The 130,998-nt window shown below is 37.9% G+C and overlaps 1 protein-coding gene and 2 long non-coding RNA genes across 4 annotated transcripts; 2 read left to right on the top strand and 1 right to left on the bottom strand.

The window, feature by feature from the left end:
* Positions 1-55,859: 55,859 nt before the first annotated feature.
* Positions 55,860-112,484, bottom strand: FAM83B (family with sequence similarity 83 member B). 2 transcript variants are annotated; one of them, XM_064412212.1, is made up of 5 exons: positions 112,385-112,484; positions 107,300-107,803; positions 75,914-76,078; positions 67,326-67,450; positions 55,860-65,273 (listed from the first exon to the last, which is right to left on the bottom strand). In XM_064412212.1, the coding sequence occupies exons 2-5, from the start codon at positions 107,741-107,743 to the stop codon at positions 62,918-62,920; spliced, it is 3,090 nt and encodes a 1,029-aa protein (XP_064268282.1). In that variant the 5' UTR covers positions 107,744-107,803; positions 112,385-112,484; the 3' UTR covers positions 55,860-62,917. The 2 variants fall into 2 exon arrangements, with proteins under 2 accessions (XP_064268282.1, XP_064268283.1); XM_064412213.1 differs by lacking the exons at positions 107,300-107,803; positions 112,385-112,484 and adding an exon at positions 88,827-88,942.
* LOC135296186 (uncharacterized) lies at positions 88,889-90,764 on the top strand. The gene is made up of 3 exons (XR_010358233.1): positions 88,889-89,345; positions 89,665-89,922; positions 90,036-90,764. It is a non-coding gene; the product is annotated as an uncharacterized LOC135296186 (long non-coding RNA).
* Positions 112,485-118,321: 5,837 nt separating the features above from the next.
* On the top strand, positions 118,322-121,155 carry LOC135296187 (uncharacterized). Its single transcript, XR_010358234.1, has 3 exons — positions 118,322-118,710; positions 118,866-118,935; positions 120,433-121,155. It is a non-coding gene; the product is annotated as an uncharacterized LOC135296187 (long non-coding RNA).
* Positions 121,156-130,998: the final 9,843 nt, after the last annotated feature.

Here is a 130,998-nt window from a genome sequence, read left to right as displayed (position 1 = left end):
AAGCAGGAAAATAGAGATGCGCAGACCTATGCAATGACCCAGAGTCACTCACACTGTTGGAAATCAAACTCATGTCTCCCAGTATTTTATACATCAGACCTTTGCATCTCAGAACTACAGGACTGTGATCAGTATGGCAATGTGGTCCATAAAAAAAAAACGAGGCATTCACAAGCCTGAGCATTTTAATATATTCTTTTCTTTGGAAAGTATATTCTTTCCTTGAAGTAGTGGATCACATCAGAGCTATGACTGTGTGTGCCATATTATTTCAGCTGCTAATCAAAGCCTTCATTCCCTGTACTGGATACCTGTTGAGGGTTACACACAGGGGAAGATGCTGGAAAGGCTTGAACAGATGCTGCTCTTAATCAGCACCTATTAAGTTTTCTCCTGAGCTCAGTTTGGCTCCCTGGAACATGGAGGAGTCACTTAGCTATGTCTAGGTCAGGTGCTCACAGGGGTGATGTTTAATGTAAGACATCATAAGTGCTGGTACAGAAAACCACTGTGCTTCGAGGCAGGCAGCCAAGTACCATCGCCAACAGCTCACAGCCCTTTGTGGGAGCTTCCAGCTGAGTAAACAAGTGGTATTTATCATGAAAGTGAGGCTATGCCTATACTAACAAATTAGTATTCCAGACACAATTCTCCAGAAATTGCATCGACACTACTGAACTATTTTACTCTTCAAATCAGGGCACTATGTCCAAACTGCATTTCAATTCACTAATATAGCCCAGGTATAGTCTGAATGTGTGCAGCTCCCATCAGTTAGAGGTCCCTGGAAGTTTGATGTAATTTTGGGTGAAACATAAAGAATCATTTGTGTTTGAAGACAGGTGTGTGGTGCAGCATCACATGAATATTTCCATCAATGCATGAGCATGACTAGACAGATAACTATTATAACTCAAGGATTTCTCTTACAGAGGTTCCACAATTTCTTAGAGCAACAGATAACTTAGGGCCACTTTAAATTCTTCCACTTGCTCCTGGCCTCAAGGCTTGTTCAATATCAGAAACTACAATTGCAGGAACGTGTCAGTGGGTCTAGTAAAGCCTAAGGAATTGCCATTTAAAAAACCAGAAACATTCTCAATGTTTTGACTTAAAGCCAGTTTTTTGTTGCCATCCAAGCATCCTGGAAATTTTTCTTGAGTACCACAAGAGATGGCACAAAGTTCCTAAGGAGCAACTTGAAAAAAATTATTTAGTCTGTAGCTTCAACTATAAGGAAGGAGTATTATAATCTGTGTTATAATCCATATTTTTCTCACATCTATATTGCTCCCAGGAAGCCAAGGACTGTTATCAAATTCTTTGAAGGATTATAACTTCTTACAAAGATGTGAGCTTAGTAAGCCAGCCATGGGAGGTGTCACCTTATCAAGTACTGGCAAAGATGGGGATGGTGCCGATTCCTTCTGGGATAGAAAACTTCTGGTGATAAAATTGATAGGCAATGCCTTACAGGAAAAAAAACCAAACCTCAGCAAAATCCCCAATAATTCTTCACTTCTAGAGAGGCATCAGAGTTGAGAGTCACATGAAACAGATAGCTCTAGGCATAGAAGGGTGTACATACTACATTTAGCACACTAAGATTTACTTCCCCTCCTTCACCCTCTCTTAAGGATTAGCCAGTAAAACCTTAAAAAATGAGTGTACTTGCATGAGTGCAAGTGACAAGCCTATATTATCTGGAGTGAATAAGAAAATAAACTCTCTGATTTTCTTTTTATTTTATGAATGATTATGTATAAAAGAGGCAACAGAGAAAACCAAAAAGGGCAAGGAATCCAAAGGGATTATGTATTGGGCTGACAGCAAAAATTCACAGCATACAAAGTTTTTGTGTTAGGCAATAACACACAAGGCAATAATGTCTCCTGGGTCATAAATGCTCGGGTAGAGTACAGAGGAAGATTGAAGGAAGTACCATCAACTCATGGGAAGCTTACAACATGTTTCTATTTGTGAAGAATTTGAAAGGTGTCCAGCATGCTGATGGCAGACATATTTCAGACCCAGCATTGCTCCATTTAATTTGAAAATAAAAGCCTTTCTATACATTAGGATACAGGCTTAGAAGAGCAAACTGTTGGTTAAAAAATTGAAGAAAGATCTCACCAAAACTATCCATGACAAAACCTATTCAGACAGTTATCTATGCCAATGTCTGAGTCCAGGCACTGGAACGTCAATGTCCACAATTCAAAATTGTTAAAAATATTCTGGAACTGGTTTTCACTCAATAGTTCCTCTGCTAAAAAAATCTAGGAAATTGTTCAGCAGGTAGCACAGGCAAAGAAATATTCTCAGTAGAGTCTATGAATAAAGAAACCTCCTATCCTGCAGTCAGCTTAACTATACTAAGGCAGCCTCATCTTGCCACTTCTCTTTGGGACTGGAAAATAAACCTGGACATTGTTGCTTTGCTGACACAGATGCAACCTGGCAAAATTTGGAACATATAACCAAGGTAGATTTATTTTATACCTTTCCATCTAGGAACTGGCCCTGTCTTCCATTTTGTACTGATACACAGAAAAATTACTTTTCAGATCTGTGAATATGTAAGTAGCATGTGAAAATAATAGTTACAGTTGCTGATAGTTAAGATGCTTTCCTCTGTTGGAGGAAAAAAGATCTCCTGATCTCAAGGGATCTAACTTTATCATTAGGACAATGTCATTTAAGTATGATTAAAAGCAACCCTTGTAATTCTCCCACCTTCAGCACAATTATATTTCAAAAATAAGGTTCAAACTGTGGCACGTTTGATAGTATGTGCTAAATAATTTGCTTTTTCCACTGACTGACAATCAGCTACTTTCACTGAATTATTTCCTAGACAACCTAGTGAGAGTTCTGTGATTTCCATTATTCATTACTTTTTTGAGCTGATAGTAGACAGGAACTCCCATGGCTGTCTTCATTTTGAGAATAAATGAATGATAAAAATGGGATTTTTCTCTGTCCTACGCACAAAGCCTGTTTTCCCTCAGTACTAGAGGGAAAGGATGTTTCTTTTAGTTTCTCTGGTCATCTTCTCAGTCAGTAGAGCACCCTTCTTTGAACCAGGTGCATGACTGTTTTTCACCTTTTTTTTCCTCATGAGTGTGCATTCTTTCAAGAGTCTTCAGGCCTCTTCAGTTCCACCCAGTCAGAGGAAAACCTCTCACAAAGTGTAGCTCATCTTTGTCCTGGCTCTGATATTGGGCTAATTTTTTAGCAGTTGTTAATTTTTATAGCTGTCAACCTGTAAAAAAGGCTGAACTAGACATGTTTTGTTTAAACTGAATTTTTTTATTGTCTATTGACCCATTCACAGAAACCAGTTACACCTTTCAGTACAAGAAATATCTATACTGATCTCATTCTTTCCTGTGATTATTTATGGTGCAAGAAAACCATTGCAAGTTTGATGATGGTTAAATTCAAGCCTGCCTGCTGGAATTCCAATGTTGTAGTTCTGCTGGTATCCCTGATACTTGACCCAAACTTGAAAACTCCATCATTTTGTAGTTGCTATGCCAACAAATCATAGGCTATGACCCAGCTTCCCAAACTCAGCAGAAAAGCCCTGGGAAGTCTGTGTGACTCTGAAGGCCATGTGGGCACCTGCCACTGGGGAAGTAAGAATAAGAACCTGGAGCATGCATGGGGATTGGAAGAGTTCATTATTATTAAAATCTCCCGATTTCTGTTTGCCTTAAAAGTTAATAATACTAGCATTCCCTTTAATCAGAAATTGAATGGCTCATTGCTCACACAGGCACAACTTTGGAAGCATTAACAGGAGCTCCTCTGGGCAAATAGGTGAGCAAGTCCTTTGGCTCCACTGGAATTCCATTGCACTGAATGCATGAGAGATGCAGGAAGTTTTCAAAGTGTGGCTGAATGGGTTAAGCTACTTGCCTCTGAAGGTAGAACACAGATACCAGATTCTATTTAATAGAGGGCATTCTCTTGGCATATGCTTTATCTATGGCATAACAAAATAATTTAGATGCTGAACTGGAATATCCAAGTCAGGATTGTCGTCCTCCTAGAGTCAGAGTGGAGAGAGAAAGCACGGCAGAAAAGTCTAGAGAGCTGAAATTTTAGACTTGTCTGGAAGCCTTCACTGACCACAGAAGGAACTGGAAGAACCTGTGTTTTGAACTGTAGTGTCTTTGTAAATTGGTTAAAAATAGGCAGAAAAGTTTTACCTACCTTGAATAGGTGCCGAATGAGAATAAGGGATTGTCCTGTGCCTTCTATCTGGAGCTTTAAGAGCTGTAATCATTAGACCCCAACCTGAACTTGACAAACATAACTCAGATGACTCTCAGAAATAAAGGTGGAACTTTCTAATGTTAGCTAGCAAATTCTTACTAACATCTGGAAGAGAATGTACCTCTGAATCCACTTTAGAAATATCTTGTTTTCCTGTCCTATGCAGAAAGCTGTATTCCCTTCAGTTTAATCCAGAGACATCAATGTAAGATTTCCCTTTTTCTTCTGTTAATTCTTTATGTTTAAAACATTTTCCTTTTATCTGTCTAAGTCTGTTTGTGCAGTTTGGATATTTGAGTTAAAGAGCTACAAGCTGAAAATTAAATATAATTGAACACAAATTTAATATTTGAAACCAGGTTTAATTTTTCTTTTCTATTTTTAAACTGAGATTCTGAACTACTTGTAGCAAATATCTTGTTCTCCTAACTTTTTCATTCTACTGTGACTCACATTTTTAATTTGGCCAGTTACAGCTGATAAAATAGCATTAGACATTTTTGTTTATTGCAAGACTATTCTGCTTTTTAAATGTGGTAAAGTCTGCTATTTCAGACAATTTTAATTAGCATGCAAGACAAAATATTGTACAAGATAAGTGGGTGTCTTATCAATAATAAACCAACTTAATAGAATGTGATGATATTACATCCATTAATTCTTTAAAATGCAAAATAATGTGTACAGCATACTCTTGTCTGGTAAGTTGTTCTTTGAATTTCTGTTGTTAATAAATGGATGGTAAAAATGGTTTTGATGGGTTATAGGGTATTTCATGGTCTTACTTCCTGATTAGTTTACTGTTATTTTTAATATTGGTATAAGAATCTACAGTGTGTTCTTCTCAGTATTTTTTCTAGGTTTTATTTATCAAACAGTTTACAAAAAAAATTAATTGATAGAAAAGAAATGGCAGTTGAGCAAGCCAAAATGCAAGACTACTCAGAACAAATACAGAAGTATCAATATCTGAGAGATTTGCATCATTCTTTTTGTTGCCTGTAGTTACCTTGTACTAATCCTGAATCATGAGATGACTTTCACCGTAAGCAGATGAGGAAAATGGTGAAGAATATGAATGTGTTGCACAAACTCAAACATATCTATAACTGATAATATATTTGATAGGTTTTGTGATCTGCCAGTTCTCTGAAGGCAAAGCACTGTCTACAATGAAAAATTCTCCCTTAAAAAAATTTAAATGCATGGAAAAGAAAATAAAACAGGTGAAAAATGAATAGTTGGGTAATTATTAGGAAAATTACATGCCTGCATGTACATTACAAACTTTTGATTATTTCTATTATTTGGATATCTGCTTGGCTTATCAGTAGATATAATGATTTAGCCATGTAGATTTTCATCTAAGAAACAGATGCTGTTCAAACTGGAGTTAAAAATAACTGGTTCTGTGCTGTTTGTTTTGGAGTTACTTCCCAAAAGTGTGTCATTAACACAGTGATTTAAAGATAACCCCCATAATTATGGGAATTATGCCCATATAATATAAAAGTAAAACAAAAAACCTCCACAACAGCAACAAAAAAACCCTCACAAAAAATCAATACCATCAATATATATATATATTTGCCTTCTTTCTTGTTGTCAGAAGTAGGGTATTGAATACAAACTTAGTAAATATCTGACATTTTCTCAGAACTAACCAACATTCTCTGATGCATACTATGCTATTTGAAACTTCTTAAAAAGTGGCTAAGTGTATGTTTTATGAAACCAAAAGAGAAAGTCTATCACTATCTCTCTTTCCCTTTTAATTTTCCTGGTTTTTTTCATATATAAAAGGTATTTTTATGCAAGTGCCTCTATTATATTCATGTTTAGTCGGGAGCCTTATCCATGTTTGTAATACATCAGCCCTCCTTAGGGTAAAATCTATTTCTGTGATTGTAATAATTCTATAGTGTGTAGAACTTGGACTTTGTGCTTGTTTTTTATGCAAAGAGCACAGATGTGGAACCCAACTCACAACATGCAAGCAAGAATCAAATTCTGTTTTCTTTTGCATCCAGACACCCCAGGAAATCCAACGGAATGAATTACATGAGTGAAATTTTATCAGTAGCAAATTGCTTTAGGATGGCACTCTGACCTCACTGGATTACAGCTGGTCCCTCCTTGGATGCAGCTAACACTGGTGGATCATCTAAACTCTAAGTCAACAGAGCTCATGGGTGTTCTGAAGTTCCAGAGCTGATCCCTGCAGGCAGCAGCAGGGTACAAAGTGCCCTTACATTGCCTGTACCCTACATTATGTTTGTGTGTCTCAGTGCCACACCAGGCTCTAAGCAGCACAGTGGAAGCCAGGCAGCAGTGCTGATGCAAGGGCCCCCAGGCATGGTGCTCTTCCTCAGCTGCTGACAGCCCAGGAAGAGAATCAGAGTACAACAAGCATATAATGATACCTCTCACGCATAAAATCCCAGCTTCTAGTGATTCCTGAGCTAGGTTATTGGTATTCAATAGCACATTGGGTTTTGTTCCATGATATTGTCATTTAATCCTATTGTGTTTTCAATATGCACTGTCTGCTTTGAGAAGGATTTCCTTTCTTTACAGCTATACTATACAATTGTTGAAATTACTCTGTGAAAGATTGTGTGCAAATGCTCCATTTATATACGGCTTAGGTCTATCAGATGTCCTTGTGTGTAGAGAGATGTAAGTGGGAACAGAGGAGCTGTTTCTATGAAAGTTCCTGTCTGTATTTCCTTACAGGAATGCTGTCAGTGCTGCCTTGTAGAAGAAATACAGTGTGACTGCCAAAGATATCAAAATCTGTCAGTAACAGCTATTACTAAGGATGAGATAAAATAAAATTGGAGAATATGTAGAAAAGTATGATATGGACATTTTCAACTAATTTCTTTAATGTTTGTCTCACCTATCCTTAATGAAATCAATTGCTGCATTTAATATCATAAAAATAGGAACAAGAAACAGCAAAGAAATAGCCCATACATTAAAAACACTGATCTGCATATGAAAAAATTGCAATGTTTGTAAATACTGTGGTTTTTCTGCAGAAATTGCAGAGTTGCCATTTCTGGCATTCAGTATACTAACCTTTAGTTTTAAAAATACTTTTATTTTAGAAAATAAAGGAATGGATGATCAACATATCTGGCATATGCATGAGGTAAAAATGGAAATTTGACTAACAGATTGTTTAGTAGAAAACTCTTAACTTTGACTAAACTAGACTACTTTGTAGAATGCTTTTTCTATACATTAAAAAGAAAGCATGGTTTAAGACGAAAAGCAGTTAGAGGTCTATTGAACCTTGACTATTCAATGCTGGCACAATATCAAATACACATCATTACAGTTTAGCACATGCTTAATCTAGTATTATTGCTACTGAACTGCTTTGAATTATCTTGTGAAACACATTATATGGTCAGCTATCATTAGATAAAAATGATTTGATATAGTAACTGCTTCAAAGTCCTTTTTAGACATCTAATGTTTGCCAAACTAGGCTGAAATGAATGATCTGAGAGATTATAGGAGTTCCAGGGGAATTAGACATTGAACAATGAGACAGAAATATATTCCATGTCTGAAAACTTTGACATTACTCAATGTTTTCTGTTCTCAATATATTCACTAGCTCTGATGTTTTTTTCCTACATATCCCTGAGCAGCCCACAGTGAGCATTTGATGTTTGCTATTTTAAAACCAAACTCTGTGTTTAACACTACAAATTACATTTTATATCCTTGCTGTATAATTTTAATGTAGGCTGTAGAAGTTCATATTCAAAAAAATCAGCCTAGAAATCTTGCAGTTCAGAGCTCCCCACCTTCACCTGGCACATTCCCAGTCAGCCAGTTTTCTTAAAGGATCAAAATTAGTTACCAGTACGTGCTCAGAAATACAGTGGGGTAGAGAACTAGTTATTTCTCTCACCTTTAACCTTTTATGTGACTAGCTGAAAGGTATTCAGAAAAAGGCTTAATAGCTCCAGAAGCCTGAAATCAAAAATACTAAAAAACAAGCCAACAGGCACAAGCAAAAACTCACAATATTTAGAAAGTGTTTTTTTAACTTCAAAGAAGTGCAGGATAATGGGCTCTGAGCCATTGTCCCAGAGGACAGTAATCATAGCCAACATGTTTTAAAGCTTTAAAATATTGTTTAGCCTATCCCTTTTAAGTAATTCTTTTTTGCTTGTCTGTTCTGAAGATTGCTTAAATCTTTACTGTGGTCACACTTTCTCTTTTTTCTACTGAGCAGTTTTTGGTTTATGAGCATTTTGTGCTATTGATTTTTTTTTCTTCGTACTCCTTAATTAGCTACATTGGCCTTCCATGCCCTTTCCTCCTTAAACCCTTGTTGGGATCAATTTCAATTAAAGATGGGTTCATGACATAGAATACTGGTCAGGATCTTGAGTAGGCAAATTTAAGAGTTTGTGTTCAGTTTTGTGGCTCAGGAACTTGTTTAACTATATCTGCTGAAGCTTGTCTCTCCTTTAAACCTTGATCTAAAAACTTGACAATGGATGAATGTGCCTTAATATTTGTTTCTGCATCATAAATTCCTGAATAAGTGATTTAATAAATTATTACCTGGAGAGTATTAGTTTCACTTGATTATTTTTTTCAGTGTTGAGAGATTACAGAATGCACTACTCTTGTGTTTTCACCTCAAAATCAGTATTTCTGTTTCTGTAGCCTTATTTCCCTTTACAGACCAATATTTAAAAAAAAGACCAACATTACTGAAGATAAATAAAATATTCCTTTGTTGAAGCATCATACTGGATTACCTTCCTCATTCTTAGTGTAGGACCAATTCTACTCCTTTCTTGTTTGATTTGTTTTTTATGGGTTTTGAATGAACATTTTGTGGTTCACTGCAGTTTGCCACATGTTGCTCAGCTGTCTTCACTACATTCTATTTTCTCCTTAGTTCTTTTAGGTTGTTATTTATTCCCACTATTCTGTACAAAATGGCTTGCTTTTTTTTTTTTTTTTTTTTTTTTTTTTTTTTTTTTTTTTTTGTGGAGACATGGACCCTCGATGTGTTTTCCTCTTGACACAAGCTGCAAGCATCACAGTTTTATATTCAGCTTAAAAGAAATTCCCTATGCCAGGTTACAGCTAAGCCTCTAATCAATGACCCCAGCTGACTTCAGTGAGTCTTCTAACAACAAGAGAAAGATTTTTTTTTTAATAGTGTCATTTTACAGATCCAGTTTAAAGCAAAATAAATTACCAGCTTAGAGGCACAAGAAATGGTATGTCCAATTTCTCTGAAGAGGTGAAGACGTAAGGACAGAAGCCTATAACTGAAGGTAGGAAAAGGAAGGATGCAGCTTAAAGCTCTTTATAAGTTCTTAAAGATTCATAACATAGACTCAAACTACAGGTTCCTTCTTGGGAAAAAAAAAGCTTTAGCTTTCTGGTTTTTTATTTTCCATTGAATGGAATCAGCTTGTGATGACACAATTTAGGCTTAGTGTCTATAATCAAATCATCGCCGAAGCTCTGATGACTTTCTAGGAAGGAAGTCTGAGGGAGGATTCCACCCCCTCCCAAATCATTCTGCTCCCCCAGCCTCCTCACTGCTGGGGTGGTGCAGGCGGCAGAGAAGTCTTTGACATTGTGTAAGTGCTGCTCAGCAGTAACAAAAACATCCCTGTGTTATCAATACTGCTTTCAGCACAAATCCAACACACAGCCCATACCAGACATGAAGAAAGCTAACTGTATGCCAGCCAAGCCCAGCATGTATGTGCTTCTGAAATTTGTCTCTCCTTGAGGTCAATTACCTCCCTAGAGGCCTGAGGTTCATTTTTAAATAAAACAGAAACATAGCAAGTCTTCTCCTGAATTCAGGTGCCTTTAAGTAAAGGAAAAAAAAAATCATTGTTTGAAAAGGAGGCAAGAGTAGAGCCAGCCTTATTAAATTTTTATTATTTAATGGTAAATTTAACTGCTGGCCTCCCTCTGTTTAAAGAGGTTTCCACCAGTATTTAACTCCTAGGACAGAGACATGATCAGTGGGCTGAAAATCTTGATAGACTAAGAATTAGCCCTGTTGATCCAAGAGAGCAAGATTCTTCAGACGCAGGAAACAAAAGAGAAACCTCTCATTCTGTTTTCTGCTGCTAGGATAATTTCTGCATTTTATACTGAAGACTCTCTAGAAAAATTACGGTGACAGGACTTGACCTCAGACTCCTACATACCCTTAATTTACTGGTTGGTTACATTCACCTTCCTTCTTTCTATACCTATTCTAGTACCAATGCTCTTGGCTGCTTGTTAATCCAATTTCTGTGGGGTATGGAAGCAGATTATTTAGGAACTCCCTGGAAGTGGATTTGTGTTCAGATATGTAGACTTGAACTTCCTTGGGACATACAGAAACTGAAAGCAAGTTTCTCACTTTGCCAGCCTACCCTCTTACCCTCCACTTAGAGATTCCAGGAGCACAGGAAACTTGTCCTACAATCTGCTTTACAGCTGATCAAACCCACATTGCCACTAATGTCAGCAGTCAACAGAGCTGGATTTGAAAATTATAAAAATTTATTATGCTCTTTGAGATTTTGTCATTATAGATACAGATTGCTTTTAGAAAACAACATTTTTGTGATCTCTAGCTGGCTCATATGTAGAGCAAAGTTCATGGTCACACAGGTGAATTGTGAAGTCTTCTATTTAAACAGCTGAAAAACCCCCAAAAACTTATATATATACACCTTTTTATTCTGTATTTACTCTTAATATTACAGCCATTCTTTAGGATAACTAGCACTATCAAATTTGGACATATTGAGTTTATAGACTTACCATCAGTTCTCGGAACAGAAAGGGTTTCTGAATTGTGCTACTACATTAGGCTGATTCATGTGATGCATCTATAAACTATGTTTATTCTAACAGTTTTCAGTCAGCTGGCAAACTTCCAAAACATTTCCAGGGAGATGGAGATTTTTCAGCATCAGCAAATTTAGACTTGCTAATAATTGTTGCTCATACAATTTGGGAACAAACTGTGCATCCGTGCAAACCTGTGAAAATCAGTGTTGTAGGTCATGTCAAGCTGGAATAGATTCAGATGTTTTGGCAATGAGGATCAAAATTTAAAATAACTTCAACAAAAGAAAGATGTGACACAAAATACATAGGATAAAATTCAGTGAAGTTATATGACAGAAAAGAAATAATAAAAAGCACACTGAAAACAGGGCCTGAAATTTATGCATAAAAATAAATAAATGCACTAACCCTGCAGTGAGAAAAGGCAAAATTTTAGCCTAGTATTACAAACACAAGCAACATGAAAAGTAATTGACCTGTTCCATTAGTTATTGGCAAGATGCCAGCTGGAGAGGTTTAAGAAACAGTGGATCAGCTTGGGAAGAGCCAAAGAAGAACCACAAACAATTAAAAGGGTTAGATTATGTGACCTCTGAAGGAAGACTGAATAAGTTATTCTTGCTGAAAAAAAGTAGATTAGAGAAAACTTTATAACAGCATTCAAGTACACAAAAATCTATGTCAAAGAAAAGAAAAACATCTATTTTTCTGCTCTTTCTATACTCAGGATAGAACAAGGAAAAAATTACCTTGAGTTATAGCCTGGAAGACTCAGATACAGGGAATGTTCTTACAGTAAGGCTAGACAAGCACTGGAATAGATCTCTTAATAGGGTATGAAATCTCCATCTCAGAATGCTTATTAAAAAAGATTAATAACCTTATCTGAGCAGGATGGATGAGGGGGTAATAGAACATGGATAGTATTGGATCAGGCAATCTCTGAAGATCCCTTACAGTCCTATTTTATATTCTTCTCTGTACACAAAATTTTATCAATTAGAAGTATGTGACTAAAACCTGAAAAACAAAGTATCTCATCTGATAACAAAACTTACTCAGTGAAGGGACACACACGTGCTGTTTGCTGACACTGCCACTTCAGAACTGCTTTGAAAATCCACATCACACTTGGGATCACAGAATCACAGAATGAACAAAGTCAGAAGAGACCTTTGAGATCATCAAGTCCAGCCTATGACCTAACACCTCTTCATCAGCTAAACTGAGAGCCACATCCACTCTTTTCTTAACACTTCCAGGGACAGTGACTCCACCACCTCCCTGGGCAGAGGATTCCAGTGCTCAATCACTCTTTCAGTGAAAAGTTTTTTTCTGATGTCTAACCTAAAGTTCCCCCGGCACAGATTAAGACTGTGTCCTCTCGTTCTGTCAGTGACTCCCTGGGAGAAGAGGCCAACCCTCACCTGGATACAAGCACTTTCAGGTACTTATAGAGAGGGATAAGGTCACTGTAAACACCATTCTGGGAAACTTAGTTTAATTTGACTGAATAAAACTCAATTCCCTCTCATACAGTGATATATTCAAAACTATGAGGGAAAGAAAATTACTGCAATGTGGTATTTTCACTAATTTTTGGCTGTGATTCATAAGATGTGCATTTCTTTTGCACAAAGGTAAGTTAAGAAGCCCAGTGTAACATAACTGACGAAACTTCAGAGAAAGGACAGGACTTTCTTCCATCCACCTTTCTCTTTCCTCATCTTGTGACAAGGTTATTTTCTTTTTAAAAACAGTTTTTGATCTGATATTTCAACAAAGAAACATTGATATTTACATTTTCAAGGTACTGTTTTGGGACTTGTCTAGAATAATGAAGACCCACATTGCTCCTTGTCGTGCCAGTCATATTGTGTCTTTGGTAGATAAGCACACAGTTTGATAGGCAATAGTGAAAATACCAAAGAAAATGTATCTCAGCAGGAGCAAACATGCATCCTTATGATGAGTGGAAGACTAAATGATAAATATTATTTATCTATCATAAGGACATGAGACCCTGAACACTGGCAACATTGGCTAGTATTCTACAATACAGACAGGGTGTTTTGGATGCTGTATTTAGGAAGGCTTTTGGTTTCTTTTTCATTTTCAGAATGTCTTAACATCTCCCACTCGCTACTCCTCAAGTGGATCATTGGCACAGGGAATTTTTTAAATGCACATGGTATCTGTTTTATTGTTCCAAACACCAATCCCACAATTGATCAATTAGTACACTCAGTATTCTTGCATTGTTTTGGAGCACTGTGTTTCAGAGACAGGACTGGACAAATGCTTTTTGTCAACTTTTTCTCCAAATTAACTGAGAGTTAGAAATGTATTTCCAAATCTTATGAGAATTATACATTCAGAAGAAATATAAAGTGTCTCCGTTTTGTTGCAGTCATCAGCATTTAAAACACTTTCTCTGTATGAGTCTGAGGAATTTTAATGGGGCTGCCTACATCCCAATAAAAAATATCCTGGGAAGGCATGTTCTTGCTCCACAGAGAAGACTGAAGCCTTTTAAAAATAACCAACAAAATAGTGAGGTGCCCTTGCATTGGCTGTTTCACTAGGACTATAAATGTCACAACAGGGAAATGGGAAGGCAATGGGATTTAGGACACCATAGGAACTTTTTCTGACCTTGTAGCCTTCAGGGCACGTGCTTTGTGAACTTCAGTATCTCTTAGACTGGAAATCAGTAATGGCATACCCTCACTTCTGCACTGGCAGTAGGCAAAGTTGATTGGAGAAAAGGAAGTCAAGGGTAAGATAGAGGTAAACCAAGTTTGAGAAAGACAAAACATGACAAATCAAAGTCAATGGTACAACAGTGGGAAGAAAGGTATGAGCTTTTTTTCAACCTACTTCCCTACACAGGCTTAAAAATTAATTCCATACTGAAGCAACTGCAAATTTTACTTGAGACATTAAATTTAGCATATTTATGTATTGCATATGGATTTAGCATATTAAATCTCCGTGGGTTTTTTCCTGATGCTAGAAGAAGGAAGGCTCCTTCTTCATCCTTTCCCAAGTAAGGATGGGCAAGAAACTCCTGCTCTGAAAGAAGTATCAAAAGAAGGAAGAAAATTGCATCCCAAGTTGTCTCCCACAAGTAGGAACTGAGTTTGGAAAAGCCTCAGATCTCTTAATTGGACTTGGATCTGCAAGCAGCACACACAAAGCTTAAGCCAGAAACTGAGTAACAGTGTTCAGTGGCAACTGCTTTATTCTCATCAGACTACTACAGGAAATGAAAGGACCATGATAGAGGTGGTGGTAGTTGGAAAAGGATGTTAAAAAGTCAAATGCACTTGGAAAAGAATAGCTCCATGAAGTTCTCTTGTGGCAAAACAAGCCAGTGGCATCCTAACTACTTTAGGAAGACTGCTGCCATTAGTTCTAGGGAGAAAATCCTACCCCTCTGCTCAGATCTGGAGTGTTATTTCCAGTCCTAGGGTTCCCAGTACAGGAGAGACACGGGCACACTGCTGTGGGTTGAGTGGGTGATACAAATATGACCAAGGGATTGGAGCATCTGCTATACAAGAGAAGGCAGAGAGAGGTGGGATTGTTAAAGACTGCAGAAGATTTATACACATGTATCAATGTGTAGGTCAGGGGTAATAGACAAGCTGGAGCCAGGCCCTTCTCAGTGGTATAAAGGGAAAGAACAGGAGGCAAGGAGCATGAATTCAAATATAGGAAATTCCATTGAAGCACTAAAAAAAACCTTTTTTTAAAATTTCTTTTTAATGAGCGTCATCAAACACTGGAACAAAACTGGCTGCCCAAAGACATTTTGAAGTCTCCACTCTTGGAGACATTGAAATCCTGATTGCATATGGTTCCAGGTAACCTGCTCTACCTGAGCCTGCTTTGAGCAGAGGACGGGACTAGATGAGCTCCAGAGGTCTCTTCCAGCCTCAGCAATTTCGTGCCCCTTTAATTTTTTCTTCTTGGCCCCAGAGGAATGGAGATGTCTTATGCCTTCATTGCTGCAGACTTGTCCTTGCAGTTATGCCAACATGGTAGGCTGCCAGTATGAATTTAATCAGATTTTAATGCTGAATAATCAAACAACACATTTGTCATTTTAAAAATTGGATTATTCAGATTGTTCAAATTATGAGGAAGATTGGTGAATTCAAAGGCTAAAACTCATACGTCAGTTTAATGCATGTGGATACGCATGACAGCATGATTTTGCATTTTAGAAAACAACTAACACATTAACAAACTTAGCAACTGTAAAACTCTAAACACAACTCTGATCTAATATAAAAATCAATGAAAAATATATAGTGCTTTTCAAATATATTGTGCTGGACATATTGCGGTGCTGTATTTATAAGGAAAATGTATTAAAATGTATAGATCTGAAAGTACTTTAGTATTAAAAATTATACATCTGAAGAAAACAAAAGAAGGATTTGTATTTTTCAATGATTATTTATAAATCAGAAATGTTGAAATGTTACTATTTGCAGGTAGAGTTTCCCACATCAGCAAAAATTATCTGATAGTTATTAGTGGTTTAAAGGAGGCTGCAGAACTCAGGAATATCCACTGTTATACTCTGCAAGTCTTCTTCCAGCCCAAATCTGGCTCCTGTTTGAGAAGGGAAGTGCATTTCATTACACGTATCAAACCTTGGAAACTTGGATAAAACTGACTTTTTAGATATTCATTTTACAAAATTCTGCATCTAGCATAATTACAAAGATTTATTTGTGTTAAGAACATTACAGCCTACTTGAGATTGAACTTTGTGTCTTTAGTGGTAAAATGGCATTGAATTTTAGATTACTGGTGATTAAATGAATGATTGTGCAGTATGTGTAGGTGGAACACCATAAAAATAATTATTTTATATATATATGTATATAAAATTCTTATTTCATGAAGGTTTGTTATTTCTTCTTTAATAAAATCATTCAAGTTGGATAAGATCTTGAAAATTGTTGAGTATTGCCATTAACTCAGCACTGCCAAGTGCACCACTAAACCATGTCCATGAGTGACAGATCAACATGTCTTTTGAACACTTTCAGGAATGGTGAATCAACCACTTCCCTGGGCAGTCTGTTCCAATACCTGACAACCCTTTTATTGAAGATGTTTTTCCTAATATCCAATCTAAACCTTCTCTGGTCAAGTTTGAAGTCATTTTCTCATGTCCTTTGTCACTTGTAAGATGAGGCTGACTTGCACCTCTCACAAACTCCTTTCAGGTATTTGTAGAGAGCAATAATATCTCCCTTTAGGTTTGTGTTCACCAGACTAACCCCACAGACCCTCCTCCTACCACTTGTGCTGCAGACCCTTCACCAGCTCCATTTCCCTTCTCTGGACACTCCAGGGACCCTCAATGACTTTCCTTTCATGAGGGGCCTGAACTGGACTCAGCACTCGAGGAGTACCCTCACCAGTGCCAAGCACAATCACTGCCCGGGTCCTCCTGGCCACACTACTGCCGATCCAGCGTGTCCAGATGCCTCTGCAGAGCCTTCTAACCCCCAGCAGGTCAACACTCACAGATGACCTGGGGTCATCTGCAAACTGACTGAGGCTGCACTTGATCACCTCATGCAGATCATCAATAAAGACGTTAGACAGGACTGGACCCAACAGTGAGCCCTGGGGAACAGCATTGAGGATTGGCCACAGAATTCATCACCACTCTCTGTGCCCGGCCATCCACCCAGTTTTTACCCAGCAACCATGTCCCAGTCCCAGCCACGACCAGCTGGTTTCTCCAGGAGAATGCTCTGGGAAGTAGTGTCCAAAGGATATGAAGGTATAGAAATCCAATGTATCAACAGATAGGAGAGGAAATCAGTCATTTAATTTGTGAGTTTTACAGATCAGATTTCTATAACAAAAAGAGAATATAATCCAATTGCTTAAAAGGTAACTTCTCAAATTGACTAATTGACTTCTCAAATTATTAGTGAATGAAAATTGACATAGAAATTTTTGTGGCTCTGCTTTGTATATTTAGTCAGTTTATATAGAAGTCCATGCTAAATTACAAATATTTAGGAGCTAGACATTTTAAAGTCATCTTTCATTAATGTAACATGATTGGGAAAATCAAAGAAACGGGCTAGTTTTTGCTTTTGGTTTAATATAAAAATAAGTACAGGGGAGAAGCCTCTGAATAAGAAAGCAATGAGACAACAGATGGATGAATCATTGCAGAGGCTCTGATAAAAATACACTGACCTCACTCAGACATGCAATCAAAAACCCAATCTTTTGTTGTTTGCATAAAGTTTTCTTCAAAATGTGGCAATTAAAAATAAAACAACAGATTGAATGTTATGTGGGGTTCTTAATGTCTACATTCAACTGATTTGTTTTCTTACCTATTAGCATATGAATTTACAGAAAAATAATTTACACTTTTTTTTTGGAGTCTATGCAATATATTTATAAATTATTTTGAATAGCATTTAAGAGTCCTCCTGTGCTACTGAGAACAACTAGGAAATCTATTTATCTATCAGTGCTAGAAATCTATATTATACATTTTAAGGACTCGTGATATAAATTCTAAGGCCATCACAATAAACCTGAAATTTAAAGCCCCACCTCTGTACCCCTGGATAGTTTATAAAAAATCACACTCACACTGAGGAGGTGCCTACAGCACCTAATGAAGAAGAAACTCACTGAAATGAAAGGGTTTGAAAACCCACCCCTCTTAGAATTTTGACAATTGAGCCAGAAGTTATTTTTGATCTGTCTACATCGCAACTAGTGAATTCTGGTTTCCTCAACAAGAAAAGCAGTTGGTGCTGAGGATCTGACATCCACACTTGAAATGTTTCAGAGGGTTTTTTCTAGGAATAGGCTGGCTTAGTCCCTGCTAAGGAACCAGAGTCTGGATTCTTTGAAGAGTTGTTGAAGAGCTGCATGGATGGTGGTGGTGATAAAGGGCATGGTTTCCATATCTTAGATGGCAGGAAACAGTAGGCTACATCATCCTGCTCCTCTGATCATCTCATCTGCTCTTTTGCTCTCTGAAACAAAAGATATGAGTTATTTTGCCACAGTGGCCCTGCTTTACTGTGGATGAAAAAAAAATCCTTATCTAAGAAAATATCCTGGCAAAAAAGAAGCTCAGAATTATAAACTTTCATTCTAAAGAAGTCAAAAACTCCTGTTCCTTGGTGAGTAAAAGCAGTTCCTTAGTCTCAATTGAAGAGAAAATATCAGGAAATGTATCATTATTTATTGTTTCTAGAGAAGCTGGACCCTGTGAACATGTATTAAGGAATATTTGTTGCATACCATATGAATTCCCTCTGTAGATACAAACTCTCACTCACCATTTTTTCAGATGTGTTCCCACAGAAAAGTGGCACTGAGTGTCTAAAATTGAAAAAAACTAGCAGGATCCCCCAGCTTGAACAAACTAGACACTTACACAGCCAAAGTGGCAGAGGATCCTGGAAAGTTGAGGTACTGTCAGGTTTGGGTACTCTAAGCAGCAGTTTGGACTTTAATTTTGACTGTAGACACAGACACTTAAAGACTGATTCTGAAAGGAGTTTGTCATTTAAATGTATAACAATTATTCCTTGTGAGAATGAATGACTAGTACAAAAAACCCAAAACATTAACTTATAACAAGCAATATTCTTTCCTTGATATTAGAACTTCTATTGACAAATATAGCAGGGAGGTATAGTTGATTTTTTCACTAATATTCTTTACCAGCAGCATATGCAGACAAGTATAACTTCTGTGACTCAACTATCAGTTCTCCTTTAACCTGAGATTTAATTCCTGAAATATCATCAGGAGTGTGAATTATTTCAAGACTCCTGGACTGACTGAGAGCAAATGCTGCAGAATCAACAGTATGTTGAATATGACCTCATAACCACACCAGAACATCTGCTTTTAAACAGCCAAATAGAAAATATATTTTTATTTATATTTTGAAGGGCAACTTTCATGCTGCCAGACTGTATTTTAGGAAACTTCTTAAGGAGATTAGTCACACTAATTTTCCCACCTAGTAAAGAGGGAGATTCTCTCTGAGACTGAGCGAATGTATGTGTGAATGAGAAGACTGAGATTACCCCCATGTTGTGTCTCTGCTGATTAGAGCAAAGCATGCACAAGTATGCTTCGTTTTCCTAACCTGCTTCCCTCAAAACCAGGCCATGGAGACTGACAAATATGGAAGTATCTGCTGATGAAGATTCTAGCTAGGGTTATGTGAGGATGCATGCTTTACAATCAGTCTAAACAGGCCTTTACTGAACCCAGATTGTGACCCTGATACTCTTTGCATTTTTTGGTACCTCAAACACTGGGCATAGTCTCTATTACTTCCATTTAACTTCTCTTCCCACAATTTTCCTCTTTCTCACCTTCTTTGTGGTGCATTGTTTAACCCTTCATATCCAGCTATTTTTTTCCAAAGGTGACTGACAACGGTCTGGTAGTTTTGACAACATGTCTTGGAAGGTTAATGCTACAAGGCTCTTTCTCCTGAAAGAGAAAGGACTTCCCACAGGGGAGATAAGAGTAAGTCTGAATAGCTTTATGAAGGCACTTCTTCATTCACTGAGGATAGAATGCATCTGGAAAGATTAACTCCACTTCATTGAGGTGAGCCTTTCTTCTAATTGCCTTCTATCTAAATACCATAAACTCTTCAAGTCAGAGGCTTTCTTTCATGTCTGTAAATGCCCAAACCACTAGGCAGTAGTAGGTTAAATACATATTTGGATATTACAATTAATATGATATTAACCTGTCACTCAATAGTCTGAACTCTTCTCTGTAGAAGCCTTAAGGAACAGACATGTGATCCAGCCAACCCATGGAATAAACTACAAGTATGTATGGGATGAGAGACCATCTTCTCTCTTAAGGATGTGTGGTCAAGGACCTTTTCAATGCAAAGAAGGCACAATAAGAATAGATGGAAGACATAAACAAGAAGATGCAGAGGCACAAACCTGACAGACAAGCATAATGGAGACAAAGACAAGAAACAAACCTGTCCAGTCCTAGTAGTTTGTGGGCTATCAAGAAGCTGCAAGCAAAGCTTGACTTTGCAAACCTGAGGGCAAATGAAGATGGAAGGGGGTCAATAGAGCTATGCATGCTGATGGGGGAATATGCAGGGAAGGGAGAGCAGGGAGGAATGAAAGGGGAAACTGATAGAAAAGGGTATAAAAGAGGCTGGTTGCATGTAAAATGGAGCCATTAACACACTTGTCTGATGGAGCCCTGCAGCTGATCATCACAATTCATCCTACTGTTTTATTACATCCTGTAGCTCTGCATGCTCTCACCCTCTGTTCCACATGGGTGAGGGCAAGGTCTGAGTGCTGCCTACTGGGGTTCCAGTCTGGGTGAGACACTGGCTCAGCAGTGGCAGCTGAAGCAGGACCATGGCTCACAGCTCACAGGCCTGGCACCAGTTTGGTGGTGAGAGGAGCAAGTGTCTGTATCATCTCAAGATGGGTGTGCATGGGGTGTGCATCTGTCATTGAACAGCAAACTGCAAGCTGGACTCAGCAGCAGTCGGGTGCCCCACGTTGGACCAAGAACATCAGGCAGGTAGAGTCCATGGGGATGGGGGGCTTTGGGGTGCCTGTGCAATGAAAATGGGAGTCTTCATGTCAGTTTGCAGCAAGCCCTGAGCTAGACCAGCTGGCAAATCAAGGACCCAAGGCCTGGGTAATCAGGTCTGGAGTCCTGGCAGGGGCATCAAATGGACAGAAGGGTGATGCTGCACTCAGGCAATCTGTGACTGTGTGTGTGCTAGTGAGCATGGACACTGATGTGTGTGTGCCCACACAGGAGACCTGCTGTCTCTGCCAGCCCCGGGGAGGAGGGCATGGTGCTCTCTGTGCTTCCCTGATGTGACGTGAGTCCTGTGTATGTGCAGCATCTTGGTGCAGCCAGCCATGTCCATGTCCTGGAAGTGTCCTGTGTGTTTGGGACAAATGTTCAGCTTCCCTAGGGGGATGATCCTGAGAAGGAAAAGGGGCAGCCATATCTCAGAGCCTGGGCAGAAACCCCAGGTCTCTGGGGCACCAGGTTGGGCTCCAGAGGTCAGGCAGGAGAAAGTCTTGTGACAGACCTTCAGGAGGTGGGAGCTGCCACTAACAACTCTTAGCAATAACCACAGTCAATTTTGCAGTAATCAATTATCAATAGTCAACAATACAAATTTTTGATCTTTCTGTTAGTCTATGAGGAATAATTACCCTCTTTTTGGAAGTTATTTGAGAAAAAAAATCAATATTAAGGTATTGTCTAACTTATGTGTATCCAAAATGACTTTTGGAAAGGTCCATTTAACATTTCCAAGAAACACTCGTTCACATAATTTTTATATTTAGGAATAATTATATAGTTCTATATACGTAAGAAAAAGGAAAAGTAATTATTTCTACAATAGATCTAATTACAGAAAGGTTTTGTGGAAAATGGAAAAGTCAGCTTTCAATTAAGTTCATGTTGGACTCAAATTCCAAAAGGCTTGTTTAATCAAAAATAAATATTCCCTCAATATAGTGTATACTGAATAGTTATAGTAAGAAATTATCACCAAACCAGAATAGAAAAAAGTAAGTTCCTACATTTTATGAGATTCATTAGCTGTTTCATTGTTTCTGGTTTCATTAATATAGTTCTGCAAGGAATCATTACATAGATTAAATGATCACACAGAAACATACTTTTTACTCTTTCTCATTCACTTCTACTTTAATATCAAAGAAATATTTTCCAGTCATCCAGATGCAATACACCAGAAAAAACACCCTAACAGGCATCATGATAGCTACTTTTCTTAGTGTCCTGAGCCACCTTATGCTACAGTATTTAAAGAATGGAAAAGAAAATCTTATGTTCATCCTACTAAACCTTGAGTCTCTCATTTAGGAACACTAAACTTTCTGTACAATCATGTAACCCTCAATTAAAATCCAGGTTAGAGGAGATGTACAGAATACAGCAATCACCTCCAACTTGCATTCTTTTCAGAGTGCAGCCCACTGATATGGGATGAACTGTGGGACCAGGCTTCAACTGTTGATCTTGAAATATATTAATCTTGTCTTCTTTTCTGTTACTTGTTTCTTAATTAAATTCTTAATAAAATTAATTTATTATGAATTACAGATGCACAATACACCTTTTTGGTATGCAAGGGCTGTCACATGAAAAGTAAATCAGGGTGGTGTGATTGATGCTTGTGTTCTTCAGCACAGCTCCTTAGCACTTCAGAATGGGGTGCAAAGAACCACAGTCTTGAAGGCATATGAGACATTTTTCAACTAAGAACACCAGGCAGGAATATTAACATTTTTGACAATGATTACTGAATTTTAGATGCCTATCTGCAGAGTGAAAGAGGCAGCAGAGTGAAAGAGTGAAAAATAGGCAGCAAAACTTCAGTTTAAAATTTCTGGAATTGCCAATTTTTAGCCCTCTATAAAATCAGACTGTAGGCATATGAAACAGGGGAGCTGAATCTGAGAAGGACTACTGACAGTATCAGTCTCCATAGTAAGACTGGCCTTTGATTCTCCCAGGTCCTTAAGATCAGAGGGAAAATCTGGAGCAAGGAGGACTTTTCCTTGGAGGAGGAGGACCAGGTTAGGCAATATTTAAACATCCATGATTCTAAGGGGTCTCATGTGATACAACAGTGATTACTTGGAAGTTGGCTGATGTTCTTGTAAGACCACTTTCAATTGCCTTTGAAAGATCAATCAAGAGAAACTATTGACAGCTAGAAGGGACCAAATATAGTTCCTGTCTTCAAAAAGGACAAGAAGAAAAATCTGGAGAACTACAGGCCAGGCAGCTTCACCTCAACTCCTTGGAAACATGACAGAGCAGTCATTTTCAAACATATATATTACAAGAAGCTGGTTAAATCTAGTCAGCATGGATTTACTAAGGATAAATCTCTCCTGACACTCCTGATAGCCTCCTGCAATGAAATGTCCAGCTTAGTAGCTAGGGAAAGACCAGTGGTTGTTGCTCATCTTCTTGTTAAGATATCCAACACTTCCATAATATCCTTCTCAATAAACTGGTGAAGGTTGGATTATGTAACCAAAATGAACTGTTTGGCTCTAAGTGTTTTGATCAGCAACATGAGGTCCAGCTCAAGGCCATCACTTGTGGTGCACTGGAGGGGTCAGAGTGAGAGCAGTATTGGTCAACACTGTCATTACCTGGACAATGGGACACAGTGGTCCCTCATCAAGCCAGCTCTGCTGAGGTCAAATCTAAAGTATTGTGTCCAGTCCTGGGCTCTCCAGTACCAGAAAGACGTGGTCATAATGGAACAGGTCCAGTTCAGGACCATGAATATGTTTAAGAGACAGGAATATCTGATACACAAAGGGAAGCTCAAAGAGATGGGATTGTCTAGAGAAGGAAAGGCTGAAGAAGAGGAATCTCATCAATATGGTGTGATATATAAATCTCATGGGAGGACATAAAGAACAGGGAGTTAGGCTTTTTTCATTGGTATTCAGTAAAAGGAGAACAAACAATGAGCACAAACAGAAATACAGGAAATTCCACTTAAACATGGAAAAAAAGTTTATTACTGCAAGGATGGTGCTCTGGAACAGGTTGCCTAGAGACAACTCAAAACCTCCAACTTTTTTCGGGAAAATGCCTGCAGGGGACTGGGCCACTGCAAGCAGGTCAGGGACCTGAGCACTTTTACTGTCCTTGGCAAATAGGGAAGTATTGTTTCAGCAAGGAAGGATGAAAACATGTTTGTTTGCCTTATTTTGAACTTATTTTATATACTTGAATGCTGAATCAAAAGACTCAGCTGTGAAGGTACATATAACCTGAGGCTCTACAAATCAGGTTGAGTTCGCAGAGAATGGTAAAATAAAAATGAGACAAAACCCAACCAACAACACCACCAAAAATTTTCTCTGAAGGTTTGTTAAGTTCTCTGGTCAACTGAAATGCCATTTTGCTTTTATAAATAACATTAAAACATATGACTGTCATAGCACTTAAAATTATGTTGGCCTTGTGTGGAAGCACTGATGTCAAATCCATTTCTATTGACTAGAAATTAATCAGGGCAGAAATGGTTGTTCTTTCTTCACCCAGCTAATTTAGAGAGATTTAACAACAGAACATTATGTACTTTTTGCTTTTCCTTTTCTGTTCCCATCTGATGGCATTTGCTCAAAAACACAGAGAAACTGATTTTCTGTTAGCTCCTGCTGAACACATCAGCTATCAAATATAGGAAGATAGCCATGAAAATATGAAAGTAAATATGAAGAGAATATATGACAACACAGTATTTTTTAAAAAATTGTATATTGGCCTTCATCCATAAAGAAAAGAAACATCACTGCTGGAGTTGCTAATATTTGGCCAGTAGATCAGAGATCACACAGGTAAAATTATAAAAGCACTGGTTATAACCATCGACAAAATTAGAGTGTTTGGTAGAGGCAATTGCATTTGATACCACAAACATCCTGATACATTCAGAAGGATACTGGAAATCTAATATTATTTTTTCCATTACTTTTATCATGTCACAAATATATCAGGAATTAATTCCTCTCAAATTTCTCAACCTCACCCTGGATGTATCTTGATAGTTTTCTTTGGAGAAGGGGCTGCACTGATTGCCTTCTTTTGCATCTGCACCAACTCAGTCTTCATGAGTTGATTGTCTTTGATTGTCAGCTACAGCTGTTCAAGCCACAAAAAAAAAAAAAAAAAAAAAAAAAAAAAAAAAAAAAAAAAAGGCATAATTTGGAGGTTCTTTGAGATACTGAGATACTGGCATCTAGTTCTGTCATATAGGGGCCAAAATTAGTAGACATAGCCCCAGAGGCATAGAAGAAGTTGAGAAAAAAAGGAGAGGCATCAAAGTAGAGTCATAAAGGTATAGGCATTTGGGGACAAAAGCAAGAACATAAAGCTTGCTAAAGGATAAGAAGAAAGGAATCCACCAGTGTGCTAATAAGAGGACATTCTGGTAAAATATGGCACCTTTTTTGAATGGTACTCAATACTTTTTGTGGGTCTCAGTCTTCACAGTAAAAATTGGCTTTCAGTCATTCTCATGTACAGTCTGAGAAAACAGACTCGTAGAATTATAGAATAGTTTGGGTTGGAAAGGACATTTTAAGATTGTTTAGTCCAGGCCCTCTGCAATGACCAGGAACATCTTCAACTAGACCAGGTTACTCAGAGCCCTATAAAACCTGCCTCAAATCTTTGCAGGGGTAGGATATCTACCAAATTTCTGGGAAACCTGTTCTAGTGTTTCACCACCCTCATTGTAAAAAACTCTTCCTTATATCTAGTCTAAATTTATCCTTTTCTAAGCATAAAACCATTTCCCTTTGTCCTGTTGCATCACTCTCCTAAAATGTCTATCCTCATCTTTCTAATGTGTACCCTTTCATTAGTAGAAGGCCATAATTAGGTCTTCTTAGAGATCCTCTTCTTCAGGCTGAACATCCCCAAATCTCTCAGCCTATCTTCATACAAGAGGTACTCCAGCCCTGCTGATCATTTTCATGGTCTCCTCTGGAGCTGCTTCAATAAGTACATGTCTTTTCTGTGCAGGGACCCCCAGGTCTGGATGCAGCACTCCAGGCGGGGTCTCACCAGGGCAGGGAAGAGTACAGTGAGCAGAGCAGAGAGCCAGAATCCCCGTCCTTGCCCTGCTGGTCACACTGCATTAGATGCGGTCCAGGATGCAGCTGCTCTTTGGGGCTGTGAATGTACCTTGCCCGCTCATGTCATCCACCCTAAAGTCCTTCTCAGCAGGGCTGCCCTCAATCCCTTCATCCCCCAACCTTTACTAATAGCAGGGGTTACTCCAGCCTGGCTGTGACACCTTGCATGTGGCCTTGTTGAGCCTCGTGATTTTCACTTCTCAAGCTTATCCAGGTCCCCCTGCTGTGTCAGCTGCACCACTCAGCTTGGTGTCTCTGCAAAATTGCTGAGATAGAGAACAACTTGAAGTGGGGAATCAACAGGTTAGGGGCTACTTAGACAAGCTGAAAGTTGTGAGGTACATGGAATTGTAAGAGATTAATTCGAGTGTTGAAATGGCACATTGCTATGAGGAGGTTGATGATCATCTGCAGAAAGTAGATGACAGCTGAAAATAACAGAGATGACAGAGAAATTCTCTGCCAGGTGGAAAAAGTTTAAAGATATGCTTATCTTTGAGATGTAAGAATCACATTGAGAACAGTAAGCTGATCAGCCTCACCTCAGTCCCTGGAAAGGCCTCAGAGCACATTTTCTTGCAATCTATTTCCAGTTTATTGAGAGACAAGAAGATAATAAGGAACAGGCAGCCAGCAAACCCTGCTTAATCAATATGATTGTGAGTAGGTTACCAGGTGAGGATAAATAAAGGGCTAAACTGGAGGGCTTTAATCCAGGGAAGATTTGAGAGGCTTGAGGACTGAGCTAAGAGAAGCCTCCCAAAGTTCAACAGAAACAAGGGCAAAGTTCTGCTCCTAGAGAAAAATAATCCTTTAATAATAATAGGTGGAGAAATAGCTGAATGTATAGCAGCCGGCTGTAAAGGACCTACAGTGTATGTGACATTGTAAGTCATTCTATGTACATGTTACAGTCATACTGCAGACATCCTAAGATTAAAATAAGTCTTTCACCTCTCTTCATAAAGTATAGAAGATAACAGGTCATGGCTTTGATATTCTCCATGTGCAAGACACTTATCTGATATTTGCTGCTTTTTTTTTTTAACTTCCTTGTCATTGGACTAGTCAATAATATTTGAATTATCTTTAAAAAAGTTTAGTCCTTACCTAATTAGTCATCACTTCTAACTTTGCGTTTAATATCCCCATTAAAAAAGCGGGAAAATAGTTAAATTTATATATTGAAACATGCCTCTTAACTTGCAAACTAAAAGTTTTGAGATTCCAAGGCTAACATAGGCATGCTATTTAAAAATCCCCATCTTCTGGAAAAAAGGTTTGGACTAGACTAAATCCTAAACTCTGGGAAGCACTTGGGAGAGTATTACTGTTTGAGGCTTCCAGGTAGGGTTATAACAACTAAATAGTATAGGCAGTTGACTTCCTGTTACCATGCTGTTTAATTTACTAGTATGGAGGTAGCAAAAGGGCTCTAAGTAAATACCAGTACATAAAATGGCAAAAGAAAGTGTCCAAAAAATTTTAAAAGAAAAATCTGTAGACCAGTGCAACATCTGAAATATATTTACTTTATATTTACATGTAGAAAATGAATTTTTGTTTATTTTTGTTTTATGAGCAAAAAGAGTGTTCTGGCATGATGCAACAGTTTCAGGTCATGGCATCATATGGCCCAGACAAATTACACCTAATGGCCTTAACAAAAGGAGCCAGAATGCTCTGTGAACATCATATAGTTTAATGAATTATATATTAGGAATTAATCTTTGAATATGGGAAAAACCCTTTGGAAGACATCTGCTCATATATTTCCAGTATTTAGATATTATAAAAAGGGTGGAATGTAGCATGACTTCTAAACAATATAATAGCTAATTCAGGGCCAGCAGCAGTGACTTTACATGTAACTGACCAGCACTGAGTGACTGACTACATACTAACACTTCACCCCTTGCAAGGTGTTCAAAGCACAGTCTTAAAAGAGGGCAGATTCAGGAAAAAAAAAGGAGCCTTGGGATGCAAAACTTGAAAAGCATACTCTATCCAGATATTCAGAGTGAAGCTATAGAGGTTACTTCTCCATAACACTTAATGTGTGCTTGTAATTTCCATTGTAGTATATGGATAAATATTTCAGACCTAGAGAAAAGAGCATGAGATAGCAAAGTTGCTAGAAATTGAAGTCAGGCCACTTCCCTGAGGATGAAAATTAAATGCTGGAGCAGTTCATAAGAAGAGGTGGGGGAATATTAAGCTCTTGCAGAGATATTGAATTTCATTTTAAAAGCCAGCCATTGATCCATCTCCTGGGAGCAATCCTGCAGCCAGTGTTCAGAGCAAGCCTGCACACACCATCATGTGGTCCCATGGCACCAGCTGAGTTTCTCTGTGCTGAGCTGCCCTGGTATAATGCCATGGCACATCAGACTGGGTCAGAGTCCTCAATGCATGTTCTGTCATGCCCTGTGCCCAGATCTTGGCTGTGACCCCAGTATGGACCAGTGTCCCTGGTGCTACCAGAGCAGGCTGTGTCCTGCCTTGAGGCTCTCTGAACTGCTAGTCATAGCTCTGCAGGGGGAATAATTCCAGCCTGTTGCAAACTCTTCATTTGGAACCACTGTAGGCTTGTTTTGAGTTCTGTCCTATCACTGTAATTCACATTAGTCTTTGGACAAAAGCACCTCTCAGACTGAGAACCTCACCGTATCTCCCACTGCATGCATTGTCAAAAGATAGCTGCTCAAGTTGTATGCTAAAAGCAAGTGACTCCTTCTACACCATACTGACAAAATGCTCTTGCAGAGTCTTCACAACTGACGGAAAGCAGCTGAAAATCCTCCTCCTGTGACTGTAAAAGGAGAATTAAATCCAACACTTTAATTATTATTAGGAAGATTAGACAACAATAAAAAGGAATAATTAGCAAAATTTTAAGAGCTTGTTGTTATGAAATGTAATTCCAAAATCCTGTTCTCTTTCCTCCCTTCAAAGTAATAAATATTTCCTGGCTGTCCATGCCAAAACTTCCTGCCAGCTCCCAGCACATTGTGGCTGTGCTGGGACATAATTGACACCATTAACAATCTGTTAGTCAAAGTTCCTGGCAAATGGTGCTGGCAAACTTAGGGGCTGATAACATGGATTGACTGATACTGCATTCACTGAAGGCCAGCTGACACACCTAGTTCAGTCCTTATCTCCACAAACCCAGGAGGTGGACACATTTGAACTGCACTGGATGGATCTACAGCATGCACTAATTCCTGAGCTGGGACTGAGACATTTCTGTTATGTGCAGCCATGCCAGGGCCAATGCTGAGAAATGAATGGTGAGGAAAATACTGCTTGGGTCTGTCCTCTAGCCTCTTTAAAGAAATAAATGCACTTAGAGGTGTGGGCAAGTATCTCAGCAGCACTACACTAAGAGCATCACAATTACAGTGATTAAATTACAGTGCTGTGAAAACACTCAGTGTGACTTTGGACTTGAATTCTCTGGTTTCAAGAGGACCAAAACTCAAAATGCTATTCTGGATAACAGCCTTATTATGAGGGAAATATGTGTTATAATTTTAGTGCCACCCAGCTGTTCCTTTTGCCTCCGTCTTCCATTCTGTAAGTGGTTATATAGTAATACAACACCATAAAGTACATGAGAATTAGCTTAAGAGTCTGACTGGTAACAGAGTATGCCAATACACCAATTTTCAATAGGAGATGAAGCCCAGAAACAAGAAAAATAAACAGAAGGCTAAGCAGAGATTTCATGAGAATAGAGGGCATGCTGCCTTATCAAAACCAAGTGAAATATTATTTTACTTTAGGTGCCTTATAAAGAAAATAATTTCTAGGTTAATGAAAATCTGGGATGTCCAAACAATTGCATGTCTAAACGAGTAGAAAAAGGATAAAGGATTCAGCCATAACAATGTGTAAGCAAACTCTGAAGAAAGAAATGTGAGCTCATTTCCTATGGCTCAGAAATCACAAAATAAAAGCAGAACATATTAACATGTCTCTGCAGTTATTTCTGTCTGACATCTCCAAAGACTAATCAGGCTATGAATACTTCACTCATCCCAGACAAAGATATACTTCATCAACTATGATAAATATGAAAATCAACTTGAGATGATGGGGTGGTCTAACACCAGCTGGAAATTAGACTCCAAATAAGCCACTCTCCTTCCCCCTGCCCCTTCCAACAAGAGAGGGACAGAGGCAGAGGCTGTAGGTTGACGTAACAATTCACTGAAAGGAAACAGCCTTGGAATAAGGAACACACAGTAGCAGCAGCAATATAAATGATAAAAGTATAGGGGAAGAGAAGGTGCTTTGCACACAAAAGCTGTTCACCTCCTTGCCTTGGCTCTCTGTGACTGCTGGGACAAAGACAGGATGGAGGATGCTCCCATGCAGCGCCACAAGGTTCTCCAGACAAAGACAAGACAGCAGGTGCTCCCTGCAGAAGGTTTTCCCAACCTTGAGCCCAAGACAGTGAAAAACAATGATTGGCAAATGCCCAAAACCTGGACCATCTGTGCTGTGCCACCTGTCGTTTCCCAGGCTACTGTGCTCCCCTGGTTCAATCTCATAAGGTGCCAATGCTTTGCAGTGCTCCGCCCCATTCCACTTGGCTCTGCGTGGATCCTTTCAGCTGGGCTGGGATCGGGCTCACCTCTGCTGCTCTGTCACCCATGGATACTTCCCATACCAGGACCACTTTTCAGCACCACTCCTTGGAGCTGTGTCTTGGAGGAATGGGAAGGGTACAGGCAACAGAGCAAAATGTCTGCAGGGTTGATCCCGACAACTTACCTGATGGAGAGAGTGAAGCAAAACATCACACTTCTAGTGATACATTCATCATTTCTTCCTCCTTAAACCATGTCCCCAGTGATGATGTGGGGTAGCATAGAATGGCACCCTGTCCATGCCACATGGTGCTAAGCCATGCCCCCTCTCTGCATTCAGAACAGGTGGGTATCTATGCACAGATTCAATCTAAGATGAAGATATTTAAATTAATAAGTGTCTGTAGGCATATCTCATTCTTTGTTAGGGTCCGTGGAGGTGGAGTTGTAGAGAAAGCAGCTCATCCTCCAGCAGTAACCAACAATGAAATTCAGCTGCCTAGATACTGATGTCAAGTATTTTCTCAGTAGGTGTATGGTACAATACCCGGTTTCCATTTTTAGAGGGATGCAAGTCTCATGTAATCTGTGCCTCAGCAGGTATAACGCACTTCCCAGTGTGTCTGAACTGGCACTAGGGGACTACATAGAGGCAGCTGAATCCTGCCCATAATACTGGTTCAACTAACTCACTCCACTTGCTGAAAAGAAAATTTCAACACATAAAACACACCTAAACACCTAAATGGGAGTCTTGAACAAATTCTGCCTCCAAAATCTGTTACAGAAACTCTGTATGTGATAAGAAACATGTTCTGTAGCAGCTATTAGCTGTTTTTGCTATTAGCTGACATGGGTAGATAAATTGTAAAATTACATTACTTCAACTGAAAGATTAAGACTAACTGAGACGCAATTGCATAAATAGTCTTATTTGGGATATACCCCATGTTTTCTTTAGTTGTTAGAAGCTTCAGAAGCTTTTAGATCAAGCAGAGTTGATATAGTAGATCAAAGTAGGATATCTCACGTTTGAGGGATCTCAGGAATCTATAGTTTTATCTTCTACAGATCAGCTGAGGTCTGACCAGGTTGCTCATTCCCTTATTTCGTCCAGGGATGGAGCCTGCTCAATCTTTTTGGACAATCTGGTCCAAATGAAATAGAACTCAAGCAGAAGTCATATACTTTTTGTGCCCCTTTCAGAATGTTATTTAGAGTTTAATTTTCAGAAATACGTAGGTATTGCATGCAGTCCTGAAGAGACTGAGAATGAGGAAGAAAAGGATTTAATAAGACATCCACAGAAACCATCAAATTATGAGCAACTTGAAATAAGTATCATTAATAAGATTACTCTGGACACTATGTTCTTGTTTCAGGACAAGAGATGAGAACAACCTCACAACAGATGACAATATGTGCAGTGATCAGTACACGACACCAGACTCCTTTGCTCATAGTTAGGACTGCATGGTGTCCATCCAGCTCCTCTCAAGAAATTAGGTCGCAGATACAGAAAATTACTGAAGAGTGAGAAAGAGGAACCTAAACCCAGAAAGAGGAAATTAACCCAAAAGATCTTACCAGCAATATTTAAACCAGACTGAATCTGGGACGCTCTAGAGCTAACTAACACAATCCATTTAGCAAAGAAGGCACTATGTCACAACTGGTGAACATATGGGTTTACAGTGATGCCCTCTTTAATCATCTGCAGGTGTATTAGATCGTTTCTATTCACAGTAGGTTTCATTAGAGATGTTTGAGATGTGTTTTTAACAAGGACAGTGGCACTTAACTGCAACCAAAAGGCTTTCAGTGAGACAAAGAGGTAGTTCTTATCTCATTATATACCTATCATGTTTAAATTTGCTCATTTATAAGGTCAGGGAAGTATATGCAAAAAGGCCACCAGTACCCAGAAATTATACTCACATGCATCAAAATAGTTTAGCCAGTTAATGAATAGTAGAGATGTATTCATGACCAAATAACCAGGAACTTTAAAAGTAATTTAGTCAATTTGAGAAACAAATTGGTTTTGGCACTTTACACAATTGTGTAATTGAATCTTTAATTAAAAATTGAGCAACTTGTCCAACCTTTGTATTTCCTGGCTCTGATTTAGCTAGGTTTGTTATATAACCTTTCCTTTATGAGAGCAAATTACTTTCTGTCTATGAACTATGGAAAGTTTTCCTACATCAGCTGTGGAGACAAATGCAAGGTCACCATCCCTTATCCTTTTTCAATGGTCAAATGTCAAAGGAGCATGGAAAACATAAAAACCTCAAGGTCACAACCCTTTCTCCTTTGCTACAGCTCCTTAAAAAATAAAGGAATTTTTTCTTTGAAAAATTGAGGAAACCTTTGTGGAGAGCATGAAAATTGTCATCATTCAGAAGAAATACATTTCTTCTTAGTCCCTTAAAATCACACTCAAGGCTCTCAATTCCTTAAATCTGATCTTATGACTTACAAAGTAAGCTACAAATATTCAGCTCAATGTGGAATCAGCAGCTATTAGTTCTTAGAACAGTAATTAGTGCTCATACTAGAATTTCCAAAAGGAAGACTATTGTTGCTGTTTACCATTTGGGATCAGTGGATTTTAAGCTAATTTTCATATGAAGCAATGCAGTACTTTGCTTCAGGCAATCCTGATTCAGTACACTAGAGTTTCTTTAAAGCTGTCAGTCTTCAGAGCACAGAAAACACACCTCTAATTGAGACACAAGCCAACACTGATTTCAGACATTACTTCTTGATTTCGTTGCTTGTTAACCGAAGTGATGAAGAGCAAATAGAGAAAAGGGGAATAAGAGCTAGGGATAATAATAATATGATAAATAGCATCTTGTAAAATTCAGTTTACTATTATTATATGAAAACAGCAGCTGGCAAATACAATCAGCCCAGAGAAAGTATGAATATGGAATGGGAAACTCATCATCCATTCTCAACTACTAGTTGGTACACGGAGGTGTTGCAGCTTGCTTCCTGTCACTTTAAGTCCTTTGGCATTATAAAGGTTTGTGTGCCCCTGCAACCCCAGAAGTGAGTGCCTCCCTTAGAGATGCTGTACCTACTTTTGTTATTTTCAGGGTGCATTTTGGTGCACCCAGACCAGGCCTTAGGACCCAAGACAGATGACTGGGAAGAAGAGGAATTAGGTGAAACAGCCTGACTCATATGAGAGATTAAAATGCAAACAAATAAGGAGTTGCTCACCATGTCTTCCAACAAAAGAATGAGGGCAATTATATAAACCCAGAGGGTGGCTGGTCATTCCAAAAGAGAAGGTAGTTCTTCTCCATGCAGTGTAAGCTGTGTTCATTAAATACATTTCTACCTATTCACTAAGAGAGTTTTGACCTGCAGGGTGGTGAACATTCAGAGTATCCTGATGTCCTGGCAATCTCCCAAAGGCCATTGGTGATGACACGATGCAGAATCAGATGGACTGGTGTAGTCATACTTTCTATTCTCTCTGCCTGTATTTCCCTCATGTTAAAAATTGCCATCATCCTTCAGATTCCCTCTTTAATGCTCACAAGGTGATCCCTGATAAGAAGCAGAAGATGAAGAGCAAATACACCTCCTGATTCTAATTTTCCACTATAGCTGCCAATAGGAGAGACAGTATGGCCCAGTATTTTTCCCTTAAGAATAAGCAAAAGAAAATGACCACTCTGACCAGATACATTCTTCTGAAAGCAGAGAGTTTCAGGGCTTGAATGAATACTGATGAACACTGAAATATTCACTGAATTCAGCTGATTTTTCCTGTGGGAAATATCCTGGGATTTTGTGTGGGAATTAAAACAGCGATCATGGAAACCATGACTGCATGCAACTAAGTGAAAAACATTGAATTTTAAGATAATTTAGCTATTTAAATATCTGAATAGCACTCACAAATAACTTTGAATGAAATCTTCAAATATTTTGCTGAATATTTTCAGTAAAGATTTCATAGTCATACCATGGAGAAGCTAAACCTTAGAAGGCACTCTGTCAAACAATTGAAAATTATCAAACCTAACAAACACAGAAAATCCCAGGTGGAAAAATATATATTTATGCAAGTTTTCAAAAATAAGACACTTTTGCACAAAATGTAAAGATATGATTATGGCTTTAAAAGTAGAAAAATAAATCTTTATACTGGGTAATTATCTTCCAGTAAATTGGATCATTTTCAGCATATGGGTAGTTACATGTGAAATCCTACTGCATTAATTTAAAGGTCATGGCTTCACTGGAGAAGTGATTTCTCAGCATGTGTCCTCTGCCCTTGACTTTATTATGGTTTGCTCATTCCTAATATCTCTGTTTATCAGTTTGGTACCCTTGCTGGCTACATCATGCATTTTTGCAGCAAACATTACAAGTAAAAGGATAATTTTTTGGAAATGAAAGTCTGAAAGTTTGAAAGATTTATTTGCTAAGGAAAAAAATTAAATTAAATGGTATCTGGCTGTTACTATTTAAATGTGTCTGCACATATTCAGTTAGAATGGTATTTTGTGCAAGTCTGTGACAAAACCTTAAACATTGTGACAAAACTTAACCATGGATTTCACCTGGCGGCTTCCATTCTGCACATGGTTCAGGGCAACAGAAAGGAAAAGCTATTAGACAGAAACAGTTCTTAAAATTAGACAGCTCCTTAAATCCCTAATTAATTAATGAATTACATTTTGAGTCTATGTGTGTATACAGTATGAAGAATGATAATAAATTAGGTAGTCTAGACTGAACTGCTATACAAAATGCACTGGGCAGAAGGTGGCAACCTTCCTATTTCTGCCTCTGTCGTCTGTCTGAGTTTAGTGTTAGAAGTCATGTATTACATTTTATTAAGACATCAGAAAACTGCAGACGTGCTCCTAGGCTTGCCAAAAACCTGTGCAATTTGGATTAGCTCACCAGAGAGCTTAAGTGAAAAGAACTGGAGATTCTCTGTGGCATTTTTTAAAGAAAAAATTGCAAAATGACGTCTCTGTTAAGCAGGAAAAGATAATGAAAGATGGGCAGTCAGTTATTTGTATAAGGAACAGACAGTACTTGTAGGTAGAAAGTGTGCATGGAGGAGGGAACAGGAAGACTACCATAAAAGTGGGAAATTAAGTTCATGATCTACTGATTAGATTGATAAATTTTCATACAAAGAATGAAAAAAAGGTTGTTGATGGTTAGAAGACATTCAGATTACTACATCAGGCAGGTAAAAATCCACTATTCCTTTGTACTGACAATACAGCACAAAAGTAAATAAACTTACTAAAAATGGAAAATATAATCTCTTTGTAGGAATGAATTTGCTCAGTTTGAACTAATGATCTCTAAGGTGCCTTCTATCCCAAAGCAGTCTATGATTCTATGATCCTCTGAGACTCCTATTGACTGGGAAGAATGGATTCCCTGCTGAGTAAAGTGTGAGAAGGTTTTTTTGGGGCCTGATGTTTTGGGGACTGACTCCATCTCTATCATTTATTTTCTGTGTGACCTTGAATGAGGTATCCAAGGCCAAATGTACTTTTTATGCTTTATTCACATTCATTTAATGTTTTCATTAAAATGGATCTTTCCCTTCTGTAAAGTAATGAGAATTGTTTTCCCCCTTTTCAGGCATTAATTCCTTTTTTTGAAATATCTTTTTTATTTTCTATTTGTTCCATTATCTTAACTGAATTATATAAAATGTTAACTTACATGCTGCTAGACTGGGAAAATTTTGGCTCTGCATTGCAGAATTTCATGCACAAAAATGATGGCAGAAATGGCAGTCTGACTCGGGGAGATACAGCAAGACTAATTCATTGGAGCCTTTAAAATGCAGTTTAGAAATGAGAAAAACCTGTGGGATCTGGTTTCATGCAGATACAGTAATAGTCTTTCTGCCTCCTAGATGGAGCTAAAGCACTTGTCTCCTGTATCTTGCCTTGTGGGATGGAGGAAAGTAAGTAACGTGACAAACATAATTGTTTTCTTTTGCATTTCTTGATTAGTATTACCTGCAATTTTTTTACCTTCCTAAAGAACACATTTTACAGAATAAAAATTAAAAAGCTTGGTCTCCATTTTGCAAGGAGAGTGAGTGTAAACCAGGATAAAGTCCAGGATAAAGACATTTTCTGATTCTTTGCAGGCACAGACAGTGCTGCTCACTAGATACATGCTTCAGCAAGCTCTGCCAGGTACCAGCTCAGCTTCCTGGAAGATTGATGCTCAGTTTTCTTCCCTCTAGTCCTCATGAAGGATAGATAGAGGACTTCTGCTCCCAGGACAGAGGCTGAACCTACAACCTAGATGAGACCTCTTCAGTGTTTATAAAGACATGCCACTGTGTTGAAAGGGAAGAATTTGAAAATAGAACCCACAAAACAAGGTCCCATCATGAGCTAAGTATAGACACAAAAACAAAGGAAACCTTGCAGCTTTTTTTAACACGTGAACAAACAAAATTATAATAAAACCTTGCAAAAAACACCCACAAGTGAACAAAACAGTGCCATTCAAACAGTGTATTCTGTTTCTGGGAAGGTCATACAATGTCAGGAAAAGGATGTTCCTCTTTCAGAGTTTTAGTGAAACTTAAGTCATGAGCACATGCATAGGTCTCTGTGTCTGTCTATGCAACTCAGTACCCATCAATATACTGAAACATTTAATTTTCACAGCCTCATTTGTGGTGAGTGCCAGCAATTCAGTCTACCTATCCATATTTTGGGGTGATGATACCAAAAGAAATGGAGAGGGCATATCAAAACAACCACAAGGTGAAAGTGGAAAGGGAAGAGACAGAAAGTCTTCACACTGTACAGAAATACAGAAGATTCACAACAGATATGATCAGAGTCTAAGAACATTAAAAAAATAAATAGGCATACCTAAAGAAGACTTTTTGGGTTTAAAAATGGGAAGAGGATGAAGAGGTGGCTGGTGTCCAGTGCACCAGCTGCAGCTCAGTGTCAACTCGCATCTAGGAAAAAGATCCTGCCTATCTGGAAGACAAGGTAGTTAGTGAAACTATTACAGCAATTTGGCAAAGCAGAGCCACTGCAGAAGAGAAGGTCAGACCCTTTCCTCTGGGTTACTGGCTTCTGTCTGTGCTTTTGGACTCATGAAACAAACTGATCTGAAGTGCAGCCAAAGAGGCACTGCTGAATCTTTATGCCTGGCATCTGGCCTGTCTGCATTGCTTATGATTTTAATGGCATTAATTTATTGCAATACCTTATGATGGTTGTAAATTATTTAATTTGATGCTTGAGGTAATTTTTAATTATTTAATTTGTATTTATTCCCTTATGTTGCTGCCTGTATTATGTGTGACACTGATCCTACAATGACTTCCTTATTGATGTACCTCTTTTCCACTGTGGACCTGCATAAAAGGTCAATGCATATGACAAGGAATTTTCTCACTTCTTTTAGCTAAACAATAATTGTTTTTTAAAAAACTCTATTTTTATTTTATTCTGTACCTTATTCCCAGTCTATCAAGAAACCATCAAAAAATAGGTTATTTTAATAATATTTGAGCTCTAATTATCACTAGAATCTGGTCCTTAGCCTCAGAGAGATGCACTCTACACAATATGGTTGTTAGGTTAATACATCTGCTTTAAAACCAGACCGGGTTCATATTTGGAGACTGAGGCCACAAGCCATAGGATTTTTCTGTGAGAGTCACCTCCACTCCAGACCTCCTAGTTGAATGTTATTATGCCATAAAACAACATCATGTGAAATTCAGGCTCCCCTTCAATATTTCAATATTTTTACTGCTTCAGGATGCCTAAATATTGCAAATGCACAACACTGATTAACAGCCACATTCGATAACAACTCTCTAGTTTATATACTATGTAATCCTCTGAAAAGTTACTTATCAAATATGAAAATTTCCCTTGCCCTATAAAACATGTTAATGTTCTGTAATTCTGTATTCTATGTTTTGGCATGGGACTGAGTATAAAGCAGACTGAAATAAGGAGCATTATATAAGTTTTTAAAGAATATCTACATAGGCCATATTTTGTCATCCTCCTTTGGCAAAATCACTGCTGAAGTCTTGGCCCAGTTCTCAAACATGGCAGATGCAGCTCATACCATCTCACAGACCTGGTAACTCAGCTGACAAAACTCTTTCAAGTTGTGCCCTCATGTTTTCATCTCTCCTCAGATCTCTGCTTATGTATGCCCAGATTAAAGGGATTGAAGGATTAAAATCGCGTCAGTGTGTGGTATTTATTGGCATTCAAACAACTTGCATGAAGAGCTATTTTGTCCCTGTGCGTTGACAGAGCTGCCATGGAACCAGTTTGCACTCAGGAGTGTCACTGCAGGTTGCAGGCTTAGCTAGGAAACCAAGCCCATAGTCTAATCTATTGCTGAGCACAGCTGAAAACAGATGTTAATTAAACTGCAATTACTTCATAACAAGACTTGCATGTCAATTGAAGATAGAAGGGAACAACATGAAACTGATGTCCTGGATCATTGAACTATCCAGCCATAATGCCCAAAGGATACAGTGCCAACTGGCTTTGGGATTACTGCAGCCTCTGTGAACTGGAGCATCAAAATCCTAATGGAGGCAAAAGTAAGAAGGCATTCAGAGGCTTTTCTTCATGACTGTTACTTGAACTTAAGCTGTAGCAAATTGACATTTAAATCAAACACCTGTTCTCATGGTGAAAGGGATTCCTCCTGTGCTATTAGCTAGCTGTTGGCATCACACATTTCAGCTAGACCTGCAAAAAAGGAAGTGTGATCCATGAGGAAGCCAGACAGGTATGAGAAGCAGAGAAAATAGATTGCAGGGAATGACACCAGTGGGAATACTGGTCTTGCAGATTAAAATGCTGCATGATTTTATGAGCTACAAAGAATTCTGGAACACAGATATGCCCATGAAAGATAAAGATCAGAAAATTAAGTTTAGAAAAGTAAGTAACGCTTTATAACCTCTTTGCACCTTACAAAAGTAAGTAACAATTTGCAATCTTACTTTAAAATCAAAGACTCATGAAACAAACAAATCTGGAGTGCAGCCAAAGGAATGATGCTCAGTACACTGTAACAGTGCTAAAAGTGTTTGGTGAGAGAGATTGCAGAGAGATAACTGGGTGACTGTTTTGCCTTATCTTTTAAAACTAAAACCAAGAATCAGCAGAGACAGTGGATATGTTGCAGAGTTGGGTAATCTGGTATCCACGTTGAAAATCAAGGATGAAATCTTAATAACAGGCTTATTTTGTGAGGTATAGCAGACTAGTTTCTAGGACAGCCTGTTGAGAGAAAGTGAGCTTTGCCTCCAAACGTTAAAGAGAATTGGCAGGAAAAGATCAAAACCATGGTCAAAATTATGATGCTGATAAAACACAGCAAAAATTTATAAGGACAAATCTGAAAAAAAATCCAGGACTAGAAGACAGCAAACCTATCTTGTATTCAGTGGCAAAAATAATAAATATTTTAGGTCAATGTGAAAATATTTTCAGAATTTTTTGGCCTTTTTCAAAATTGCTTTTGAATAAAAGAGCCATTTTCTAAGTGTGACAGTCACAGAGGGGAGTTAGTCTTCTGACAAAAGAAATGCTTTTGGAAGAGGACAGTTCCACCAGTTCAGAGCAAAGACAGACAACTTAGTCACAAACTGCCAAAGGAGAAAAGAAGACATCTTAGATAAACTTTGCTGAATACAAGGCCATGAATGTAAGGCCTAATTCTGTATATCATAACACACTGTGAAAGGCATTAATTAGTACACTGCATTGTATTTGCATCCTTGATAAGCAGTTCCAGGCAACACTGAGAAGATGTGGTACTACACACAGTAAAACAGTTCTCAAACTTTACAGTTGGCCATAACCTAAGATATAATAATCACAAGAAGTTGCTTTTTTCTGTCAGCAAAATGCTGCACTGTGGGTGGAAAAGTGTATCTTTAAGAGGATCCAGACAGCAATAATATCAGATTTAAGACCTGACAGCATTTAGGTGATGCACACTTCATGCCTAGAGATAAAATAATGCCTAAAAGGAAAGAAACCTTTTATTTTGTCATGAACACCCATACAGGGAAAAATACAAGGTGTGTAAATACTTTGGTCACTCATAAAAGCAAACTTTTCAGACTTGAGAAATCAGAGCCTTTTTTTCAGAAAAGGTTGTGATAGGCCTCTACAGTTTTAAAGTAAAGAACTACAAGGTCAAAATTATCAGCCTCTGAGTGATAAATCATGCCAGCAAGAATTATGATAAGTATTGACAGCAGATTCTGCCAGTTGTAACATGCTGTTATTTAGCATATGAATTAATGGGTCACAGTATATGCTAGCATATTCAAATATATTTAATATATAGCTGGAATTGAAAAGCAGTGTATGACCCCTCTGGTTTCCCTGTCAGCATCAGTGGTCGGAGCTACAGAGTAGTGTTCTGAAATGTACAGGAAATTTATTGGCTTCTTTCAAGTTCCCATAGTGCAACAGGTTCTAGTTAGGCTTGATCCCAGGAAGTACTGTGCAGACTGCAATCAAATAAAGGATGGGAAAGGCATAGAAAAACTGGATCCTGGGGGGAGGAACTCAAACTGCCTTTCAAACTGGAAAGGAAGAGGCTGGAAGTGTCACTATGACATCAGTGTGAGTACAACGGGGCTAATGGGAGCCTACCTGCATCCACACCTTAATTTGGTTTTACAAGCAGAGTCCTCTGATGTTATTAATCCTGTGCAGACACAAAACAGGAGCACCCTGCCCTCATACAGACAGAGAAGGAAGCCCAAATAGGATACAAATATCTGGGATCTGGCCCTGATAGGGAAAAAGAACTGGATGTGGACAATACTCATCTTCATCATTGGGATGGAAGACAATGGCTTCTGAGGTACAGACATGAGAGAAGCCAATGGCTTCACAATAAATACAGTGGTGGTCCAGGTCAAATTTTTGTACCATTTTTGTAACAGCCTTAGTGAATACAATGTATAAAGATCAGCCCTAAGTGCTTGCTATATAAATATGGCACACATAGGGCAACAAGGATGTACCAATTACATGTCAAAAATTTCTACAGCATTTGCTCCACACTGCATCCTTGCAAGTAAATACATTCAGTAAGGCTGGTGCATACTGCCTTCATGCATCTGTCATTCTTCCAGTCTTGGAGCTGGCTCAACCACTTCTAGCTTGAATGCTCCAATGTGCTTGCACAAGAAGTCACTTAATTCACTTTCAGGACAAACTTTGCATTTTTAAAATCCTTGTATTTTTCCTTTAATAATTATTGGGGCAGACTTCCTCATACCTATGAGGAAGGTATTCCTCATTCCTATGCAGGAAACATTAAAAATTGTATCTGAGTGAAGTAGTAAATGTACCTAGTGTTTTATAAGAAATTGATATTCTGTTTGCATGAAAGATGATATTTCATTCTCCTCTGTTGATTCATGATTGAGAAAGACTCTAATTCTTATTTGTTGCCCAATTTAGACATTAAATTTTGAAGCACATTTAATATGAAATATAAGAGTAGACTATAGTGATTACAATTATTAGAATCACAGAAAAAGGCTTGATATGTCCAGGCTCTAGGCCACAAAACACACCTAACATGAGACTATTTGAGCAAAACTTTCAGGAGCCCTACTTTTGTAGGCAATTTGTAGGACAGGGCAGTGCTACACCACAGAATAAAATAGTATGTGCCCATTCCAGCAGCAGATCCAAACAGCACATGTCATTACCAAAATGCTGAATATCAAGATACCATAACACAGATACTAAGAAGAACTAACATACTAGATGTGAACACCTTGGAGAGAGAGAATATTTTACATTCTGACCTACAGTCTTCTTCTGGTATCAGAGAGGAATTAAAGTAATTTTGGACAAATTTCACAGGTGTGGATTTGCTTAAAGGGTTTTTCTCCTTACTGCATTGGTGGTGAGAGAAAATACGTAAGTAATTTAAGTTACTCACACACCACATTGGGACAGGTGCCTTTTCTGCATCAGTGAGCATCTGACTTTGAAAAATACAGATCTTAAGACTCTTCAGTCCTTGTGAAAACTGCCCCATGAATCCAAAATATTAGCTTGAAGAGAATTCTTTTATTTCATGGCAGTTAAGTTGGTGTAAGGTAAGCATGAAATGTCTTTCAAACCCGTCAAATTACTGTTAGATACTTCTGCATTCTGATTTTGAAAACTGATCTCCAGATTGCAGTAAGAAAGCACTTGTTATTTAAATTCTACATTTCTGTTATGAATCAGTGTGTACTTTCTTTCTGCTCACTCTACACAGGGTAGCATATATGTACATATATGTATCTACAGAATTCTAAACTCTAAAACAGACAACTACTAAAAAACTCCCTTGATTTTGTCTAGAATTTTCCTGAAGTTGATGGCATGCTATTTGAATGCCTCTATTAGAATATTCTGTTATAGAAAGGACCTGGTTTAAAGTGGTGATTAAATTAAACTCCATCTATTTCCTATTTAAAGGGAATTTTGATTAATTTATCTTTCTGGAAGAAAGAAAATATTCAAGAATGGGCAGAGAAGTAGCTCATCTGAGACAAGCATGATATAACAATACAAGCAAAGGTGTTTAGGACTTCAGTCTGCTGTAACAGGTTTCAGTTATCCCTTTTAACTGTGGTATCTGGAGAGTTAGAGGTAGACCATAAACAAAGACACAGAGAGATAAATGATATATCTATATCCATACAAGACAGGATTCAACCATGTTGCATTTAATATTTCCTGGCCACAAACAGGTTTTTTGCACACAAATTCATAGGTATGTAGAGAGATTGCCTTGACTCCAGAGGCTTCTGAAAAGTGAAATTTGAGGACACTTGGCACCCCATCACATATTCTCTTTGTAAATAGGTGGATCAAGCAGAGGCAAAGTCATCAGCTTTTCTGCCTGCATGTACCCAAAATCAGCTCTTCACAGGCACAATCATGGTTGTCTGACTAGCATAAGAGTTAGTCAGGAGGAAGAGATATGAAGCTGAAAACATGCTCACACATGAGTAGTAGAAATATTGTTACATGGTGCACATCTCTTCCCACTCTTCCTTTCTTAACCCCACAATTTCTGCATCTGTACAAGATGAATTTTTTAAAAGCAAAATATATATATTAATATTTTTTATTCATGTTAGCTTGCTCCTTTTTAAAATTCTCTGACAAATGTCTTAACAAGCAAGTTGCATGTCATTTCAATGGCATGAACACTCAAGGGAATGACCTGAACTTACATCAGGGGAGCTGTAGGTTGGATATTAGAAAAAGCTTCTTCACCCAGAGAGTGGCTGACAGAGCCTGACAGAGTTCAAGAAATGTTTGGACAATGCTCTCAGGCATGAGGTGTCTTGTGCAGGACCAGGAGTTGGACTTTGATGATCCTAGTGGGTCCTTTCCAACTCAGAATATTCCATGATTCTGTATGATGGTAATCAGTCTTCATTATCCTACAGTATTCATCATTTCAGAGATTCCACTTTAAAAGTTACCTTGGTTCTGTTATCAGTAAGATAAGAAATGTTATGGTTTATCTCTTGGTGTTATCCTCATGACACACCTTGGCTTGAGTTTTACGGGCTGATGGGTTAGTGGATAAAATGAAGAACTATTCAGTGCTTGTGTTGTTTTTAGAAGTTTTGCTGTTGTATTGCACTCTATCCTTCCTTTTTACTGGCAGAGCTGGAATGAGATATCACATCAGACAGGGCAGCCTTGTCTCCAATTTTGTTGCTTCTTAGAGTACAGCTTTCTCTATGTTGGGAATTATACAGTTTGGGAACAATTTAATTATAATTAAGGATGGTACTTACACATTCTTTCCTGAGGTAGAACTGAAAATAAACACAGTCAAGAAAATAGCATGTGCTAAGTTCAAGAAGACCTGTAGTAGGGACTAAAACTTTTAATATTCATGAAGGACTATGCATTTTCCCGTGACATCAGAAAATAAACTCCTTTCTTTAGCCAAGCAGGCTTGCAGGCAGGGAGAGATAAACATATACCAATGAATTACACTTCTTCCATCTGCAGTAATGAACATGCCTCAGAAGTATTGCAAAGAGCTAACTTAGGTCAGATTTCATACCTTATGACTTAATTGAAGGCCTGTTCCTCATTCTGCACTAATCTTACATCTATTTCCATGGAGAAGAAGGTTTTGAATGCATTCATCCCTGAATGACTTCCACTTCTTTGTTATTAGGCAGGTGTGCAGCATGCAAGACAATCACTCCAGAGAAATTCTGCCTGTTCATTTTGCTTCAGTGAATATGAGCCTTTGAGGACATTTTGTAACCTGCACATTCAGGTGAGTCAGCAGGGAGTGTGCTTAAGTGGATAGCCATGCCCATAATCAAGAGGCTTGGCTTGCAGACTTCAGAGTCCTCATTGGGTGTGACATCTCTGAGAAGAGCCTAAAAAGTTCAGAGCAGATGAATAGAAAATGTCATTTGTCATGGTGAAAACCCTTTAAATTTTATTTAAATTTTGTTTTCTGCAGTCAAACCTTTTCTTGAGCTATGTCAGTGTCATTACTATGGGCATGTTCTTGATTCTTCCTCTCCTTAGAGGTAAACATTTTGCACTGAGGAGACCTCCAACTCCCACTTTCTATTGGAACATAGACATTTACTAGGTCATTTCAGGGTAGATTCAGAGAAGAAATTTTAGAAAAGTATTGAGCAATGTTCACTTTGCCTTAGTTTGCATTCCCTTAAGAGTTTATCTTGCAGGCTAGTTATTTATTAGACTTCACTGATATTTGTAGGTCAGATCTGAACCAGGTGTTTTCAAGAGAAGTACTGTGATTTGAATAAATCAGTTTAGCACTTTACAAAAAAAGTATCAAAACATGTACTGAATGTCTGTTCATAAACATGAAGATGTTATTACAGACTGCACAAAATTTCCCAGACAGATGTGATAAAATGAAGACTCCCAGAACACAATGAGTCATATTTTCTCTAGGGTTGAGATATTCACAGCTGAGAGAACAGCAAGAGGGTGTCTTGGTTAGCTGTAATTCAGAGAGAAATGTGAGAACTAAAAGCTAGATCAGTGGTGCTCTGAACTCTGCTCCCTTCCCAGACACCCATACTGGAAGGTGACCCAGTTGAAACAGGAGCAGATACTGCCAAGAGTAGAAGGAACACTGAGGGAATCCTCAGTTTGCCATTTCTAGTAAATTACCTAGTACAAAACAGATGACTGAAGCCTAAATTTTTTCTCTTGGTCCTACTGAGTCATTTGAAGTATTGGTTAGAGTCACCAGCTGATAGCTCTAAGGCATCTCAGCTTTGGTCCTATAAAACCACCTCCCTACTACACATTTGACAGCTATACCTTGAGAACACTGAGTAGGATTTTAATTGTGAGTATTGAATAATTACAACTTCACACAAAATAACAACATTAACAGCAGTAAAGGAATATTTATGGATTATGACCATGAGTAATGACTTCAGTGTGGGTGATCCTGACTTACACAATGGCACACTAAATCTTCTGCAAGGGACAAACACACAAACTTCGGTCCAATCTCACATCACTGAAATGTAAGAAAATCACTGTGAAAGCCAGTGAATTTGTTCAGATGCAAAAAACTAGTAAGAAAAGAAGCAGTTTTCTCCAGATCCTGTGATAATCATTAATACACAATATTCACAAACAATGCCTGGCAAACTTTGCACAATAGTTGCACATTTAAATGTAATAAAACACTTTGGCTTCACTATTTGTCTTCGTTCCTGCTTGCTGTTTGTAAGAGGTTCTGAAGGGTTAACCACATAGTTGGGGGGCAAGGAGATGCAGTGAAATGTAGCCAGATGTTGAATGAAGCATCAAGACATGAACAGGACAATTACTTGAGGCAGTTTTCCTGCCTAAAACAACAAGAAGCTTCATCTACTGGATATGAGTTTTTATCAGGAGACCTTTGAAGTGACTTCAAAGACATCAGGTGATTAAAACAGATAAAGGGAACAAAGGGAGAGGCCGACCCTGTGCCGTAGGAGGGGCTGGGATGCAGAGAGGAGCAGGCTGGGCTTTGCAGACAAGAGCCTGGCCAGCTCTCCAGCTCTCAGCACCAGGGACTAACACAACAGCCTCCCTCAAGGACTGCACTATCCACTGCTTTCACACAACAAGCACTCACTGCTTTGTTTCATGGGGAAATATGTTCTCAGCTGCTGATGGGCTCCATCTCGTGAGAGTGAACACCCTGACCTGCCCTGCTCTGAGGCCACGGGTGAAGGAAGCATCCCAAGGTTTAGGAGAGGTTGCTCATCCACAGGAACTGCATCTGGGGCTAACTGCAAATTTTCTCTGAGGATGTATTGATAAGATACGAGCTGAAAACAAAAGTATTGTTTGGGATAAAGGCACAACACCTATCCTTCACACCCCCTAAGAGCTATTCTAACACATCTTTCCACAGGTTGTTCTTAACACAGGCCTGAAATGGAGCAATAGTTTCTTTCTGTTTCAGAAAGCAAAGTCTAATGCAGCTGCTATATCATAGCTGGTAATTATGGAAATACTAGGGATAAAGGAATTTTCTGAAGGTTTTATCCCTTACTCACAAACTTGTGAAAAATCTCATTATTAGCATATTTGGTATCAGCAAGCTACACTTTTGAAAAAAACACTGCTAAGAAATTTTAAAGACCCAATTTGGGACTATATTGTAGCTGGAATATCAGTAAAGTGCAAAAAGCATTTCTAAGTATCTAAAAATCTAAAACAAAGTGCAAATTAATTTTGTTTTACTGGCATGTCAGTCAAGTTATTTAGTTAAAGGACTGTCTACTATTTGCAGAGAAAAGGGAAGGACTAATTCACAAAGTTCCAGCACAAAGTTATTATTTTCAACACAGAAAAACAGTTTAAATTTAAAGATCTCATTTATTATTTGATTTTGCTCATGTTTCTTCATTTTGTACCTGACTATATAGGAAGGTTTTTTATGGCATCTTTTCTGAGGTGGGAAGGAGGAAGAGTCTGAAATAATTTTGTGGAACACCTGTGATGTTCTGTGGAGCAACAGAAACTCACAGGTCACAAGCTGAATAATGCTAAACTAAATCAGGAAACAGTCTATTAAAAAAAAATATCCCAGAGCCCACAGAAGTGGCTTATGTAGACATAGTCTGCAGATGCTCAAACAGAGTCATGAAGTGCACAGTGCAGCTTGCACATTAAACCCAAAGGTTACAATAAATAACCTAAATAACCTGTGCATCCCTTGAGGATACTCCCTCAAGGAAGAAAGGTTGCATGTGAGAAGAACAGCAGCAGCTCCATGTGCAGCAGCAGTTTCAGGCTTCATGCAGGAAGGGGGAACTGAGGTTTCCCTCTGGCCACCCTGCACAGCACCTCTGTGACTCCTGTGACGTGCCAGGGACATGCCAGCACTGGGGGTTGCAGGGTGAGAGTGGGACACACCACACTGGACTGCTGCACAAAGGGCAGCTTCCACAGCTTCAGCAGAGCCACAGTGATGCTGGGCAGCCACACAAAGTCAGCTGCTGTAAAATATCCCAAATCACAGAACAACAGAAGAGAGATGGGACCATTTCAAGATGATATTTAAAAGTCATTCCAGTCAATTAGTTTTGACTGTTGTTTATGTTTACCCTTTTGTACATGCTGTCTTCTTTGAAAATAAGTGCTCTTTTTTGAACTGGTTGGCCTGGAACTTCCCATTCCAGAATAACTGAATGCAGTGGTCAAGCTACTTTGGAAAAGATTTTGTAAATAATTTAAGTCTAAAAATTCATAGACATAGCTCACTCTGAAGGGGCAAAAGGAAACCGAGAAGCAAAAATGAGGAACAAAATCCTCCTTAAAACATTGGGAGCTACTGACAGAGACTTGGGGATAAATTTTACATCTACCCTCCCTTCTGAGGGGAGGGTAGCCCCCAACATTCCTTCTCAGTTCCATGGGAATCACCAGCAGCCTTCCTTCTCCCTAGAGCACACTGGCTTTGCTCTCAGTGCCATGAGGAGAAGCAGACACATAGATGCCTGGCATTTGTCAGCTCATTTTTCCATCTTGGCAGAAAATTGTGAGAAAAAAACGATCAACAGAGTGGAATGAATTCTACAATTGTTAAGTAATGTTACCTTAAAAAGAAACAAACTTAGAATTATTGTTTTGTTGCCACAATAGATTTCTTAAACCAAAAGGAAACATTTTAGTTTAAGAGCACCATTGAAATAAATATAATTATTTCAGAACAAGCCATGTACAAGACTTAGTAAAAATTTCAGAAATCTACAGATATTTATTCAGTGTTCTACTGCTGCAAGTGCTGCAAATTGCAATGACCAATGTTAAAGATATTTACACAGCAGAGTTGTTTCCATCTTTTTCAAAAACCTGTAAAGTTACACTTGAGCTATTCAAATAAACCTAGCTGTAAGTTATAGAAGCAGTTTCACCTGGTGAGGAAGCAGGAGAAACTTTTTCATCATTTTCTCCTGAAGATTAACACAAAAAATTTTTGTGTATATCACAAAAAAATTTAGAAAGGGATACATTAAGAGGAAATTTAGGATTTCTTACTGTCTAGACAGAAAAGATGTGAGACTGCAGCCACCAGCTGTACCATGGGCACAGGAGATGTATTGTATTTTGTCCCTGGCATGATGCAGACAGGTAAATGGAAGAGTGTTTTGGTTTTTTAGGGTTTTTTGTGTCTTCTTGTTTGGGTGGGGGTTTTTAATCTGTTTTATTTTGCTTTTGGTTTTGTTTGTTTTCTTTTTACAGTGTAGTTACTATGTACAGGAAGAGTAAAAATGGACTAGAAACTACCCCAGATAAAGTACCTCCAGTGTAACACCCAATTTAGTAACATTGATCCAAATTATTAAGCCTCAAAAGCCAGCCTGGTTTCTTCCAGACTAGAAAGTCACTGCAGACACAGAAACTGTCAGTATTACAATTTCTGACCACTTAAATTCTGCTTTGGTCACCCCTAATAGGCCCAGGTCTTGCTGGCACAGGGACAATCATCTCACCTTTCCCATACCTCTGCCTTTAAAGTTTCTCACTTAAGCTTTCCTCCATTGTTTTGCATTTAAGGTACCTGGTTGTTCTATCTATCCCCTGGTCTTTTTGTGTCCCTGGTTGATAAAAGAAGTCTACATGGAGCTGAAGAAGAACCAGCATCTCCCCAGAGCTGCCCCTGTAGGAGCACCACTGATGAAGATGAGCAATCAGGTAGTAAAACAGGCAAGGACAAGAGAAGATGTGTCAATTGTTGGAAGAAGAAATCCTTCCTTTTGGTCCTTGTATCTGTCTCTGCTTCTTTATTTTAACTTAGAGGACAAACAAAGTATAGAAAAATGGGGTTGCATGATGTCTTTAGAAATCAAATCCTAGTTGGCTACATAAGAAACCTGTGCTGCTGAATCTTAATCTCCCAGATGCTAGTCCAGTACTTAATTTGAAAATATTGCCCATCCTGAAAATCAGGACTTGAGACTGCCCTCTCTCAGGTGTAAATCAGCATGGAAATTACCTCAGGGTTGTCTAGTAGTAGCTGTGGACTCTAGTATTAGCTGGAAGTAATAAATACATTGCTGTTTTACAGCAAGCAGAATGCATTCATTCACACTACTTTCACTTTATGATTGGCTTGTAGTTTTTCATCTATACAGGGATGTACATAAAAAGAAAATCCAAACAGAAAAAAAACCAACCAAACAACCAAACAAACAAAAGAAAAACAAAAACCAAAACCAAAACAAACCCTCCCACAAACAAACAAACAAACACACAAACAAGCAAACAAAGTGCCCCAAAAGGGTGTTTGAAAAATTCTGTCATCAGGTTGCTGTTTTCTGTACCTGTTTTTCTGGCAATGATCCTTTTATGGCTGCATCATCACCATATTGAAAGCAAATTAATTGCATATTTCCTAAGTATAATTTCCTGTAATTGATTACTAGCTAAAGTAAAACTCAAGGAACACTCTGTTCTTACTTGAAGGTCAGTAAGGAAGCATCTGTAAAACCAGACTTATTTATTAATTAATGCGCTTTATCCTGGGGCATTTTACCACCTTTTCAGATCAAAAAAATCATTATTAAGACTGATTTTTTATTTAATACTAAAAATTATATATGTACAAAAATATCACAAGATACAATCACTTATCATGTGAAGACTACTATCACATTGGTACATTGACAATGAGCCTCAAAAACTGGGGGTGGTTTAAAGGCCAGTTTTGTTGTCTCTTCCATAGCCACGCATATACTTTTGTCAGCGCTGAAGAACAGAGATATCTGAGCAGGCTGCGAGCTGTGGCACTTCAGATATTTTAGCAGCCTCATTATACCTGCAAAATTGACTGTAGCTTGCATATTTCTCTGGAGTATCATTACGCATTGATGCTGATGCTGTGCTGGGCCCATGGATGCGTGGATAACAGTGTGAGAAGAGAAAAAGAAAATTTTGTTCAGGAAATGAGGGAAAACTGAAGACCAGGTCCTTTACAATGATTGTGTGATTTTGATCTGTGAAATTTTCATCAGACAATGAACACCACAGACCAGACCTGCTTGAGACTTCTCAGAAGTGCTTACAGGAAGAGCTATTAACTCACAGTACTGACGAGGTCAGATTCCTGCTTCGTATGGTTTTGTGTCACTTTGTGTGCTTTCCAGTGGAGAAGTGACAAATCACACCACTGGTTCCTGCTTTGGCCTTCTCAGCACTTCTCCCTGCCACAACAGGCTGCTTTCACATGAAAAAAAAACAACCCATAAAAACTATTGATGGCAGAGATTCTTTTGCTTCCTCCCTTTTTGTATTATTCAGGAAGACTGTTTCAGTTTCTCAAACAGCCTCCCTGCCAGTAATAGCAATCTCACTGAAGCCTGGTGCGGTCACTCATCAGAATCAAGAGAAAAAGGTTTGGGACTGAATTTTCTAAGTGCTAAATCTGACAGTGCATGAGTCAGAACTGGATACAGATCTTCTACCTCTAGATTTGAGCTTCACACTCAAATTAAAAAAAAAGCAATTATAGGGAGGCTAGGGGATACATACAGAGCATTTGGACAGGAGTCCATGCACTTGCTGGGAAATACTGAGAATGCCAGGTGAGGTATCCCCTGCACTGTGTGCTGAGCACCTGCTGGGACGGGCTCTGCCCCCCCTCTGCTGCTCAGAGTGGGCAAACTCTGCTCTCTTCTCACAAAAACAACAGTGGGGTCTGGCTCTGGTAATTATCTGAGATTCGTGCTGAAAGACAAAAGGCACAGGTGAGCATAGTGCTCTGAGTGAAATGCTAGCCTGGGCTTTATGAGACTTTTAGCTGCCACCTTATTTTGTTTGTCACTTTGAAGCGCTGCTGGTTTGGCTTGCTGCTGGCAAGGAATTAAAATATGCCAATGTACATTTTGGTTGCCTCAAGCAAGTGGAGGGATTAATATATCTTTCTGCCCTAGGATTCTTTTTTGCATTTAATTAAGAGATGTACAGATGTGCATACAATTGTTATGATATAAATGCACTGACCCACATTTCCTCTCACATTAAGAGGATTTCTAAATAGTTAAAGAGCATAATGGTTCTTGTTTTTTAATAAGAGAAGAAAGTGTTCCATTATTTGTGAAGGAACATGCTAAAATATGCTTAATGGTATACTTCTTGAAACTTAAGGTACATAAAAAATGCAAAGTCATGTCTGTTGTGTTTCAATAATTTTGGAACTCAAGGCACAGATAATGGAGTGAATGATTTAAAATTCAAAGGAATAAGATCTATTAATTAATAAAATATTTTTGATCTTGGGAAATGAAAATTTAACAGGGTTTTTTTTACAAAAAAAAGAAACATATAATACTTCTTGCTCAAGGAAATGCAGATGAAGTAAATGTTTTTTGAATTTAAACTGTCAACTATCAACTTCATTTATTATTAATCTCTCAAGGTAATGAGATTAACATTTTAATAAATAATTGATCTCAAAAATAATCCAAACAAATTACTGGCTTGTTGACTGAATAAAATATTCCCTGTTAATCTAAAGATTATAGACTGTAAATTTTTATCTACTGAGAAAGTAATCTCTTTTGAATTATAGACCATTGTTGAATATTGTTGATCAGTCTTAAGAGCTGATCAAGCTGGAAAATAAGCTCATGTGAGAAAGTATGCATGAATATATAGATAACCCCTAAAATATTATCCTCTGTAACAAGTAGTACTCCTCAGGAAAAATAGATTCCCATACAGATAATGCTTTTCTCAGAGAGCTGAAAGAAGTAATATGATGAAATAAAAGCAGGGCTAAACACAAGTCTGTGAAACATGGATTTGAAGAGCAGTGTCAGAAGACCAACTTGATCCTACAGGTTTGCAGCGGAGACATAAAACCAATAGCTAGCACAGAAGTCCTGTTAGGAAAAGAGTATGAGCAAGTATGAGATACAAAGGTGCCTTCTGGTTTACTCTTATTTTCATGGCTTTTTTTTCTCTCTGGCCACATTTATGGTGTGGGTGGGGGAAAAAAAAGGACAAAAATCCTTCAGGCAAAACATTCTGCTTATAATCTCCTAAAGTTCAACACTTTATTGTTTGAGAAGTTTTATTGCTTGAAGTCTGCACACTGTGTATGAAAAAAAAGGTAATTCAATTAAAAAAAAAAAGCTAATTTGTGGAACATCTGTTTTTGAAATCTGCAGAGCGAAACAAGCTTCTGAGGTCTTCCCAGCAAGTGAGAAAAATACTGTTCCAGATCCATGATTTGTGCTCCTATCTCTGCCCAAACATTTGGAGCATCAAGGGATGATGGCACAGTCTCTTGGACAATGGCAGAGTTACCTGGCTGAAAAAAGGCTGTATACAATGCATTGCTCCAGAATATTCCTCCCACCACTAAGAATTTGCAGTGCAGGGACTGTGTGAGCCCCAGATGGGTGTCAATGAGGTAACTAAAACCCAGCAGGTTACTTATTTGTCAAGTAACCAGTGACAGATGCTGTCTTCCTAATATCTTTTTATGTAGCATGAGAAAAAAAATCTGCTGCCAAACAGGCTTCTGATCTTCCCAGATCTTCTTTCCTCCAGTTTTTTCAGTTTTTCCCCAAATCCTTGTTCTGATCAGAGATGGAAGAACAGAGTGCTTTAGGCACTTCTCTGGCTAGCTGTAAGAATAAATATATGGCAACCACCTGCTTCCCTGTGGCCTGCATTGATTGCTGTCATGTTTTTGGTTAGGGAAACAATCACGAGGAGTTTCTGAGAATATCCTTACTCCAAGGCCAGTCTGCCCCATTGATTTATCCACTTACAGACTGAGTCCTCTGCATCACTCTGGTGTAGGCATAAATGGACTTGAAGAGACTTAAGAGCCAGCTGCCTGTCCCACCTTAGAAAGCACAAAGATATTTTTGTTTTGATAAGCAAGTTGAACAGAACAATTGTGGAGAGCATGGTTAACTGACTTGAAACTGGCCACTGCATACAGAGTAATGGTTAATACTTTTTTCTTTGTTTAAGGGTTTTCTACTTGCAGACATCTATCACAATACATTGCCCCAAGTACTACTAGTCACTACTTCAAGATAAAAATAGCTGGATATCATAAATACAGTGTGAAAGTTTGTAGTTTTTGAGATACATAGGGAAAGGCCATTTAGTATATACAAAGATCTGCAATTTTATGGACAGTTAATAGAATCACAGAATCAGTTAGGTTGGAACCAAATCAGTTGGTTGGACCTCTGAGACCAATTGAGTCCAACCTATGGATCCAGACTTTAGCAATATGGAACATACTTGTGCTAAACAAGACCTAATTTGCACACCTGGAAATGGACTCTCCCAGTCACCATATTATTGGAAAATTCAAGGCAGTGGAAAATTCAAATGGAAGTAAAACAAAGAGAAATCTATGTCTGCAGCCACAGCTACTCTGGCATGCAGCAGCAGTAAAGCATTGGGATTCCCATATGCCAAAGGGGTGTGACAGCTCTTTCTCAGCTACCAGGAATTCTTGGACAATAAAGTAATTCTGCCAAAACTCTAAATATTCTCGTTTTCAAAAAAAGTTTGACAAAAAAAGTTTTCTCACATTTTGACTTTCAGTAATAACTGGTGTGCAAGTACTTTCCAGCCAGAAATCCCTACTCATACATTCATCATTCTTGTTCTCATTAGGATATATGCATACCTTCCTTCTCAATCCAACTGATATGTCTCAAAAATGAAAAGGGTTTTGTTTTTTATATATTTACTTTGTGATCATAAATTTCAGAATGATGCACACAGAGCTACTGGCAGGGTAAGTTTATGTTTTTTCCTAAGTAAGGAAAACACATAGTAAAGGAGACGAGGTAGCAATTATTATAATGACTTTTGTGTATGGGAACTGGGAAAAGACTTGAACTCAAGGAACCATTATGAGTTTTACTTAAATTACAATTTAGAAGTAAGTAGAAGTTCCTGCACAAGTAGGAGGCTCAGTATTATCCATACAGGTATGTGCATGGGTGCCTGAAGACACCAGGCCACAACCCCAACCATCGAAGCCTCCATATGTGGTAAATCATCTCAATGTTCTACAACTTTTTATAACTGAAAAAGTGCAAATTTCCTCTCTTTCTCTTAATTTCCTTCCTCCATTAAGTCTATATATAGATCATAATCTGTTCAGAAAGGCTACTATGTTTTCTACTGTTTTTTCACAGGCACTGAGCAAATATTCAGGACTCAAAATCAATTTCTTAAGAGCCGTCCCATGGTACAACTCATGCACGGAGTTGTCAGAAGTTAATTCTCATAAGTACAATGCAAGAGACAGGCAAACAGATTTTCTGAAGGATGTTTCATTTAAATAGGGGAGAGGACATTAAGGCAGAGATAGGAGGAAAAAGAAAACACTATTGAACCTGACATTACTAGCAAGGCGGAATTAACAGGAAGGCAAACAACCCCAAAATATTACAGCAAGGAAGTGATAGAAGGCTCTGAAAGCAAACATGAGATACTGACACTGTGGACCTTACCCCCCTACATTTTTTATGCCACTTACTTTCATTATTTCTATGCCAATATTTTATTGCAGCTACTTTATTTTAGTGATGTTGGCTTTGGTCCTTTCTCTGTGGTTTCTGTGAACTCTTGGTCTCATACAAGGTACAGCAGTGATGCTACCACAAAATGGTTTTGAGACCTCAGTTTTTTAACATCTCACTCAACATTTCTGATGTCAGCATTTTTTAAAAGATGCTTAAAATTTTGAAATGAGAATTGTTAGTAACAGTATGAGCCAGCGAAAAACTAACACAGAAATGAGCTGAGCTTTAAAAGAAACATTTTATTTGGTAAAAAATAAAGTAATAAATTATTTCAAGGCAATTTTTGGTTTGTATTTGTACATACACAGTATACTTATAACATGGCTGCTATGTAATCCGGGAATTCCATCTTAGGAAAAAAGGATTTACATATCAAGTAGTTTTAAATGAAACCAGCACAGTCCTTTACATCTGTCAGTATTGAAACCAACTTGATGGAATTCCTTTCCCATGCTCCCCACCCCCCAAAATTACGCAGGAAAATCCATTCTGGATCTTGTGTATTTGTAGCATCCCTCATGTTTCTTTCGCACCATCTAGATTAGTGCCTCAGTTTTTTTAAATCAAATAACAACTGATTATTATGTTTCCTGCCATGCTGGTGCACTAGCTTTCATTTTCAACTGGCAAAATGTTCAACTGGTAAAACATTATGAATATTCACTTGTGATTTCATCTTCTGATTTTATTTGTTTCTTTTGGTGTGTGTGAAGATACCTGTAAATGCTTTTTAGTTTTGTCCCTCTGGTTTTTCAGTAATTCAAATTCACATCCATATCCTCTTCTGAAATCTTATGGAACATCACAGATCCACATACTCTGCTTTACAGAAGATTGATCTAAACTCTGAAATCAGAACATTTTCACTCCAGCACATGTGACATTTGAAATAAACCTGTCAGACATGATGTCTAAATCTGGTGTTGCCATGGGTCAAAATCAGACATGACTCAAACAAAACAATGAAAGTACGTAGTCAACAATTACCCACAATACATCAGGTAGGATTGCACTGAGAGTTTTAGTACCAAAACCTAACAAAACATGTATGTGTGGTATGCTTTATCCTGGGATGGCCTAGTTTAAAAATCTAAGCATATTTGTAATGCCTCATTGGAACAGTTCTTCAGAGTAATATTGAAGAGCATGGGAAGCTCCAGACCATCAGTCTGAATTTTGAGTATGTTGATTGCTAAATGAGGCAAGAACAGACATACAATAGACATGTAGGAGTCCAGTGTTTGAATGCTAATTAATTACTTGCATTCATTTCTCAAATACAATAAAAAATTGTCACTGGTGCTCAGTCTTTCAAATATTTCTACTTCAACTGGCATAAATTCTGTGTGTTCTGGAGAGAAAAGAAGCAATTTTTCTCCCAGCTGTATTTACATATGGAAGCAACACTTTCAAAATAAGCACGTATCATGGCCCACGCATCAGAAATTATTGGTTTTCCCTCCAACTATCTTTTGCACTTAACCATTGAAGTTTTAGATATTTGAACACATATGGTGAAAGAAAAATGCATAGCCACCACAGAAGCTTCCTCTGAAGGGATGCCAAGTAATTTTTAGCAAACCAGATCCTCCTCCAGAAATACACAGAGACATTTTGTAAAAATCCACAAAGATATATATGAAAAAAAAAATATTTATATCTTTCGGAAGAAGGGACAGGCAACTCAGGACAACATCACAAGGATATTGCGAGGCTTTGCAGGGAGAAAATTAGAAAGGCCAAAGCCCATCTGGAGCTTAACCTGGCCACTGCCAGAAAAGATAATAAAGAAGCCGTCTATAAACACATCAGCAACAGGAATGTTGAGGAGAATCTCCATCCTTTCTTGGATGTGGCAGGGGGAAACACAGTCACAAAAGATGAAGAAAACACTGAGGTACTTAATGCTTTCTTTGCCTCAGTGTATATTAGTAAGACCAGTTGTTCTCTGGGTACCAGCCCCCTGAGTTAGAAGAGAGGCATGAGGAGGAGAATGAAACCCCAAAATCCAAGGGGAAATTGTGAGATACCTGATATACCACTTAAACACACACATCTATGGGGCTGGATTGCATCTACCCAAGGGTGCTGAGGGAGCTGGCAAAAGTGCTCACCAAGTCCCTTTCATTTACCAGCAGTTCTGCTTTATTGGGAAGATCACAGGTGGCTGCAAGTTGGCAAATATGATGTCAGTCTACAAGGACCAGAGGAGGATGCAGGAAACTACAGACCTGTCCACTCTGATCTGGGTGCCAGGGACACCATTTCCCACAGCATTCTCGTGGAGAAACTGGATGCTCGAGGCTTGGATGGGAGCACTGCTCACTGGGTAAAAAACTAGCAGTATGGTCTGTTGGTGGATGGAATCAATTCCCACTGGCAGCCAGCACAGTGGTGTTCCCAAGGGCTCAGTGTTGGGGCCAGTCCTGCTTTGTACCTTTACTGATGATGTGATGAGGAGATCACATGGACCCTCAGTCAGTTTGAAGATGACACCAAGTTAGCTGGGAGTGTTGACCTGCTGGAGGGTAGGAAGGGTCTGCAGAGGGACCTGGACACGCTGGATCAGTAACAGTGATCAAGACAATGATTGTTCCCTTGTGCTTGGCACTGGTGAGGCCATACTTGGCACACTGTGTTCAGTTCTGGGCCCCTCACTACAAGACGGACATTGAGGTTCTGGAGTGTGTCCAGAGAAGGGCAACAGAGCTGGTGAAGGGTCTGCAGCACAAGTTTTATGACTTAATTAGACAACATCACAAAAGCAACTCAGAACTACCAGCTTTGCTTAACACCAAAGGAGCCCTGTTCTGAACTCTCCAAGAACAAATGTTTTCTTCCATCCTGTTTACAATTACAGAAGAGCATTCTCAGAACATGCAACATGTTTAGTATCATGTGAAATGTGAAAATTGTAGACCTAACTGTAACTCTTAGAGCGGAAAATTATGAAAGATTTCAGACCCTGTATAAAGGTACCCAGACATCTATCTGTAAGCACCTCTCTGAAATAAGGAATGAAATGGCAAGACAGTCTTCTGAGCATCGTAGTCTCCTCTCTTTTCACTGAGGTGCTAATGGAATATGTGCTTGTGCAAGTGAAGGCAAAATTGGAGGAACAGGCTTCAATTACCCATGAACTACTGCAGCTTTATGTTGCTCTAACTTTCCTAAATGAAAACAAACTAAAAAACTCCTAAGTACTGTACTGTGCAATACAACATTGATAGGGGGAATAAATTACACTAAGTACCATGGTAACCCTACTGATCTCTGCATTACACAGTTGCAAAGCTACTTGTTGATTGTACAGCTTACCCCACATAATGCTACAAATGAAAAAACATATGTATTTATCATACAGCTTAGTAGAGTAAATTTAAATTTTATTTTTACATTGTCCTGCAACAAATTTTAGTATTTTTTATGATGTCTTATAAACCACAACATGTTTTAATACATTTCAGAAAGCTGAAAAATGATCAAACAGTTGGTGTCTTTGAATAGTAATTTTTCACCTATGCACAAACATCTAGTGCCTGATAAGCTTTTTGTTTTGCTCAAGGTTTGTCACAAATACTACTATCCTAATTTATGAGATAGCTGGCAACTCACTTTTTCTTGATTTATAATCTTTCTTCACATCTAGTTCGTGTTTGTTAGCATGAATAAAGAGGGCAGTGCAAGGTCATTAATAAGAGAACAACCAATAATTTTGCAGTCTGAGAGGCAGCAAAAGCTGTTTATTACGAGGCTGAAGAAATGAAGCAATTTATTCACTGTATATTATGACTGCATGTAGGGGTAGTTTATTTATGACACAAATTGAATGAGCACTGTATGAGGAGCCTGCATCTCCCAGCTGCACCACTCTCTGCTCCCAAGAGTGCTCCTGAGGGAGCTCAGCCCCCTCAGCACTGCCTGACCCTGACCAGCCTTCACAGAGATGTGGGACAATGCTAATGGAGCTTTATTTAATGCGGGAATGACATGACATTTCTTACGGATTTCACAACTCCCAAGCCATGTTATGGCCAAATGACCGTCATGCATGGCAACAGCTATTACTTCACAGCCTTACAAAACTGGGAGTGCATTGGGTGTGTGTGGGTTGTAAAACTCGTAACGTGCAAGGCACATTTAGGACACACTGAATGAACTGCATCTCTTTGGAAAGGCAGAAACATTGAGACAAGCTTTGGGAAAAAAGAAGTTAAAAAATACAAATTCCAACCTTTCCCTCCAAAAATCTGCACATCCTTTTTATCTGCTGGAATTTTTTTGCCACCTATATTTTCCTTTTTATTTTATGGACAACTGGGTTCCCATGGAGACACGAGGCAATCACATCAGAGATCAGTACATCAGACAGTAGTGGGTGAGCATTTTCCCACTAACACAGGTTCTGGAGGGAACAAATGAACACTTGGTCCTTGCAGCATCTGTGGACCTCCCCAGTGTGCTTCCCAACCTTCAAAGCTGTAGCTGCAGGCAGGGCATTAAGCTGTTCTTCCCCTGGTGTCAAGCAGAGCCTTATCCTCCCCAAGCAGCACTGGGTCTTGTTACATTCCTGAAATAGTGATGTCAGTACATTAAGAGTCTGATCCTAGTTCCCCTGAGGTCCGTGGAATTCATTTTCATTAACCTCAGATCAAGCCTTAGCACAGCCCATTCCTATGTGGGAACTCTGAGAAGAGAGCTGAAAATGAAAAAAAAAATGCTAGTTCTACAGAGATTTTTTTTGCACTATCAAGTCTATGAGCAGGCTCTTCACTGAAGGATCTTAATCTTCTGTGCAGGTAAAAACCAGCAGTATATATCTACAAAAACAGGTGACTTGGTAAATTAAAATATCTGCCTTATGAGGACACTTTAATTAGCAATGTACTTTGAAAAATACAGTAAATATTTCCAAATTTCATTAGTATAGATTTCCCAAAGCTTATTACAATATGGAAAGCATTTTCTCTTCTAAACTTGCCCCAAGATCCTTGTTCTCCCTCCCTCATTTCCTTCCCAAATATAGTTCTGCCTACAAGCATATGTCAGAGATCACTAGAGCACAAAGGAAAACTAAAGATCTTCCTAAAACTACCCCCACCATTTTTAACACCAACTGCACTTCAATTCAGGTACAATCTTGGGCAAATGTCCAACTGGCTAAAAATTATTAAGTGTTTTAAAAAGTACAGTATGGCATTGCTGTTGTCTGCCTAGCTGTGGAAGTACATTGTGCCTATGCTGAAAACATGCCTTGAGAACTAAGACACATGGTGCCTCTGTTGGGACGGAATATTTAAATACAAATGTTTATTTGGGAAAAATACTAACTATGGCATTTCATCAAGGAATGAACAAAATGTTCACCAAGAAATTAATTAAATCTTTTGTGATCACAAGCAATGGAGAGACTAAACTTTCAGCAGAGGACTGAGATGCAAGACTTTGTCAGTCATATAAATAATATGCATCCCCACAATGAAACAGTTGCTGCTATAATGCATAAGGCCTAATAAAAGTGCACAAAATCTTGAATAAAAAGCTGACACTGCTTCATTGAAATCACTGACAGTAACTACAGTGACTTCATGGGAACCCAAGCAGGTTCTCAGTGAGAAGTAGATTTCCATTTAAAATCTATTCCCAGGGTCACAGGTAGATAAGAAAATTGACTCCATCTAACTGGTGCGTTTTTGCCTTTCTGGTATTTCTTTCTAAAGAATGATGCCAAGACCTTCATGGTGGACTCCTCCATAGAACACCGTGGGACCTTTCAGATTTAAGACTGAAGTTTTCTCCTAAAACTCTTTCCTGAAACACAAAGATCTGTATAAGAATTGTAAGCTTTCAGCAGTGAAATTTAAAAAAAAATTCTGAATTTCGAACACAACTGTCACAGAATATCTTACAGCTAAATAGTTATGGAGTCCTTCTAAGACATGAACTTTACACCCAGGACAGGGTAAGCCAGTTGAATGTTCTGGCTGTGCACTGCAGATGAGAAGTGGATGGCCAAACACATCACCACACCTCTGTTTTTGTGAGCACTAACCTGTAGTCACCTATTATTGAGAAATTTTTTATGATACATTGGCTCAGATAAACCAAATGTCCCTTAGACTGCAGTTAGGTGCCTCAATCCCTTCACTGAAGTTTAACACTTTCTACTATTGCCCCTCACTGATACTTTCTTTGTCTTAGGAAAGGTGCCTTATCATTTGATGTGGTGATTTTTACAAATTTCACTTTTAGCTGCCTAATTCCTCACGTGCTTGTAATAGTCATCCTGACATAAGGCCATTAAAATCACAAAATACCTGGCCACACTTAAAGGCCACAGCTGCAAAACATTTGGCAACGCTTAAAACAGACTGTTGCATGTGAAACTCAGAAACTTACCTGAGAAATGGAAGTCCACATTATTTTTTTTTAAACACCAAACAGAAAAATGTAATAAAAAAGCTTTTTTAACAAAGACATTACAGAATACTGGCATGCTGTACAAATGTAATTAACCCATTGAAATTTAAACTAGTTGTAGTTTATGTTCAAGGCACCTTTTCTATAAATATTTTTTTTAATGTTCATTCTGCATTCACACTAGTTTAACCATGTAAACAAGTCCATGAAAACTCAGATTAAGGTCACTTTCAAATCTGTATGCCAAATACTTCAGAAAAATATCATATTATACAGAAAATTCAATAAAGTAAGATAGTTCCATCTACTGCCCAAACAATTCAATAGATGCTAGATGGTAAATTATTAACAAGACGAAACCTAAAAGAGGTTTCCAAAAATTAAGTAACATGCAATGCATTACATTTGTGTTTATCATTTGAAATTGTAAATAAATGCTGAAAAAATACGATTTACTATTCCTAGTGCTATCCTACTTTTGAAGGGCTAATCTTTGGAGACAGTATTATCTGAAGTTTAAAAACATCCCCCATCTTTTTTACCCCATGTTTATTAATCTTAAAATATACTAGAATGTAGTTTCTTCACAAGGAAAATGTATAAAATTAATCTTACAATATCAACACTATAAACAACTTCCTTGAGACATCTTCTGGACAGAGAATTTCTGTGAAGATTTAAGTATAACAATTCTAGAATAATTATTTTTAAAAATATGTACATTCATTCCAATGACCTAGACCCAAGGAGAAATCCAAGTCAACTCTATAAAGTTGCCACGAGTCTTTGTCCAATTAAAATTATGTCCAGATTTGCCAGTCTTGCTGCATTTCAATATAATCAACAAAATTATAACATTACTTGTTTTTGTGTAGGAAGTTCCCAAACTTTTGCATAAATCCTCTCAGCTTGTTTTCATTAGGCTGCAGTGGGTGGTAAGCAGCTGAGTTGTAGCTGACCATGTGATTACTCCTGCCATAATTATTCCCTAAGGTCTTGCTTTTGATATCTGATAGATGTGAACTGCTGTTGGCTGCATTTCCTGCAGGTTGGCTGGCATTTTCCATCTTACAGAATGGCTCAAAGCGACTATAAACACGCCTTTCACTCAAACGAGATCTCAGCTCTTCTTGGTGCTTGGAGCTTGCCAGCTGTGGTGTCACTGAACTTGCTCTTTGGAGAGCAGAAACAGGAGCGCTTTCGGAAGTAGCATTGGTGGAGATTTCCTTTGCATCTTGATACTGAATCTGTTCTGTATTAAATCTTGGAGTAGACGGATCTCCTGCAGTTTCAATGAACTTAGTTTCAAGGGGGCACAAGAGAGGACACTTTTTATTGCTCTCATCAGATGGGGGTTTTGGAGATTTCGGTGACTTTGGAGACTTTGGAGACTTTTTTGGACTCCCGGTGACATCCTCTTTACTTCTGTTCAAACTACCTTGAGAATTTGATGATGAGTTTCTTTTTCTCCTTGGGGAAGAATCTGTCTTATTTTCAGAAATCTTTGGTTTTTGATTCTCATCTTCAGAAACCAATGTGTCAGAACTACTACACATTCTGTAAAAGGAAGGGCCTTTGTTTTTTGACAAGTTTTCCTTCTTGTCTGGTGTGAGATTAAGAAGTGACCGCAGTTTCTGGGATCCTTTCTTCAGAAAACTTGGGGAATTCTTACTTTCTTTCTTCGATGTGCAATCCTTACTAGACTCCTCCCTGCTAGCTTCAGTGAGAGCTGCCATGGAGATTGCCTTGCTAGCAGTCGGGCTCTTCAGCTCTCCTTTCAGGTCTTTTTCCTCCTGTGGCAAGTGATTGGTTACACTATGCAAACTTTTAGCACTCTTCAGCATGTCTTCTGGAAGTTTTGGACTAACTGGCTGCTTAAGTCTGTGCCTAGTCAATGTGCTGTAAACATAATTGGATGCATGTTTGTTGGTAGCAGGATCCAATATGGACTTTGAATTAAACATGGGAAAACTTCTCCTTTTGAGCATATTTTCATTTTGAAGGTTCTTCAAATTTTCTGCATGTTTGTCTGTACACAGCGTTGTGTACAAATACAGTGATGAGTCGCCAGCTGCATTTGAATTTACACTAGGTTTTTTGTTGTCTGCAATCTGAATTCTGTGGCCTGTTGGTGCATCTGATTTAAGAGGAGAGTTTGTGCTAAGCTCCTCTAAATTATTATCTGCTCCATCTTCCACACTCGGAGCATGGTTAGATGTCCCTTTGGGTGTTGCACTTCCCTCTGACCCAATTATAGTTGAATTTGAAGAACTTGCACAGCTGCTTACTTCCTGCTGTTCAGGCAAAGTTGGCTGAAACACCAATGACGATCGCAAGCGAGAATGAGAGTACAGTGCATGAGCTTTAATATTTTCAGCTGTGTCATAGCCATCATATCTGTCACCCAAGGCTGACCCATTTGACTCTACTGGATAATCTGACTGGTCATTCAAATAGGACTTTATTCGCCAGTTACGTAGGAATGATTTTGTTGTGTGCTCAAGGGTTGGCATCCTCTGCTGCAGATGGCGGATATGATTATCTGTCCCGTTAAAAGACCTCCGCACAATTGAATTTCTGTCCGCAAGATTCACCTTTGGTCGTGAGAACTGATCGGCAAAACTCTGCTGGGGAATATTGTAGTTATTTGCATATCCTCCTCGTAATGAAGACACAATACTAAGGCTATCAGATGGCATTTTCCAAGTATTTGGTAGATTGTTTGCTCTGTTAATAGCTCTGTTGAGCAATAGGTAAGGTGTCCTTTCTGGCTTCTCTCCAGCGTAACTATGTCTCTTCCAGTGCTCATTTTTTTCACTAGGTTGATATTGCTGTATTGGATTTTGAACATTAAAAGATGGATTAAATGGTTGCTTATTATAGGCTTGATTTCTCAAGCCATATTTATCTATTTCATTTACTGCATATCTTCCACGAGATTTCCAAACAGGATCTATCTTGAGAACACTGTCTTGCCTACCAAAAAGGTTTCTTTGGCTAGAAACTGAAGCCAAGGAAGACACTGAATGCTGGTATGTATCATTATCCCAGAGTGTCTTGCGACTGTTTACCCGCACTAATTCTGGAGCAAACGAGCTGGGAACGGAAGAACGGGCATACAGTGTCCTGAACTCTTCATCAAAGGATTCAACAAGCTGTCCTGTGATAACTTGAACCATGCTGAGGTTGGTTTTTTCAAATGACCACATAAAGCTGAAATAAGAACAAATGACTATTAGATACAGTTCTTTTGAGCTGAAGTATTATACCAGTCTTGCTTCAGAAGAAAGCTTTTACACAAACCCTGGGCTTGTAAAAGTACCTTCTAAATAAATAAGCTGAGGGCAAGATTCATGTAATTTGGACTCAGAAGGTCTAACCTAACACCAGTTAAATTCAGATGGAGATTTTCCACTGATTTCAGTGGGAGCAGGAATGAGTCTATAACTACCTTTATAATTGCCCTTATAAAAAGTATTCTAAAAAAGGATTCACAAATGCAGAACAGTAAAGTACAAATACCTAATGGAAAAAGATCACTTCTACAAAGTCTACAGCAGGACTAACCTATACCCACTCAATTACCTCTTGTCAGAGAATGTTACTGTGTGATGATGTTGTGAAAAAAATACATTCGAAATAACATGCACGAATGCTTCAGCAATTTTGAATGTACTTCATTCTAAACATTTTCAAAAGGATCCATCTCAGAATTTGAAAAAAGTATACATTTTCTAGTATGCACACTGCACTGGATATGAAAATTTCTTTTAATTGAAATGATAATGCTTTGATAATGCTTTTTTCTTTTTTCTGCTGTAGAAGACTGAACACATGCTCAAAGCTAAGTAGCTGCATGCAATTAACTTACAGTTACAAAATGAGATAAAATAAATTAACATGTACATTAAGGATGCTGCAACAAGACTAGTATCATGGAGTGACAACATACAATTTGTAGTTTACAACAAAGAAAAAATTTGTTTTGAAATCCTACATTTCATGAAAAAAGAAAAAAAATTATTTATTTGTATTTTTCTTCTAGATGTTAGAAAATATGTTAGTTTTGTCCACAAAAATAGCTTACTGATTAAGGGATTTTTTTGCTGTTTTTGTATTTTTCAGTAAGTTATAATGTATCAAGATTAAATCAAATCATGCTGCCTAAGTTCTTCTCCTATTAATTCTCACAATTAAGAACAGCATATAATATTGGAAAAAACCTCTGAACTTTAAATTGAGTTCAGTGACAGAGTTCAGAAAAACTTGTTTTTCAAATCACTAGATTCTTTTACCAAGAAGGCCTAATTTCTACAGAAATTGATGATTCCAGCCCCTATGGTGCAAGGTGTCCAAGCAGTGTTGTTTTTCGAACTGGAATGAGAAAATCTATCCCATTCTCACAGACTATGACACTGTGTGTAGATGTCAAAGCATGCAGGCTCTCCCTGCAGTCTCTTACCCTGAGTCATTTATGAACTTCTCACTTACCTCACTACCATTTATATGTGTCAGTCTGAATGTTTGGGGCTGGCTGAGTCTTAGAGGAAATGAAAGGTCAGATTTTCAAAAGCTTACAGCGGTGGAAATCTATGAAAGGCAGTGGCTGTGGATCTGGCACCCAGGCACTGTGCTGGCAGAAACTAACTTACTTGGGCAAAGGAGAAAAGTGTAGCATGAAAAGAAGGAAAATATTTAATAATATGTGAGTTTAGACTGTCTCTGCTTTAACTTAGGTCTTTTCCAGCTCTGCAGGGCTGTTAAGTCCTTCCAGCCAGTTTTGCTCACATACACTGAAAATACAAAGGAAAACAGAATACAGAAACTCAGCCAAACACAGAAAGAGACATGGGCAATTTTGAATTTGACCATCATACACCAGAGAAGCACATAATCAGTCGCTAATTAGAACATCATTACATGGAGGAACTATCTTATGAAAAAATTTTGACACTCACTTCTCTGGAGTGAATGTTAAACAAGAGTAATTCAGACAACATAAGACAAATCTTTTTCTTTTTACAACACTTCAGCTGTAGCAAAACCTATATCCTTTATTTCTTATTTGTGAAAAATGAACAGAGGATCTCTTAGGCTAGTTAGCAATAAGTATCTATGAAAACTTGTTACATTACAGAAAACATAACCAAATTTACCCATGTGATTCCCTAGAATAATTTTCACAAATACAAAACCCCAAAATTGGCTATAGCAGCAGTACTGAGATGACAGATTTGCTACAGACACTTCAGTGATTGATCTTACCTGTAAGAACCATATATGACTTTCTTACAGTCAACAAGAATAAATTTTTGTTCCATTTTTCCATGGAATTTTGCTCCTGTTTTAGAATAGTAATCTTGTCCTTTCACTGTCCGCACCCTCATATTCTGAAAAAGACAATCAAAACACTTTACTTCATCTACTATAGTCCATGTTTAGCATTCAGAGAGCTAAAATTCAGAGGAACAGTAGGAGAAAAGTCAAATTATTACAAATTAATAAATTCTGCAAGGAATTAAATGCTGATCACAGAATCACCTAGGGACCCAAAATGGTTTTGTTTTCAATACTGATGAGATTCCCTATATCTGAAGAGAATGAAATTCCAGTTTTCCATAGCCACAACTTCAGAGAAGAAGTTCTGGCAGAAGATATCTTTAAAAAGGGAAAGAGATTTTGTATTGTAAAAAAAAATTCTTTCCATCAGCTGATGCACATGTTTATATGATTTCCAAGTATCTCTGCTAATCACAGAGAAACTGTGAGACAGGATCACTTTTATTTTAATTGAACAAGGCTGTTGTGTCTAGAAATACACATACCCTACTCTGAGATCATCCACTGAATTATACCACTTGGAGTCAGAATCCCTTGCAGACTTACCACTAATAAAATTTACCTATCAGCTTTGCACCATGAGATCAATCCCATTTTGAAATTCAGAGACAGTAACACAACGTGCATAGGTAGCACAAACTCAATGCAGCAGCTGATTTTGAATTCTATTAAGCTTTATGCTTTACTCATGCAAACTCAGTAAATGGCACTTGGGAAATTTTCCATGCCGGATCTCAAAAATGTGGTGATTTTTTATCCCAGGCTACAGATGAAACTGATTCAACTAAGTCAGCATCTTGTAATTTTTCTCTCTTTACCGTCACTTGGGTTTTAATGTTCATAGAAATGGAAAATTTGAAAGAAGTTGTTACTATACCTCATGGACTGTACTAATAACAATTTTCAAAAAGTTCTTATGGGGATGTAGAAGAAAAAGACACATTTAACAGAAATTGTTACATAGAAGATGCTTATTTATAGAAAAAACTAAAATTTACATTCAATGCAAACCAACTACCAGCATCTACTTCATGTAAATATGAGACAAAATGCTTCACAAGACATAAAAGCAGCTTGGAAGACAACTGTGAACAATCACAATATTTACTGTAGTTTCTAGACTTGGAATAGTTTTTCTAGGAACCCTAAGCTTTCCAGTGGGAGTAGAATCCATAATTTAGCATTGACAGTAAAAACCAAGAATCTACACGATTATTACATACTCTGTACATACATGACATATATATGGAAATGGTGGAATGTAGGAGCTGTGAGCAGACAGGAATGTCACCTTCAGCAGGACTGCCACAAGGGCAGGCTGCACATCATAGCAGAGGTGCTCTGTAAAGGTGGAAGGGTTGTTCATGAAGCAAATGGAAAAGACTGCAAAATCAGGAGGATTAAATAAATGGATAGGATAGGATAGGATAGGATAGGATAGGATAGGATAGGATAGGATAGGATGGGATAGGATAGGATAGGATAGGATAGGACTATTTCAGATGGAAATGGGGTACAATGATCATCTACTCCAACTACCTGACAAGTTCAGACCTGACCAAAAGTTAAAACAAATTATTAAGGGCATTGTCAAATGCCTCTCAAGCACTGATGGGCTTGGGGGATCAATCACTTCCCTAGGAAGCCTGTTCCACTGTTTAACAACTCCCTTGGTGCTTCCTAAAGTCCAGTGTAAACCTCCTGTGGTGGGTTGAACCATTCCCATGCATCCTGTCAGAGGATACCAAGGGGAAGAGACCAGCATCTCCTTTTTCACTTCCCATTCTCAGGAAGCTTTAGAGATTTTCAAACTTACAAATTAATTTAAAATTCCAGTCTATAAAGTATGACTGAGTTTGCAATACAGTGACATAAGCCTTCATTTTCTATGGGAGCACTTCTACATTTGCCTAAAACATATGAAGCTGTGGCAGAAAGAGGCTGTAGGAGTTTTAAAGACAGCATCTACTACAATCCAATGAACTTTATCTTTCCAAACAGAAAATTCAAAAATTAGGAGAAAATATCCATGACATGAAAGAACATTTCCAAATAACACATGCTTTCTAAATCAGTCTATATTTCAGTGTTGACTTCTCAAAACTTTTATCAAATGAAAAATCCAACCGCAGAAACAGGAGTTACACTTAAAAGCTTCTGAGTTAGAAAATTAGGGTTTAACTCGAGTTATCAAAGTTGTTTAAACTTCATTCACCATTAGGAGAGTTTTTGCTTTGCATTTTTGTCAAGCTTTGAAAAAGCTCAACTCAATTAAAATGTACAAAGACACCATTTAAGAATTACTTTTTTTTTGTGAGCTGTATATCTAGCAAATGTAAAACACGTCTAGCAAATATAAAATATAAAGTTTATCTCTTCATTAGATAAATACAGGAGTATTATCTAGAAGTGCTGTAACATTTTAAAAGGTAAAAATTTTAAAAGAAAAAATACAGGTAGATACTTAGGTCTATTTTCAGAAATAGCTACAAAAGAATTAATTACAACCCAATTTGTATTACTGAATGCCAGGTTAACATAAATTTGCATCTCCAACTGCTAATCACTTTTGCAACTGAATGTTCTTTTAAGTTTTCTGCATTCCAATTAGAAGTTTTCTTCTTGATGAAAATCAATTTTTGTGCTTTTCCAAAGTGATTCTGTTGAACTTTGAACAAGCCCACTGAAGAAAATAATTTCTTCACCAGCAGCTATTCAAGCTTCAATTAATTATGTTAAAAGCTTTTATTTGAAAGATAAATACATGGAAATAGTAATTCCTGAAAAAGAAGAAAATACTGAAATTTACCCATTCTATAGATAGCCATAATAGTAACCCCTTTGATAAAATCCTGTGAATTAGTAATGAAATTTGCATTTACTTTGATGACTGTTTTACCCAGTCCCATAGACCACATAATTATATGTGTATTTCAGATATATTTAATTATATTTAATCATATTTATGTCATTATAATTTAAAAAAGGTAACTTGAGAGCAGCTTATACATTTTCATGTACCCATAACAAGTAATGCTGGCCTAAAGACATGCCAGTTGAACACATTAAATGTTACTCAGATAATGTCTGATCAGTATTGGACAGGATATAATTTGGAAATCAATGCTGGAGGCACAACCAAGTCTAATGGCTTGCAAATTACCATACTACACCAAAAAAAAAGCTTTGCCTTAGGTACACACAAGTTGAAATATAACTTTAAGTAGGCATATGCAAAAAAGGAATAAAATTATTTACATTAAATTCCTGGGAGGTTTTAAAAAAACTTGTAGTCACTGTAGTTTTTGTTTACCTTCTCTTCAGTATTTTTCCTCTTGTAGCTTTTCCATCCTTATTCCCTGATTCTGAACTCTTTTCCTCCCTTGGTAGGTCATCCATTACCAGATGGGAATGTGACAAGTGCCAGAGATCATGCTTACCTTTCTCACATAACACTTCCTTTTCCTGCACAGTTCATCCAGCATTCTTCACCAGCTTCAAACCCTCTAATTAAGGTGCCAGGAATGCACACTTTTATTAATCACCCAAAATCCCAAATCACCCAAACCATATTTGGAATATGGAAACAATGCATTGGGATTAGAAGCAGTAAACACACACATACTGAATTACAAGCCCCATCTAGTATGAAATGCTGGGCTTCACCCTCCTGCCTGGTTTCATCCTCAGGCTATAGGACTCTCCTAACAGCAGTGTGCTCATCACAGCATCATTGTGGGTAGAACAATCATTCACTTACAAATGGATCTTCTTTCTTGTCCAAGAGTTTACAGGACACTCAGGAACATTTAAAACATCCAGTGGCTGCAGTTTAAGGATAGCCATCAGTGCTATCCAGTTAAATGGCACCCAATGATGAACAAGAAACAAGTTCTAATCTCTTTTATGCACACTTTCTGTACATTTTCTTTACATTTCAATTCCAGAGAGTGCCACATAATGATGATTTAAAATTTTGAAGCATTATTCACCACTATACATTTATTTTCCTTAGTAAAATCTCTCCAATGTGACAACTAGGTACAGTGAATATACTGGTCTCAAACATTTCATTTCAGCACATTTTATTTGTAGGCACTGCTTTTATCAGTGTTCCATTACTTGCCCCATACTTGCTGTCAAGAATATGCACAAGAAGAAAATGGATGTCTACCTAATATTTAGCCTAATAGTTTTAAAGGAAAAATAGTCAAATTTCTCATTGTTCCTAATTACTAAAATAATTTATTGTCCTGTGCCTCTCCTCTCTAGTAAGATAAAAGAGGTCATAAAATGATAGAATACCAAGTTGGAAGGGACCTCAAGGATCATCTGATCCAACCATTCTTTGCAAAAGTACAATCTGGTCAAGATGGCCCCAGCACCTGCCCACTTGAATCTTAAAAGTGTCCAGTGTGTTGAGGAATCCACCACTACGCCGGGGAAATTATTTCAATGGCTGATTGTTCTTACTGTGACAAAGTTTCCTCTTGGAATCTCTCCAGGAGTAACTTGTTCCCAAGACCCTTTGTCCTTTCCAAGTGACTCCTTTTAAAAAATCAGTCTCCATCCTCTTTGAAGCCTCTCTTTCCATGCTAGAACACAGTGATAAGGTCTCCCTTTCTCTTCTCAAAGCCAAAAAACCTCAATTCTCTCAACGTTTCCTCATACAACATCTCCCCAGACCTTGCATCATCTTTGTGGCCCTTCTCTGGACCTTCTCCAGCCTGTCCACATCTTTTTTAAGAAGTGGGGATGAAAACAGAACACACTATTCCAAGTGCTGAGCAGAGTGGGACAACGACTTGTTAATCTCTGCTGGTGATGCCCCTGGTGATGCAGCCCAGCACCCTGCTGGCTTTGCTTGCTGGAGCAGCACACTGCTCACTCACACTGAGCATGTAATGGGCAGAACCCCAGCTGGTCACATCCCAGCCTGTGCTGCATTCCTGGATTATGCTTTTCCAGGTGCAAGACTTTACCCTCATGCTTGCTGAACTTTGCAAGGGTCTCTTTAGCCCTTACAGCTAATCCAGGTCTTCCTGCAGGGTGGCTCCCCCTTCCAAAGTGCCCACTTATTCACTCTGTCTGGTATCACCAGCAAACTTTGTTATGGCACACTTGATCCTCTCATCCAGATGACTTAGGAGGATATTAAACAGCATTGGGCCCAGAATTGATCCCTGGATGATTCCACTTGTGACAGATTGTCAGCTTAAAATGTAACTATTGACCACATATGTGCAGTACAAATGCCAAGTAGTTTTCAAGTTTGTTTCTGTTCTGACTTCAAATATGACTCAATGACCACTCAAGACTTGACTGGAGTCTGGTCCTTATCACAGAAATTCACCCACACACAGAACATCATGTTGTGAGTGGCTATTCAATAACCAAATTTGCCTTAGTTGTGGAAGTACTGGAAAATTTTTGATGATTTTGGTAACACTGGTGAGAAAAAACAGGCTGCAAGCAGGTCTCAAGAGCAGCTCCTACTGTGTATTTAAACATGCATATCTGGGAGTAGATTTCACAGAAGGAAAGTAAAATCAATTAGTGGTTTAATTTTCCCTTTCCCGCAATTCATTAAAAATATTGAGAGGATTATCAGGTAATAAACAGGTCCTGCCAAATAGCTTTTAATATCCTCCTGCAGCAAAATGATTCTTCATTATTAGCAGGAGAGTAAAAAAAGAGGTTTCTCCAGAGCACAGAACCTCCAGCGTCTCATCTAATATCAAGTAAAATACATGTCAGCAGCAGAAAAAAAAAAAAGAAAAGTTAAAAAATTTACTTATTAATTTCTGAAAAATCACCTGGAAAAAAAAAGTTTGAATCTGCAACAACTCTTCATCTCTCTGTGCAAAGGAATTGCTGACCAAGCAAGTCAGACCAGTGACAAAGTTAATCAAAGAAGGTTAAGTAGAGGAGAAAAAAAAAAGAAACAAATAATTACTGAGGACAAATGTAGTACAGCCAGAAAACTAATGAAACTGGAAAAGAGAAATGGGAAAGTAGAGGAAAGGAATTATTTGAGCTTCACTGATGGATGTGATATCAAGATGTAAGTAAGAAACATTAAAACATTAAAAGATGTTGCAGAAAAGACTAAACATTAAAATATGTTGCAGAAAAGACTAAAAATAATCCTAGTAACTCCTGATTTCCTAGTTTCCTATATGGAATTCACAAAATAACGACAGAATATATGGTCCATCCATTTTTTCAGTTACATGTTTCAATAAAGAAGAAAACATGCCCTGAAACTGGTGTCAGACTACAAATGAGAAAAATTGTCTGCACAGACATGTAATGAAGATTTATGAACAAAATCCTCTATCTTTTCCATACAGAAGACTACTTAGTTGTAAATGTGAATTAAAAAATACAGTTTTGTTCATCACTGCATCTCGGTTTTTTACTGATTCAAAGGGAGAGAAAAAGAGACAGAGGTGTTGAGTCTGAAACACTGCAGAAAACTCATCACGAGTGTATGGACTAAGAAGTATCATCCATACTCCAACAAGACTGAACCAAATCATGCCAGACAAGAACAAGACAAATGCTGCTGGTGCTACATCTTCAGGAAAAGGAATAGACCCATACAGCTCTGTTCTCTTCTTGCCTTCACTGAACAGAAGGGCAAGACCAGAAGCCAAGAGTATAAAAAGTTGAAGATGCTTGTCTTTTTTCTAAACCTTGAGTGATGTGAAAAGGGAATGGGAGAAAACGCCTTCAAAATACTGGCTGTTCTTTCACAGACACCTGCATTTCCCTTTTAGCCACTAAAAAGGCATAGGAGTTAATATGCAGGAGTAGTAAACTGCTATTCTCAGAGCAACAGTCACTGGGAGTAGCCCATGGATGAGAAGACCATTAATTTGAACAGCTTTATTACAAGCTAAACTGGAAACTCAGCACACAACAGCATTATTGCTTAGCTCTTTGGCATATATTTTTTATTTTCTGATTAAACTCAGTATTCTAAGTTAACCTTGCAGAATAAAGATGTATTTTATTTCTCCCAACAAACCCCAGAAATGTATAAAACACAATGTCACTGAAGAGGCTACATACAAACCTCTCCAATCCACACTAATCCATACAAAATCCACTCTAATCTATGTATATTAATTTTTCAACCATGATATAAACACCTAAAAGTCTATAAAACTGCATTAAAAAGGCAACTTGAATCCAAAGAAGGTAAGCCTTTAAAACAGCTGTGGATACACACTGCATGGAATTAATTTGAAAATGTATATGGCATTTTTGAGAAATCCCTTGAAAGGCACAGTCCTAATTTTTTATTTCGGAAGAACAGAACTTATACCACATATAGACACAGACCATTTCTGGCAACCTCTATGACATAATTAACCCAAGTAATCAGCAAATGTTGGTATCTCAAGTTCCAGAGTATGGAATTACTGCCAAATACTGACTTCATGAAGGCAATCACTAGCACTGTTTTGGTGGCTTTTCCTCAGAAGTTCCCACAACTCTGTGTATTGAGCAACCAGACAGCAAGAAACAAGCATGGAAAGTTGAATGAGAATACTTCTGAGGATGTAAGTCAACACTCCAGAATAAAAATGGGTGTAAAATAGAGTTTGCTCCAAACATCTACCAGAAAGTCCTCTTTATGCTTGCAAATACACCACCTCTCTATCCGAGACCTGGACTGGGTTCTTAAATCAGGTGCTGCTAAAAAGAGCTTTTATAACACTTTTGACTGGCATGAATGTAGCTTAACTAGTTACAGAGGCAAGGAATTTCAAATGGAGCTATGAGCTAAGGCAGTGCTCAGAACTTTGTAAGAAGACTCTGACAACATCCTTGGAACTTCTTTAGTACTGTCAACAGTGGAGTAAACCTAGAAGTATGAAGCACTTATGTCAGTTCAGTGCAGCTCATGGTTTATATTCTGACACCTGATAAATATGTAGGCAGTGCAGGACATCTCATGAGTATGTAAATGTCATCTTCTTATCTCTCTTACAGGATAAAGTTACATATCTAATGTGTAAAAGGAATAGGACAGAGCACAGACATGAAAATATGGATTTTCAGGAAAACACTACTAAAATAGAATCTTGGGCCTCCTAAAGTATTTTAACGCAGAAGAAATCATAAAATGAAAGTACACAACTTATAAATTTCTCTAGGTCTTACTACTTTATTAGCAGGCAACTATAGGAGAAAGGATTAAAAAAAGCTTAGTTTTTCAGATATGCAGTACTCCTAAATACACAATAATGGAAATTTTATAATATATATATATATGGAAGTTATGACATTCTATGAAATACTCTTGTTTTGACACTTGAAAATGATGCTTTAAAAAAATGTATCTGTAGAGAAAATTCTGCTGAGAGCTTACCTATTTATACCTGGTTGTTAATTTGAAAAACCAGTATTTAATAACCACTTTTCCAACAACAATCACTTTTCACTGGGCTGTGGACGAGTAAGTAGTAAATGTTCATGCAAAAGAAGACAGTATGCCTTACCCTGAGCCTTTGAACTTGACAGCCTTGTTTCTCTGTCATCTTCAGAAAGTGACTGAAGTTCGACTCATCAAGCAGGATATACACTGCAATCCCTCTAGCAGATGCTTCCACAATTTCTCTAAAAATATCCACATCTGTAAACATATCCATAACAACGGCAATGACCTGAATCAAACAGGAAAGACACAAATTATTGTATTGTATAAACTCACATATAGAATTTTCCACTGAAGCCTGTGCTGAGCAGCTAATACACGAACATTTTTTATACATTAAAATATTATATTTTCCATGTTGTTCCACTTAACCTGAAAGCTTTCAAGACCACTGGATCTTCTTTTTGAGAAATCAAGTGACCACCTGTGCGACGTTAGTCACAAATACCAAAGTCCAGAAAATGAGTTGTGGGTTCTCTTGGTTTTGTCTGGAATCAAGCTGATTTTGTTCCTAATAGATGGCACCGTGCCGTGGCTGGGACTTAGCACAAGAATAATGTCAATTACAAACTGATGTGATGTTGCTAAGTAGTGTTCACCCCAAGTGAAGGACTTTTCAATGTCCAATGCTCTGCCAGTGAGCAGGTTCATAAGAAACCGGGAGGAAGCACAATCAGGACAGCTGACCCAAACTGGCCAAAGGGATATTCCATACTGCAGGATGTCATGGTCAGTGTGTAAACTGAGGGGAGTTGGCTGGGAGGGGCCAATCACTGCTCAGGGACTGTCTGGGCATTGGTCAGTGAGTGGTGAGCAACTCTCTATCCTTTTACTTAAAATTACTGTTATAAATACCAATAGAATTATTTTATTATTATTATATTTTGCTTTCAATCTTTACTATAGTAAATTTACTTATTCAATCATTAATCTGTTCTTATCTCAACCCACAAGGGTTTATTTCCAATTCTTTACTCCATACCACTAAGGGGGTGAATGAGCAAGTGGGTGTGTGGAACTTTGCTGCTGGCCAGGATTAAACCATGATATGGGTGTGTATAGTGACTGGTTTTATAAGGGAAAAGGAAACCCGGTAAAAGAGAAAGGGAGAGGAAAACAGCAATACAAATGCTGTGGAAAAACCTTCAAAATAAAATTTCAGTATGCATTTAAAAAAATCAAATAAAATTTTTGTACACAAGGCTTCTCAGTCTTTCATCATTTTCTCTAAAGCTAATGGCTCAAGAGCTTGAAGTAGCTAATAAGCAGACACTGAAGAGCTGGAGGCATTTTCACTGGGACAAAACATCCTCAGCTCAGGAGAGCTTGGCTTGAGAAGATCAGCATGCTGAACATCAGCTACCAACACCCTTCAAACCACAGGAATAAAGCGAGTGTGTCTGATTTGGAAAATCAATGTCCCTCTAGTGGTATTTTGGATATATATATATATAGAAATGTTATACTGTTGACATACCATTAGTAATTTGGGAAGAACTACTGTTGAAACGTGAAAGGAAATAAGAGGAAGAATCAGTGTCTGTGTAACTTCTAAAGGTATTATTTTTATCCACTAGTATTTTCATTAAAAGTTCCAATGAGATGTCTTAGATGCAAATTCAAACCAAATAAAACCTTTCACAGATATCAGAGCAGGTTTTACAATTTTCACTAATCTTTAAACTACCTGTACATCAACTTTAAAGGTGTAATTGTTAAGTTGCAAGTACTCATCTTATTCTAGAACTGAAATATTTACCTCACCCAGGTAAATGCTGTTGGACACAACCAGGTAAAAGTTATGTTTCCAGTCAGCTGTACAAATGACCTGTTTTAAAATCCACCTGCTTAGAACTAAAAGTTTCATTTATGCCAAACATGTAATTAAATCACTAGAAATATAAATGAGAGATGACTTATATAAAGTAAAAGTAAAAAAAACAATGGAAACAATTAGAAAAGGTAAAAAGACAACTCCTGAATAAGAGAAAAGGAATGAACTTGGCCTCTTCATTACATGGCAATAAACAGTCTTCACAAATCGACCAGTCAGAGAGGAACTGAACAGCATCAAAGAATTCCATTCTTTCAAAAATGTTAGGTAACATGCCAATGCACAACCTCATTTCCTTTACTGATTTTTGAAAGTAAAACCTAAACATATTTATCTCCAGTACAGAATATGTTTCTTTATCTAAGGACTGAAAACACGAATGTTTATCTTGACTCCAAGGATCTCATTGCTTTCAGACTGCACCTTCTGCTTGGTCTTGTTTCTGAGATACACAGCATTAACTGAACAAGGCAGCCCTACTTATTCATCTGTCTTGTTTCACTTGCATCTGAGAAGAAAACTGCCAAGGCAGATCAAGTATGGTAGGTAAAGACCAAAAAATAATCTGTTCTCAAATACTCTGTTTCATTACCTGTTTCCCCCTTCCTCTGAACTCCCTAATTTCTTCCCAGACTTTTCCTTTTCTTAATATCTTCAAGAAAAGGGTGCTCATTGCACTGTAGGATAAATTTAAATGTAAGAAAAAAAATCCTGAATGGATTCATTAGTGTACACAGATACGAGTACTGAAATATTCAAAACCCTCAGCACAGCCCTCAAAAACCATTTTAACACTTTCCTCCGGCAGATATCTAAGATATTCACAGGTTTGCAGCATTTTGCAGTTGCAAAGACTGCTAAACTGGAAAGATGCAGAAAAAACCCCACAAGAACATGTAATAAAAACTAAAACCCAGCACTGACTAGAATGGCCACATCTATCTTTATGAAGGTAGAGAAATAAACACGTAAGCAAGCAGGCCACTAAGTTGGTGACATAGGAAAGATGCACGTGCACTGTTGTGCAGATATTTCACTTGGGAATGAACAGGGAGCCCTCTTTGTCTTCACCAGTAGAATTATTCTTAAACTATTTATCTTGTTAAATCTGGAGTAACTCTGCAAAGCATCAAGTAGTCTTGCAAGAAAATGTCGGTTTCAATTCCAGAAGAGGAATAGGAATTATCTTTTGAAACCGAAGCTTGTGCTGTCTGAAAAGTCTTTACCAGAATTTGAGCACACAGATGCAAAGCCACAGTCATGATCTGACAACTAAATGGGCATCCACTTGTGCATTTCCTACAAACCAGAGGTGACTCTTGTTCCATGTCCTCATTAGGCTGCCCATTTATTCTTAGCAACACTCAACTGATCTATTAAACACAAACATAATTAGGTTCGGCTGCGGGAGAAGAGTGCCAAATTTGAACAATGCATATGATACACATATGATACACACAATATGTAAAAAGTCATTAACAGTGATAAAGTAATTTCTGCATAATGATTTCTATAAACCAAAACGGATGTTTGACCATAAACTATAGGTTTTAATTCAGATGAAGTAGATTCCATAAAGGTCATGGAATAGTCTGGTCTTTAAATGTATTAAACTTTCTTTTTCTTTCTCCTTTTAATAGGGGTATGTATACATTTCCCCAGTTTGCCTGTTTTGCAGCAGAAGGGAGTATTGCACATGGGAAAAGACAAAGCAAATATGGTATTCAGGGTTCTAAGTTTTGATTAATTAAGGAGACCAAGACTAGGAAATTACTTCAGTGAGGTATTCTATAATGTGTACCTACCTTTAATTAAAGCTGCAACAACAGCTGCAGGATTAGTTACTCGCTGCATCACTTTGGATGAAAAGATTTCACTGCTGTGTTTTTACTTTTGTTTTTGTAATTGCAGAGCTAATTTCCACCCTGGTACTTACAAGAACACAACAGTGGATTCCAGCAAGGAAGAAAAACTGATATAATTCAAACTGCAGAAATACATCAGAAAATTGCCTATTCCATACATTCTGTTTCTTTTAGGCATAACAACATTATCCTGAGTCAAGAAAACCTCCTCAAGGCAGAAAGCTCCAGTGTCACACAGGAGGCTTCCTTACAAACTGCCTTTTTTTTCTGAAGCATATTTGTTTTCCACAATGCAAAGATCTTTTTAAAATGAACCACTCATGCTTTTGAAGCAAATACAGTGGCCTTCCAACCATTCCAGGAAAAGTGGATAGGTACAGAAGTTTTTTGATGAAAGCACCAGAATTCTGGGAGAACTTTCCAAACCTTGTCAAACTGATTATCACCCTCATCAAAAATGACCCTCATTTGGGAACAGCTAAGCAAGCATGTTACACCTCCAGGAAGGAGAAAATAATTGGTAGAGCAGATACTTGCTGTGCATAATATCACACAGCACTGAAATTATGCACAGCAAGAGGGAACTACCACCACCTAAGTGGGTATGGATAGAAGAGCACATTTCAGTGATCAACTAAAAGTGAAGACAGTGCAGAAAACCGTTTTTATGCTGGCTTTCCTCCCCCAAAATTAAAATAATCTTTGATTGTCACTGCTAGTATTTTTATCTTATCAACCCTTTTTTTTTTTTAAGTGATGGTTGTTTTTAAGCTTAAAATTGGTTTCAGTGACATCCTTCCAGAACAGGAAAATCTGCTGAAGTCAAGCACAAAATGACTCTTAATGAATCTGACAAAATGCTCAACACAACTGATGGCACCAGTAGAGCCATATGCTATTATCCTTCTTACTGTCTTGACACTATGAGTATGCTTTGCAACAGAAAAGTAAACTACACACCCCACTCCAACATTTAAAAACATATAAATACAGAGAAGAAAGTATAATTTTGTTGAATAGGACTGTTTTTATGCAAATATTCTAAAAAACATTTTTCAGTAAGCTGATTTATTTAATTTGCATGTTAGTGGGGAAAGTACCATTTTAAAGCTCAGTATCTCTAAACTATCATCACTCTGTAAGAATACAGAGTATTCTTTTCATTCTTTCAAAGTCCTCAATCTTCAATTTCAGTAAATGACCGACTCCTACAAAAAGTACCAGTGACAAGGTTCATGAAAGACACATATACATTTGTTTATTGGTTAAAACAAAAAGCTATAGCTGAAATATCTTGCATATCCTTGATAAACAGGAGATTATGTACATGGTGACATGGCAACAGAGTGGATAACATGACACAGTAAACGGAGGTCAATGTTCACTTCTGAGGCACCTAGCATGCTACAGGGTAAGTTAGTGCTAGTTTGGGCCCATCCCTGTGCATTGTATTTGCTTAGATGGTTCTCACCTTCAGAAACTAACTCTGTTCAGAGGCTTATCTAGAAATAAGTTGCCAATCCCAACAGTTACACTTATTAAACAACTCCTGAGTGCATCCAGGGGAGGGCCACCAAGAGGGCATTTGCCCTGTGCAGACTGCATGAAGGAGCCTGTTCAGCCTGGAGCAAAGATGGCTTCAGGGAATCTTACAGCAGTTCTGGTACTTTACAGGGAAGTTCCCGAGGGACAAAATCAGGTGTTTTGCAGTGGTGGCAGGACAAAAGACAATGGTCAAATGAAAAAAAGAACAGTTCTGCCTGGATACAGGGAAACCCCCTTATTCCCACAAGGACACCCCAGCAGTACAGCAGGTTGCCCAGGGCAGTCCAGTTTGCATTCTTGGAAGTTTTCCAGACCCTGCTGGATAAAGCCCTGGGCAAACTGTTCAGATATTACCACTAGCCATGCTTTAAGCAGGAAGCTGGGCTGGAGACTTCCAATTGACCAAAGGCTGCAACTCAATGATTCAGAGATCTTCACTCCCATCTTTGTCAAAATTAAAGCAAATTTTGCTGTGTTTGGTAGTAATTGTAAACTTTGCTGTAAGGCCTAAAGAAAACAAGCAGAGACTATAAAAAGAGAATGAGTTTTTCTGCTTTATTTATTCCATTTTTGATAAGAAAAACTAAGTGGATTTTAATCTTCATTGAGTTTTAGGACATCAAAATGAACCTTTTAATAGATGTGTGCTGACAATCAAGCATAAATGTAACAAAAGGCCTTTACTGCTAGCGCTCAGTAAGTCTGTTTTGTGAAACCTTGACAGTTTCATTATCTCAGCATTACCACTTGTTTCACAAATATGAATTATTATTCTCTAGGTTATATATTGCAGTGTGTGTCATTTAACAATTCCTTTGCTATAAACAATAAAAATACAGGAGTTCTCTACTAAAACTGCTTGCTTAGGGCAGGCTTTACTAGTGACACCTACCAACATCAATAACCTAGTAAGGAATAATGCTGAAGACCTACCCTACACTGCAAGAGTATTGATTTCTTGTAACCCACATGTGGCCTACTTTGGGCATTGCATGACAAAAATCCATAATGCTGTGCAGTGCTTTAAATGCCACCACCCTTTCTCACCCCAAGAACAAAGAACCACATATCTGACAGAATTATTTACTCTATTTTCATTGACCTTTTCTCTGTTACTCCAGTTCTCTCTTTGCAGATCTCTGTTTTGGGGAGAATCTCCTTGAGGCACAGCTCAGTGCTTTCTGAGTCTGGCCTTTCTCAAAGAGCAGGCAATTGCCAACAGTGCACAAGGAGGATACAGCGCTGTGTACCATGCTGCTAGGAACAAGAGGCAGGCAGCAAATGGATTGGTGAGTTTCTGGCATCAGAATAGACAAATTTGGTGGTCAATGCAGACAACCTTCCCTCTTGTAAGCTATATAATATGTCCCACAAATTATTGTGGTTCTTTTCTCAATTATATTATGTTGGTTTTTATGGTTGAGGGTTTAGATGCAGTTTACTCTTCCTGTAATTCATATTAACAGCTCCCTAATAAATCATCAGTTCTCCTTACTTTCTGGCACTGTTGCTCACACCAGAGTGCTTCTAAGACAAAAGTTCATTAATTTGGTATTAATTTGCAAAATTGAAGACAGCCCTGAAATGCTTTGCACAACACATCCTTTTATTGCAATGTCTACTTTGAAATCATTTGTGCTAGATGAATTGCTGAGGTCTCACAATACAGTAACAAATGAGAAGTCTTGCAATAAAGCCCCAAAGTGCAATATAATGAGGGGAGCCTTGCTCTGTAAATACAGACTAATACAATAATATAAATAGTAATCAACCATCTGAGTATTATTCATTCTCCTACAATTTCTGTGGCAATATAATGGAACAAACACTGAGATGATTTATACCTATGCAACATTCATGAAATTAATATCACTACTTGTTGCATTGTCACTACTTGTATTATCATCATAATTGACCCCCTGAGATCTTATTTAATATATTTAATTTGGCTCTACAGACACAGAGTGATATACCATAACTATACAGTGTACTTGGAAATGTTCTCCCATTATTGCATTCTTTAAAAGTAATTTAATTAACTACAGGGTGAAGTCTGGCATTTCATTATTACAGGCAGCTACACCACCTCAGAATCAGCTCTCCTAAACCTCACTTATCCTCTTTTCCTCCTCCTGCTCCAAAATAGTTCTACCATTTATTCTGAGGAACAGGCTCTCAAAACCAAATACACCTTTTGTTCTTATCACCAAGCCTCATTTTATCATGACATGTATCACCTACAAAATCTAGGAATTTTAAAGTAAAAACAAAGTTTATATGGAATAAAAGTTAACTTCCAACATCTACATTAGCAATCTTCAATAACCTCAACAATTTCTCTCTGCAACAGCACATCAGGAAAGTTCAACACCACCAAAAAAATCATACAAATATGTTCACTGTCCAGAAAACATAAAACAAAACTTCTAACTATCTCCTGCAATACAACAAGAAAAAACAATGCAAACCATTAGAAAATTATGAAGGTGGGTAACCACGTAAGGCAACTATACAAATAGTTTTCACAGAATTCACAGAATGACAAGGTTGGAAGAGACCTTAAATTTCAAGTCCAACCCATGGCTGAACACCTTAACTAAACCACGGCACCAAGTGCCTCATCCAGTCTTTTCTTGAACACATCCAGGGATGGTGACTCCACCACCTTCCTGGACAGACAATTCCAACTTTATCACTATTTCTGTGAAAAAAATTTTCCTAATATCCAACCTATATTTCTCTTGGTGCAGCTTAAGACTGTGTCCTCTGGTTCTGTCAGTTGCTGCCGGGACAGAGACCAACCCCACCTGAGCACAGTCTCCTTTCAGGAAGTTGTAGAGAGTGATAAGGTCACCTCTGAGTCTCCTCCTCTCCAGGCTCAACAATCCCAGCTCATTTTTAACTGTGTTTACCTGTGTAGTCCACAGGGTAAAGCATTATCTGCTCTGTCCAAGAAGCACACGCAAAAGATGTGCAGTAGGGGAACTTTCTAGCTACCAGTCACAGGGGAAAATGTCTGGTTCTGTTGGTGAAGAGTAATATGACAGTAAAAACAGGAGCTCTGAGAAAGGATGCAATTTTACTTTGAAAAACACTGGGAAGATCAAATTTTTACAATGAAGAATCTTCTTCATTGTAAAATTCTCTACATGAGAATTCTGCCTTTTGCTCAATTTGGGAACTTTTCTATAGCTTAATATGTCTAAAAAAAGCAGATCAGAAGACCAGCATTAGCTCTTCGACAGGTGAAACTAAAACCAAAAAAAAGCAAAGTTCTCTGAAATGTAAATAAGTCTGTTTCCTCTGAAAAGTTAATGTATAGAAGCCTTCTGCATTACCTTTCAGAAAGCTATTGCAGGCCAAGCTAGCAAGTCATATATACAACACCTTAAAGTGACGCCTTCTCTGTCACGTCTTGAAATTCAGGCAACTGGGAATTTTATCTTGCAAAACCGATGGGAGTGAGCTGCATTAATTCTATAAATGTGATCTTTATCTATGAGTTTGGTAGTTGTTATTCTGGCTGAAGGATTAATAAGAACTCATCGTGAGCTGACCAAATTACAGGAGACACTTCCTCACTCTGGCCAGCAGCAGAGGCACTAATTCCTCTGAAGCTTTACTTCCACACATGCAGAATTGAGTGTCAGCAAGTCATGGCAATGAGAAGATGAAAGGGGATATTCCAGGCATTCTTCATGGGGACTTTCCAAAGAGCATTTATAAACCTAATCCTTGGAATGAAGGATCTGCAAAGAACCAGCTGCTGCTCAGTGCTGGCACACCATAGACAAGAAAATATTTACCTAAATCTGCAAAAATCTGTCATGCATGATTAAAACAACAAACATTCACAATGCTCAACTTTAATACTTTCCTTCCTGCTTGCAGTGCTCCCATCAACAACTACAATGCTTTTGGTATTTAGCAAGCAAGTTGTATTCTGTATTGTCACTGAGAACAGAAGCAGGCAGAGATCCTACAGGAAAGGACATAAGGCAGCATAGCAAATCCTTGGCAAGATGGAGGGAACACATCACATCAGGGACCTTCCTCTGCCCTTTCTTCTCTTGCCACGGGTATCGCTGCTGTATTCCCAGTGCCATGTGGGCTGCAGCTGGTTGGGTAGCAAGATTCTAATATTTGTATTTAGCTCTTCAGAATGTTCATATTCAGTTGTTATGTTGAGAAGCTGCCAAGCTTTTTCTGAGGAAAGCAATCAGAAAGGAAATGCCAGGATTTCTGATGGCCTACAATTCTGCTATACCACAATGGAAATTCATGACAAAAATCAAAGGTACTTCTCTAGCCTCTGGCTTTCTCTATGATGAATTTCAAAGACTTGCTGCTTCAGAAATACTTTTTTTATTTGAAAGTATTAACAGCTTCAATATGTGGGTTCTCATGGGATCCCTTAATATTTAGTGAATGTTTAGGCTACTTGAATTACTATTATAATGTTACACTTTTTATTTTAAATTTCTTTATAAGTAGAAGCACTTACATATTCATGTGTGTGTATTTAGCGACTGCACAAAAACAAACAATGCACAACAGCGTGATAAGTCTTAATTATTTTGTTTAAAAGTCTCAGTAGTGTGAGTTACTACTGCAAGGTTAAAAACTCTTTAAATACCTGAAATAATTATCTCACACTGAGAATAAGAGAAAGGAATACCTCAAATGCAGGGGGGATAAGGGGAAGGCAAAGGGACAAAAGCAATTTTTAAAATGCACTAAAATTGCCCTTTCAAATTACTCCTGCATAAAAATGCTTCTCGTGCCACAGTTAACTAGATTGGACATTAATACTTCTAAGGGCTCTTCCTGTAATTTTTCTCAAGAAATATTAAAATAATTGACTGCCTATCAAAGAGTTAAAGTAAATGTATGAGATTTCAGCTAATCTAGATAACAATTCTAGCGAATATTTTGGCGGTTTGCCACCTTTAACTGTACATTTTGGCGGGTTTTCTTAGATTGGGAATGCAGTTCTGAGTCAGTTTGCCTTCCCACTGATTCACTCAGGTTTCCTCAAGAATCCTGTATACATTTTCAATACTAACCCCCTCTTCCTGAGAGTTTATATATTGAAAAATGCTAGACAATGTACAAAACCCCACAATATAAATGAACATTTACAGGCTGTGAACTTTAATCTATAACAAAAGCACTTCTTAAAGTATAGAACTTTGCTGGCATTCGTTAATTAGTCACTTGGAAACAATGAAAGATTCTCTTCATCAAAGGCAGATTTATAGGAAAAAAAAAGATGATTCAGACCAACTTTTCTAGAGCAGGAAGGATAACTTTGCTTTTAAGTTTGCTTATGCAAGAGCTGTGTATTGTTTGTCATCCTTAAGACCTTAATAGCAAATTGCCTGAAATCTTGTGCTCTTGCTTACAAGAGTAAGTAGGTACAGCAGGAACAACTTGCACAGAAGAGAATCCAAAAGAAAGGCAAATATGTAACACAGGGGTGGAAACTGCTGACTGACTCCACAGTGGATGCTGGAAAAGAATGGAGTTAGATGAAATTAAGTGTCTCAAAAGCAGAAAACACTTATTTTTGCATTTCTATGCACATGAAAATTTTGGTGTATCCAAGTCAGCAAACAAACCTGATGTGTTTCAGAGTGGCTTATGATTCAGAAAGATAGACTCTGGAATACCTATATGCAGTATGTTAGGCACAGTCCACATGGATGGCCTGTCAACATTTTTAGCAAAAAAAAAAAAAACCACCAGGGTGACCCTGCATCAAGCAAACACAAATTCATGCGAAGACTAATATTTTCTAACATGGAAGGTATTGCATCCAAGAAAACAAATGTATTTTTGTAGGCAGTGCCCAATTTAAATCATCAACAACAACAACAAAAAATAAAAAAAACTCACAAAACAAAACAAAAAAAAAAACCCAAAAAACCAAACCAAGAAAAAAAAAAGTTCAGTCACTAGATTTCAAATCAGTGAAGGGCTGCAGACCAATGACCTGATTATATAACTGACTTAATGACTTTAATACTGAGAAACAAGTCCTAATTGTATCATTAATTGTTGAAGGTCAGTCCTCTATAGACACTTAAAACTTCTTCCAAAAGGCAGACTGCATAAGGAACACTGGTAGAGAAAGTGTTTCAGAGATAAATGTAGGAACAAAAGAGGAGTATAAAATTGGGAGTCCTTGCAGAAGACATTGTTGTATGTCCACAGAACCCCAAATGAGACTAGAAGCAATTCTGGTTAAAAACCTCCTCTAGGTTCATGGTCTAGAGAAGGTAATACTGAAGTGAAGAAAGGAAACCTCAACAGAGGCTCCTGTTAATCTTTGGAAAGTAGTAGCAAAATTTCGTTAAGAAGGAACATTACAGTCTACTGCAATAGAGTAGTATTTGTTGCACTGCAATTAGCAGACCTGGATGGATCACATGCAAGACAGCAAAATAATTTTGCTGTTGGTCATTTTTAATTAAACTTTTGAGTATCAGGGAAATAATGCTTATGGCCACAATTTAAGAAACAGCTTGATGATCCAAGCTTGTTGCTCAGCCTGACTTCTGAAAGGAAAACCAACAAAAGTGTCAATTAATAGAGAAATGAAGGCTAATCACATATTTAGGAAATGGTAAATGGGAAAACACCTTTTCAAATATTGCTTATTTCATCCTTTTTCAAAATACAGCTTTTGTATTCAGCTTCATACATGTGATTGAGAGGCAGTAAAAGACACATGAGGTGTACACACTTAAGGCCTGGCTATTGGTCAGATGTGTAAAGTAGTTCTCCAATGAAAACATTTTGATTACATATTTCTAGAAGCCACTAAGGCTCAATGATATTAAAGATTTTCATACAGCTGTCACAAAAGGGGAAGCAAACCCACTATATTTCACAGATTATTATGGCCTATTTCTGTTCCCCCTTCCCTTCCTTCTGTGACTGCCTTTGCCTTACTTCCCTCTTCCCTCTACCACTTCACTCCCTGAATTCTTTCTTTCTCCCTTTCTGTCCCTTCTTCCCTCTTTTCAAGGGAGGAACTCCAAACTGATTTAAATTTGAGACTGAAAAAAACCTGATATTAGATACTGAATGTGGGCTTAAAATGGGCTCCTATGCATTCTATACAAGCTTAAAAATACTCCCCTTTTTATTCCACATTTATGACTATACCCTTATGATATTCACAACAAAGCTTTTGACTCCTGGTACAGCTACTATTTGCTTCAATGCTACTAATTGCAAATTCTATAGATATACCTAAATATGTTTAAGGAGGCCAACTCAAGCAGTAATATGGTTAGAGTAAACCAGAAAAATACAGAATGCAGGTTGTTTAAAATTACTGGCCACAGGTCAGTGATGGGTCAGTAAAAAGGAAAGCCAGTGATCCTCTGGTATAAATAAGCGAGGATGAATAATGAAAAGTTTCTGCAAGGTTTAGCTCTGCCAGATTCTCTGTTTACCTTTAAAATTTTTCCAGTTTAGCTACATTATATAGTAAAATGCATTTACAAGTAAAAATAGAACGACTGGACAACACCTGTAGTAACACTTATGTTGCAAAAAAGGCAACAGCAAGTACGTCAGATCACTATTCTGAAACATGTATCACAGACATAATGTAAGCCTGCATAAGTCCATATGGCACACAGTTACATCTGAATGCCAGTAAGCAACCAGATGATTTAAACTATTTACTTTTTTAAACATGTTGCCAATTGAGCACCTACCTTCCCTGATAGTCAAGAGAAGCAGATTACACCACCTGCTCATAGAGCAGCCACAGCTACTTGTGCAACATACTGCTAATGACTGTGTGCTGGCAGACTGCATTTCAATTTCACCTATTTAAGACAGGTTTTGAAACTAATTAATTAATTGTTGTCTGCAAATCATGTTCAGGTCCTCAGGTGAAATCCATTACCCTGGCATACTTGATTATTTATTATAGATTAAATGAAAAAGGAAAAAAATAATTGCAGACTGGTCTGAAAGCATCAGCAGAATGTCCTAAAGATAAGAATAAGATTAGTCTTGTTAATAAGTAATTATGCGCAGCTTTTCAGGAAGAAAACAGATTTAAATTTTTATGCACAATAACATATGGAGCAAGATGTCTGGAATAGTAGGGAAGCAATTATAAAAACCCTGCTCAAACCTCCCGTGAAGCAAACTGAAATGAAGAAGATAAGTAATGCTGCAATTCTTGTAGCCCCAGTGGAGTGAATTGTGAACTGGAACTAAACAAGGTACTAAACAGAATTTAATTTCTGATCACATGCAGCACTTAAAAACAAAAACAATAAAATAATTACAAGTAAAATTATTTTTAAAGTGTTATAATTTCAGTACCGATGCTATGCTTTAAAAATACTGTATTTATAAAAATAATTTCAATTTTAAAATCCTTTAAAAGCTTTTAAAGTGACAATTCTTGCTTGAGTGTGAATCCTGCACAGGTAGTAAGGTATTTGAGGGAGTTGCTAGTCAAGGGATAAGAAATGAAATTAAAAGACACTAGTGAAAAAGAATTTAAAGAAACACTTCTTTCTTATTTGTTTCTGCCAGGTTTTTGCTCAACTGATCTTTTGTCTCTATGTGAGCTGACTTTTAAATAACCACCTCTGTCAAGCAAGAAGCAATACAGCTTTACAATTATCTTGGTGACACTATTATTTTGAAAATACAGTTAGCATCAGCTTTCACTGATCTGTACAGCTCTTCCACAAGACCACACAAGTATTAATTCATCACTTGCAATTTGATACTACAATTATGCAAAATCAGAAGAAAGATTATTTGATCCTTGTGATAAAGTCTGGCCAGGTATTTATAATACTCCATCTTTGCTATCTAATACTCTTTCCAAATAAATGTAGAAGTTTATTTTTGATGGTTACAAGTTAATTAAGCGTATTCATAATGTTTTCTTAAATCAGAGCCCTAGGCCACTTCCAGGACACATCTGGGAAGGAGCAGACACAGCCAGGCTGCAAGACTTCCTTCCGCAACCCAGATTCCATCTGCCTCAGCCACAGATGGGCACTATGGTCTGCTCCTCTCATTTTTATCATTCTCACAAGGATAGCATGTATAATGAAGCACTCATTCAAGAATCATTAAAATGAGCACTTATTCAAATAAATGAGTTATCACTGTGCAAGTAACTGAACCCTTTATACTCAATTGAACTACTGACCAAGTTAATGGCAAGTTAATAGGGTTTTTTTTAAGAAAAAGAGAAACATGTGATGACAGGTCTTCCACTGTACAGCTTCATGTATGTGAGAGCATTTCCCTTTCTACAAAATATTCCTCCTAATGTGCATTGCATGCCAGTTCACACACACACACCTAACCTCCATTTGGGTAATGATAATCAGAGATATAATCAGGAAGCCTGGTGAACATCAGCAAGAAATGCAAAACTCCTGCTAGAGCAAGGTGGTATTCTCCAAAACATCACAGCTAATACCTGAATTTAAGAATGGAGGAAGAAGAAAATCAGTCACAGGGACACCTACTGCAGCTCTCCAGCGCCTTTCTTTACAAGATTTGCTGTCTATTTGTGCCAGTGAAACCCCTGTAGCCACAAAACATTCCAGTGTTGAATATCTGTGTACCTCAAGGATATATATGCTAGGAAACATGAGGGGCTGAGAGGAAAATTCACTTATTTTGCCATCAAAAGCAGAACCTTCTAATAACATGGAGTGAAAGCGGAAACACCACTGACCAAACCACCCATGGATTTACATTAAGCCATGTTCTACTGGCAAATTGGCTCTGCTGGAAAATGTGCCAAGCATGCTAATAGCTAAATATATGAGAAAACTTCAGTTTGGAGTAAGGATGGAGGTGAGAACATGCAATATGCATCTGTGGAGGAGAGGTGAACATTTTATTCAAAGAACACTTTGTAAAGTGTTGCTTTTCAATGCAAAGTAGTGCCTTTCAAATAAACATTTGTTATTACCCAGTACCTTTCAGGTCTCAGGAAACATGTCCCCTTGAGTAACCTCCCCACTTCAAATTCATGCCAGAAAGCCTCTGCCCATCCCAGACTGCTCTGCTCCCTGTGCCTGTGTGCATGCATGGAATCCACACTTTCTGTAGCACAGTGTGCAGGTAGAGGAATGTGCACATGTGCACACACACTGACTGAAAAAACCCATTTTATTATTTCCCTATTTGTTTTAGATAAAAAGTTTCAAAGCAGCACTGTATCGACAAATGAAAAAAAGAACAATCACATCAGACTGTAGTAACAGGACAGTTTTTATCCTTTTTTCTTTCTCACTTAAAAAGGTGTATACCTTTTCCTGCTCTTCAGAGTCTCTCATTGTAATTCTGAATCTGCTTTCAGATATTGGTACAGTGTGCACTCACTCAAGAAGTACAGCTGTCAGGAAGGAATTTTTCAGTGAGTCTATGATAATTTTTTGTTTACTGTGACTAGCAGTTGGTAATTAAAAGATACTCCAGTCTCTTTTCAATCTTAGATGTGCAATATACATAATTTTCACTAACACAGGAACAACTTTTGCAATGAAACATGAATCAGGTATGGAAAGCTGAGACTTTCATGACACTTCTGTGGGTGACTGAGCATTTGCTGAAATGCAACCTGAATTAGAAACCCTATTTCAAGTGAACAACAAAAAAGTTATTTTCTTGTTTCTCATGAACAGAGGGGCATTACGAAGAAAAGTAACATCAGAAGATGGGCAGATAACGGGGAAGCAAACAACTCTGTTTCATATTTGGATGTTACTGAAATATTTCTGCTTGAATGCTCTAAAGCAAACAATCTCATGGACAAAACAAATACACAAAAGGTCAATGCAAAATATAAAGTTTTAAACTATTGGAAGCACCTGAAAAAGGTAGATTTCAGCATAAGCTCTTGAATCTGTTCCCTACCCCTAGCATAGTATACCAAACTATCTATATGTTTTCACAAATCACTCTGAGATTATATTCATATTTTTAGATGAGGAGTCTGTGTTCTGCAAGGAATTTGTATACAAGTCTTCCAAGTCCTAGACCAACATATTTAATCAGAATTTTTTTATATTCAACAAAAATAAAAACATACAAAAACTGCCATATTTTTTAAAGGATGTAAAAGACCTCTGAATGCAGACAAATGCAGGGAATAAAAAAACATGTAAATCACTCCCAATTTATCCACTTCCAGAAGATATTAGCATATAAATATATTTTTAATAGAGTAATGTTATTTAAAACCTCCCAAATCATCCCTGGAACAATTAAAAAACCAGAAACTTACTGAAATCTGTTTCTATTATTCTTTGTCATAAAAGACTCTGGAAGAATTACCAGAAAAAATAAGCCTCTTTTTAAATTCCTCTTAAGTTAACACTTAAATGCACACAGAAAGCTTTTCCTCTGTAAAGTGCAAACCACTCCATAAATGCAAGAATAACACATTGCATCTATTTTTATCTGGGAAACTGAACAAGGTGTGTGTGTGTGTCACGCTGCTGTCCTGTGCAGGGACACCTGAGTCAGCCCATTGCTAATGAGCTCTGCCACTGCAAACACCCTGGTCACGCTAAGGTGATGCTCAGAGGAGGTGAGGACACCCTGCTCCTCGTAGTGCCCTTGTGCACTGACCCCTGCTGTGTGAGCAGCTTCTCAGAGGCCAACAGCCAGGGATTGTGGAGAGGCTGAGCAGCCCAAGGTCCCTATGAAAGCAACTTCTGCAGCTACAGATCAGCCCGAGCCTCACCTCACCCTCCAGTCCTGCATTTAGAATTCTCTGCACCTTCTCTTTTGGCTGACTGTCATGTTGACTGATGAGATACACAAGCAGAAAGCTCAAGCAGGCTTGGTCTGGGCTTGGAACCTGGGTTTCCTCAAGAAAATTCCATCATTTAGAGCAACGTGATTGTCCAAAAACCCTCATCTCCTGGGCAATTATGAATTAGTTACCCAAAAGTGTTGATGGCAAGACTAGCACCTCCTGTTTTAAGGTCAGATTTATTCTTAGTTCTTTCAAGATGCAACACTGTCAGGCTTGTGTTGTGCAGGGAGTCAGATGTCATTATGATTACAGTCCCTTCTGACATCAAAACCTGTGAATCTCTCTGCTTTATCAGCCTCTGCTGATTTCACAGCCCAGAAATGGCTGCAAAGATGAACAGGGAGAGCCCAAACAAGCTATGAGTTTTTAAAGACTACAAACGCTGATAACAGGCTCACCCAGCTCCTTTTCAAAACAACTCCCAGTAAAATCAATTAGAAAATCATATCTGAAAAGGAAAGCAATGACAAGGCTCAAAAAGAGGACACACGAACACAGTACAAGCAGTGGTATAATCAAGAAGTACAGAAGACTGCTTTATAGGAAAAAATAGCATTCATTAAAATACCAGAATGACTGCTAGTCTTAGGAGAAGACCATGTCTCTATAATGAGCTCAAAACTAAAGGCCTGGGATTTTAAGGAGACTAAACCTGGAGCATAGGAATTACAATGCAAAGAGCCACTCACTTCAAATTCCCAGGCACAGAGAAGCCCAAAGCATGCCTAAAAACCACCAAAGAAGCAAAAACTGCAGATTCTGTGAAACACCAAGGAATATTTTACAACTCAAAAACAAATGAAACATTTAAATTGGGATTTTGTCAGTTTTGTGGTCTTGAACAAATTTGAGAATGGAAGGAAAAAGGAGTGTACAGTTATTACCATTAAAATCCTTCCTGGACAACCTGCTGACCTTCAAGAGCCAAGCATGACTTTGAAATTAATTAAACTGTCCTAAGTGAAATATTCTCAATTTTCATAATGCATTAATTTAGTTAACTATGTTCATAATTACAATGAAAGATTTTTGGCACACATCATATTCACCGGTGTTTTGCATTTCAGCTTATGGCACTGCTGACAGCAAGTTTTTCAATGAAATTCGTGTGTGTGTGTGTGTGTGTATTTATTTATATAAATATTTTGTAACCTGTTAATACAGATTATTTTGAAATATTTAATGTCAGTTCTTACTTTTTTTTCAACAGGTTAAGAGATTTCTCTTATTGCATCTATGTATTTTATAAGTATAAAATGGATCAAAATAGGTTGCTTTGCATTTTTACAGTTTCAGGCCAAAATCCAATTTAGACCCACAGATCCGCAATTTAAAACCAAAACCAGAATAGTTCAATAGTTCAATGCTTATTACTTACACTGTAATTGCTTTACTCATGGCTGTTGAAAAAGAAAAAATATAAACCGGTGTATTTTTACTGTAATTTAAGGCAGTCAGTGGAAGTCACTAAATTAGGAAAAAAAGTAAAGTACCGGATTATTTTTAACTTTTATGTTACAATGCTTTCTATATTTCCAGATTTCTCACTAGAGAAGTAGCTTCTAGTCAAAGTGATTTCTTTCATAATCTCCAAACTGAAGTATATTTAGCATAATTTTCAGAAACTTCTCCACTGTTAGTATAGCAGTGCCTCCAATAGGCATCAACAAGAAGCTTTTTTGTACCATATCAGGGATTTCTTTTCTTCAGGGAAAATTTTAGATTCCTTACACAGATTCAGCCAACACTGATCAAAGAGACTGCCAGATTCAGATCTACTGAGTAAGGAAAAGTTATGCTTAAATCCATGTCTGTTTCTTTTTGCATGCACTATATATATTATGAATCCCCACACACACTGCATGAGAAAAAGCAGCTCTGACTAAGTTCCATTTGAATTTTTAAGACTGGAATGTCTGTATGAACATCAGTGTGAAATGAAAAGCAGCCAACAATGCCATTGTTACTTCTTTAAAACAGGTCAGAAAGATTTCTGCATTAGGAATTAAAATGCCACAGCTTTTCATTCAGTATCATATTTCCACAACAGGTAACTATAACTATGCTCCTGGAATGTGCTTAACTGGAAATCCCCCCAAATCTTTAAACACCTATCTTTTTGTGGCATTTTCAACCTAATTATATTCTATGGAAAAAAGTCTGACAAGGATTATCTTCTAATGAGGCTTTCAGATAGAGTATTTAGCTTTGTAACTTCAGTGCCTGCATTAAAATACTGTTATTACATATTTCAAAAATTAGATATTTTCTCTCTTCAAATCATCTCTGTTTTTGTTATGTGCAGTGTACCTTAAAATAGATGGCTGGGTTATGAACTAGACAGTAACACATTAAACTGTTTTCTTCTTTTACTTCAGTAGTCTTTTACTCAAAGGACTACTTTGTATAATTAAATTTAGCAAATAACCTCCTCAGACAGTATGAGCAAGGTCTCTGCACAGAATTTAGCAGACTATGAAATTCTGACCCCTAGAATTTTTTAAACACCAACACATTAAACTGTTTACTTCTTTTATTTTAGTATTCTTTTATTCAAAAGACTACTTTGTATAATTAAATTTAGCAAATAACCTCTTCAGACAGTATGAGCAAGGTCTCTGCACAGAATTTTGCAGACTGAAATTCTGACCCCTAGAATTTTTTAAACACCACTAAGAAAAATCAAAATAGGTAGACCTACCTATGTACACACCATTCTGTATCAACATGTCATAATTGTCCATTTCTCGAGGTAACTGTTTTGTTTTAATTTAAGAATATGGAGCATTTAAAAAACAAAATCCATAAAGTATTTTGGACAGTTCTACCACAATAATTAAACTCCAGAAGTTCGCTTCTTACTCATTTTTATTTTGTTTTTGTTGCTTGCATACCAGCATACATGGAAAAGTGCACGTGTGCTTTTTGCAATACATTTTGCAATCATTTTTAAAGCCTTAACTTGTACTTAAGAGTACAAATTGAGAAACTTTTCCATGGAATTTTCCTTGCAGTGTAACTGAGCTCAGTAAACGTGTAATGTGGCAGAATAAAGCTTGTATTCCCCATATAAACTGTTAAGGTTTGCTAGCAGAGGACTTAATCATTTTGGTTGATGCTATTTACAGGAAACTACAGAATAAAATGTTCTTTGACAGACATTCTATATTGGCAAAACCCGTTCTTGCTCTTAATGTATCAACATGATAAATTCTCACTCTTGTATTCCTTCTGAAGGACCAGCCTATCTTCTATAACATTAATATGTGCACCCGTCCCACTTCTGTGGCAGCTGGGCCTGAATGCAGGGGTCAGTAAAGGGATGGAATAGCACCTGGAGAAAGGAAAACATTCCACTGGCTTCATGGCTTTGCTTGGCTTTCAGATATTCAGTCATTCAACACAGTTTTTATTTAGAATAAAAGAATTGCAGCAGTCTGCTTGGACACGTTGTTCTTTTTTTAGGTGCTCACAGTGGATGCAATCACCTGACGATGTAGCTCATTTTGGACTACAAATGTACTGTGGCATGATTTAAGAGAAATAAATTAATTAAACCTTCAAAATCAGATCCTTAATGATATATGGCCATATCCCTAGGCATCAATCCTGCAAACATATGCATGTCAAACTAATAGAACCTCTCATGTACACAAATTACAGTATTTAAATCCTCCCAGAATTACAGATCTAATTTTGCTTGCTGAAAAAAAAAGTGTCTTTATTGAGCAGATATTATTTTTGTCTCTCTTCCCTTTACTAAATATTCCCCAAAAAATCTTGTAAAATTTTATTAGATGTACTGTTTGATAAAATGAGATGAAAAGCAATTTTGTATACAAGTCACAGTTGTAATTAAATAGCCTACTGTAATTTCTGATACACAATTGTTCAATCTCCAAACTTTGTAATTTTTGCCAAAAACTTCAGTAAGATAGTCCTGTTTAGAAAATATACCTTCCTAATACTTAATATCAGAGATGCAATTTATAATAAAAATCAGAAATCTGGCAATAAAATTGATTGGATTAGCAACTCAAAAGCAGTGCTGTGTTTCTAGCATCATGTTGGTGCTTTACAAGTTCTTACAGGTAGTGACAGAGGACAGGGAACTGACACAAACAACACACTGCAAGCTCTGTATGCTGACTGGCACTCTCCAGGGCAGCCACATGTCTTTACTGACCTAAGAGGGAGATATTGTTTCCAGATGTCCCACCTGGAATTGCTTTCCAGAAAGATGCCACAAGTGTCTAGAGCAGGCAGCAAGTGTTCACCTCTGTCTGAGGTGCACAGTGAAAGGAGGAAGGACAGAGGAGGTAGGGATGTCCAAGGGACAGAGATGGAGAGGGGGCCAAAGAGGGAGGGAAATGAAAGAGGGGCTATGACCAGAAATGTATGATGGTTTCCTGCCAGGTATGTAAGGATGATCACTTCAGTATGCACAGTTTTTGTGCCTTACTCCCACCCCTTTGATACAGAATCTCAGGAAGCTACTTCTGATCAGTGCTCACCACCACAGAGTGGAGCCCAGCTGATTCAAACATTGGTCCATCTGTGCATGTCCTAAGCTGTCTCCGTCCACATGATGTTCTAAGACTGCAGTAACCTCAAGCTGGCAGCATTTTCACCCTGGGTGCAGGCTCCAGAGTGTTATGGTCCCTCAGAACATCGAAAACAGTGTTTAGTTGCTGCACTGATTTCTAAAAAGAATCAATGGGAAGGACTGGCAGGATCTCTGCTCCTCTGACATACCTCTTACCCAACACCCAAGAACAGCAGCACATCTTTTCCTTCCTTTGCTCTCCTTTCTCCAAAAAGCACCTGGAGCTCTGGCTTTGAAAGGCTCTGGCATGCACACAGAAAGAGCTTCCTGAGCTCTAAGAACTCATAGCAAAAACACTGTTTAACTCTTCTAACTCCAAGATGAAGAACAGGGCCTTTACCTGGGACAGAAATCCTGTAATGGGTGATTGCAATATCATATGGCACTTCAGATCTGGACTGAACTGTCGTCATTAAACTTATGCATAAGAAATCAAACCCTCTGACTAATGAGATTTCTGGCACAAGTGGCTTACTGATATTCATTAATCTAGAAGTCATTAACAGAATACATGATGATATTACTGCAATTATTTTATGCATCATAAAATCCATTAGAAAATACAGTGATATTACTGGTGCTCATGTTATGCTAAAACATGAAATAGGGTGATAGAAAATAAACAAACAAATAGAAGAATCACTCATAATTCCCAGTTTCATATTTATGCTTAGTCTTTTCATTTCAAAAGTATATCCATTGAGCAAAATAACATAGTTTTTGTTATGTTTTAAAACAACTGTCTGTAGACTTGTTAGAGTACATACTGCTGTAAAAGCTGGACTTGTAGATGGCTGTATTTTTAGGACCATCCTCAGCAAACAAAGGTTACTGATCTCTATCAAACACATTCTGTGCAGCCACACAGGCCTGTCTGTTATTTAAAAAAAACCCACGCCCTTAAGAGTGACTTTTCAGGCAATTACTGCATGCCTGTGCTAATCCACCATTAGTCAGTGACAGGAAATTATCAGAACAGCAGACAGCTTCTGATATTATACTGTGCTCTTTCATGCTGGATGGAGACCTAGCTGCTTTGACAAGCAGCATCTCTCTGGCATTTGAAATAAATCAATGCTGCTGGTTTGACACTGTAACTTCTGTTTGCTGTCTCGGATGTCTCTAATCAGAAGGCAAAGCTCACTAACAGGGAGTTCTGCACAGCTCAAGAAGAGCTGAGTCCCTAAATGGGAATTTCTTGAGAAAGGTCCCACTGAGAATCATAATTTTCTTCTGTGCTGGTTATTTCATCTCATCTTCTGTATTATTTCTTCTTTATCAAGCATCAAAAGCTTCACTAACTACAATGCCTTCTGTGGGCTGATGCCACTCAGATTCACCTGAATTCAAAGGTGATGTCTTATGGCTTCACCTAGTGCTTAAGCTATAAAGGGAATTTATTGAGCTGAAGTGCAGCCTTCCTAGCAATGAGTGCCTGCAGCTCCAGGAAACAGAATGAAAATAGGGCAGAGATGTTGTATCTGCTGTTTGAACTGAAGGCACACCTATTTGGCTACCTGAACACACAATCCTGTGCTACTGTTCAAGCCTGATTGCTAGGGGATGATGCAGATCTCAAAGTTTTCTTTTCATCTCTAAGAGATATGGTGCATAACTTCTCATATTATCCTATCACTCAGCTTCGTCTCTGACAGCAGGATCACTGGCAGAAGTGAAAAGGCCTGAGGAGATCTGGTGCTGCAGCTAGCAAAAATCCCTGGATAAAAGATGCACCAAGAAGCTTTCTGAAGGCAGATACATGCCTTCACTCCTTTCTGGGGAAAGCAGGGGTCACCATGGACCCTGTTTTTGAGGAATCTGTTCTGTTCCCTCCCACCATAGATCTTCTGGGCAGTCAGCACAAGCACTCCAGACCAAGAGACAGAGCTGGTTAAGATAACCCGCTTCCAGATAAGGTATGAGAACACCCTGTATACGTCACACCCCTCTTATCTGAAGCTAAGAAATGCTTCATGCTTTTACAAATATATTTGAAAAGTAAGCATTACACAGCTACAGTTTTGCAACTTTTATCAGGGAAGTACTGATGTTCATCAGAAATTAGTCTGCACAATTACAAATGTACAACAGTAATTTTTGTCAGAAACTAAAACCACAGAGGCAAGAAAATAAAAAATGGCCCCTACTTGCTCTGAGTACTGTTTGTTAATGTATAATATTCTCACACTTTTGGTTTATAGCTGTTTGTTTAAAAAAAAAACAACCATGATTTATATTAATTTAATGCTCAGTAGTCTCATTTACAGAACCACACACACTTTGGTTATGCTCTTTGCTGACTAAGGATAAAGGAGAGCATACAAATTCTGAATCTACTGTTTATATTATAGTAGTGGTATGTCTGTACTGGCTGGCACCAATCAGGGAGACTAGGACAGCAGAAAAGTGTAGGATATACAGACACACAGTGAAACATAATAACGTTCACTGCTACAGAAAACAAACACCTAAGATATGGGAAAAGATGACAAGGGCAAGGAAAGCAGAGATAGATAGTTTGATTGCTTATAATTCTGTATTTATAATGTAAATAAAACTACTACAAATTCAGCTGGCCTACTGATCAGTGGATTGTATACTGAAAAATTATTAACTGTTGATCAAGCAAGCAATAGCCAGATCTTGCAATTATTTATTTTGGATAGGTCTATTGAGGTGAGTCATTTTATGGATGTCTGCAGATCCTATGGTAAAGCAGCAAGCTCAGCACCAGTTACACCCTATTATGGCTGTGATGCCAATGCTTCCTTCCTTCCAAAGGTAAATTACACTAGGGTTTTAGAGAGCAAAAGCACTCTGAGGTCTCAGGCACATTGAAAACATTTCTGAAAATGTGGACTTTAGCTTCTCTTGCAATTTTATTGCATCTTTATTAGAAAATTGTTATAGATACAGAAAATGGGTATAGATACATTATCAACAGGCTAAAATGGAAGGCATGACTACACAGCTATCTAGGGCAAGGTCTGCACTACTTTCAGAGAGGTAAATATTAAAGTGTACTTTGACTCGTCTACCATCTGTGCTGGAATACTTGCAGTACTCCTCAAGAAAAATAACGCAGCATTAAGCAAGTTGCTCTGAAGTTACAAGAGAAGTAGCTACTTCTACTTAAATCTGATATATGAGGAAACTTAATACATGTAACTCACTGGCAATCCCACTCTTTCCGAACAGAAGAATAGGAAATTTTGAACTTTTTTGGTCAGCACTTCTCCACTTTCTATGTAGATTCTATCACACTGTGTTACACAAATACTGTTTCAGGGCTGCAGGTATCTGCACACAAAGCTATGCTCATTTAAAATTCTACCACAGATAATATAATATTTTACTTTCCAAATTCTGATACATAACAAGTTCAAAGTTTAAAATTACCCTAAATATGTCCCACTCAGAGCATCACTGGCTGTGCTGGAAAGCTATCATGAGCTCAAAAGTTATGCTAAAACTGCAAAAGATGAAAAAAGGCTTATGGATTTATGAATGTGATTGGAGCTATAGTTCTTCAGGCAAGATTGTTTCCTGGCTGAAAAAAAAAAAAAAACCAGAAAAATGGAGATCTCTTCAGGAGAGGAATTCATAAGAACAAAAACAGCATTTCAACATAATCAGTATTTTTTGGACAAGCAAGAAAAGGAGAGAGACAAAACTCAAATACACTAGTCTGGGCACTGAAAGAAGCATTCTGCTGGGCAAAATTATTTTAAATGAACAGTTAGGTATTTATAGTGTATTTTGATCTGTAACTGCTTCAGCATAATGTAGTACAAGTTATTGTTGAATATGATAAAGAACGCTTTAATCTACTGAATGTGCAAAAAGCATAAATGACTTCTTAATGGCACTTTTGTCTTGACTGACAGAGATTTATGTCAATGACAGGAAATCTTTTAATGAAAGGAATTGCTACAAAGCATATGTGCATGCTTACTTCTCATATGTATGTGAATGAGACAAACGTTAATAAAAAAATGCAGCTGCCTGCAATATCTAGCCTTTAATCTTCCTTATTCTATTTTTAAATTCATCATGGAGGTGTGGTATTTTGATAACACATTAGCACAGTTCTGACATAAAAATGGCAATACCTATAAATTATTTAATTACATCTTTTAATACAAGTATTGAAGATGTCATAAGCCTTGCAAAGATAGAAACCTGTGAATACAAAACTACTACAACAAATTAAAAATTACGTTCTCAAAAATTCCCACTCCCCAGGCTCTGCACTCTGCTTGCTCTTCACTTTTGTATCCTCCCCAAGTAACAGGAGCAATATCAAGAAAAATTGTGAGTTTCATGTTTAGAGCACGTAAGAATTGGATTTCACCAAAGTCCCAGGTTTTCCAGATTACAAAATTGCCAGCAGATGTGCCCCATCGATGGCAGTCCTCTCTGCCTGCACTGGGAGCGCGCTGCTGTGACTGCTCCGGGACAGTCATGGGGGGAGCAGGACAGCAGGGAGAGAGGGGGACAGGCAGTAAAACAGTGTGAAGACTCCAAAGGCAAATCCAGGCAGACACAGTGCCTGAAATAATTACTTATTGTGAGCAGTGCTACTTTGTGATGACAAAAAATTGATACTGGGTCACACAGTAGCAACAGGAGCAAGACCAGTCTTCTTCCAACACATGGCATGTACTCTGTGCAATTAGAAAAAATGGGACACAATCTCACTTTCTGAAATACATCTATCACAAACTAAAAATTATGTTTCACCTGGAAACCATACACATGACTGCCATGCTGGTTTTCAACCATCAGGAAGTCTTTTAAGAGACTTTGAGAGGAAGTTAATGATGAATTCACCCTTCAGCAGAGCAGCTGAACCAAAAGGCACCTGCTGAAATCCTTGTGGAGCAAAATATCTTGGCAGGGAAAATGCTGCCTTACATGTTTTCAGCCAGAAATTGAGTATTTCTGTGTGTTACTCTCACCTTAAAAAATGGTATCTGCTGATTATCTAACACTTTAAAAATAAAAAAGAAAATGTCTGAGCGCGACAACTACTATATTTATCTATTCTTTCTCCCTGTATTCAGCAGATTGCTCTGGTTTTTACATCTAAAAGGTGCAGCCCCTCTCTCATCTGCTTCAACCGATGCAATTAGTGAGCTAAGACAAGCACTGCCACAAGCACTATTCATTATCATTGTTCCAGTCTGTGTTAAAATTATATTTAAAATAGTTGGCAAAGAGTACCAGTGAAAGACAAATAAAAGATTGCTCAACACATCCATATTCTACAAGTTTTCTCCTGTACAGAAACATTACTCTTCATATTAGCATGTAAGAATTTGATTTTCTTTCATACTAGACTGCAGCCAGTACTAGACTATTATTATTGTATTATACACATGACCAAATGAGATTAACAGTATATAACAGTGAAGAATGAACAATAATTAATAATAATAATAAATAGCAAATAATAATGAGTTAATAGTGAATCATTTTTTTCTGTAATACAAACCTTTCACTCTTGCTTGAAACAATACACAACAAAATAAAAAAAACAAAAGGAAAAGAAAATATTTTCCTTTTTATATATATTTGTAAAACGAATCAACTGTTTTTATTTGATGAGGTCCACTGCTATAGAAAACAATGCAAGGCATTAGATTTTGTACATAACTCTCTCTCATGAGAATTCAAAGGAACACCTTTGTGACCAAGCGCTTACCTACAGTGTCCAGCAAGACTAATAACAAGTTACACTGATTCACAGTACATAACGTAATTCTTTCCCAAGGGCCCAAGTTTTGCAAGTTTTCTCATCATGAGAAACCCCAATCATGAGTATTTCAGCAAAAACAACTGCCTTTTTTATCTTCCAAAATTGCAATACACTAACCATTCTAATTTTTATTTAAGCTTCTGTGCAATGATATTTTTAAAAATATTCTTACAAATATCACTGACTTCATGAACCCAGGCTTATGACTGCTAGTATATTTGAATAAAATAAAGTCAGTGAAAAGTATTGCATTTTTTTTGAATAATGTGCTACCTCATACATTCCATCATAAATCCCAAAAGTACATCAGGAAAGTCTTTAAGTTTTTTCTGGCATGCGTACAAACCAGTAACCCTTCGGTTGTCTAAGCAACATAGTTCTTTAGAAAACATATTTTAATCCTCTCCAGGAAGAGCAGATCCTTATTTGGATATTAGTCTGAATGTACCTTCTCCCTAAAACTGTGTAGGAACGAAATCCATGGTCGACAGAGGTATCTAGTTGCTGTAAAAGAGAAAAACACACTGCCAGAAGGTCCCTTTGGTGCCCTGTCCTATCCCTTCCCTGTTGCCTCACCCTGTCAATCACACCTGAGAAAATAGTACAAGAGATTTCTTGCACACATGCACAAGCTCATAACTGATGGTTTTAAGGCAACTCTCAGGAAAAGTCACAGAGGGAGAGAACACTTCATTATTGAAATCTTTAAGTTACAGAGTCTTAAAAAAAGGAAGTTTCATGTTAACCAGCATCAACCCACTACAACTTGGCACAGGTGAGTAATAATCTTGATATCATTTCCCAGATGAATAATCTTCTCAGTAAAAACTGCTAAACATTATCAGTTGCTGTTCAGACAGCCCAGCCATGATGAGTCAGGCTGTAGGAGCACCTCGAGCCTCAGAGAAGCCGGAAACCTGCCAATGATTAAAGGTAGAAGCCTCCAAAACATAAGAGAAATAAGGCTACCAGCTTGTTTACAAAAGTCTCCATCATTAAGGTCAGACAGACCTTGCAGTGCTTTTCCTCACATGCGTATATCAACATGTGAAAAAGACTCGTGTCTCCCCAGTTGACACAGTCACGCCAAACAGCCTCCTTGTGTGAACACAGGTTATGTTGACAGAGGAGGGTGGCTGGCAAGCTGTATCATTTAGAGATGAGGTCTAGTTACACCAACTGTAAGCCCATCTTGTTGACATCTTGGTTTTACCTAAGGCACTCTGCTAACATCACATCTCTCCCACAGAAGTGCTGTAGTATGTAGGTGACAATGTAATGCCATGCTGTGCACAATACAGCTTCCCTGCTCTAACAAACCTTCAGAAACATATATCACAAGCATGGATTCATCTCCTTAAAATGGTTAGCTCATTTCTCTAGGATCTAACAGTACTGATACTTTTCTGTAAGATTTCCACTATTATATCACCTGTATTTTACAATGAAGGTGATGTCTATTTTTATGCTGCTTGCGTATTCAAGACTTTATTACAACACTTCTCTATAGTCACTGGTTTTATTCTGGTGTAGCATGGGCTTCCAAATGATTTTCTTTAGTCAGGAAAAAATCAGTCAGCAAGCAAGTTGCTTAATGTTGTTTACAACATCTTCTTAAGGTCAAAATTAACATACATAATAATCATTTTAAGGAGTGACACTGTGATGCATCAAGCATGAAAGAGGTCAAGAATAAGTCCACTAATAATGTCATGTTATCCTTATATATATCCCAATATTCAAAAGCATCTAGGTTTCAAGTGGCTGAGTCTCCTTCATGAATTTTTGGGATAGTTTATACATTTAAATACACATCAAATGGGTTCCTTCATGGAGTGAATCAGTGCAGAAATATTCTCTGCCTTGACCTTGTAGGAGCTGGTTTCCTACTACACTGAGCTGTCAGGTAGCCCAGGGAAATCAATGCCTGAACTCAGACAATCAGGCTTGGTGCTTGAATTTAAGTGATATGAACATGCCCACCTCCAACAGCCTGTTTATTTTCACACAGAAGTTTGCTGAAATTCTCAGAGATTTTGCTTAGACCTCTGTTAGCTGAATATGATTCCTGATTTATTCTTCACAGGTTTCTGTTTTTCTTGTGCAACACTATCCTCTCGCCTTTGAATAGTCTCAAGACTATACATTTCCACTACCACATAACAAAGAAACCTGTTTAATATAACTACATTTTTAAGTGGCTTAGGAGAAGTGTACTAGGCTGTTTACAAAGGGATTACCTACTGTCAAGCATGATTTAAATACTTTACCTTACTCAGAAATATTTAAAACTTTTCTCTGCATCTGCAGACAAAAGAGGTTGAACAACACTATGTCTCTTAGATTTAATTGCTCGTCCCTGAAGCAACCAGTCTATATCACTGTATCAAAAGTGTTATGGTTGTTGATGTTGAGGTTGTGCTGATGAACTAAACAAATTTTTCAGCTGTCAGATTTGACAGTGAGACGCATAAAACATCCTCTTTATAAAGTGGAAGCAACGTAAGCACACCAAGGAGCACAATGTATTCAACCTCTTTCCAAAGCACAGCAAGAAGCACACCTAATTTTTTTCTACAGTTGCATTAAAGAAGAAACTAAGGGGGAATGGCCTAACTTCATAGCATTTCAAGACTTGTAACAAAACTGAACTAGTCTTCTCAACAGAGTTAACAGTGTTTTAGTTGTTTCCCTTACTGTGGATACATCGGTAGGTCAGGAACTGCAGTTGACAAGAATATTTTGGGCAGTTTACAGTCAGGTCTCACTACATACCAAAACAGAAAACATTAAATCTCACTCAGAAAGGGACAAAGAGGGAGAGAATCAATGAACTCTTCCCTGCACATACAGTCATTCTAAATTATAAACTGTAAGATAAAAGGCCTAGTGATAAGTCTATTATGGCAACAAATTATATGCTTTATCTAAATATGGCAGAGACATTGTAAAAAGATGCAGTCCTTCCCTGCCCTGCCCAGTCCGTTTCTGTTGCACACATTTACACACATATTTCAGCCACTGAAGTGTTTACAGATGTTTGTGAGATAGAGCCCAGTCTACCAATTTAAAGTTCATAGAGTCATGCAAAACACAATTGTATTTCACAGGGGAAATTTGAGAGTGTGACATACTTGCCAGAAATACTTCTGAATGTTTGTCATACCTTTTAAAGAGGTATTATATACCCATGTCAAACAGATCTGCATGCTAATACTTTTTCTGATTTTTTTAACTGACATTGTTTTAAAAATTTAAAACTTAAAAGTTTTAAGCTGACACACTGAGAGCAATAGTGGTTTGTACACGCAACATTGTGTCTCTAAGGTGTAAGCCAGAAACTCAAAGATACAAGTGCTTCTAAGTGGAGACAGGTACATTTTGGAAAATGTCCAAATTTTCTAGTCATTAATCAGAAATGAAGGCAAGATACACAAGTAAGATCTATTTCCCTGTTGCTTAGTCTAGTTTGGTTTTTTCATTCAGAGTTTGATTTCTGCAAGAACATGCCAAAATCACAAAAAACAGACTCTCAAGGTATGTGAGTCAGATGAACACCGAGGTGTTTTCTTATAACTGTCTGCCATGCCAAACCAATGCATGTTGCCACTGATGCAAGACAGAAACATTAGTATAAATCCTGAAGTTATACAGAATTGTACCAACGCACATTCAACTGAGGTCAAAGAAAATGTGTGCTGATTATCTACAAACTTCTCATGCACTGGTCAGCATTACAGTAAACTGGTAATTATTCATTATAATGGCAGTGTTAATTAATCCCTCCAATTAACCCTTGGTCCCTCTGAATTAAGGTTAATAACACTGGTGCATGTGACACCAAAGGACTGAACTCAGCCTGGGAAAACCTCTCCTACTGAATTGTGAGCAACCAGATAATTTTTCCTGCCAGCACAGAAATAAAATTTTAAAAACCCATGTAATAAAATACCAACTAGATTGTTATTATTGCCACCTTTTCCCCAGTATTATTTTTCATGTTTACCTTTCTTGCGTCTCGTATCATCTTCCGAACAGTTTCCTTAATGGTGTAAGGCTGTGCTCGTGGTGGATGAAAAAGCAGATCAATATTTGTGCCACCAGAAATTCCAGGCATCAGATAGGGCCAACCTAAGTCAAGATTTGGAGCCTCCACATCTGATTCAATGGGCCAGTAGGTTCCTGATGAAGAGGTGTCATCAATGGCATGGTTAGAGGAATAAATTGTGTTTTGGGGAAGTTTGTGAACATTGTTCAAAATATAATCAATCTCCTCATCTGCTAGGAACTCTGAGCATCTCTCTTTGGAAAGAAATTCTTTGTAGGCTTCTAAACCTCCTTCAATCAGAGCATCAATAGCTATTCGGTACCATTCCTTGTAATGAGGTTCAATATAGTTGTCTGATCTGCATTCATCATGTAAGGATGACAGCAAAGATGAAGTTTCCATTTTTACATGTATTTTGTATGAAGTCTTTTAAAAGTCCATTCATGAGCAGATGAAATGTATCTGCAAAGAGAAAATAAGTAAGAAAACAATGAAAATACTTCTAGATAACTATGACATGCACACAGTTATTAACTAAAATACTCTTCTGATAAAGTTGCTCTAAATTTTTCTAGCATTTTCCAAGAATTTAAAAATATTTTGAAAAGGCTCAGGGACTACTGTTGCCAAAAATTAAATATTAAAGAGATAGATAAATATTAAAGAGATAGATAGATAGATAGATAGATAAATAGATAGATAGATAGATAATATTATATTTGAGAGATAAAGAGCTTTTACATAAAGTAAACTAAACACATAGTTCAGTGATTTTAGGAAGTTGATATTACAAGCTGTGTCAGAGCTCATAGTACACCAAACATCCATACCAGTAACACCAATACATACCCAATGCATGTTCCAATACACTGTTACAGGTTGTGTTTCAAAACTCACTTTGCAACAACTAACTGAGTAATGTCCAAAGAAACGCTTCAGAAACCAATTAAATTTCCTACTTTTCCATACATTACTGTCTCTGCAATGCATCTCTTTTCTTTTGCTTCTTTGAAACCACAGTCATTCAGGTCCTCCTCCTTATCTACCTGTTCTCCCATGCTGATCTAATCCATTTGTTGCTCCCAAGCAGGACCAGCCTACCTCATTTCAGTGAGTTATGAGGAACTCCAGAAAGATTTATCCTCCCACATCTGGGATCAAACTCTGAATCAGCAATTTGATGTCTAGTTTCCACCCTGCTTATTCCTTCTGCCAAAAGGAGCGGCTGCTTTAATCTCTCTTTTTTTTTTTTTTCTCAAAACATTAATAACAAGTTGTTTACTGTTGATGTTTTATAAATTCATTCTTATACTTTTTGATTTCATTTAGCAAGGTCTGAGATAGTTGCTTTGTGTTGCATACTGGAGATTTAAGAAAGAGAGAGAACAAATACCCAATGTTTCTTCCTTCACATTTCTGCAACCCTCAGTAACCCACCAAAAAAAAGGGGGGAAGGTGTTTCACAGCAGCAGCGTCAGCATAGCCATGTAAAAACAGAAAGATGGTAGCACATCTTCCCGGGCTAGGGCATGAAGCTTAAGAGAAAGACTGCGGAATTACGAAGAACCTGCAATGAAGGCAGAATTATTAGAAAAAGCTTGATAGGTTGAAAGTTAACACTGGGTTTCCCTACAAGCTTAATTAATATTATAGCACTATAATAGCAAATAGTTCTATGGAGTTCTGATTTCATTTACTGGCATATGAATGTAACTTAATTCCCTCTTCCCATCAAGACCTAGATATTTCTGCAAACAATGCAATTGCTTCCTACTGTCTGTTGGGAACAGTTTAAATCTTCCCGAAAGGAAATGTAAATTACCTATATTAACCTAAAGGAATGAAAATAAAAATCTGCATATCTAATGATAGTTCAAAAACCAATTAAATGTTCAATTAAACCAAGATTTATAAGAAACTTGGGAAGATTGAGGTTAAAAAAAGACCAAGAAATAAAAATTCAGATCTGAAGCTGGCATCAGCATGTCATATGGAATAATTCCATTTGAATCCTGTCTCTCAGCCAAGTAGCAGGGCAGATCTTCCCAGATAGGATTGCTTTCGAGCCTGGGGGAAAGGAGTGTTCCTTGCTGCTTCAAGAGTAGCTCTTTGTGGTGAACTGGAAAGCAGAACACGAAAGGGATCTGACTGCTCTGCCCCGAACTAAGAACTACATGTATTCCTCTGACAGCTACTCAGGGCTTCATTCTACACTGCTCTCCCAAGAAGAAATGACATGTTATAAAACAGGAGTGATACCATTTCCCTCCTCACAGATGCAGAGACAGCCCGTGGTGGAAGCTGATGGAGAACTAAGCACACAGTACAGGCAAGACGGATTCAAAGATTAAACCCTCAACATAGTGTAAAACTAAAACACTCACATCAGGACGGGCCCAAACGTCTGGTTTTCAAGACATTTTAGATACAGAATGAAGAACAACCAAGAGTATAAAATGCAGGTACTCAGCTGAGTTGCCCTCAAGAGTCTGAACAGTAATACAGGTGACTTCATTGGGATTCCAACACACCCCTCTTTTAGGGCCCTCCAGGACAAATCATTCTCTAGTCACTGCAGCAACACAGTCAGTCTTAAAAGTCAGTCTTATTACGACATGTAAGAATAAATCTGATTTTACAAAGGCAAATGAAAGATATTCCTAAAATTCTCACTATTTTGGAATGGGATACTTCTAAAACAAATTTTTTTCACTGACTGCATATATACAGTTGTGAAAGATGTGTTTATTTCAAAAGCCTGTCTGAATTGATTTTTTCTTCTCTCATACTGTCCTTTGAACATAACTTAAGGGAATAGGACTATACTTAATAGGTAACATTGTGCAATATCAAATATTGAATGTTATGAACAAATAAAAAGTAAAAAAACTTATTACATGTGTGTTCTGCCTCACATGCATTTCTTTTATTTGGTTTGGTTCTTTCATTTGTTTTTCACAATAGTGTAGTAAATTGCTTGACTTTTCATTGAACATAATGAATTAATTAAGTGTGGAATAGGTCAAATACAGCAACTTATGCTCAGACTTATGCTGAAAGCAGAGTATAAGTAACCTTGAAAAGGTGAGACTTCTAGTGCAACATCTTCCAAACAAGAACAGTCATTTTACGGTGAACATCTTTGAAGTTGATGTTTGATTAACAAGTGCTGTTTAAAAAAGAAGCTTAAAGCAGTGCACATTAATTTAAGAAAGTAAATGTAAAATTTGCCAGCATGGAAATAAATCACAGAACACTTGAGACAAATGAAAAAATTTTAATCCTGGTTTTTGAAATTAAGGACATCAGCATGAAATACATTCATATGAAACAAAAGAGAACTCCCAAATTAAAACAGTGGCTTCAGGTATACTTAACAAAAAGCTCTAGATGTCTTTACACAGGTATTTTTCTCCTTAGAAGGTAAAAGCTACTGTGCAGAAACTGAACCTGCGAAACCATATAATTCTGTATAAAACAGTAGAGGTTTGGACAAAATTCTTAATAACTTTTTGATGTCTTGTTCACCCATGTATTGTGATTTCCACATAATAAACTTGATTCTTCAAAGGTCCTCCTCAGGTCAACAATTACATTAGCAAGGTTGTGCAGAATGAGGCCCATTTCTTGAGGCTTACAGATCTTTATCACACTTTATGTACATGATCACAAATTCTACCAGCACCAGGAAAGTTGTCGTTCATCCTCTGAGAAACAACCTTGCCTGTTAATCCCAGTCCAACATATCAGCCATCTTCTCTACTTGAACAAAAGGATCAGTCACTTAAAACTTTTTCAGTAAGTGCTATTAATGGCCTTTAATTGAATTTAAACCCAAATGGAGCTGCTAAAACTGGATCTTCTGCTGAAGAACACAAATTCTGAATCCTGTATTCATGTGATCGTCTTGTCCTTCTATTACCATGCTCAGACCTTTCTAGCACCATTACCAGGAACCCAGTAAGAAAAGACCTTTTTCTATGAGAAAGAAGTGACTATGCCTTTATATAGAAACATTTGGAGACTATCACAGACTTCACAAATACAGCAGATGACAAATGTCATAATTTTCTTTTTCATAATTTTCTTTTTCATAATTTTCTTTTTCATAAAGAAAATTATGCAACATTCTACAGGGGTTTCAGACTAGCACTAGAGACAAGGAGCTTCCCTGCCACACTAATATTCACAGGAATTGAAAAATTTCCCATTCAGCAACTTTACGGAGCAGCTCTAACCTCAGGCTTGCACAGCCGGTCCTTGGCATGGGCCTGGCCATGGTGCTTTCCTCAGGATGTCCTTATCGCTTTTCCAATGGAAATGTGATTACTTTGACAGTTTCTGCATAAAGTCTCAACCTTGCCAGGAAATTTACACCTCAAGAACAGCTTGTTGCGAGCTGTTGCATATTCTCAGGTATGGTATTAAGGGCATCCACCTGGGCACCTTGGGCCCACGGCTCGGCCGAGGAGCCTCCCCACGGCTTCAGGGCCTGGCATGACCAACCTCTAAGAGAACAAACAGGCGTTTTATGACACCTGCCTTCCACCAACCTTTCTATTAAAGAATTGTATCAAGAATAAATAATAATTACCTTACATTAAGCAGTGACAGGCAATTATTTAATTATTAATGAAATTACATTTTCTGTGAATACAAAGGGCATCAAATCCAAGTGAAAAACAACACCGCAAGCGCTGCTGCCGCTTTCCTTATTTTCTCGTTTGTTTTTCTGCTCGTTTTGCGGCCGGTTTTTTTTATTATTTTTTTGGGGGGGTGTTTCGTTAGTTCAACCAGAAAGTTAACTTTCCAGGCGAAACAAGGCAGCGGGCGCTCCGCTGGACGGCGCCGCGCGTGTGGCGCCGCCGGCCCCGGCAGGGAGCGCGGCGGGGAGCGGCGGGGGCGCTGCCGCGGGCCGCCCGCCGTGCCCGGCCCCCTTCTAACGCGCCGCGGCGCCGAGCGGGATGTTGGCGGGACGGGGGACTGCCCTGCCCTGCCCCTGTCCCGTCCCTTCCCGGGGAGGCTGAGGGGAGACCCACTTACTGCGCCGGTGCCCCGCGTTGGGGTCTCGCCTCCGGAGCGGCGGGGCGGCTGGACCCGGGTGCTGCGAGCGCGGCGGCGGCGAGTCACGGCGGCGCAGCGCTCATCGCAGGTACTTCCCGTCGCTCTCAGGCGCGGTGGGTGTGGAAACCAGTTACAACATGTCAGGACGGTGTCGCACCAAACCCGCCGCCGCGGGAGCGGGGCGAGGACTTGTCTGAACTGGGGAAGCCCGGCCCTCTCCCGCGGAGCGAAGGGCAGCGCCTTCCCGGGCCGCGCCGGGCCCCCCGCCCCAGCCCTGCCCGCCCGGCCCATCCTGCGCTGCCCTGCCCGGCCCGGCCCGGCCCGGCCCGGCCCTGCCCGCCGGCCGGGAGCCCGCGGGGCAGGGGCGACCCGAGCCAAGGCAGCGGCTGCCCCGCGGCGGGCCCGGGAGCGGGGTGTGCGTGGGAGATTAAACTCAAAGTAAACGTTGGCTTCAAGAAAAAATGAACCCGTCAGCCTCGAGTCACGGTTTCCAGATTAACTCCGGTGGAGCAAGTCGCGGCAAGGGAGCGATACCCGTTTGAGACCTTCAAAGTCGGATATATGGACAAGGCCCTTTTCCGTAGCTCGGTTGCTTTGAGAAGGCTCTTCTTTTGCTCTTGATGTCTTGGGCGAGAGACGCGGACCCGAAGGTAGAGCCCCCCGTCCTGGCAGCAATGTACCTGGGCCTTTCTGCTTCATTCTTCGCTCCAGCAGCAGGCTGGGCACGGCGCACGGCAATGCACGTGTTGAAACCTCGGAAAAGGCGCTTGCTTTCTCTTGAAAGGCTCTTTGAAAACACCATCATCTCTTCAGCAGCATCTTGCAACCGCCAACAGATCAGCGCATCCCATGTGCATAACAGCACACTGAGGGGTTTTTTTAATTTTAGACTTTCTGTAAACTTTGTCCACATCATACTCTGGTGCTTATCTGCAGGCAGCTCTTTTTGAGCCATTTAAGACAATGCAGTATAACCCTGACAGTTAGGCTTTATTAGCAATAACTCATCCAGTCTGGCTTTAGGCACAAACTCATTTTCCTAACCTATACTGCCTAATAGTAAGTGTGGGATGTATCCTATGTTGTGACACCTTGATGATGGTTTCTGAAGAAAACAGTAAAAATATGCAATATCTGCACAGCGATATCACATGTAAGTGTATAAGTCTGGCCATCTGGGAGTGTTTTTCTCCTGTGCAGTTAGTTCAGGTAGTGGAATGCGCAAGGGGAAAGAGTTGGTGTTAATATACTCATGGACTACCCTTTACAGACAAAGGAGCATCTGGATTAATTATTAGACTGTTCTCACACTCAAAAAAGAATTTTGCATAGGAAAAAAAAAGGGGTGAAAACCGCTTTAAAAACAAAATTTTAGAATGAACATAGAACTTTATAGTCAGTACACAGCACCTTTTGTCCCATGAAAATACGTAGTCAGGAAAGAGAGCAAATTTCTGTGGAAACTTACCCATAAGGAGGCGAGGCTATCTAATTTTAAGAGAGCAGAGAGAGCAGATCTATTTTCTAAAATTATTTAAGAAAGGGTAGGAAGGTAGATGAATGGTCACAAAACTCCTTTTGACCTTGAATGAATTGGTTGCACTTTTATTACATGAAATTTACAAGTCTGTGTCTTCTAAAGAAGTTAAGTGTTTGAGTACAGGCTTAGCATAAACAAAAAGCTGTAATGAGAGCAATCATAGCTTTCTAAATAAGGAAATCTGCATGAAGGAAAATATCTAGGGTTTTTTTGCCTCATTAGTATCTGTAGAAGAAAAGGATTTTTTCTGCTCCCATACAATTTATCAATTGAAGCCCTCCAGTAGCTATACTAGGCCAGACAGTTCATAAAACCTAACTTGGGTAATGCATTTTGGAAACTGTTAGCTGTCAAAATAAAGAATGATTTTACCTAGCAGGTAGCAAACTTCTGTGTCCTGCAGCCACAGGCATCAGTGGAAGCAGACAGTATGAGCAAGCTTAATAAGCAGTAAGACAAATTCTAAACAATAGGTATAAAACTGTATTGTAAAAGTATGGGGCACAAGAATGTGTTCCAGTGTCCTTACTCCCAGAGCTGTGGAACTGCAGCAGTTTGAGGGGAAGGGACTGCAGAAATTGGGCAGCCCTCATTCACCTAAACAGCCTTTCCTTTTGCCATTGAATGTGTGGCATTGGGCAGGATCAGTTGAAGCATCCTGCTGTTTGGAATTGTTTTACTGTAATCCAACTGATTCATAAAGCCTCAAAACTGCAGAAGAAGTTCTTAGACATAGCTCTTTCATAAACTACATGAGAGAAAAGGATCAACTCAATATGTTTGATGCCACCATCTTTAGAATGATTGTCTTAAATGACCTGGGTACTTGGTACCATGGGTACATCCCAGGTGGGATGATGGTGCTGATGGTCCCTGCTACTCCCATCCATTTGCAGTTCTGAGACTTTTTTTGTGTTGACAGATCATCTTTCCCTATACAAGTCTAGCTGAATGCAAGCAGAAGATAAAAGATTATTAGCACATGTGCAATGGCACCAGTCCAAAAGTTTTTTGTAGGGATGATTATTAAGGATCAATACTTATATGAATTTTATTTCTATTCCTACTGCATGCTTACTAAGATTTCATTTAGATTTACTAAAGGGAACATTGATTTGGAAGCAGTGGATGTTTATACAATTCACGATACCTATGAGTTGAGCTTTATTAGATTTTAACAGATGAAGAAATAATACAGTCCTGAAAATTCATACTATTTACAAATCAATGGCCATCTACTCTAAAGCATAAGCACAGAGACTTCACACACTAATCTTAAAATTAGAGGAAATGTGCTTTTACAGATATGAACATAAAAGGAGCTGCACCGCATTTATAACAAAGCTTGATGGGTAGTGATACAAAATCCACACCTTTCGTAAAGTAGCAGAGAGAAAAATGAGACAGAAAACTACAAGTTAATATGGAAAAGCAGACATCCTACTCTCAGTACTTTTTCAAATTAAATAATCATAACCTACTCTATTTGGTATCATATTCTTAAATCAAGAATGCATTCATTTGGTCCTTATAATATTAAGGAAATACTTGGCAATGTCCAATCACTGGCTAGTTTGCCAGTTACTTTCATAGCTTCTATCAAGAAAAAGCCAGGAGTCAAAATAAAAAGTATTAAAGCCAAGGTCTTTTACTGAGAGCATTCCTAACCCATATATTGGGGCCTGGGTATATACTATATGGTAGTTTTTTGTTATAGCTCACGCCCTGTGTTAAAAGCTTCTGTACAAGCCTTCTGAAATTACTTCAAGAAGTTCAATGGTGTGAAGAGAATCTGTGTATTTCCTTTGAGAAATTTTGGTAAGAGATGAATAAAGTTATGCAAAGTACATTATTTTTGAGACACAAGTAAATAAATAGAAATCCACCAGTCCTTATTTTCTGCCGATAGCACAAGTAGCTGAGAGAGAGGGTAAAAGAGCAGAGTGAGAGGGATGATTGAAGGTGAAGAAGAGCTGCTATCTGAGGAAGAGTCACGCAGTCTGCGATTCTTCAGACTGGAATGGAGTTAGTGATTGAGGCTTCCTGGTTTGGTTCATTACATGACGTGTAGCTCCAATGTACAACAAGTCTGAATACAGAGAAGGAAACTCCTCTAAGGTCAGCTTTAATATGAAGCCAATATTTCTCTCTCAGGCAGTTCCAAGACAAGAAGTTCTAAACTGATGGAGGTTGACAAAGTATTCTCTGGTCCTATACTTCATTCCTCTCACTTTTCTCTTTGCCACTAGTCTGCATGTCATTAAAGGGCAGATACAGGGCTACACAAACCTTTGTTCCGAAATTCATACTGCTGTTCTTATATTCCTTCAGAGCATGCTAAAGACAATGTATAAAGAAATTGTAGAAGCACAGATTTCTTACTTGGGATTAACTTCCTTCTCTATGGATCAGAGATGTAGCTCCTCTTGGTCTTCTTAAAGGCTTGAAATATCTGTGTGTGGCATTTAATATGATTCCACCCCTGCCTTGGGGAAGAGGACTGCACAATGGGCAGTAGGTTTCTCTGAGATTTTCTGTCTTTGTGATACCTAGATTTCCGCTATTTCAATTTGTACCTCCTTGTTCTGTCTACAGTTCCTTACAGAGTTGTCTCCAGCTTCCCTGTAGGCCCCTTCAGGTACTGAAGGTTGTTGTGAGGTCTCCACAAAACCTTCTCTTCTCCAGATGGAACAGCCCCAACTTTCTCAGCCGATCTTCACAGGGAAGTTGCTCCAGTCCTGATCAACTTCGTGGTTTCTTCTGGACTTGCTCTCACAGTTCCATGTCCTTTTTGTGCCGGGGACACAGGGGATGCAGCACTCCAAATGGGGTCTCACGAGAGTGGAGTAGAGGTGTAGAGGACTAGAGCCTCTAGTGGTGCCTGGGATTGCCATGACCCAGGTGTAGGACCTTGCATTTCTCTTGGTTTAACTTCACAGGCTTTGCATTGGTCCGTGTCTCAAGATTCTCAAGGTCCCTCTGGATGCCATCCCCTCCCTTCATGTAGACTTGCTACGTAGCTTTAAGGATCTTTGAGTCAAAAGGAGAATTCATAGTTCCTAGGATCCTTCTGACTGGGAAAAAAAGGTGAGTCCTGTAGATAAATTCATAGAAAGAGCAAAATGAGATGGTGCTAGAGGGAACAAATTGTTGCTTGATTTGCACATGGTTTATTTTCAAAGCTTTCCACCTTCTAACCACTGTGGCAGTGGGTTGCCACTTACAAGGACCCAATTTTGGCCTAGTATTTACTTCTCTTCTTGGAGGTGAGGTTGGCAAAAGGATGAAAGCTGTTTGTCTCCTTCCAATCCCAGAAGTGCCTGAAGCTAGTTTTCCTACAGCTGGTTACTTGGAGTCTTCAATGTTACCCTAGTTGCCCTGTTACCCATCAAAAGTGATACTGGCAGAAGAGAAAAATAAACCAGGGAATAGACTAGCCAGTATCAGGTAATAAAATCACATTGAAGTCTCAACAGCAAAGGAAGTTATGTCAGTGTTCTTAAGTACCAACATTGTAAGTCTGAATGCAGCTACTACAAATGGCAGATTTACTCTTTCCTGCATATATTCCCAAACTGTCAATTACGTTACAGCCAAGGAAGTTATTATCAATGGCATAAGTGGCAAACAAGTGGCAGAAATATTCCATCCTTGAATACAAGGTTTTCTTAAGTGTCCACATACCTGTCCAGAAAACAAAAATGCACTCTGATTAGGGAATGTTTATTAGCTGAATGGTGCACAGCAAATGCTGGAGTTCACTTACGAGCACTATGAGCTCAGAAAATGTTTTCCCATTAATTTGGTTCTTTATAATCAGTGTGAAATTGTTAATTTACATGTACAGTTAATGAAACAAATATAATTTATTCTGCATTTATCAAGGTGTCCTCAGAATTAATGTAGTAGTATAGTGATAAACTATGATAAACTAAGAATATCTATGATTCAGATTTTTAAGAATAGTTAAATCTTTCATCAAATCATTGAATGCTATTGTGGAAAGCAGACAAGCTTATGGTCAATGATACTTCTCCAAACCTGGAATAGACACAGCAAATTTCAAATACAAGTACAAATTGTAAACAATTTCTCTGGGTTAAACTGGAGATGTTTCAACTACAGAAGAGAAACAATACAAGTACAATGCAGGAGTATCTGTACTAAATCCATCTAATTCAACATCATGCCTTTGACCAAGTATTTGGGTAAGTCTTCCATCTTCATCTCTTATCTCTTTCAAAGGCATATGAGAGTGGGGGGTGATGGATCCCCATCATTGTCATCCCCAAAGCATGCTGAAAACACAAACATATCTGATTTCCAAGTAGATAAGATACAGAGACTCTCGTTTCAATGTTTCTTGCTGTGAGGTTGTGGGAGGAAGGGGTTACATTGTAATGGAACTTAGGCAGTGCTCTTTGTGACGATGAGACACCAAGGTGCAAGAATTACAGGTTGCAGCAAGAGAAATTCTAATTGGGCACCGGAAAATTCTTCACTGTGGGGGTGGTTAAGCACTGGGATGTGCTTCCTGGACAGCATGTGGGAACCACCTCTGTGGAGATTTTCAAAACATGACTGAGCAAGTCCTTGAACATCCTCATTTAATTTTTCAGTTAAACTGACTTGAAGCAGGAGGTTGAACTAGATAACATCCAGAAACCCTTTCCAGCCTAATGGTTCTGTCATACTGTGATTCTGTCCTTATTTTCTTTCCTGTAACAGCTGTAGTTCTGACAGAGGATATTCCATCCTTAGAATGGTAAAACATTTACAGTAATTTTTTGAAATGAAATATTTCTTTATGCATCTCTATTGTGTGTTATATTATAATCCCCAGTCTTTAACTGAAATTACCTAATGATAATAAAAAATTTGGGCTTAAAAGTTTAACTGTTTGTATTCAAAACATTTTAGAGCACTGCAGAAGTTACTTCCAGTAAACTGAGGAGGGTTGTCGATTCATGTGAGAATCAACTGAGAAAAGGTGAGAAATAATAGCTTGAGGTTATGAAATAATTTTATTATCTGATTGTGTCATGAGATTTTATCAATAAAAGAATGGCTAACTTCTCTGATACTTAAATTGGCCTTGGAGTTAAAACAGCCAGATCAATGGAGACTGTTTATTCCTAACACTGGAGTCTTCAGCTAGCTGTTAATGTCCTTAAGGTCTGTCTTGAAATCCTGAAACCAATATAATACATAATATTTCTTAACACCAGCTTAGGTCTGGAACCATAATTGTGTCATGGCCATGTGTGTTCCTTATAGCAGTATACATGACTATCACTTACAAAACTTCAAACAAAACAAATACTGTCAGATTTTACTGGTAATTGGTGAACTATCTGACATCAGAGAGAAACTCTATGTCAAATGTTTATGAACAAAAAAGATGAAAAGTTTTTGTACTTTATCAATAACACTGCAAGAGATTGTGTTTCAGTGTTAAGAACAATGCTTTGAGTGGTCTATGATATGTGATGGTTAATCTGAAATAATCAGGTCCTTGAGTGGTATCTTGGACAAAACATACCCATAAATTCAAATGTTTGTGGATTCTTTCCATTCCCTTCAGCTACCTGAAATGGAAAACCTGTGTGATGAAGGCCTAGAAGTGGGTTTGAGTTGTCATCATATATTTACCAATTATGAGTTGTCATGTGCTCGCAATTCATTTAGGTTAAACAAATACATTAAGTGGCAATCTTAGTCTGATTTGTACTGAGTTAGTAAATGAATAAAGGTTGTTCAACTATAGGCAAAAATTACATAGCCGAAGGAGTAATTGAGTAAAAAGGGCTGGGTTATGAATGTGGAATTTGGCAGTTGCCCTAACCAAGAATTGAACTTGTTTTAAAATTGAGTCATTTATAGAAAAAAAGAAAGATAGAATATATCTTGGTCATGCTGAACTAAAATGTATGGGAAGCTAGAATGAAGCAGACTATCATAAAAATGTTAGGCACCATAAAATCTTCTCCAAATGAAGAAAATACTATCCTTTCATTTTTTATCAAAGCCTAAGAAATTCCTGGATGAAGTAGCCAATATGATTTCAACTATTATTACAAGGGGCTTTCACAGGATTCAGGGACTAACACAGGATTTCAGACTCTGTCTTGAAAATTTCTCATCAAATAAACTCTTCTCAACTGTTATTTAAACTTGCTCCAGAGAATCCTAATTTTTCCTTTTTAAATTCTAGAGTGCCTGATGCTTTGTGCTTGTTTATACAGGGATCTTGGTCCTTGTATGCACCTTCACACCTATCTCATAAGCGTGATCAACTCCTAGAGGTTTTGAATTCCTCCTCTCACATCCCACATGGTCAGATTGAAAGGTTCTCTGGTTCGTTCTGATCCTCTCAACTACGTTTCAGTTCTTATTTACTGCAATTTACAGTGAAATCATAGAAAATGCTCCCAGTTCAACTTCAGCTTTAGTTCAGGCTCTTAACCAACAGCACACATCTCAACAGAGACGTGAGCAGAGCTCACCGGAGGGGGCTGGTGCAAGAACTGCAGTTGGTGAGGAAGGCTCCTTCTGAGGAAGGTGACCTCAGAAAAGTGGAGGGCTGGTGGCCTACAGCATGAACCAGAATGCAGCATGTCCACACCCACAGGAAGAGCAGCAGAGCAAGGTCACCTCCAGCTGTTGTTATGTACATCCTAGTAGTAGGAAGCAATGAAAGAACAGTGGAGCTGGAAGACAAGTAAACAACAGCCCTTAGATCTTGATCAATAACCTCCAAATTGGCAGTTACATTAGGCATTTAATTGCTATGTTATTCGTAATAGAAGTAGTTTTTTCATGAAGGAGGGTCAAAATGAATCGTGGTCTGAGTTTAGGAAACTACTGTCCATGTCAGAAGTAACACAGAGTGAGAGACAGAAGGATTAGTGAGAAATACTAATACAAGTAATTGAGATGTGATAAGAATACAAGTATTCCTCAAAGGCTCGTTCATAGGCAAATAATTCAATAGCATCCTCTGTTGTCTCACCCCTTACTGAATATGCACATACATACTTTTTCAATATGCACCTTTAATATAGACCTTCTCAGCAATGTAGTTTTCACTGTCAGCATTTTGCTCATTTTCCTTGTCATCCTGCATTTTCCCAATAAAACCTGCTATTCCTGAAAAAAAAATCATTCTCCTTTTTTCTGTGAGTTTGTTCATTACTATTGCAAAATGTTCCTCCACAGCCTAATAAAGTGCAAAAGTAGCTCTGTAGAATGTCTGTAAGTTTTGATTTAAGTTCATATTGGACATCACAGAAAGCCAGATACAGCAAAAAAATAATAATAATCAAAAATATTTGTGGTATAAAGTGCCTGAGTGACTATGAGTTTGACTGAGTTGCTCTTACTCCATTGCCAGGTAGAAAATAACACAGTGGAGGTAATCATGTCAGCAGACACACAGGAGTCACACTATTCATAGAGGAAGCCTTGAGAGGTTTCTGCAAATGCCTGACAGTAAGGGTGATCCTGGCTTTGAGAATGGAAATATGAAGATAGGGAGAAAGAAGATTTATACAACATTTAATTCTGTGTAATGTAAAATTAAAGTTCTAGTTCAGTGTTATTATTCATAACAGGAACTGGAAACTTTTGATAGTGCTTTCTGCTTTGATAGTAATTCATGTATTAACCAGGATGCTGAGAAATCAGGTGAGTGACTGGCAACTTTGAGAAGAGCTATCACAGTGGAACTGAGCAGATTACTCCAATGAATTTCTGGAATCACAATAAATGGAAATACTTATGAAAATACAAATACTTATGAAAATACAAATATGGAGCATAAAATATCCAGACAACAAATGCAACACAAAAATTAGGTGTGTAGCATATTTATTGAAAATGAAGAATTAAAAACAAAACTAGATGGAAGTGGTGATTTATTTAATAGGAAAAAGTAAGTGATTTATGCATAGAACTAAATACATTTGTCCAAAATATGGTGGTTATCATACTTGGAATATAGACCTTGTTTAAGTTAAGATCAGTTATTAAGAGGAGAAATAAAGATGCTAATGCAGGAAAGATTGTCATGAATTAAGATCAGTATTTTTCTTTATTTGGACATTTATTGTGTATTTACATTGGACAACTTTATATATTAGATATTGTACCCTGATTGTGTTGGAATGTCTGATGTTAGATGACTTTTAGTGCTGGTAAGCTTATGTAAGTATTAATTCATATGTACTACAGTCTGCATTTAACATTGTTAAACAAAAAGCATCTTCCAGTAAATACAGATCTAATATTTTATCCTTCATCATTTCCTCCACCACCCCACAAAGTTTTGGATAAGCCTTGCCAATGGATCGTGAAACAGCATGTACAGTTCCATCTGTTCCTTTTTCTCCAGAAGGAAAGTTGCTTACATTTTATACTGCTTGTTTTTGTAGGATTCTGTAGTTGGGGATTTAAAAACCAAGCAAACAAGTAAAGCTAACAAACAAATACCTGGTATGTCTTAACAGGAAAATTTAAGACTGAAGAGACATGCATTGCATCTGAAATGCAAATTGCTAAACACACAATGGCTATTATTTTCTCTCAAAAATAATACTACACTTCCTGGAGTGACCTACAAAAAATTCCTTCTCTTGGAGACTCACTTTACTCTTAGGCAGAAAGCTGGACTGCTGTACACACATAAGAGCATTGCATTGAAAAACAAATTCCACTTACAGCTTTTTGATACTAGTTGGATCTCTTTTGAATGAAAGGTGTTTTTTCAATAATGTCAGAATTCTATTTTCCCATTGATTTAATTGATTCTACCTGCTTCATGCATTATGGAATGAACTGCTAAACTTCCTGATAATATGTCAGCAACAATAATGAAAATAATAAATTATTTTATAATGATAGAAAAATGCTTACCAAATCAGAAATACACACGGAAAATAAAAAGGACAATCAAAATAATTTTGTTGATATTGTGTGAAAACCGGAAGTTTCAATCTTTTAAACTGTCTTATGCACTAAACTCTTCATGTAATTAAAATAAAGTTGCCTACAGGGATAAACCATATCAAAACTGTGATTGAAAAGTGAGGTGCTTTAAATGTGGGGAATGTAAAAAAAAAAAGGCTTCCTGTGTAAATTTCAATCTGCCCTTTTTATGGACACAGATTATCAGATAGCTTTTAATTGTGTGATTGTATCAGCATTGTTTCTTCACATTTGGAAATCCTGCCTTATTCGGTAAAGGGGTAGTTATTCCTTATTTCTTCTTCCTCCAGTATTTGATATCAGATCTTACTCAACATCCAATGGGCAGATCCTGCATCAAATTCAAAATTATCTAATATCTTCATGGATGATTGTGCTGTGCTCTTGCCATGGCATGTAAGTGCTTCATAAAATTACTTAATCTATGGTTCCCTACAAAATTAAGTGCCACTATTACCCTCATTTTATAACTGAGAAATTGAGACACATAAAGATTAAGGTCAGAATTGTCAAAACCTTCCCTAATTTTGGATGCTGAACATGAGATGTTTCGTGCTTCATTTCCGAAGCACAATGTACTTTTATCACCCTTTTTATCTTCAAAGCACAGGGTTCATCAACTTGAAGTTGATCAACTTGAAGAACAGTATTGTAGCTGTGTGTCTGCCTGCAGAGACTGTGATTGGGTGTTTAGCAAATGGATTTATTAGCCCTGTATCTAAAAGATGAGCTACACTATGTGATGCAAATGGGCCTTACCAGAAGAGGAAAATGGTGCTTCACATCTATTGTAGGCATTGGAGGGGATCGTGCTCTGGTACTTTAGGGCACACATTTGTGTGGAGAGGGTTTTAGAGACCCTGAGGGAGTACCACTCGAGCTGAAATGTCCACATGATGCTGTACCCATCAGGAAATGCAAGCACAGTTCCTGTGCTGGCAGGTAAGTGGTGTCTTTATATCGGCATGGTGACACACCTCTACTAACAAGCCCCAATTTTCAGAGGGATGAATTAGCTCACACACAGTAACTTAATGGCAATAGTTACCGTGTTTGGGAGCCATCTCACTTGTCTAACTCTGCAAACAGGGCAGGCTGCCCACAGAAATACATGTGCCTGTTTACCCTAATCATGACTGATGCCACTCTGTTTACCCCATTTTGTCACAACAGAGAATCTGAATTCCTGCCTCCCAGCCTTCCATGAATCCCAAAAATGATGCCCCTTTCGACCATTATGGGTGCTCAGAGTCCTGTCAAGGTTATCTTCTCTAGTAGGACTTAGGTCCTTTATTTTTGGTGTTGAGCATATCAGTAGTGAGACCAGAACCTGTGCATAGGATAGACAAAAAAAGGTCTTAGCCATTCTACAAAGTAAGTCTGATATTTGAAAATCCATTTATTTCTAGGAATCAAAAACAAGGCATCCTTTTCCTTATGAATGACTCTTGAAGACCAATTTTGTTGCCACACTTTTCTTTTAGTAAATATGTGTCCCAGGTCAAGCTCCTTGTATATGTCTTATGTATGCCTTCATCTTATGCAGTAATCTCATCTACTTTCTTAAGGTCTGCCCAAAATCTAGGATGTGTAGATAGATAAGGTACTTGCTGGCACATTTTAAGTGCTCAGTAGTAAAGTGCAGTCATTTTAAGGAATGGGAAATCTACTAAGGAAGGTGGAAATAAGCCGACTTTTTGGATTTTTTGGTTTTTTTTTTTTTTTGGTTTGGTTTTGGTTTGTTTTGTTTTGTTTTGTTTTTAATAGTTGAAGCAGTATATTGGAAAATTCCTGCTAATGAAATGCACTGGTAAATGGAGAATTCTTTCTGAATTAATTAGCATGCCTATGTTTTAATGTTTTGGGACCTTTAATGGAAACCAAAGTAACAGATCTGAAAGAAGATGATCTGTTGATAACTGTTGTCCAACTAGTCTAAACTTGAGACAGACATCCTTAATTAGGTTAACACATGAACAGACTCAATTATTTTCAGATGTAAACACCTATAGAACCGGCTATAGGACACTGATACCTTTTTGCAACTTTTACAATTTGCCTGGAAGCAGTCTTCTCTATGGTGGATCTGTTCACAGAAAAGATTTTATTACATGGAAAAGTGATAGCAACACACTCTTGCAACTGAAAACAGCAAGAAAAAAATTATCTCATTAATTCAGGAACTGAATTCAACTTAAATTAAAGTATTTTCATTCAGTTATTAGCTTCTTTATTTCCTTTCACAATAAGCAGTAAGAAGCCCTGCATCTTCTTACTGTGGTACTTTAAAAAATGGGTTATCACTTTCAGGTGTTACCAGTTTTACTTTCCTTTATTTCCCTTACATTTCTTTTTCTTAGATTTCTGTGCTAGTAGCCATATTAAATCTGTGTCTGTCATTCTTACATCTTGCCATTCCATATATTTATTTTACATCTTTAAAGTCTTATAGATGGATAAACACGTGCTTTGTGACTTTTTCCCATATTTTTATTTCACTCACACTTTCCATTAAATTTTGTAGATATGTAGTATGTTTACCAATGACTTAAACCTTTCTTACCATTTCTTCTTTTTTCTATCTTTGTAAAATAATGTTGTGTTCCTATGTAAAATAATCATAGTTTAATTTGTTTCTTCTCCAAATACTCTTGACTACATGATGCTTTTCTCAGCTTACCTGGACAGGGGTTACCTTGAAGCATACCACCTCAGGAAAAGCAGGATGAAGGACTTGGCTGCATTATTTTCTTTCAAGGATGGTCTTTTTAATAAAAGGGAATGTCATACTATATATTAGACCCATAATGACACATCTATTTCTTGTACCTTGTTTAAAATACCAGAATAATTTAGTGTGACTGGCAAATGTGTCCTGTTGAATATTTTGCAGCTGTCAGAGCTACCTTGATGCCTTGCCAGGGTCGGAAACACTAATTGTGTCCTGGTTTTTGACATATAGGACATGCTGGAACTTGGAGTTAATTTCTGGAATATTAGACTGTTGGAACTTAACATTGACCTATTCTTAATCATTTTGCCTAGGAAAATTAATTTGTAAACAAGATAAAACTTGAAAAAAATGTTTAGAGCCACAGGAGCCACTGTTGTGCAGTCGATTGTTCTCAGTCCTGGAGATCTGGGCTGATTATTGCAATCCAAGCCTTTTGACTGGACTTTAATAAAATGATAAAGATTTAATTTCTGTGTGAATGCTTCCCTTTCTTTGTCATCTGCTTTAAATTTCTGCACTTGTGTCTGGTTTCTGAGATATAATGTGGCACAGGTTTTGTAGTTAAAATAAGACTGTACAGATCTGTAGCTATGCAATAGCATTACATTCTTAACGTGTTGACAGAAAGCTTAGCTCACCAACTGCCAAGCACAGGCTTGTTGAAGCATTTTGTATTGCCAGCAGGTTTGGTCATTCAGCACCAGTATCAAGCTTTCTTCTTGGCTGTTTGACTTATAACTAAATAATAATTTAATTCATAAACAGCAATTGATGATCTCCACCAATGGGTAAACTCTGAGCCTGTGTATAGTTGTCAGCAGATAACCAGCTGGTACTATATTCAGACACAGACTTTGCCCATTATCCATATAGCCTTTCCTATTGTGAAATGAATTGTTTGGGAATTCAGGAGTTTTGGAAAATGGTTCAGTCTCAGTGAACATTAAAAAGAAACTTATTTTTTATCCCACTTTGGGCAGATACTTTGATTTACACCAGTACTGGTAAAAGCTGAAAGAGGGCTACAAATAAAAGGAATTTCAAATATTACATAAATGTTTTACATTTATTCAAATATTTGTTGGTGATTATTTTGCAGTGCTGAAGTGCTGCTATTTGTTATTTTGAAAATAAAATTTTAAAAATTGATTTTTTTAAAATTTCCTCTGTTCTTACAAGGTCACAAGGATATAAAGACATTACCTACCTCAGCAAGGTGAACATTCCCATTAACTTCAAATTAAGTCAATGCAAATAAGGTCTGTTCTTAAGACCAGAGATTTTTGGAACTTTGCTTTAGTTGACCATGATGATATGGAAATGAAAAGACACCAGTATTTGATAAACAGATCCCATGATGTATTGAATTTAATTCATCCTAAGTTATCATCTGTCTCTCTGTAGCTGGCATCAAATTGGTGCACAATGTCTTGTGGCTGCCTGCTCATTCATCCTCTGCAGTCTGATTGTGCACCCCTGTGTGAGCCAGGACGAGTCTGTCTTGTTCAGGGATGTGGTCGTGCATGGCTGGTATTAGGAATGGTGAAATCAAAGCCTCACTTGTTCCCCACCTTGTGCTCTCCTGTGCAAATACTGGGTAGCCTTAAATTCCATTTTGCCCAACACTGCAAACCAAAAACAAGCTCAATTTAAGAGGAAGAAACACCTCTAAATTGGCAGCCTGTTTAAGCTCAAAGATATTAATCAAAGCTTAAAGTATTTGAAGGACAAATTGTCCAAAGACTGTTAGATATCTTTGGGAGTTTAGAACCATTTTTATAAATGGTGATAAAAGTGATAAGAAGTGCTCTTTGCTGACACTTTGATGGGATGTGAAAAGACATTTTGTTTTAGATATAACAAATGAGTGAGATTTCATATATCTACAAAGGTAAAGTGGTGAACGCTTCAATGACAGTGTGAGGCTAAAAGACTTTGTTTCAATTTTAAATTGTCAGTAATGCACTTAGCCTTCACTGCTTGTGTTAGGCTAAAATTGTGTTTGGATGTTGCTAATCCATTAAAAAACACGTTTAATTTGCAAGTGAAATTTGTATGAAGTAAAGAACAGGGAAAGAATACTTCTGGCAGACGGTGTTTCCCAGTTGACATTGCTGTTTGATGGAATTATATAAAGTTGGCACAGACAACACTTGGCATAGCTTTCCTCTGAAGTCAGAAAACAGCTAGCTACCATTTTCCTTGGCCTCTGAAATGACTGTCCATGCTTTCTAAGTTTTGTGCTTTCAGTAGCGTGAAATAAGCCAGAAGAAAAATCTCGATTAAATATGTTTAGAAAAAGAATGTAATTCCCCACAAATCCATAATTTTTAATATTACAGTCAAAGAGGAAGGTAGATATTCACCAAAGTCTTCGAAATGGCTGACTCTAATAAGGTCCCTATAAATTATGATTGCAAAAATCTGGCAATGCAAATGGAATATGTTTATTTGGAATTGTTTCATTTAATCCACTGTTTAAATTAATAAATGATTTGGAATACTATCTGGGATCTATTGAACAGTAATAATCTGAGCATCAATGTCAGATTGATGTCATTGCAGTTTGGTCATATAAATAATTGCTTTGGTTTGGTTTGGTTTGGCTTTCATTTTGCAGGGATTTGCATTTTCAGTCTAACACCTGTGGAATGGCCTAATCCTTCCTCTGCTTCTTTTCTTGGTGACCCTTAGCTGCTGTTTGAGAAGTTGTGGTCTCAGGGGAGTCTGTTGCTGTTGCACTGGGATCATTTGTCACTTCACCAAGCTCGTATGTGAGTTAGTTCTGGAGTCATTTCTACTTCCTCCAAGGGTAGACCTGACATGCACCCTCTGGAGGCTGGCTGCAGACTCTAAGCCCTACCCAGGCCAGTTTTAAATGGGTGAGATGGGTATTGGCACTCAGCTCCTCGCAGTGCAGGGCAGCAGCGGGAAGCAGTGTGTCTTTGTTGATTTCTAAACTATTTGTTCACCTTCCCTAGTGGATTTTGCAGCCTTGCTCAGCAACATTTGCAGTCACAGAAAAACGAGCAGTGTAAATATATTCCTAACCTGAAATTCTGTCTTGCAGCCACTAATGCCAGTAGACAACAGGGTAATAATTCATGTACAAACAACAGGAAGTTTAACTTCAGCAACATCAATTGAATGCTAACTTCACAGTTGTGAACAATGGCTTCCAGAACATATTACACTTTTTCTGAGACATTGTATAAGTCACTCCAATCAGGAAAAGAAATTTGATTTACATAGAAACAAAATATTCTAGAGCAGCCTTCTAGTCAAACATGGACAGTAATAAATATTTAAAATGCCTTCATTAATGCGTTGAAGACCTTGTTGCCTCCAAAACCACAGAATTCTTCATTTTAAAAAATACTAAAATCTTGCAGCGAAAAACATACTGATAATAAATTGAAGCTGAAAATTACTAAATTGAAATTATAGTCTTTTGACTGAGATACAATTTCACATATTTTAATAGTTTTTCTAAAAGTAAATTGTCAAATATCTACATTTATAACAATTGTTCTGTACTTGAAAGAGGAAACATGACATTCTCATATGTTATTAAAATAGAAACTGGGTTAAATAGAAATTGCATATACCAGGTAAACAAATGTTATCTGTCAGGTTCTTTTATTTTAAATCCTCTGTATCACAATTTTTCCCCTGCCAATTGTATTGCATAGGCTTGCTTAATATACCTATAACTGGCCTTAATATCTAAAAGCCATGTAGTTCAACTAAAAATAAAATCAGAATTGCAGAACTATACAGTAGCTAAAATATATCTAGACTCTGTGATACCAGTAAACCTAATTGAACTTTTGGTTCAAAAACAAGGGTACAAAAAAGTAAAAAATACTGAATTCCAACAGTAGGTGACCTCTACTGAAATCACAGATCTTCTGATGTTGGCACATAAACAAGAACATTTTAACAGTATGTTAATGTGAACAGTGTTTCGCTATGGACAGCATAATTTTATTTATTAGCCTTTTATGCAGCTTTTAATGCATATGCTATTCCAGATACTAACCCAGTGACATGATGCAACTTGAGCAAGATGATGCAATGCTAGTCAAATCTTCTGACAGAGTACAGAGAAGAGATGGGTAATGAGAGATGGTAAAACACTACTTAAAAGAAACCTATAAATCTCTGCTGTCAGGCATTTACATGAAGCCTGTTGAACATGCAGGATGACAGTGCAGACTGCAGTGCCAATGGTTTTTAGATATAATTGTAATTTTTAGTACTGCAACCATTCACTAAAAAGGTACCACAAAGCCTTCAAGAAATTATTTCCTCAAAGAGGAGCAACTGACTGAATCTGAAATTGTCCTAACTTTCTTTTGAACTTTTTTTAAGACATACTTTAGAAATGTTAGAAGGAAATCACTCCCTTTCTACTTTCTAGAACCAAACTCTTCAGTATTCAGTCATTAGACCAATTTTGCATTTTCTGGAACAGACATCTCATGGTTCTGCATCCTCTATTTGCTTGGAGAAGAGTTATCTGCCATGTATTTTTTCTTGATCTCCACATAGGTATCATGGTCATAATCATACCTTCCAAATAAGCAGTGAGGCTGTCCACTGGAACCAGTATATGACACTGGTTAAAATAAGAGCCCTTTTGCTCCTGGAGTAGGTTCTCCCAATGTCTGCTGCCACAATTCTTATTCTGCCCAGTTAAACAGAACTTAGTCACCATCACTTCTACACCCACCAAACTGCTTGTGAAAACCTGGGATAGGAGAGGGAACAAGGATGTGATGTTGTCTCCCTTGCCACTGGTGTTGTGGTATCTGAGTGGATGCACATAATGAAGGGAAGTAGCAGCTTGACAGTACTTTTAATCAGTGTGATAGGCACCCCCCTACAATTGCTAGAAAAGTTCTAAAGCTGGGGAAGACATAGAAACAGTAGGCAGCACTGACACCTTTAACATGCTTGGTTTTAGTGCATGGAAGACATAAACCAGACTGACCCCATTTTAAGCCCTCCCTGTAGCAAAATGTCTGGAAATGAGCCAAGGGTCCATAAGTCTGGAACAACGAACCATCTACCCTCACCTCACCTGTGTAGACTCATCCAGCAGGATAATTTTATTTGGTAGTGAGTCAGCAGGACAGTGACATTGAGTATAGTGCTGTGTGTGTATGTCTTGGGGAGAAGTGCAAAGCCAGGTCAAGCATGACGGGATTTATTAGATTAATTATACACTGTATGTATTGATCAAGACCTATTAAATATGTCAAAGTGTGAGAAGCTGACTATCTCTATTAACACTTTATTTTCCTTATTCTGGGAGCCAAAAAATAGGTA

The sequence above is a fragment of the Passer domesticus genome, chromosome 3, assembly GCF_036417665.1.
Source record: "Passer domesticus isolate bPasDom1 chromosome 3, bPasDom1.hap1, whole genome shotgun sequence".
In the NCBI taxonomy this organism is placed as follows: domain Eukaryota; kingdom Metazoa; phylum Chordata; class Aves; order Passeriformes; family Passeridae; genus Passer; species Passer domesticus.
The sequence above is the reverse complement of the archived record's forward strand: the minus strand, read 5'-3'. Positions and strand labels throughout refer to the sequence as shown.

What these genes read in the sequence shown, in the direction of transcription:
- FAM83B (XM_064412212.1), bottom strand. Translation starts at nt 107,743, where the DNA reads ATGGAAACTTCATCTTTGCTGTCATCCTTACATGATGAATGCAGATCA. An exon ending in TGATACGAGACGCAAGAAAG is followed by an intron (nt 76,079 to 107,299) that starts GTAAACATGAAA and finishes TGTTTGATTCAG; the next exon opens with GTCATTGCCGTTGTTATGGA. An exon ending in GTCAAGTTCAAAGGCTCAGG is followed by an intron (nt 67,451 to 75,913) that starts GTAAGGCATACT and finishes TGTCTTTTTCAG; the next exon opens with AATATGAGGGTGCGGACAGT.